Here is a 113,594-nt window from a genome sequence, read left to right on the forward strand (position 1 = left end):
GTAAAAGTACATCATTTATAATAGCTACAGAGGTGTTAGATATTTAATAATAAATCTAATAAAAGATACATAGAAGTATAAATATTTACTCAAATTCACTAAAAAAGACCTAATCAATGGAGAGATATTTCACATTCATGGATAAAAGATCATGATTTTGTAATGATGTCAGTTCTTTCCATATTGATCCCTACATTCAATGCTATTTCAATTTTAAAAAATTGATAAGCTGATTCTAAAATCATTATGGAAAAGTAAAGAACCAAGAACAACTAAGACACATTTTTAAAAACTTTTTATCATGAAAAATTTCAAACACACACACAAATATATAGTAGAAAGACTAGCATAACACCCCTGCCCCCATGTATCTATTACCCAAATTCAATTATTATAAATTCCCGGCCAACTTAGTTTAATCTATATATCTTCCACTCTCCCTCTCTGTATTATTTTGAAGTGAGTCATAAACATAATATTTTGCTAATAAATATTTTAGTATGTATCTCCAAAACCCAAGAATTTTTTGTTAAACCTAATTGCAATATAATGATCACATCTAATAAATTTAACAATAATCCCTTAATATGATCAAACATCTAGGGAAATAGACAATCAAATTTTTCTGATTTCTCATACATTGTACAGTGGACCCTTGAACAACACAGGTTTAACTGTGTGGGTCTACTTATACACAGGTTTTTTTTCAGTGAATGTGTACTACAGTACTACATGATCCATGGTTGGTTGAACCCACAGATGTGAAACAGCAAATATGGAGGGCCCACTGTAAAGTTATAAGTGGATTTTTGACTGCTCGGAGGGTCAGCTTCCCTAACCTCCACATTGTTCAAGGGTCAGCTGTAATTGACTGATGTCATTTAAGTCTTTTTAATATCTAGATTCCCTCTCTCCATTTTTCTCAGCAAATTTATTTGTTGCAAAAAACAAGATTGTTAATCTTACAGTTTGGATCTTTTTACCTGCAGAGTTATTTATCATATTTCTTTATCCCTCATATTTTTTGTACATTGCTAATTAGATCTAGAAGTTTGATCAGATGCAGGTTCAACTTTGGGGCAATAATTCTTCATAAGTAGTGTTATATATTTCTATCATAATCTCTCTTTTTATGATGTCTCCTTTTTCTGCATTAGAGGCTGCAAAATGGTTGTATACCAGTTTTATAATTCCCTCCTCAATTATTAGCTGGAGCACTTTTACAAAGAAAAACTTCTATCAAAAGAAACTTCTCTCCTCAATTATTTTATTGCCCTAATGTAAAGTTTATAGAGGAAAAGAAGAAAAAACACATGATTTTTTTTTCCCTTCAGTTTTCAGTCTTTAAACAATGAGTTGGGTAACAAATGAACCTTGACTTCAAAAAGTAGGAGAAAAAAATCTTTGACTATAAAAAAAGCAATTCAAAATGGATTATAGACCTAAATGTGAATGGTAAAATATTAAAGCTTCCAGAAGAAAATATAGGAGAATATCTTTATAACCTTGAAGTGGACAAATATTTCTTAAGCAGGATGCAAAATGTGCTACCAGTATAAGAAAATATTGAAAAGAGGATTATGGGAATATGGTGGAGTAGGAAGCACCAAGAATCTGTCTTCCCACCTAGACATCTGCATTGTGAGAATTTGTCTGATATAACTATTTTGGAACTATAGAGTCTATTGAGGGCTTGAAACTTTCAGGGGAAAACTTGGACGGTAAATTGTTGTTGGTTTTGGTCAATTTCAGCTTTTAGTACAGTAGCAGTGGCCTGTTCCCCATCCTCAGCCATGTAGCAGACAGCTGTGCATGTGTTCCTGGAGCAGCTTGCATAAGCCAGGGTGCAGAAGGGGCCCTGTTCTCCAACTATCAGAGATCTATGCTCTGCTCAGTGAAGCCATATCTAATAATAGAGGTGTAGACAAAGAGGAAATGTCCATTGTTTTTAGACCTCCACCTATTATTGCAAAACCCTACCCCTCTGGCTAAAGTGATTTCCAGAGATTTATGGGGCTGGAGATTTTTTCCCCATTCATTTTCCTCTTTTCCATTTTTGAGACACAGGCATTAAAGACTAAGATATTCAAAAGCAACTATATATTCAAGACAAATTAGAGTGTCACCATCCATGCCCAGGAAAAGGTACAGGCTCAGAAAACACTTGAGAAGACCTCAACTTTACACCTCATGTTGATCCTTGGTACAGAAACAGCCTACAAGAATTTATTTTAAAAAAACAACAGCAAACCCTCGGGATGAGGGGAAAATCTGATTTCCAGAGTTACCACATTATTAGATTAAAATGTCCAGATTTCAACAACAACAATAAAATCACAAAGCCACAAAAAAAAAACACAAATCACAAAGAAACAGAAAAGTATGGCTCATTCAAAGGAAAATAATAAGCCAACTGAAACTGTCCCTGAAAAAGACCTAATGGTGGCTCTACCAGCCAAAGGCTTAGAACAACTGTCTTAATAAAAAGAAACTGAAAAGATATTCTGGAGATGAAAAATACAATAACTGAGGGGAATTCCCTGGTGGTCCAGTGGTTAAGAATCTTCCTTTCAATACAGGGGACACAAATTCAATCCTGGTCGGGGAACTAAGATCCCACATGCTGCAGGGCAACTAAGCCCATGTGCCACAACTACTGAGCCTGCACTCTGGAGCCCGCAAGCCACAACTAGAGAAGCCTGTGCACCACAAAGAAGAGCCTGCGCACCTCAACTAAAGATCCTGCATGCCACAGCTAAGAGGTCCACATGCCACAACAAAGATCCTACATCCTGCAACAAAGACCTGACACAGCCAAATTAATTAATTAATTAATTTAAAAAATACAATAACTGAAATAAAAATTTACTAGAGTGTTTCAAAGGCAGATGTGAGCAGGCAGAAGAAAATATCAGTGAACTTGAAGATAGGACAATGGAAATTACTGAGGCTGAGGAACAGAAAGAAAGAAGATTGAAGAAAAATGAACAGAGCCTAAGAGACCTGTGGGGCACCATCAAGGAGACCAATGTACATATTGCAGGCATCCTAGAAGGAGACAAAAAAGAGAAAGGACAGAAAGAGAAAGGACTCTTCAAATATTTGGCTAAAAATCTCCCAAATTTGATGAAAGATATGAATATAAACATTCAAGAAGCTCAATGAACTCCAAGTAGGATGAACCCAAAGAGACTCACACTGAGGCTAATTATAATCGAACTTCAAAAGACAAAGAGAGAATTTTGAAAGCACAAAAGAAAAGCAATTTGCCACAAACAAGGGATCATCAATAAAATAGTAAGCAAATTTCTCATCAGAAACTTTGGAGGCCAGAAGAAAGTGGCCAATATATTCAAAATGTTAAAAGAAAATACTCTCAACCAAAAATCCTATATTCAGCGGAACTGTTCTTCAAAGTGAGGGAGAAATTAAGACATTCACAGATAAACAAAGCTGAGGGAGCTTGTTACCAGTAAACATGCCCGGCAAGAAATGCTCAAGGGAGTCCTGCTGATTGACATGAAAGGACACTAGACTCAAAGCTGTATGGAGAAATAAAGATCTCACTAGAGGTAAATTCGTGGACAATTATAACAGCTAGTATTATTGTAATGATGATTTGTAACTGTATTTTTTGTTTGTTTCTACATGATTTAAGAGACTAATACATTTAAAGAAAAAAATTAGTGTAAAAGTTAGTATTACTATAAATTTGGTTTGTAACTCCAAATTTTGTTTTCTACATAATTTAGGATACTAATGCATTTTAAAGAATTATTAATTTATGTTATGGGACACACTATATGCAAAGACAAAATTTTGTGACATCAACAAGTGAAAGGGGTGGGGACAGAGTTTTTTTGTATGTTATTGAAGTTAAGCTGGTATAAATTCAAATTATTGTTATAATTTTAGGATTTTAAAGAAATCCCCATGGTAACCACAATGAAAAATAGCTCTATAATATACACAAAGGAAATGAGAAAGGAATTTAAATGTTTCATTACAAAAAAAAATACCTAAACACAAAAGAAGACAATAATGCAAGAATAGGAGTGGCTATACTAATGTCAGACAAAATAATATTTAAATCAAAAAAGCATTACAAGAGACAAAGAAGGACATTATGCTGAATGAAATAAGCCAGTCATAAAAAGATAAATACTACATGATTCCACTTATATGAGGTACTTAGAGTAGTCAAAATCATAGAGACAGAAAACAGAATGGTGATTGCCACTCATCGGAGGGAGAAGGGAATGGAGAGTAATTGTTTTAATAGGTATACAGTTTCAGTTTTGCAAGTGGAAAAGTGTTCTGGATATGCATGGTAGTGATGGTTGTACAATGATATGAATGTACTTAATACCACTAAATTGTACACTTTAAAATGGTTGTGAGGGTAAATTTTATGTTATGTGTACTTTACCACAATTTTTTTAATTGAAGAAAAATATTAACAAATTGGATTTTGTTAAAATTAAGCAGATGTTCACTAAAAGACACCATTAAGAGAATGAAAAGGCAAACCACAGACTGGGAAAAAATATTTGCAACACATGTATCCAATAAAGAACTCATATCCAGAACATACGAAGAATCCCTCCAAATCAATATGAAACAAAATAACAAACCAAAAATTTTAATGAGAAAAAAACTTGAGTAACTACTTCTCAAAAGAGGGTCTCTCACTGGCCAAAAAACCTCAACTGGATACCACCACACACCCAACAGAATGGCTATATTTTTAAAAGAAAAATACCAAGTGTTGGTGAAATGTGGAGCAACTAGAACTCTGATATATTACTGGTAAGTGTGTAATGGTACAATCATTTTTGGAAAACTGTTTGACAATATCTCTTAAAGCTAAACATATACCTACACTATGACCCAGCAATTCTACTCCTAGATATATATCCCCCCAAAGTGAGTGCATATGTCCACCCAAAGACATGTACAAGAATGTTCATGGCAACTTAATTCATAGTGGCCCCAAACTGAAAACAACAAAATGTCCATCAATGGTAAAATAAGTAAATAAATGTTAGAATATTAAAACAGTGGAAAATCATGCAGCAATAAAGAGAACAAACTACTGCTACATGTTACAACATTGAAGAATTTATAACCTTGCTTCTTAAAATGTGGTCCACAAACCAGCAGTATCAGCATCACCTGGGAGCTTGTTAAAAATGCAGGATCCAAGGTCTTACTGAATCAGAATATACATTTTAACAAATTCACTAGTTGATGCAAATGCACACTGAGATTTGAGAAGCACTATTCTATATCTTGTTCTGAGTGATAGTTACATAGATGTATATAACTGTAAATTTTCATCAATCTCTACATTTAAGATAATACTTTCGGGCTTCCCTGGTGGCGCAGTGGTTGAGAATCTGCCTGCCAATGCAGGGGACACGGGTTCGAGCCCTGGTCTGGGAAGATCCCACATGTCGCGGAGTGACTGGGCCCGTGAGCCACAACTGCTGAGCCTGCGCGTCTGGAGCCTGTGCTCCGCAACAAGAGAGGCCACGATGGTGAGAGGCCTGCGCACCGCGATGAAGAGTGGCCCCCACTTGCCACAACTAGAGAAAGCCCTCGCACAGAAACGAAGACCCAACACAGCCATAAATGAATGAATAAATAAATGAATAAATAAAAAAAAAAATTAAAAAAAAAAAAGATAATACTTTCAATTGTACATATTTAGATCTATACATTTAAGATTCACTCTACTGTGTCTTTTTAAACTCAATACAAAGTTAAGATAATCAAATAAAAGTAATGATTTGGTTCACTAGCATTCTTAAGGGGACCAATGAGGATTTTTAAAATATCATTACAGGGACTTCCCTAGTAGTCCAGTGGCTAAGACTCTGCACTCCCAGTGTAGGGGGCCCTGGTTCGATCCCTGGTCAGGGAACTAGATCCCGCATGCCGCAACTATGGATCTGGCATGCCACAACGAAGATCCCGCATGCTGTGACTAAGACCCGGCACAGCCAAATAAATAAATAAATATTTTAAAAATATCTCATGGGCTTCCCTGGTGGCACAGTGGTTAAGAATCCACTTGCCAATGCAGGGGACACAGTTTCGAGCTCTAGTCTGGGAAGATTCCACATGCCGTGGAGCAACTAAGCCCATGCACCACAACTACTGAGCCTATGCTCTAGAGCCCACAAGTCACAACTACTGAAGCCTGCACACCACAACTACTGAAGCACGGGCACCTAGAGCCCATGCTCCACAACAAGAGAAGCCACTGGAATAAGAAGTCCGCGTACCACAACAAACAGTAGCCCCCGCTTGCCACAACTAGAGAAAGCCTGTATGCAGCAATGAAGACCCAACCCAGCCAAAAATAAATAAATTAATTAATTAAAACAAATTTTTAAAAAAATCTCATTACAAACTCATGGATTTAAATATATTTAAAGTATTTTAATCCATTGAATTAATTATTCTATTTTGCTCTCTTTTTCCCATCTTTGACCAAAGAGAGCCTCTTTAAGCTGACTGCTGGGCACTTTGCAACTCCAGAAATATTGGTGATTTCCTTGCTTTCTAATATAAGAATATGTTCCAGGACTTCCCTGGTGGCTCAGTGGTTAAGAATCCACCTGTCAATGCAGGGGACACAGGTTTGAGCCCTGGTCTGGAAAGATCCCACATGCTGCGGAGCAACTAAGCCCGTGTGCCACAACTACTAAGCCTGCGCCCTAGAGCCAGCGAGCCACAACTACTGAAGCCCACACACCTAGAGCCCATGCTCCGCAACTAGAGAAAGCCTGCGCACAGCAACGAACACCCAACGCAGCCAAAAAAAAAAAGGAAATGTGGTACATATACACATATTATACAATGGAATACTACTCAGCCATAAAAAAGAACAAAATCATGCCATTTGCAGCAACTATAGATTATCATACTAAGTGAAGTAAGTCAGAAAAAGACAAATACCGTATTATATCACTTATACGTGGAATCTAAAATATGACACAAATGAACCTGCCTGTCAAACAGAAACAGACTCACAGACATAGAGAACAGACTTGTGATTGCCAAGAGGTGGGTGGTTGGGGGAGGGATGGACTGGGAGTTTGGGGTTAGTAGAAGCAAACTATTACATATAGAATGGATGGACCACAAGGTCCTACTGTATAGCACAGGGAACTATATTCAGTGTCCTGGGATAAACCATAATGGAAAAGAATATAAAAAGGAATATATATATATATATAAAACTGACTCACTTTGCTGTACAGCTGAAATTAACACAACATTGTAAATCAACTATACTTCAATTAAAAAAGAATTGGCATCAAGAATTTTTTAATTTCTTTATATGAGTTCCTTCAAATGAATGAGAAAAAGATAATCAAATAGAAAAATATATGATACAAGAGTAAAATACATGAGCAAGATATATGAGCAGGGAATTCTCAGAGGAAAGGCCTATGGTTAATATACACTCAGAAAGATGCTCAAACTTATTAGTAAACAGGAAATGCAAATCAAGATCACATTGAGATACCAACTTACACCCATTTGATTGGCAAAAATTAAGATATCTGACAATTCCAAATGTTGGAGAGAAAGTGGATCAACAGAATCTCCTATATTTCTTGTGGAGGTATAAATTTGAACAACGATTTTTAAATAATTTGGCATTAATTTACAAAGTTTGCCATTACACAGACCCTCAAGGATAATATTCAGAGTATTAACAACCAATACCACATGGATACTGACAAATTAGAACAGATGCCTGGCCAACCAGACTGGATGCTAGCCAATAGTGCTACTGGTGTGCACTGGCTTATTACTAATGCTACTTCCAGTATAACTCACCATTCCACCCCTATTTACATACCAGTGGAAACTTGCTCATGTTTATCAAGAGATAGGTACAAGAATATTCATAGCAAGACTGTTAGATATTAATGCCCAGTCAAAATTCCCATTACCAGAAGAACAGATAAAATAATCATGGAGTAGTCACACAATGGAATATTATAAAAAGCATGCAGAAATATGGATAAATCTTAGTTAATATAATGTCAAATTTTCTCTAGGTCCCAGAAGATTATATACACGATAATACACTTTTCATAAAGTTCAAAAACAACTAAAACTGAACAATATATTTAGGTCACATAGATATATTATAAAAACAAAAAAGAAAGGGAATGATCATCACAAACTTAGGAAAGGGGAAGCACAGTTATAGGATGAAGAGGAGTAGATAGGTAGCTCTTCCAGCTGTTGGGTTGGATGGTGGGATTATAGGTATTCACTACATTCTTTTATATATACATACAAACATTCATTCATACACAAATAAGAGGTCTATGTCCAATGACGCCAGTGACCATGAACTAAGGGTTATGATTTATCCAATTCTGTGTCTCAGATTCATTAAAAAATTAAAGGCAATTTTGAAACATGAGCAAAGAACAAGGAATTTTAAAGAATGACCAAGCAGATAAGAAAAGGAACTACATATAACTTCTAGAGGTGAAAAATATACTAGTTATAATTAGAAACTCAATAAGTGGGTTTAACAGCCAAGGGGATGCAGGTACTAACAGAACCAGTGAAACAGAAAGATAGGACTGAAAAAATATATGCAGGAAGCATCATAGAGAAATAAAGCTCTGAGGGAGAAGGGTTAAGAGACACGAAGGGAACATGAAATGACCTAACATACTTCTAATCAGAAGCCCTCCCCCCCAAAAGAGGGAGAGAATAAGGCAGAAGCAATATATGGAGAGAGAATGATGATTTTTCAGAACTGATAAATATATCAAACTATAGATTCCCAACAAATTTCAAGTAGAATAAATAGAAAGAAATCCATACCTACAACATTATATTAAAACTGTAAAACCAAAGATAAAAAGAAGAATTTAAAAGCAGCCAAAGACATGTTGCCTTCAAAGAAGCAATAGATAAGCTAACAATTGACTTCACAAAGCAACAACAGACACCCAGAAAACAGTGGATCAGTATGTTCAATATGCTAAGGAAACAAAACAGTCAGCTTAGAAATCTATGCCCAGTTAAAAAAGACTTTTCACATTTTTTTTTGCTATACACAAAACCATCAATTTTATTCCAGAATACATCATCTTAATGATAATAAAAAGCTTCTGTATGCACATACTGCCAATACATTTAAAAAGGCCCAAATTTTAACAAATAGAATAGAGAGTGGCATGGACATATATACACTAACAAATGTAAAATAGATGGCTAATGGGAAGCAGCCACATAGCACAGGGAGATCAGCTCGGAGCTTTGTGACCACCTAGAGGGGTGGGAGGGAGACGCAAGAGGGAGGAGATATGGGGATATATGTATATGTATAGCTGATTCACTTTGTTACAAAGCAGAAACTAACACACCATTGTAAACAATTATACTCCAATAAAGATTTTTTTTAAAAAAAGACTTTTCAAGATCATGGTGAAATAAAGATATTTCAGAGAAGAAAAAATTGAAAGATTGCCATTAGCAGACCTCACTAAAGAAAATTATAAAGGAAGTTCTTTAGACAAAATATCTTCTCATGTAAAAAGTGATCTCAGATGAAGGTTTAGGATGCAAGAAGTAATGAAGAACAAAGAAAATTGTAAATATGCAGATACATATAAATAGGCCTTGACTGTATAAAACAGTAATAATACAGGATGGTGGGTTTTTCAAAGTTGGAATTAAAGCATATGACAACAATAGCATATATCTCCGGAAAAGAAAGAAAAAAATGGAATTAAAGTATCTAAGACCCTTGTATTTGAGGAGAGGAGGATAAAGAGATCGATTAACTTCAGACTTTGATAAGTATGTATGTTAAATTTTCTAGAGTAATCAAAAAAAGAATAGAAATAGAATATATTACTTCCCAAACAGTTGTAGAAAAATTGAAATAAAAGTTCGTCAATGAAAGTGGGAATCCAAGTACCATTTCAAGATGATGAGACTGTGGGAATAATGGTAGGAGATGAGATTAGTCATAAAAGCAAGAGTCAGATTATAAAGGGTCTGGTGAGCCCAGCTGAGGAGTTGGATGCCTAAGCAATGCGGAGTCAGTGAAGTTTTAATTTAGGCAAGACTGACATGATCAGATCCGCTTTAAGAAACGGCACTTTAACAACAGTGTGGATATAGACTAGATTTTATGTACACACTCACACATTTATATAAAATCTCACAAAGATAATCAGAAGTGTCAAACTTTGTCAGGAGGTGAATACAAATGTCACCCATTAACATTCACAACTAAATCTTGGTAGCTTAAAACTCAGGCCTTTTGAAAGCAAGCAAAAAGTGAGAGCTTTAACCCGTGGCTAGCCAAGCCAGAAACCTGCTCAGTCAGAGCCCAACCATTTGTGGAAGCTCCATTCCACACTGGCATTGGCACCCCCATCATTGTTATGTGCCATTGTTAATGGAATTAAAATGCTGCTGCTTTGGCTTGATACTTGAGATTAAAGTTATCGCTTGTGAAATGGAGAGAAAGCTTTTTCTATGTTATGCTCAGTTTGAGAGGTCCTGCAGTGAAATTGCTTGAGCTGTTAGTTATGTCATTCTTTTCCTCACTGCCATGGACATACAGGCAGGGACTCCATACCTCAGGCCCTAACGATTCCATGAGAATCATACTCCCGCTGAAGCTCCATTCTTATCGATGTTATCACCACCACCACCACTAGGAACCAGTGAAGTAGGAACTCAGCCATGCCACGTGCTGGTAGAGCTGGAATTCAACTGTAGCCTGAAGGCCATGAAACTTAGACCCTGTACTGTACTCATGGCCAAGAATCCATGGCTTCACTCCTTGGAAGTAAGAAAGAGACTCTCCTGATGAATGTTCAGTGGAAGAGAGGTGGGGAGCCATAGCGAGGTTGACTGAGCCCCACGGTGTTATAGAGATCAATGATTTGACACTTCCAATTCAAAAAATAAAAAGTATTTTTATTTCCCTTGTTGTTTATCCACCCTACATATAACACTTTGCATCTGCTAATCCCGAACTCCCAACCCGTCCCTTTCCCACCCACCCTCCTCCTTGGCAACCACAAGTCTGTTCTCTATGTCTGTGAGTCTGTTTCTGTTTCATAGATAAGTTCATTTGTGTCATATTTTAGATTTCACATGTAAGTGATATCATACGGTATTTGTCTTTCTCCTTCTGACTTACTTCACTTAGTATGATAATCTCTAGGTCCATCCATCCAATAATGCAAATGGCATTCTTTCTTTCTTTTTTATGGCTGAGTAGTATTCCATTGTACATATGTACCACATATTCTTTATCCATTCATCTATTGATGGACATTTAGGTTGTTTCCATGTCTTGGCTATATGTTCTAGGGCCCTATGTGGGCTGCATGAGCTCTTCTGCTGTGATGGGGCCAACTACTGTGGACACGATGGTAGGAGGGACTGGCCCCTGGTCCAGTTGCCTCCAAGGCTCATGCAATAGCTGTGGACCCACTGGAGGGCAAGGTAGACTTCCTGTGTAGTAGGCTGTGTAGCTCAGGGGAGGGGGAGAGGTGGTTGGGGCTGGTGCCAGACTACTGGGGGGTGGGACCAGGTCCCCAGCACTAATAGTTTAGAGAGAGGATTCCAGAATGATGCTTGCCAGCACTGGTGTTATTGCAGTAGAATGAGCTCCCCAAAATGGCTGCTGCCAGCATCTCCATCCCCAGGAGGAGTCCCAGTTGCCTTCTTCCTCTCAAGAAGGCTTTCCAAGATCAGCAAGAGGGTCTGATGCAGGCTCCTTTCAAACTGCTGCTTCTGTACTGGGACTCAGAGCATGTGAGGTTTTGCATGCCCTCTTTAAGAGCAGAGTCTCTGTTTCCTATAGCCCTCCTGAATGTAAGCTCCACTAGTTTTCAGAGGTAGATGTTCTGGAGGCTGGTCTTCCTGGTGCAGGATCCCCGAGCTGGGGAGTCCAATGTGAGGCTCAGACTCCTCACTCCTGCAGGAAGACCTCTACAATTGTGATATTCTGCCCATTTGTGGATTGTCAACCCAGGTGTGTGGGTCCAGACTATCCCACATCCCTCCTACCTGTCTTGTTGTGATTCCTTCTTTATGTCTTTAGTTGTGGAAAATTTTTAATGCTAATCATCAGGTCATTCTCATAGAGAGTTGCTCTGTAAGTTGTTGTAATTCTGGTGTGTCTGTGGGAGGAGGTGAGTTCAGGGTCTTCCTACTCTGCCATCTTGACCACTTCCCCCTAAGTATTTTCTAATTTTCCTTGTGATTTCTTCTTTGATCCACTTGTTGTTTAAAAGAGTATTGTTTAATCTCCACAACTTTGTGAATTTTCCAGTTGTACCTTTGTTATTGATTTCTAACCTCATCCATTGTGATCAGAGATTACTTTGTTGATATCTATCTTTTAAAAATCTATTGAAACTTAATTTGTGGCCTAACATATAGTCTACCCTGAAAAATGACCCATGTGTCCTTGAGAAGAGTATGCATGCTGTTGTTGTTGGTAGAGTGTTCTGTATATGTCTGTTACAATACTTTGGTTTATTGTTGTGTTTAAGTCTTCTATTTCTTTACTTCTGTCGGGTTGTTCCATCCACTATTTAGAGTGGGGTATCAAAGTCTTCAACTATTATTGTGGAGCTAGTTTCTCCCTTCACTTCTTTCAGTTTTTTCTTCATATAGTTTTATTGTAATTAAGTGGTAAAATTTATAATTGTTCTATCTTCTTGCTGTATTAAACCATTTATTAATAATAATGTCCTTTTTTGTCTCTTGTAAACTTTTTTATTTAAAGTCTATTTTGTCTGATATAAGTATGGCCATACCAGTGCTCTTTTGGTTACTATCATATGAAATGTCTTTTCCCATATTTTCACTTTCAACCTATTTGTGTCTTTGGATATCAAATGAGTCTCCTGTAGACAGCATATAGTTGGGTCATGTGTTTTACAGAGCTACTAAGCTCTGTCTTTTGATTGGAGAGTTTAATATGTTTACATTTAAAGTAATTACTGCTATTCACTTCTGTCATTGTGCTATTTGTTTTCTATATGCCTTCTATCTTTTTTGTCCCTCATTTACTGCATTACTGTCTTCTTTTGTGTTTAGTTGAATTTTTTAGTGAAATATTTTGATTTTTCATTTCCTTTTATGTATATTCTAGAGCTATTTTCCTTGTGGTTTCCATGGGGATTACATTTAACATCCTAAAATTATAACACTATAATTTGTATTTATACCAGCTTAACTCCAATAACATACAAAAACTTTGCTCCTTTACAGGGCTGTCCCCACCCTTTTCAATTGTTGATGTCACAAAATTATATCTTTATACATTCTGTGCTCAAAATCATAAACTAATAGTTCTTTTAAATGCATCAGTATCCTAATTATGCAGAAAACAAGATTTGGAGTTACAAACCAAAGTTACAGTCATACCAGCTTTTACACTAATAATTGTTTTTTTAATGTATTAGTCTCTTAAATCACATAAAAAACAAACAAAATACAGTTACAAGCCACTGTTATGATAGTAATTGCTCTTATAATTGACCATGCATTTACCTTTACTGAGATCTTTATTTCTCCATACAGCTTCCAGTTACTGTTTAGTTTCCTCTCATTTCACCTTGCAGGATGCCCTTGAGCGGATACAGTCGTAACAAGCTCCTTCAGGTCTTGTTTATCCGAATGTCTTACTTTAATTTATCCCTTCCTTTTGAAAGACAGTTTTGTCAATATAGGATTCTTAGTTGACAGGGTTTTTTTCTTTTAACACTTCAGATATATTGACCACTCTCTTCTGGTGTCCAAAGTTTTTTGATGAGAAATTTGCTGGTAATCTTATTGACGATCCCTTGTATGTGACAGGTCACTTCTCTCTTGCTGCTTTTAAGATTCTCTCTCTGTCTTTGTCTTTTGAAAGTTTGATTATAATGTGGCTCAGCACGAGTCTTTTTGAGTTCATCTTACATGGAGATTGTTGAGTTTCCTGGATGTCTATATTCATGTCTTTCATCACATTTGAGTAGTTTCCAGCCAGTATTTTTTTCAAATATTCTCTCTGTCCCTTTGTCTCTCTCCACTCCTTCTGGGACTCCCATCATGCATATGTTGGTCCACATGATGGTGTCCCACAGGTTCCTTAGACTCTGTTCACTTTTCTATACTCTTTTCTCTTTCTGTTCCGCAGCATCAATAATTTCCATTGTCTTATCTTCAAGTTCACTGATATTTTCTTCTGTCTGCTCAAATCTGTCTTTGAATTCCTCTAGTGAATTTTTCATTTTAGTTATTGTTCTTTGCATCTCCAGAATTTCTTTTTGGTTTCTTTTAGATTTTCTATCTCTTTCTTGATATTTCCATTTTGTTCATACATTGTTTTCTTGATTTTCTCCACATCTTCCTATAGTTCTTTGAGCATCTTTAAGGCAGTTGTTTTAAAGTCTTTGTCTAGTATATCTTCCATTAGATCTTCTTTAGGGATGGTTTCTATTGGTTTATTTTTCTTCCTTTGAATGGGCCACACTTTCCTGTTTCTCTGTATGCCTTGTGATTTTTTGTTGAGCACTGCACATTTTAATCTAATAATGTGGTAACTCTGGAAATCAGAACCTCTCCCTCCCTCAGGGTTTTCTGGGTTTTTGCTTATTTTTTCTTTTTTGTTTTTGTTTTTATTGTTGTAGGTTGTCTCTATGCTGATGATCTGCCTGAGTTGTAAACTTAATGTCTTCTTAGATCTTTTCTGTGCCTTTTTGTGGAACTGTGTGGTCATTATTTAATTCTCCATGTAAATGCAGTTGCTTTTGAATGTCCTTGTCTTTAATGTCTGGCTCCCAAAAGGGAAAAAGTGAAAAATGAAGGAGGGGGAAAAGGGCACTGGCTCTTTAAATCCCCTGAAAGTCACTTCAGCCAAGGGGGAGGGTCTTGCAACAAGGCGTGAAGGTGCAACAACAATGAATACCCACCTCTTTGTACCACTGTGACAAGAAGCAGCAATTAGCAATCAGAGCACAGACCAACTATATTTGGCAGACAGGATCATTTTTGCTACCACATGCTATGTGCAAACTGCTCTAGGAATACCTGCATAACTGCCTGCCACCTGGCTGAGGGGTGGGTATGGGTCACTGTTATTGTGCTAAGAGCTGAAATTAACCAAAATTAACTATAATTTACTGCCCAAGTTTCCCCAAGAAATTGCAAGGCCTCAACAGACTCCAGATTTCCAAAGTAGTTACAGCAGACATATTCTGTCAAAGCAATTGCTGTCTAGGTAGGAGACAAATTCCTGGTGCTTCCTCCTCTACCATCTTCCCAGAATCCTCCTGAACAGCAAACTAATATTACATACATTGTGAACTACTAAAAGAAAATACGGAAGTCAAAAATAATTATTGCATCATTAGCTTTATACCTATTTGCTAGAAAACCAAGATTTTTTCCTTTTTATTGGCATATACTTCATATGCAGGAAAGGGCACAGATCCTTAATGTACAGATCAGTGAATTATTACATACGTAATCGCTATCCCGGTGAAGAGGCAAACATTTCCAATACTGCAGAAAGATTTCCTTATGTACCATGCTACTTAATATCTCCCATGAGATTACCACTATTCTAAATTATATCACTATACAGTAGTTTTGTCTGTATTTTACATTAAAACAGATTCATACATACTATATATAGAAAATCCTAAAGATGTCACCAAAAAAACTAATAAATAAATTCAGTAAAGTTGCAGAATACAAAATTAATATACAGAAGTCTGTTGTGTTTCTATACACTAACAACAAACTATTAGAGAAATTAAGAAAATAATCCCATTTACAATTCCATCAAGAAGAATAAAATATCTAGGAATAAATCTAACCAAGAAGGTAAAAGACTTGTATTCAGAAAACTGTAAGACATTGATGAAAGAATTGAAGATGACACAAACAAATGGAAAGATATACCATGCTCATAGGCTGGAAGAATTAATATTGTTAAAATGACCATACCACCCAAGGCAATCTACAGATTCAATGCAATCCTTGTCAAATACCAAAATACAAAAATACCAAAGACATTTTTCACAGAACAAGAGCAAATAATTCTAAAATTTGTAAAGAAACACAAAAGATCTTGAATAGCCAAAATGACCTTGAGAAAAAAGAACAAAGCTGAAGGTAACACAGTCCCTAATTTTCAAACTATACTACAAAGCTACAGTAATCAAAACGGTCTGGTAGGGCTTCCCTGGTGGCGCAGTGGTTGAGAGTCCGCCTGCCAATGCAGGGGACACGGGTTCGAGCCCTGGTCTGGGAAGATCCCACATGCCGCGGAGCGGCTGGGCCCATGAGCCACAATTGCTGAGCCTGCGCGTCTGGAGCCTGTGCTCCGCAACAAGAGAGGCCGCGATAGCGAGAGGCCCGCGCACCACGATGAAGAGTGGCCCCCGCTTGCCACAACTGGAGAGAGCCCTCGCACAGAAACGAAGACCCAACACAGCCATAAATAAAATAAATTAAAAAAAAAAAAATTTGCTAAAAAAAAAAAAAAAAAACGGTCTGGTAGGCACAAAAACAGACACATAGACCAATGGATCAGAATAAAGAGCCCAGAAATGAACCCACGTTTATATGTTCAATTAATCTACAACAAAGGAGACAAGAATATACAATGGGGAAAAGACAGCCTCTTCAATAAATGGTGTTGGGAATACTGGACAACTACATGCATAAGAATCAAACTGAACTAATCTCTCACACCATATGAAAAAAACAAACTCAAAATGGATTAAGGCTTAAATGTAAGACCTGGAAGCATAAATCTCCCAGCAGAAAACATAGGCAGTATGTTTGCTAATCTTTAGTATATGCTGCCAAATAGTTTTACAAATGTTTGTACAGGTTTATACTCCCATAAGCAATGTACGAAACTTCTAGTTTCTCTACATCTTCATCAACGCTTGGAGTTGTCAGTTCTTTTAATTTTAGCCATTTAAAATCAGATGAGTATGAGGTGGTACCTCATTGCAGTCTTTTTTTTTTCTCATTGCAGTCTTAATTTGCCTTTATCTGAAAGATAATAATGCTGAACACTTTTTACAAATGTTTACTAACCATTTGGATATTCTCTTTTGTAAACAACCTATTCAAGACTTTTTATCTTTTTAAGTTTTCAGTTATAGTTTTTTTACATTGCTCATGAAAGAGTTCTTGATGTATTCCTGTTATGAGTTCTTTTTCCAAATATGTGTTGCAATCATTCTCTACAAGTCTGTGCTTTGCTTTTACAGTCTCTTAATTTTGTCATTTGTTGAAGAGAAATTTGTAGTTTGAATGAAGTCAAAATTACCAATCTTCCTTTTTATGATTATTTCTTAACTATAGTCCTTAAACTAAGTGCTGTTTAAGAAATCTTGCCTGCTTGAAGTTTATGAAGATATCTCCTCTGGTTTCTTTTAGAAGCTTTATCATTTTACCTTTCACATGTAGGTCTATGCTTCATCTCCAATTAGTTTTTAGGTACAGTATGAGGTAGGGATCAAGGTTAATTTTCTCCTATATCACTTATTTAAAAGACCCACTTTTACCCCCACTGAATCACAGTAGCATTTTACTTATAAATCAGAGGACTATATAGGTGTGGACCTATTTCTTCTCCTCTACTCTGCCCCATTGAGCTAACTGTCAATTTTGGGACCAATTACAAAGTATCTTAAAGCAATGTCTGCCTTGACTTCAGCTTCTGGCAATGATGGAGTTTGGGACCCATGCTTACCCTTCCACCAAAAGATGTAGGAAACTTGACAAAGTATATGCAACAACTGTTTTCATACATTGGACACATAGCGCAGAACTCTAAACCTGAGAGAAGGAAAACAAGCATAGTGAGCCCTATGAATTCCCCAGCAATCTGCCTGGAGATGCATTCTGGACCATGGTGCAGAGTAGATGATCTTGTCCCAAGCAGAGTATGGAAGTCTTGTTTAATTGAGGAGAATAGAGATTGGGATTTGTGGAGCCTGACCTAGCTGCAACTCACAGGGCAAAGTTACAAATAAAAGGAACCCTGAAAAAAAGAGTTCTAGAAACCTGGTTAAAGGTTCCCTTTGGTTTATTCTAACCCCCAAGTCATGCACAAAAAGGGAAACACCACAGGGCAAAGAACATGTAAGGAATTGTAAGGTTAAAAGTTATCAGAGCTTGGGCTTCCCTGGTGGTGCAGTGGTTAAGAATTCACCTGCCAAGGCAGGGGACATGGGTTCGAGCCCTGGCCCAGGACGATCCCACATGCTGTGGAGCAACTAAGCCCGTGCACCACAACTACTGAAGCCCATGCACCTAGAGCCTGCACTCCACAACAAGAGAAGCCACTGCAGTGAGAAGCCTGTGCACCACAATAAAGAGTAGCTCCTGCTTGCCTCAACTAAAGAAAGCCTGTGTGCTGCAGCAAAGACCCAATGGAGCCAAAAATAAAATTAATTAATTAATTAATTATTTTAAAAAGTTATCAATGCTCACACAAGTTTGGGAGACATTCAAGCTCTGACCAGTTAGAGTGGGGAGTCCTCACTGAACACCCATGGCATTCACTAAAGCTCTCAGGAGGATCAAGCATTAGCAATAGGGCTAAATTATCCCTATAGTAAAGATTACTCTGAACTAGCCCTGATAAAACTTTAAAACAATGATGAAGAAAATCAATATGATTTGAAATAACTTAGTTACCTCATAGTACAAAGTACAAAGCTCTCTAGAAAAAGACACTGAAACTCAATAACATAACTTCCAAAATGCCTGACATCCAATCCAAAAATAATAGATATGCCAGGAGAATGTGAACCATAATCAAAAGAAAAAAATTAGTAAATAGATACAAAGATCAGAAATGAGAAAGATAATGGAATTAGCAAACAAGGACTTTAAATAACTCTCATATATATGTTTAATATAGTCAAGAATGTGAAGGAAAACATGAACATAATAAGGAGATAAATAGAAGACTTAAAGATAACTAAGTGGAAATTCTTTTTTTTTTTTTTTTTTTTTTTTTTTTTTTTTTTTAAATTTATTTATTTATTTATTTATGGCTGTGTTGGGTCTTCGTTTCTGTGCGAGGGCTTTCTCTAGTTGCGGCAAGTGGGGGCCACTCTTCATCGCGGTGCGCGGGCCTCTCATTATCGCGGCCTCTCTTGTTGCGGAGCACAGGCTCCAGACGCGCAGGCTCAGCAATCGTGGCTCACGGGCCCAGTTGCTCCGCGGTCACGTGGGATCTTCCCAGGCCAGGGCTCGAACCCGTGTCCCCTGCATTGGCAGGCGGATTCTCAACCACTGCGCCACCAGGGAAGCCCACTAAGTGGAAATTCTAAACATAAAAAATACAACACAAAAAAGTCACTGGATGGGATTAATAACAAATTAGATGCTGGAGAAAAAAAGATCAGTGAAGTTGAAGACAAAATAAAACTTCAAAATAAAGAATAGAGAGAAGGGGGGAAAAAAGACTAGGAAAAATGAACAGACTCAATGGAGCAATTTCAAGTGGGTAGAACCCTGCCAAGCTGTGAAGGCGATGTTGCCACCCCAGTGGGTCTGAACGCAGAACATCTAACCAAAGAGGAATTTTCTCCAACCTTAAAATCTCATGGAGCTTGCCTTGCTAGATTTGGGGCTTTCTTGGGACCCATCGCCCCTTCCTTCTTTCCTATTTCCCCCTTTTGGAATGGGAGTGTCTCTCCTATGCCTGACCCACCATTGTATTTTGGAAACACATACAGTGGTTTGTTTGGTTTCACAGGTTCAAAGCTGGAGCATAATTTTGTCTTGGGTTGGATTATTCCTTGAGTATCATCCATATCTGATTTAGATGAGACTTTGGACTTTAGATTTTAGAATTGATGCTAAAACAAGTTAAGACTTCTGCAGATGTTGGGCTGGATTGAACATACTTGGTTATCAGAAGGTCATGAATTTGTCAGGAGGTTGGGGGCAGGGATGAAATACAGTGGACCTGAATGTTTGTGTCCCCCAAAATTCATATGTCAAAATCCTGTCCCCTCCTCAATGTGATGGTTATTACAAAGTGGAGCCTTTTGAGGTAATTAGGTCATGGGAGTGGAGCCCTCACGAATGAGATTAGACAACCATCATACACAAAACTCTTTCAGGAAATAGATGAGAAAACATCCCATCTTGTTTATAAGATCAGCATTATTGTGGTATCAAGGCCAGACAAAGATATTTCAAAAAAATAAAACTGCTGATCAATATCTCTCATGAACAGAGGCACCAAAAACCCTAGACAAAATATTAGCAAACTGAATCAAGCATTATAGTAAAAAAAATATGTCTTGATATCTGGAAGTGTAAGTCCTCCAAATTAAGTTCTGTCAAGACTGCCTTGGCTAGTCTAAGTCATTTATATTTCTATATAAATTTCAGAATCAGCTGTCAACTTCCATAAGGATAACCCTGCTTAGATTATAACTGAGATTGCATTGAATCTATAGATGCGTTTGAGGAGCACTGATATCTTAGTAACATTGAGACTTCCAATCCATGAATGTGGTATATTCCTTCATTTACTTGGATCTTCCCTAAGAATATCTTAAGATATTTCAGTTCAGAAAGTCTTGCACATCTTTCATTGGATTTATTAATAGAATTTGTGTGTGTGCATACTATGGTAAATGATATTATTTTGTTTTGTTTTCTAACTGTTTGCTGCTGTTATATAGATATACCATTGTTTTTGCATATTGATCTTGTACCCAGTGACCTTGGTAAGTTCACTTTTTAATTCTAATATTTTGTCAATTTGGATTTGTATGCAATCATCTACAAATATTGATGTTTTACTTCTTCCTTTCCAATCTTTTTAACACATTTCTTTTTCTTTCTTTATTGCTAGAATTGTTTTCTTTCTTTCTTTACTGGCAAGAACCTCCAGTAAAATGTTGAATGACATGGTGATAGCAGACATCCTTATCTGTTTCTGATCTCAGGGGTAAAGGTTTCAAAGTTTCATAATTAAGAATAAGGTTAGCTGTAGCGCTTTTGGCAGGTAACTTTCATCAGAATAAGGAAGTTTTTCATTCCTCATTTTCTGAGACTTCTTATCATAAATGGGTATGATATCTATTAGTTTTTCTTTATTCTGCTAATGTGGTGAATTACATGGACTGCTTTTTAATGTTAAACCACAACTTGCATTGTTAGAATAAAACCTTCTCACTTGGAATGTATTATCCTTTTTGTATATCATAGAAATAAGTTTGTCAGAATCTTGCTTAGGATTTTTGCATCTATGTTCATGAAAGATATTGGTGTGTAATTTTCCTCTCTTGTAATGCCCTTATCAAGTATCATTGCTATGGTGTCTCACAAAATAAATTGAGAAGACTTTGCTCTTTTTTCTATTCCCTGGAAGAGTTTTTGACTAATGATATTAGTTCTTCCTTAAATTCTGAAGGTATTCACTAGTCATCTAGACTTGGAACTTTCTTTGTAGGAAGGTTTTAATTATGGGTTCATATTATTTAATATATAGAGAGAGATTCTAATTTTTACTTTTTTCTTGTGTCAGAATTGTTATGTCTTTCAAAGAATTTGCCCATTTCAGGTTTATTATCTTTTAAATATTTCCTATAATTACTTCCCCTATTGCTATGTATATTGATAATTTGATTTTTCAATCTTATTTTTCTTTATCAGTTTTGCTGGTTATTTGCCAATTTTATCAATCTTTTCAAAGAAGCAACTTTTGGCTTTGTTGGTTTTATCTTTTGAATGTCTGCTTTATTTTCATTGATCTCTGCTCTTATTCCTTATTCTTTTCCTCGACTTTCCTTAGGTTTAATTTGTGTTTCTTTTGTAGCTTCTTCTTCTTCTTTTTTTTTCTTTTTCCTATTTTTTTGGCCATGCCTCCCCAACCAGGGATCAAACTCATGCCCCCTGCAGTGGAAGCATGGTGTCTTAACCAGTGGACCACCAGGGAAGTCCCTGTAGCTTCTTAAGATGGATGCTTAGATCATTTGGTGTTTTTGTTTTGTTTTGTTTTGTCTTAGATCATTTGGGGTTTTTTGTTGTTGTTGTTGTTGTTGTTGTTTTAGATCATTTGGTTTTAAACATTTCCTCTTTTCTAATATATTTATTTAAAGCTGCAATTTCCTTTCTAAGCATTGCTTTAGCTGACTCTCACAAGTATAATAGTATAATAAGGGACTTCCCTGGTGGTCCAGTGGTTGAGACTCTGCGCTTCCAGTGCAGGGGGTGAGGGTTCGATCCCTGGTTGGGGAACTAAGATCCCAAATGCTGCATGGTGCAGCCAAAAAATAAAAACAAAATAACTTACCAAAAAAACAATATAAATAAATTTTAAGAACAAATATAATAAAATATTTGGAGCTGAATGATAATGAAAATGCAGTATCATTCAGCTCAAATATTTTATAATTTACATTGTGATTTCTTCTTTGACTCATGGGTTATTTAAGACTGAATTGTTTAAAATCCAAATATTTGGAGGATTTTCTATTTATCTGTTGTTCCAATTTCCAGTATAATTTCACTGTGGTCAGAGAATCAAGGTCAGGTCAATTTTTGAAAGTTGCTGAGACTTGTTTTCTGCTATATCATATGTTAAATGTTCCATTTCACCTAAAAAGAATGTTGTTGAGTATTATGTTTTATTCATGTCAATTAGATGCAGTTGATTAATTGTGCCATTTAAACATTTTATATTCTTACTGAATTTTTGTCTATGTGTTGTATCAGTTTCTGAGAGAAATATGCTTAATCTCCAATCTGATTGTAGATTTGTCTATTCTCCCTTTTAGTCCTGTCGGCCCTTCCTTTACATATTTTTGAGAATGCATTATTGGGTGCATATAAATTTAGATTTGCTATATATGTGTTTTGGATGGACTCTTTCATCACTAAGAAATGTCCCTTTTCTTCTCTATTAATACTTCTTGACTCAAAGTACATTGTCTGATATTAATATAGCTGCACCAGCATTCTTTTAATTAATATTTATATAGTATATCTTTTCCATGTTTTCACTTTCAACCTGTCTGCATCCTTTTATATAAAGTGTATCTCATAAAATGCAAATTGTTGGGTTTTGCTTCTTATCTGATCAGACAAACATTGTCTCTTAACGTTATTGTTTGGTCATTCACACTTAATGTAATCACTGATATAGTTTGGCTTAAATCTACCATCTTGCTATTTGTTTTCTCTGTCTCATTATTTCTTTGTTCTTTTACATTGCTTACTTGCCTTTTTAAAATTAATAAGCTATTTTTTATTTTATTTTTTTCACCTCTATCACCTTTTTTTGTTATACATTCTTTTATAATTCTTTCAGTGTTTACCCTAGAGATTGCAGTATGCATTCTGAACTTATAATAGTCTACCCTAAATTAGTTTTTTTTATATTGTAGGCATACTAGTGATGAATGTCCTCAGCTTTTGTCTTTTTTTTTGGATTTTTAAAAATTTTTATTTTATTTATTTATTTTTTATTCAGCAGGTTCTTATTAGTTATCTATTTTATACATATTAGTGTATATATGTCAATCCCAATCTCTCAATTCATCCCACCACCCCCACTTTCCCCCCTTGGTGTCCATATGTTTGTTCTCTACACCTGTGTCTCTATTTCTGCCTTGTAAACTGGTTCACCTGTACCATTTTTCTAGATCCCACATATATGCATTAATATATGATATTTGTTTTTCTCTTTCTGACTTACTTCACTCTGTATTACAGTCTCTAGGTCCATCCACATCTCTACAAATGACCCAATTTCATTCCTTTTTATGGCTGAGTAATATTCCATTGTATATATGCACCACATCTTCTTCATCCATTTGTCTGTTGATGGGAATTTAGGTAGCTTCCATGACCTGGCTATTGTAAATAGTGCTGCAATGAACATTGGAGTACATGTCATGCATAATTCTTTTTGAATTATGGTTTTCTCTGGGTATATGCCCAGTAGTGGGATTGCTGGGTCATATGGTAATTCTATTCTTAGCTTTTTAAGGAACCTCCATACTGTTCTCCATAGTGGCTCTATCAATTTACATTCCCACCAACAGTGAAAGAGGATTCTCTTTTCTCCACACCCTCTCCAGCATTTGTTGTTTGTAGATATTCTGATGATGCCCATTCTAACCAGTGTGAGGTAATACCTCATTGTAGTTTGATTTGCATTTCTCTAATAATTAGTGATGTTGAGCAGCTTTTCATGTGCTTCTTGGCCATCTGTATGTCTTCTTTGGAGAGACGTCCAGTTAGGTCTTCTGCCCATTTTTTGATTGGGTTGTTTGTTTTTTTAATATAGAGCTGCATGAGCTGTTTTTATATTTTGGAGATTAATCCTTTGTCCGTTGATTCATTTACAAATATATTCTCCTGTTCTGAGGGCTGCCTTTTCATTCTGTTTAGAGTTTCCTTTGCTCTGAAAAAGCTTTGAAGTTTCATTAGGTCCCATTTGTTTATTTTTGCTTTTATTTCCATTACTCTAGGAGATGGGTCAAAAAAAGTTCTTGCTCTGATTTATGTCAAAGAGTGTTCTTCCTGTTTTCCTCTAAGAGTTTTATAGTGTCCGGTCTTACATTTAGGTCTTTAATCCATTTTGAATTTATTTTTGTGTATGGTGTTAGGGAGGATTCTAATTTCATTCTTTTACATGTAGCTGTGCAGCTTTCCCAGCACCACTTATTGAAGAGACTGTCTTTTCTCCATTGTATATCCTTGGCTCCTTTGTCATAGATTAGTTGACCATAGATGCGTGAGTTTATCTCTGGACTTTCTAACCTGTTCCATTGATCTATATTTCTGTTTTTGTGCTAGTACCATATTGTCTTGATTACTGTAGCTTTGTAGTATAGTCTGAAGTCAGGGAGTCTGATTCCTCCAGTTCCTTTTTTTCCCCTCAAGATTACTTTAGCTATTCGGGGTCTTTTGTGTCTCCATACAAATTTTAAGACTTTTTGTTCTAGTTTTGTAAAAAATGCCATTGGTAATTTGATAGGGACTGCATTGAATCTGTAGATTGCTTTGGGTAGTATAGTCATTTTCACAATATTGATTCTTCCAATCCAAGAACATGATATATCTCTCCATCTGTTTTTGTCATCTTTGATTTCTTTCATCAGTGTCTTATAGTTTTCTGAGTACAGGTCTTTTACCTCTTTAGGTAGGTTTATTCCTAGGTATTTTATTCTTTTTGTTGCAGTGGTGAATGGGATTGTTTCCTTAATTTCTCTTTCTGATCTTTCATTGTTATTGTATAGGAATGCAAGAGATTTCTGTGCATTAATTTTGTATCCTGCAACTTTACCAAATTCATTGATGAGCTCTAGTAGTTTTCTGGTGGCCTCTTTAGGATTCTCTATATATAGTATCATGTCATCTGCAAACAGTGACAACTTTACTTCTTCTTTCCAATTTGGATTCCTTTTATTTCTTTTTCTTCTCTGATTGCCGTGGCTAGGACTTCCAAAACTATGTTGAATAATACTGGCGAGAGTGGACATCCTTGTCTTGTTCCTGATCTTAGTGGAAATGTTTTCAGTTTTTCACCATTGAGAATGATGTTTGTTGTGGTTTTGTTGTATATGGCCTTCATTGTGTTGAGGTAGGTTCCCTCTATGCCCACTTTCTGGAGAGTTTTTATCATAAATGGGTGTTGAATTTTGTCAAAAGCTTTTTCTGCATCTATTGAGATGATCATATGGTTTTTATTCTTCAATTTGTTAATATGGTGTATCACATTGATTGATTTGCGTATATTGAAGAATCCTTGCATCCCTGGGATAAATCTCACTTGACCATGGTGTATGATCCTTTTAATGTGTTGCTGGATTGTGTTTGCTAGTATTTTGTTGAGGATTTTTACATCTATATTCATCAGTGATATTGGTCTGTAATTTTCTTTTTTTGTACTATCTCTGTCTGGTTTTGGTATCAGGGTGATGGTGGCCTCGTAGAATTAGTTTGGGAGTATTTCCTCCTCTGCAATTTTTTGGAAGAGTTTGAGAAGGATGGGTGTTAGCTCTTCTCTAAATGTTTGATAGAATTCACTTGTGAAGCCGTCTAGTCCTGGACTTCTGTTTGTTGGAAGATTTTTAATCACAGTTTCAATTTCATTATTTGTGAAAGATCTGTTCATATTTTCTATTTCTTCCTGGTTCAGTCTTGGAAGCTTATACCTTTCTACGAATTTGTCCATTTCTTCCAGGTTGTCCATTTTATTGGCATAGAGTTGCTTGTAGTACTCTCTTATGATGCTTTGTATTTCTGTGGTGTCCATTGTAACTTCTCCTTTTTCAATTCTAATTTTATTGATTTGAGTCCTCTCCCTCTTTTTCTTTTTTTTTTAATAGTTTTTAATACTTTATTTATTTATTTTATTTATTTATTTATGACTGTGTTGGGTCTCTTAGTTTTCGTGTGAGGGCTTTCTCTAGTTGCGGCAAGTGGGGGCCACTCTTCATCGCGGTGCGGGGGCCGCTCTTCATCGCGGTGCGCGGGCCTCTCACTATCGCGGCCCTTCCCGTTGCGGGGCACAGGCTCCAGACGCGCAGGCTCAGCAGTTGTGGCTCACGGGCCCAGTTGCTCCGTGGCATGTGGGATCTTCCCAGACCAGGGCTCGAACCCGTGTCCCCTGCATTGGCAGGCAGATTCCCAGCCACTGCGCCACCAGGGAAGCCCCCCTCTTTTTCTTGATGAGTCTGTCTAGAAGTTTATCAATTTTGTTTATCTTCTCAAAGAACGAGCTTTTAGTTTTATTGATCTTTGCTATTGTTTTCTTTGTTTCTATTTCATTTACTTCTGCTCTGATCTTTATGATTTCTTTCCTTCTACTAACTTTGGGTTTTGTTTGTTCTTCTTTCTCTAGTTCCTTTAGGTGAAGGGTTAGAGTGTTTATTTGAGATTTTTCTTATTTCTTGAGGTAGGATTGTATTGCTATAAACTTCTCTTAGAACTGCTTTTGCTGCATCGCATAGGTTTTGGATTGTCGTATTTTCATTGTCATTTGTCTCTAGGTATTTTATGATTTCCTCTTTGATTTCATCAGTGATTTCTTGGTTATTTAGTAACGTATTGTTTAGCCTCCATTTGTTCGTGTTTTTTACGTTTTTTCCCCCCTGTAATTGTTTTCTAATCTCATAGCGTTGTGGTCAGAAAAGATGCTTGATATGATTTCAATTTTCTTAAATTTACCGAGCTTTGATTTGTGACCCAAGATGTGATCTATCCTGGAGAATGTTCCGTGTGCACTTGAGAAGAAAGTGTAATTTGCTGTTTTTGGATGGAATGTCCTATAAATATCAATTAAATCTATCTGGTCTATTGTGTCATTTAAAGCTTGTGTTTCCTTATTAATTTTCTGTCTGGATGATCTGTCCATTGGTGTAAGTGAGGTGTTGATGTCCCCCACTATTATTGTGTTACTGTCGATTTCCTCCTTTATAGCTGTTAGCAGTTGCCTTATGTATTGAGGTGCTCCTATGTTGGGTGCATATATATTTATAACTGTTATATCTTATTCTTGGATTGATCGCTTGATAATTATGTAGTGTCCTTTCTTGTCTCTTGTAACATTCTTTATTTTAAAGTCTATTTTATCTGATATGAATATTGCTACTCCAGCTTTCTTTTGATTTCCCTTTGCATGGAATATCTTTTTCCATCCTCTCACTTTCAGTCTGTATGTGTCCCTAGGTCTGAAGTGGGTCTCTTGTAGACAGCATATGTATGGGTCTTGTTTTTGTATACATTCTGCGAGCCTGTGTCTTTTGGTTGGAGAATTTATTCCATTCACATTTAAGGTAATTATTGATATGTATGTTCCTATGACCATTTTCTTAATTGTTTTGGGTTTGTTTTTGTAGGTCCTTTTCTTCTCTTGTGTTTCCCACTTAGAGAAGTTCCTTTAGCATTTTCTGTAGAGCTGGTTTGGTGGTGCTGAATTCTCTTAGCTTTTGCTTGTCTGTAAATCTTTTGATTTCTCCATCGAATCTGAATGAGATCCTTGCCGGGTAGAGTAATCTTGGTTGTAGGTTCTTCCCTTTCATCACTTTAAATATATCATGCCACTCCCTTTTGGCTTGTAGAATTTTTGCTGAGAAATCAGCTGTTAACCTTATGGGAGTTCCCTTGTATGTTATTTGTCATTTTTCCCTTGTTGCTTTCAATAATTTTCCTTTGTCTTTAATTTTTGTAAATTTGATTACTCTGTGTCTCGGCGTGTTTCTCCTTGGGTTTATCCTGCCTGGGACTCTCTGTGCTTTCTGGACTTGGGTGGCTATTTCCTTTCCTATGTTCAGGAAGTTTTTGACTATAATCTCTTCAAATATTTTCTTGGGTCCTTTCTCTCTCTCTTATCCTTCTGGGACCTCTATAATGCGAATGTTGGTGCGTTTAATGTTGTCCCAGAGGTCTCTTGGGCTGTCTTCATTTCTTTTAATTCTTTTTTCTGTATTCTGTTCCATGGCAGTGAATTCCACCATTCTGTCTTCCAGGTCACTTATCCGTTCTTCTGCCTCAGTTATTCTGCTGTTGATTCCTTCTAGTGTATTTTTCATTTCAGTTATTGTATTGTTCATCTCTGTTTGTTTGTTCTTTAATTCTTCTGGGTGTTTGTTCTTTAATTCTTCTAGGTCTTTGTTAAACATTTCTTGCATCTTCTTGACCTTTGCTTCCATTCTTTTTCCAAGGTCCTGGATCATCTTCACTATCATTATTCTGAATTCTTTTTCTGGAAGGTTGCCTATCTCCACTTCATTTAGTTGTTTTTCTGGGGTTTTAACTTGTTCCTTCATCTGGTGCACAGTCCTCTGCCTTTTCATTTTGTCTATCTTTTTGTGAATATCGTTTTCATTCCACAGGCTGCAGAATTGTAGTTCTTCTTGCTTCTGCTGTCTGCCCTCTGGTGGATGAGGGTATCTAAGAGGCTTGTTCAAGTTTCCTGATGGGAGGGACTGGTGGTGGGTAGAGTTGGGTATTGCTCTGGTGGGCAGAGCTCAGTAAAACTTTAATCTGCTTGTCTGCTGATGGGTGGGACTCGGTTCCCTCCCTGTTGGTTGTTGGGCCTGAGGCTACCCAGCACTGGAGACTACCCGGCTCTTTGGTGGGGCTAATGGTGGACTCTGGGAGGGCTCATGCTAAGGATTACTTCCCAGAACTTCTGCTGCCAGTGACCTTGTCCCCACGGTGAGCCACAGCCACCCCCCGCCTCTGCAGGTGACCCTCCAACACTAGCAGGTAGGTCTGGTTCAGTCTCCTATGGGGGTCACTGCTCCTTCCCCTGGGTCCTGATGCACACTCTACTTTGTGTGTGCCCTCCAAGAGTGGAGTCTCTGTTTCCCCCAGTCCTGTCGAAGTCCTGCAATCAAATCCCACTAGGCTTCAAAGTCTGATTCTCTAGGAATTCCTCCTCCTGTTGCTGGACCCCCAGGTTGGGAAACCAGGTGTGGGGCTCAGAACCTTCACTCCAGTGGGTGGACTTCTGTGGTATAAATGTTCTCTAGTTTGTGAGACACCCACCCAGTGGTTATGGGATTTGATTTTATTGTGATTGCACCCCTCCTACTATCTCATTGTGGCTTCTCCTTTGTCTTTGGATGTGGGGTATCTTTTTTGGTGAGTTCCAGTGTCTTCCTGTCAATGATTGTTCAGCAGTTAGTTGCGATTCTGGTGCTCTCACGAGAAGGAGTGAGTGCACGTCCTTCTACTCCGCCATCTTGAACCAATCTTAGGAAAACTCCAAACTCCAGAACTCCGTACTCCAGAAGTCCTCCTTTGGATGTGTTCAGCTTTTGTCTTTATTTCACTTTTATTTTTGAAGGATTGTTTTTTTTAGGTTGTCAGTTTTTTCCCCAACACTTTGAACATGTCATTCCATTGTCTTCTACCTTTCATATTTTCTTTGGAAAACTACATATTAATCTTATTATTGCTTCTTCAATTGTAATGTATCTTCTGTATGATTTTAAGATTTTCTACTGTCTTTGGATTTAAGTTCTTTGACTAGAATATGCCTATGACATTTTTGCTTCATTGGTTTGGTTTGTTTGTTCTTATTTATCCTACTTGGAGTTCACTGAAGTTTTCGAATCTGTGCGTCAATGTATTTCATCAATTTTGAAAAATTCTTGGCTCTAATTTCTTCAGATATGCCCTCTACCTCCATCTTCTCTCTCCTCTCTGGCTCTCCATTACAAGCATATTGGAGTTTTGATTGATCTCATCATTTGTGTTCTGTTCTTATTTTTTTTTCTTTATTCTCTTTGTATTTCTATTTAGATATTTTCTATTGACTTTTCTTGAATTTTGCTAATTTTATAATCTATGTCCAATCTGCTGTTAAATCTATCCAATGAGTTCCTAATTTCAGGCACTGTATTTTTCAGTCCTAGAATGTTTATTTGATTCCTTTTCTTTCTTCTTTTTTTTTCAAGTAAAGAAAGGAAACTCAAGTTTATTTTTCATTTTCTTGGTAAGTGGTGATGCATGGGGGTTTTACACAAAAATGAGCTACAGGCTCAACTTGGAAGCCCCAGCTCCAACCAGTCATTTTCCATCAGTCTTCATCAGGAGGTAGTTCCAGAAGGAACTCTCCTTTCAAACAACATTTGTTCCATTTGCAACGGAAATCTGTGAGCACTTCTTTTAACAGAGGATATAAGCTATTGTCCCTGTTTGTTTAAGCCTGTCCCATCTCTTAATAACAGCAGCATTTTCAGAATTGTCAATCCCCTCGGTTGGCCAGAGGAACCTGTTTTTTCAGCACATCCTCTTGTTTTAGTTGAAATTCATAATGCAGAAGATTAGTTATAACACAAAATCTCAAACATCTCCACTTCTGACATTGTACTACTAGTTTATTTCTGTTGTTACATTCCAGCTTCCCTGTTTTATTTTGAAAAATATATAGATGTAAATTCATTTTTACATGTCTAAATTTCCTATTCAATATTCAGAAGTAGATGTATAGTTTTGTGTCTGCCCTGAGTGTGTGACCAGTGCTTAGATGCCACATTTTATATTCCATTATACTGCACTTTATTCCCACAGCATTGTAGAAGCAAATCTACTCAAAGAAGTCCAAATTAAAAACAAAATCTTCAAAATGAGCATTTAATCTTCAAATATTAGTTCCACCACAATAGTAAGAATTAGCATCACCAGCCATTGACACCTTTTTATGTCCAAGTATTATATGAGACACCTTACGGATACTGTCTCATCCTTTACATCTGGGTAAAACTGAGCATGTGAGGGGGCAGTACTTTGCCAAGGGCCTATTTCTGGAACATGGTGGGGCTGGGATTTCATCCTAGGTCTCTCAAACTCCAGATCCCATGCATTCCCCCCTCTGTATCCCATGCTTCTGTCATGCCTTAATTTCCAAGAAAAATTTAACAATTCAAGCAAAATAACTTGAACTAACTGGAATATTAGATCTTCCATTTTCTTTCAAATCACAGTAATATATCATTTTTTTTCTCAGTTGACATTTTTACAGACAGTTTGCTCATACAAGTGACCCCTTCCCCATGAAAACTACTGCTGTTTTTGAATTTTCAAGGGTAACCTACCCCATCTCTGATTCCCTCTAATGCCCCAGGACAGAAGCCCTGGCAGGCTGCAACTAAAAAGGTTATTTGACACCTCATTGTCTTAAGTGCCTGAGGCCAATAAAGTATTTGATGACAGACTTTTCTTATGTTGTTTCCATCAGTGTTGAAATGCTAATGATTCTTTCTTCCCAGAAAAATTACCATGGTAAAAATTTACCATGTAACATTAATTACTCATGTTTATTGGTAGATTTGCTTCTAGCAAGAGCTTGATTAATTTGTTTTACTTTTATATATAGTTTTTTGACTGGGTGAAATTATATGTGTGAATTCTGCTTATTAACTGTTATTCTGTTAATAAAAGAATCCCAAGTTTTGCCAATATTACCTTCTCTCTATTGTTCTCAAATCAATCACTTGATTCCTTTTTGGGAATTTCAATTCTCCATTGAAAATGTCTATTTTTAATTCATTTTGTCCATATTTTCCTCTATTTTCTTTAATCATTTTAATTAATTATAATTATTTAAAGTCTTTGTCTTGAGGACTTTGCTGGTGGCGCAGTGGTTAAGAATCTACCTGCCAGTGCAGGGGACACAGGTTCAATCCCTGGTCCAGGAAGATTCCACATGCCACGGAGCAATTAAGCCCAGGCACCACAACTACTGAGTCTGCACTCTAGAGCCCACGAGCCACTACTACTGAGCCCATGTGCCACAACTACTGAAGCCCACGCACCTAGAGCCTGTGCTCTTCTACAAGAGAAGCCACTACAATGAGAAGCTCGTGCACTGTAACGAAGAGTAGCCCCCACTCGCTGCAACTACATAAAGCCCTCATGCAGCAACAAAGACCCAATGCAGCCAAAAATTAATTAATTAATTAAAAATAAAGTCTTTGTCTTATACTCCAACATCTGGATCATTTATTGATCAGTTTTTATTGTCTGTTTATTCTCTTAATGATCAGTCTCATTTTCCTACCTCTTTGCATGTCTAGTGACTTTTTATTGTGTGCCAGACATTGTTAAAGACATGTAGAAGGTCTGTATGATATCTCCTATCACAGAAAGTTCCATCTTTCCTCTGTTAGGCTGACAGGATAAGGGACTGGTCACCTCAATCCAGTTACAAGTTAACTATGACAGAGCTGGTGACAGTTTCAGTATGATTCAGTCCACCTCCGACTCATTCTTGCTTTCAGGTTGGGCTTTCCTGGGCTTTTGACTAAGAGTCTAATTGCTCTCTGTCTCCCCAATCCTGAAAGACTCACTGGAGATTCAGTTCTGCCCTTTAGAGGCTCTGAACCTGGCACTTTAGCTTTTTTTCCTACCTCCTCTTTACCCCCACAGCTTCAAAGTCTAGAAATTTTCTTGAGGGGAATATCATTTATGTTTTTGCATCAGGCCTCATTCCTCTAACTGGACTTTGTGTCTTAAGCATCTCAAGATTATGAGAGATTTCACTTGGCTTTTTGGAAGCCCTCAGCTTAGCTTCCCAGCCTTTCACACTCAGACTCAGAACTCAGAAAATGTCCTATGGTTACAAACAGCTGTGTTTTAGAGTCCCCAGTTTTTCACAACAGCCCCACTTAACTGCCAAAAGGCATGTGGTTCCTTTTTCTACCAATATAAGGTCTCTGCATGGGTCAAGCTCAATACTCAACTCATGCACAGAATGAGCAAATGTTCCCAGGGAAGAAAACATCCAGTGACAATCAACTCAACTTAGAAGGGATACTCCCTGTCTGAATTCTAATTCTTCTAGTCATTGTTGCTTCCACAGCTCTTCAGTATCTTTAAAATATGGTATTTGTAATTTATTTGGCTTTTTCCAGTTATTGCAACCAGAGTAGAGTATGTATTAGGGTGCTATACCCTATGCAAATCAGAATTCCAAAATACAAGTCTGATTTGAATGAAGAATGAAAAAACAGCTTTCAATTTTGAACATTGATTTAAAAGATTGCCAAGGATAAATCTATGGTCATGGTGCTAATGTGATTAACAAAGAAAGGTATACAAGGCAAAAGTTGGGCCAAAAATCCAGAAATATTCTTTGGCCATGTATTGTACATAGTTTGGATTTACTAAAAGACATAGTTTCAATTGTGCTGATAGCAATGACATTTTTTGGAGTAATTCAAAGATTATACGCAATATTTTCTGGACATGCCCAAAGATAGAATATATTGATGAAACACATCAAATATGACCTCAGAACCACTTTCAGACACATGGTGGAATTCTCAACTAAATGCCATTAAATCAATTACATTTAATTTACTTAAGATATGATATATATCAGAAAAGTTAAATGAAACAAAATTCTCCAATAAAGAACAAACCATGTTCATTGGTGGAAAAATATATTAATTTTAAATAGATATTACCAAGTTACTTGATTTGTACTATTGCTTCATACTGAAAATGTTAGTAAAAGTTTATAGAAACATAAGAGTTAACTATTTCACTTTTATTTATTTATTTATTGGCTGCGTCGGGTCTTTGTTGCTGCGCGCAGGCTTTCTCTAGTTGTGGTGAGCAGGGGCTACTCTTTGTTGCAGCGCCCAGGCTTCTCATTGCTGTGGCTTCCCTTGTTGCAGAGCACGTGCTCTAAGCGCGCGGGCTTCAGTAGTTGCGGCGAGCGGGCTTTAGCACGAGGGCTCCGTAGCTGTGGTTCACGGGCTCTAGAGCGCAGACTCAGTAGCTGTGGCACACGGACTTAGTTGCTCTGCGGCATGTGGGATCTTCCCGGACCAGGGCTCGAACCCGTGTCCCCTGCATAGGCAGGCAAATTCTTAACCACTGTGCCACCAGGGAAGTCCCTGGACTGTTATTTTAAAATAACAGAAAATGACAACTCATTGCTAAATTTGTTCAGATCTCTCTTCAATCAAGATTATACCTCAATCTATAGTACCCAAAAAGTAGTCTGTATAAAAATTAGTTTTGAGATTTTATGTCTGTGAATCTTATTCATTGTCAGACAAACATTTTCCTTTCATTGTTCTAATTGCCTCATATTTTATTGAAATCTCACTTTGGTTGTATATTTCACATGCAGTGTTTCTCAATTTCAAAAAAACATTTTCTGATATGTATAGATATATATTTTAGTTTTAAAAGTGAAATAGGGGCTTCCCTGGTGGCACAGTGGTTGGGAGTCCACCTGCCAATGCAGGGGACATGGGTTCCAGCCCTGGTCCGGGAAGATCCCACATGCCACGGAGCAACTAAGCCCGAGCACCACAACTACTGAGCCTGCCCTCTAGAGCCCGTGAGCCACAACTACTGAGCCCAAGTGCCACAACTACTGAAGCCCGCCTGCCTAGAGCCCATGCTCTGCAACAAGAGAAGCCACCGCAATGAGAAGCCCGTGCACCGCAACGAAGAGTAGCCCCCGCTCGCCGCAACTAGAGAAAACCTGCGTGCAGCAACGAAGACCCAACCCAGCCATAAATAAATAAATAAATAAATAAAATTTATTTTAAAAAGAAATAAAATAAAATAACAGTAAATTATTGAAATTTTTGAAAAAAAGAACTTAAGAATTTCTGTATGAGTATAGAAATGGCTTGAAGAAATGGTAAAAAAAAATTTATATTATGAATAATGGTGATTTATATGATGAAATTAAAATAATTAATATTTTCTGTAATAATAATTTATCGTACACCACCCAAATACAATGTTTGAACATAATGTGTAAAATTAAATTCTCTCATCTTTGATAATTTGCTGACTTTCAGTCTTGAAAACCACAACTTTAAACGTATTTTTCTATTCTGTCATTATGAAGGTATATTTTTCAAGGAAGATGGATGGAATGCATTTCATTTAACAATGTGTTTGCTTAATTTATAACTTGTAAATATTTAGACATATAGTATCTGGGCCTCCTTCTGCACGCTCGCCCAGAACCCCACCAATGCTAGGGGCTAGCGTGAGCCCAGCACCCCAACCACAAGTACATTTCAGAGCTAGACTGGTGCTCACGGAGAATTAGGGGCAAAGAAGCATGATTTAACGATAGCACTAGGGCCAGATGGTGGGCATGTGCCATACCAGCGAGGGAAAGGGCAGGCCTGGGAGAGCCCTGGAGTAATTGGTCTGGGGAAGAGGTCCCAGTCCCTGCAGCTGGAATGTAGTCCACGGAGCTGGTTTCAGGGCCAGTGAAGGACAGCTGCAGCCACAGGGGTATCTGCAGAACCCAGAGGGAAAACACTATCCTCCTTCTAAGGCTAGAGGAGACGGAAATAGATGTCAAGGCAAAGAATCAGCTGCAGAGAGAGCGCCTGGGGCCAGGGCCTGAACACAATAGAGAAATCAAGCTGAGGTCTGACAGGCTTCCTGCAGGGGCTGAGGGAACAGGCGGGGCCTGGTCTGGAGGGGAGGGCTCAGGAAGAGCAAGCAGGGTCACTGAGGAAGCATGGCTGGCTGAGGGACCCTAGGCAGGTGTGTGCAGAGCCAAGGACCCGGACCAGCCCTAGCCAAAGGCAGGAACGGGGTTGGGCTGGGTTCAGAGACCTGGACAGTAATTGAGCTGAAGGAGAGAGCGGGGTCCAGGAGGAAGGGAAGCGTTCTTCCTTCTGTGTCAGGAGCATCTTCTCTGCACCACGTTTGGACCCCACAGCTACAGGGTGTGGCCTGGGTGGGTAGGGGCGGGAATTGGGCGTTCCTGGCCCTACAAGAGGTAGCGGGGTCTAGGGCATATTGAAAACACACCCTAGACTCCCCCAGCTGCTGGGAACAGTTGGCAGATGAGTTTTTCCTGGATCCTGGAGAAAGAAGGTGTCCAGCATCTAATCAAGGACCAACCTGGGCTCCCTCTTCTCCATCCTGGACTGAGGGAGGGTCTTGGGTCAAATTCTTGAAAGTTTAGAATAAACAAGGCAAAAAGAATCCAAAAGGATTGACAGTACAAAGCCGTCTGTTCTCTCTCATCCCGCAGGCTCTTTGCCTCTGGGTCCTCACCCCAGGTTCCTACTCTCCTGAATCACCAGGGAGAGGGGAGGGTGATTCCCAAACACACTAACTCCAAACAGAGGCCTTCCTTCCACTGTGTCTGAGCTCCCAGAGGCAATCGACTCTCAAGTTCTTTTTCCTCAGGTCAGACACAGAAGACTAAGTTAGACATTTCCCAAAGGAAACTGACTATTAAGGGAAAAGTTACATCAAAAGCAAGATAGTACAAGACCATGGGGATGGATGATGCCACAGGGAATCATTTTTTTATTTGAACAGAATCAAAATTGGCCTCAGGAGATTCAACTGGCTCTAGTGTGGACATGAGATCATTTCTCAGAGACCCAGCTTTGCACAGCCCCTGGGCCCAAGCAATTCATTCCATCAGAGCAAGTGAATTCATGACGTGGGCCCAGGCTGCCTCCTGCCCTTGGCCTGAGATGATGGTCAGTGTTGCATGGAATGAGCCAACCTAATTCCCAAGGAAGGAGAGATGACAATTACTGTGGACCTACCAATGTGTATTTGGGCTTTCGTTTAATTCCTCTAGCAAGCAAGACAGGCTAAGGTTTGGCTAGTATGAGGTCTCAGGTGATACCCTTTCCCTTCCCATTTCTGCCCGCCCCCCCCGCCCCACCGCAGGTTTCAGATATGGAGGAGACTGAGAAGCCTTCTAGGAAAAAGAAACAAATTAACCATGCTCACAGTTGAAATGCAGACAGGAGTCCAGATTCAAGATGGAGGCAGGTGACAATATCCAGTCCTAGTGAGGGTGTGATAAAACAGGGACTGTTACGAGCTGTTGATGGGTGTGTAATTGGTGCTGCATTTTTGGAGGCAATTTGGTGATTTAATTAAACCATTTAAGTGCACACACATACTCCTTGACACAGCAATTTCACTGCCAGGAATTCATTCTACAGATTTACAAGTATGCAAAGATTTGTGGCCAGGGACACTCATTGCATCATTATTTATCACAGTAAAACAAATGCCCAAGGGGTGGGATAGGGAGGGTGGGAGGGAGATGCAAGAGGGAGGAGAAATGGGAATATATGTATATGTATAGCTGATTCACTTTGTTATACAGCAGAAACTAATACACCATTGTAAAGCAATTATACTCCAATAAAGATGTTAAAAAAAAATGCCCATCAACAGGGGGACCAATTGAGTAAAATCAATACTCTGTATCTATTAAAAAGAATGAGGTACATCTATACGTGCTGATATAAAAAGATGTACAAGATACATTAAATGAGGAAAAGTGCAGAAGAGCCTTGTAACACTATCCCATTTGTGGATTTTTGAAGGAAATTGACTATACCTATATCTGTACTGTAATAGAAAATCTCTGGAAAGATATACACAACAAGAAACTGTGAATGGTGGTTACCACTGGGGGAAGCTTTATTTTTTATTTTGCATTTTTCTCTACTGCTTTGAATTTCTTTTCATGAACATGTATTATTTTTTAAATGTAAAAGAAAACATTTAAAGAAGGAATAAGGGACCAATGAAAGGTAATGTATCAAAAATTAAAGAAGAAATTTCTCAAATTTACCATAAGAAGGCAAATTCAGCAATAGGACCTGAGGTCAGTAAGACATGGTAGCTGACTGGTGAACCCTTCCTGACCCAGCTGACTTGGCAACATGAACATGCTGCCCTCACTCATTAAGCTTAACTCCTTGAGACCCAAGCAGTCTTGCTATGGGGCCTCCAATAACATGGCCGAGGAGAGGGAGTGGTTCCATTCCCCCACTTGAAGCCAACTGCTAAGTCATCAAGGCACGAGGAGGGAAAGCACTGGTGGCCAGAACCATTGCCAGGGATTTGCACCCAGTGACAGAGTCCTGGCTCAGCTGAAGCGGAAGGCAGCGAGTCTGGCCGATCCCTGTCCCAGCTAATGGCAGGATGGATCTCCAGCTTGGTTATCACCAAGTCTTGGCACAGGACTCTTGGGGCAGTGGAGGTGATGGCAGAGTCGCAGGTAACCAGCAACAGCAGAAGGAAGCAATCATCAGGACTGGTTCAAGAATGCATCTGGTAATACAAGCTTGGAGAATCCCAGAAACACTTGAGGAAAATCTACCAGAGACTAGAATGTCGGAGTGAGTCCTTGAGCATTTTAAGCTAATGATATTCAGGTTTCACGCATTCATCTGACATACTGAGGTCTTACTACGTGCAAGGCACAGTAGCAAGCAGTAAGACAAACATGGAATTTATTAAGTTGAACTGGATGAAAATAAAACTGCCAGTATTCAACCCTTTGGGGTCTACAAAAACGGCACTTTCTTATGGATCGACATAAATACAGAAAGAACAACAGAAAAAAAAAGAAGAACTAACCAGTTAATTGCCTGATTGGAATTGTGGAAAGACCTATAAAAGAGCAACCGGATCTAACCCAGTCTAGGGAATGGTGTATGTGGTGCTGGTCAAGAAAGGCTTCCCTACAGGTACGTTTGAGGAAGTGAGAATGAAAAGGAATTAACTTAGCAAAGGAGACAGAGGGACATCATTCCTGGCAGTCAGTTACAAAGGCCTTGAAGAGGAGGAAACTGGTCTGTTCCAGGGACTGATAAGGTGACTCAACCCACGGAGACGGGCAGATGTGGTAGAGGAGAAGAGGGAAAATGAGGATGAGAGGATGCTGAGAGAGAAGCAGGAGCCACTCAGCCCTTGTAGGCCCTTTTTAGGACTTTGGGGTTTATCCCCAGAGATTTTGAAAGCAGTGGCATATTACCTGTATCCAAACACTGGCAAAGTCTAGGAAACATTCGGGTTACAAAGAATGTTCTTTCCCCTTTTGACAGAGCCCGGAGGTCTACAACTACAGGCGGCTAGTATGTGGCTGCGTCAGGATTGGAGTCTAGGTCCTTGCAAAGAGCTTTCACCACCCAGGATGCCACTGGGAGGGTGGCAGGGGTGAAGCAGGCAGCAGGCCAGGGGGCTCTCTGGGAGGAGACCAAGGAGGCCAAATGCGCCCCGGACCTCCCCACCCCCGGGAGGCAGCTCAGCGCCCAGCAGTCCTGGCAGAAGCAGCGCACAGAGAAGCAGTAGATGAGCGGGTCCAGGCAGCTGTTGAGACTCAGCAGCGCCAGGCTGAGGGTGTGCAGGACGTCAAGCATGGAGGTGGCCCACGGTGCCCTCCTGCCCGGCCACCCAGGGCACCAGCAGCAGGTGGTAGGGCGCCAGGCAGAGGGCAAAGACCAACAGGTGCCCGAGCACCATGGTCCTGGCCGCGTGCCGGTTTGGACCGGCTGGGGCCAGGGCCGGCCCCGGGCCCGAGGGCGCCGCGAGCGCCCGCGCCAAGCTCACATAGGCCGCGAGCACCAGCAGGAAGGCGGCGGGGAAGAAGGCCACGGTGGCGTAGGCCAGGCCCGCGCTAGCCCAGCCGCGCTCCAGGCAGCGAGCGGCGCCGCCCGGCTTGGGGCGCAGCGCATGCGGGGCGGCCAGCGAGGGTGCGGCGCAGGCCAGGCTGGCCAGCCGCGGCGGCGCACGTGGCGCGGGCAGGGCCCCAGCGGCGCAGGGCCGGGCGGGCGCACCGAGCCGCAGCGGCACACGCTGGTGAGCGCCGCGAGGCCGTGCTGCGTAGGTGGACACGCAGTAGGTGGCCCCGGCCGAGCGGCAGGCAGCCTCCGGGAAGGGCCAGGGGGTCGGGCCTAGGTAGTAGGTGAGCCACAGCAGCAGCGTGAGCGTGAAGAGCACGTCGGCCAGGGCCAGGTTGAGCAGGTGGAGACGCAGGGCCTGGCCCAGGCGCCTGCCATGGCGGACGAACACTGCCATGGCCGCCACGTTGGCCGGCAGCCCCAGGCCCGGAGCCAAGGCGTAGGCTGCGGGCACCATGATGAAGCCAGCAGGGTCGTCCCAGGGGCTGCGGCCGCCAGCACCAACACCCAGCTCCCCAGCGCTACTGTTCATCTCGGACCTGGGACTAGCGAGAGGAAGAGAGGTCACCATGGAGGTTAGCCACACAAGAAGCCCTCCATCCCGCCCTCCCCCACCCAACCCCACCCAACCCCACCCAACCCCCGTCCTCTTTTCCTCAGTCGGTGATGGTGGGAAGCCCGGCGAGGGCCTGAGGCCTGAGCTCAGCCAGCACCAGCTGGGGATGGAGAGGAGGGGATGGGCTCCGGAGTTACCTCAAGTAGAATGGGCTTGGTGACAAGATGTGGGAAATGAGGAAGAGACAGGAATCCCAGGTAGTTTGGAAATTTCCAACCTTGGTGACTGGGAGGGTGAAGGTGCCCCTCACAGATGGTGTACGGTTCTGATTTGTGGGGCCCAGGTATGTGCATTAAGCCCAAGCAAGGCTGAGCCAACAGGGAGTTACGGAGAAACCAGGCTGGAATATAGGGTCCTTCCCAGAAAAAACCCAAGCCTCCCTGCTCCAGGGCCATCCAGATCAGTAGGGGGGAAGAGTGAGGCGTGGATGGAGTTATGGTCTTAGGATGCAGTGACCCAGAGGCAGGCCCATGCACAGTGACCTTGGACTTACCTTGGTGAGGGTCCTCTCCTGGGGCTTGCCTGGAGCACCCTGGGCAGAGCTGAAAAGGTTTCACATCTCGCAGGCCTTCCAGTCTTGTTTCCTTCCCCCTTGCCTTTTGACCACAAAGAAGTCCTGGGTCTGATTTAAAACTTTGGACAGCAAAGCAAAAAGAGCACAGGCCCGGGAATCAGGCAGATCCTAGATACACACATTTATCTGCCATATGACCTCGGGCAGATTACTCAGCTTCACTGAGCCTGTCTTCTCTGCTGTAAAATGGAGATTAAAATACCTACCTCACAGCGTTGTTGGGGGGATTATGAGAAAACATAAGTAAAACCCTGAGCACTGGCTGACACTGGGGAGATACGCTCCCTTCCCCTCTAGGCAGCACACAGATAAATGTGTACACTCACACAGGCACACACACAGCGTTAGAGACACGGACACCCCAAACACAACAGCACAGACACATCTGGGCATATTCCCCCTCTCCCCAAGGGGGATAAGTGCACAAGCCAATGTCCTGTTCCTATTTGTGGCACATAGTCACACCCCTAGGGTGTTCCAAAACGTGGTTCCTCCAATACCAAAATTTGTACTTCTACCTTTGAATCTCTCAGGCTCCAATACTTTCTGGGACCCTGAGTGAGTGTATTCCCTTCTGCCCCTCGCTCTCAGCTCTGTCCACCATGGCTCTGGCCCCTAACTATCCCACCCTGAACCTCTCCCTGCCTTCCCACCAGATCACTCCTCTCTTACCTCTTGCTGCTCTGGCTGCTGCAGATCTCTCTGGGTTCCTGGGGGCCTGGGGGCCTGAGACAGATCAGAATCCACTGCCACCCGCATATCCTAGGCCCTCCCATCAACTGACTAATCCCAGGACACGACATGAAGAATGGGCTCAACAGCTGGAAGGGCTGGAGTCCACCTGTGGCAGCTGTGAGCAGGGTTTGTGGGGTGCAGCCAGGGCCCCAAGGGAAGGGAATGTCATTGCAAGGCAAGGGGGCACAGGGAGGGAGATAGCAAAGTATAAGGAAGGCCTCGCAACTGAATGTCATTGTGCCGACCTGACCAAGGCTTAGGCTGTGGTTTGGGGGGCCCGTTTCCTAAGGCCTGGCTTCTCCTTGGGGTGAGGCAGCACACCTAAAGCTGAAGATACTCCTGCTGCTGTCAATCCCAACTGCTCCTCCATACCAGCTGGCCAGCCTACTCTCCCAGCACCATGCCTTTCCTGCAGCTGCTGGGTGGGCCCTACAGCCAAGCTTGAAGGGCCCTGTAGCTGCTAAATCAGCTTACAGGCCAAGCCTTGGTAAATAGGAGCCTTCAATCTAATGCCAGCTGTGTGAGGTTTTACTCGAAGTCCTGGTTGGAGACAAGCTGGCTGTGGAATCCTGGAAGGGGTGGAGATGGTAAGAGGTCAGGATCCCAGGGTTTCCAGGCTCTACTTTCAAGGGCTTCAAAATTTTCATGCAGAGGGGCAATTCTGGGAAGCAATGGAGATTTAATTACATTGGACCGATCATCCCAACTACCTTCAAGTTGAAGAGCAGGGGTGCCACACCTGCCCACTTCCGACTTTGGCAGCTGGTGCAGTGCAAAGTGTGGGTTCTGGAGTCAACCAGGTCTTAATTCTAGTCTCAGGTCTGACACATAGACACTTAAGCTTTCTGAATCCATTTTCTCATCTGTAGAACTGCTATTTAATAACAAACACTATTTAATAATAGCATTTACTGAGCACTTATCATGCACCAGGCACTATTGTAAGCACTTTAACTCACTAAATCTTCACAGCAACTCTATGAAAATATTTGCCATCATTATCCATATTTGCAAATAAGCTAATAAGTGGCACTATCTACTCTCTCCCTTCTTCTTTGCTGACCACTTGACCAGTGTGGGTAAATCTTAACTAGTCTAAGTCCAACTTGGAAATTCCATTCTCCTTGCCAGTGATTGGTCTAAGGACGGAAATGTGACATAACTATGTACAGTGGGATGCAAGGGGAAACCTAGGGGTCTTCTAAGAGAGCTTTCCTCTTTCTTTTCACCTTTGGATATTATGTGCAAATGTGTTGTCTGGAGCTGCTTCAGCTATTTTGTAACCCTGAGGGCAGAAGTCAATAAATTGAAAGCAGCACAACTACTGAGCCTGCGCTCTAGAGCCCGCGAGCCACAACTACTGAAGCCCACTTGCCTAGAGCCCGTGCTACGCAACAAGAGAAGCCACCACAATAAGAAGTCCGCGCACCGCAACGAAGAGTAGCCCCCGCTCGCTGCAACTAGAGAAAGCCCGCGCACAGCAACGAAGACCCAACGCAGAGAAAAATAAATAAATTTATTTTTTTAAAAAAGAAACTGAAACTATGTTATCTCTGGACCTATTATGTGACAGAAAGTTTCCTTATTTTGACACGCTGTACATGTAGTATACATATACTACTACATATATATGTATTAATATACATATATATGTATACACACACACACACTTAACTATAGAGAGATTGCATCACTGTGCTTTCAGACACAAGAAGACCTAAGAGTGCCAGCTTACCTGAGGTTCCCAGCTTGTCAGTGTCAGAGCAGAAATTACCCTTCTATAGTGAAGATGAAATGGAGTAATATACATAGACTTCTTTCACTCCTGTGGGCTCCCAAAAGCCATTCCCTAACCCCCAAAGCAATTTGTAGGCTGGTGGCTAGAGTATTTGCATAAATAAATGATTTCTTTTTCTTCACTATTTTCCCTTATGGAGGTACATCACTTCCCAAAAGACCCCCACTGAGGTGAAGATGGTTGGTGATGTGATAGTAGGTACCCTAACATGGTCACTTGCCCTCGAGAATTGTCTCTCTCACACACCCTTCTGACTCCCTAGGACCTCTGGGATTCATCACAGGTTCTGGCACTGCTTTAACATGCAGCATGCCTTAGAGTTAGCTGTCCCCTGCCTCCATCTAGGTGTCCAAGGAGCACTGCCCTAGCAGTTTCAGGTCCTGTAAAATGATGACTTAATGTCCATCTTTGTTAGCTTTACAACTCTAAAGTGCACGAGATAAAAAGGAATGGGAGGGACTTCCCTGATGGCGCAGTGGTTACCACTGAATCTGCCTGCCAATGCAGGGGACACGGGTTCAATCCCTGGTCCAGGAAGATCCCACATGCTGCAGAGCAACTAAGCCTGTGAGACACAACTACGGAGCCCCCATGCCACAACTACTGAAGCCCACGCGCCCTAGAGCCCGTGCACTCTAGGGCCCACATGCCGCAACTACTGAGCCTGTGTGCTCCAACTACTGAAGCCCGCGCGCCTAGAGCCCGTGCTCCGCAACGAGAAGCCACCGCAATGAGAAGCCCGTGCACCGCAACAAAGAGTAGCTTCCGCTCACCACAACTAGAGAAAGCCCGCGCGCAGCAACAAAGACCCAACGCAGCCAAAAACAAAATTTAAAAGAAAAAACAGAATGGGGAGTACTTCATGTGGCTCAGCAGGCAGAAGCAGGTATACTCAATACTCTGCCATACTCGATGTGTAAATTCTAAGCATATAATAAAAACCTTAAAAACGTGCATGCCTTTTGAATCAGCACCCTCACTTCTAGGGAAAGAAAATAAATATGCAGAGATGATTAACTGTGAGGTTTACAATAGTTAAAAAATTGGGAATAATCCAAATGTTTCTCATTGGGGGCTTGTATAGATACATTACAGTACATCCTTACAATGGAATACTATGCACCCATTAACATCAATGAGGTAAAACAGACAGAGAATGGTATTACAGGGTATTAGGTTTAAAAAGCGGGTAATAAAGTCATATATGGGATCTCATTTTCATTAAAAAAAATCTGTATAAAGGCACAGAAAAAAACTGGGAGGTACAGTTATACAAAGGAATTGAAAGTAGTTATTTGGGGGGCATTAAAAGTTTGGGTGATTTAAATTTATTTTCTATTTTCACATGAGGAATGCTAGAATGTGTAACATGTACCCCTCAAAAAAGAGCAGTAAATGTCCGAGAAAGCAGGGCCAGGTAGACCAGATGTCTACTTCAACACTGGCCAACCTTGGGTGTACTGGTAACAAGGTGACACTCTGTGTTCCACCATGTTCCTGCTTTGGCAGTGACATGGCATGAAGAGGCAAGACAGACTCTACTCCCAGGATTCCTTGAATGCACTTGGAGACTTCTTCCTAGGGTGTCTGAACATCTTTTTAGTTTGGACTAAGAGCTAGCAGATATCCAGCAGCAGCAGGAGCCCCAGGCAGACGATGGCTGGGATGCAGGTGTTCAGTGATTCTTTCAGAGACACCAAAGTGAAGATAGCCCCTGGAATGGAAAATGAGGTCCCTGAGGCTCCCTGGGAATGCTCAGGAGATCCAGGAGCTCAGGGCCCTCCAGCCAAGGCTGACCCACTCCACCTTAAGCCCTCTCTTGAACACTGCCCCCCACCAACACACACACCCTAAACTAGCTGCACCATCTGACCTCCCAGAGAGAGCAGAACCAGAAATCAGAAGTTTCTTGAACTAACGTAGACCCTTTCAGATGGCAAGAAACAGGAACAATCCAACCAAACAGGGCAAGGTGAGTAGGTGGGCATTTTGGAACAGGTTCTCCCTGATCCTTCTCCTTTCTCAATCCTAGTGGAGGGAAGAAGGCCCAGGGATTGGTGGTGGAGGTAGTGGGAAAGATCTGAAAATGAAGGAAGCTGTGGAAATGGAAAGCAAGCCTGGAAGAAGGGTGGTAGTGGCAGCAGCAATGGTGACACATGGCCAGGGGATATAGAAGAGCCTGAAGATGTCTGGCCTTTGAAGCAGCAGCTGTCTTTGTACATCAGCAGTTCCTGTGGGCAGAGCCACTAAGAGGGGGCCCTCTAGGAATGCCTGCCACAGGGAAATCCTCTGCCTTTCTGGTCAGGGGGCCTGGCTTCCTTGCTCTCTCTTTCCACCTGCCAGACACATGGGTCCAGTGGCGGCTGCTACTCCATTCCCTCATCTCAGGGTAGGGGTGATGAGAAAGGGGTAGGGGCTTTTAGGTTACAATATATCCTTATAATGGAAATACCATGCAGCCAATAGAATTGATGACATAGAAGGTATACCTGACATAGAAGAGTGTTATAGTATATTAAGTTTAAAAAGCACCTATCCTAGTCTGAAGACCAGGGAAACTGCAAAAGAGCAGGAAATGCTTCTGGTTCCAGAGGAAAAGAGTGGCAAAAGTAATGAGAACAGCCAGATTTTTTGCTATCACCCTCGCCTATAAGTCCCCACTTCACCAGCCCAGTTGCACCCCCCTTACCCATCATGAGCAGTGTCAAAAGCAAGTTGCTGATCTCTTGCAGCATCGGTGGGCCCAGGACCAGCAGCAACCCAGCTAGCAGTTCCAGCCAGCCCACAGCCACTTGGTAGCTCATGGGATCTGGCTGGTAGCCGAACACCTTCAGCGGAAACACCTCAGCGAACTGCACGAACAGGGCTTTCTAGGGGCGGCAGGGAATGCCTGTCAGCCATAGTCACCAAGGATCCACTGCCCAGATGCTCCACAGGGGCATTCTGTGCCAGTGCCCTCAACTCCCCCAGCAAAGGAGATACTACTCTAGGCCAGGTCCAGGGCTAAGGTCAGCCAGCCTGGAAAGGAGAGGGCCTCCCTGGGGGGCTGAGCTTTGGAATCAGAAAACAGGCTTTACGCTCCAAGAAGGGTGGGATGGTGGTACAGAGATGGACTGATTTTCTCACCAGATTACAACCCAGCCCCAAATTCCAGGAAGAGGAAGCTAGGCTTGGGCTTTCTCATCTAGTGCCAAGGCCTTGGGAACCCTGCCACTTCTCTTTCTTTCTGTTTGGCCTGGTTTCTCTTCAGGCTACTATGCAGGGAATATTTGGTGAGGAGGAAGGGAATGGAAGGGGAGATTCTTGTTCATTAAACAGATTCTACTCAATATCATATGCTGGGACCTGGATCTCATTGCAGTAGATAGAAGGGGAGTTGAGGGGGTCAAAGTGAGTGACTCACCTCGCTTGCTAAGTCAAGCTCTGTCCTGGGCCACATGACAACTTCACCTGGACCCTTAGGTTGGCTACCTTTGCTGGCTCTCCCACCTCAGCTCTACCTCCCCTACTCAGTGCTCTAAGGAAGAAACTCTAAGCTGTCTGGTTCTGAGGATGTACTTCCCCAAACAACCCACCACCCTAAGCCAGGCCTGGGAGAAGGAAACTAGCAGACATCTAGAAGTCTGGCTTATTTGAGGGACTGGGCAGATTGGTGTCTAGAAGGACATGACAACTTTCCAGAGAGTCTGGAACTAGACAGGAAGTCGAAGGGCGACTTCTAGGCCTCCCTCTCAGGCTCCGGGAAGGGCTCTCTGGATTCTAAGTTAGGAGAGTGTCTAAAGTTTGGGTCCTGCTTCTTGACTAGCTGTGTAACCTTTAGCAGATACACTTCACCTTCAGGGCAGGTTTCCTACCCTGACAAGCTGGGATTAATAAACCCCTGCCTCATGAACCCCCCAAGAACCCCCCAAGAACTCAAGCAAAGGAAGGAGGGCAGAAAGGGAGCTCGGTCCCTCTCCCTCCCCAAGGGTCCCAGAGCATTCCTCCTCGGCTCTAGATTTGCCTGGGGCCAAAAATGCCCGAATGGAAGGGAGTGTGACCGTCCCCTTCCAGGGAAAATCCAGAGAACTCGGAGGAACTCCCGAGGCAGGGGCCCACGTCTAGGGAGCTGTCCAGGTGCTCCCCCCGGCTCTAGCGCCGTCTGGCCCGAAGACAGTTGGGTCCGCGGAGCGCGGGCGGGCGGGGCGAGGGCCGGCCGGGCACCTGGGTAACAGCCGGGGTCGCAGCCCCCGCCGCCGTGTGGCTAGTCCCCCGCCCAACCGCCCGCCGCCCACCCCGCGCCGCTCACCATCTGCTCAGACACCGGAGCCGAGATCTGCTCCGAGAGCTTGGCCGCCCCCGTGAGCGCGAAGAAGCCGCCCAACAGTACGCGCAGAGCGGCGAGCGGGAGCGCCATGGCCGCGCAGGCCTCCGGGACGCGCCCGCCCCAGGGTGGGCCCCGCCGAAAACCCGCCCCCTGCCGCCCGTCCGTTTCCTCCCTCCCGGGGCGGCCGGAAGACCTGCGCCAGAGCCGCCGCTCCTCGCCCCCTAGGGGCTTGCCGCCCTCTTTTGGGCCAGCACGGGCTGAGGGAGGAGATGGCGCTTGGACAGGGCAGCCCCATCTCACAGATGGGGACACTGAGGCCCACTTGATCTTAACTAAAAGGGCCCCTCCGAATTCAGGGAGTCTCCCAGCTAATATGGACAGAGTAAAATCAAACATGGGTATATGGACGTGACGTGCAGAAGAGCTCTGTTATGGTCAAAAGACGTTGCGCGGCGGGGGGAGGGGGGAGGGGGAAGGGGGGAGGGGGGAGGGGGAGGGGGTGGGGGTGGGGGTGGGGGGTAGGGGAGGAGGGAGTCGCTCCTGCCCTTGCCACACTAGCTTGGCGATCTGAGCTGTCACCTAACCTCTGCGGGCCTCAGTAGCGTCTGCATCTGTAAATGGGGATAATCCCGTATCAGTTCTGAGCCTATAGGAGGCCTAACATGTCTGGCACATGTTAAGAGCTCAGAATTATTTGTAAATTAGTAAATTTATGAAATTATTAAGAATAAATCAATAACTAGTAATTTTTAAATAAATTCTTTTCTATCATTGCCTGAAATATATTTTCCCTCTAATATCTCTCAGCTGAAATTAAAATGTGAAAGGTGTTTGAAAATTCAGATTCTTACAGCCATGGGTAGAGAGGCTTTCACTGAACAAACACCCTACAGGCCACTCCTGGCCCATCTGCTTTTACCTGGAAATCTATCTAGACCTGGATGAGAAAACTATGACAAATTCAGAAAGCGCTCTGGTTTTACTCCCTTCCCCTCCCTCAGCTAACAATGTTTGTTTGTTTACATTTTTTAATAAAATTTTTAAGGCAGCTTTCATGACGCATGAAAATTATATGAAATTCATGTTTCAGTGTTCATAAATAAGTTCATAAACTGTGGTTTACTGAACCACACTTTGCGTATTGTCTACCGCTTTTGTGCTGCAACAGCAGAATTGAGTAGTTCCCACCTTATAGCCTGCGAAGCCTAAAATATTCATTACCCAGCCTTTTACGAAAAAGGTTTGCCAAGCCCTGGCCTTTTATGAAAAAGGTTTGCCAAGCCCTGGTCTAGAGAGCCAGAGAGGCCCGTAACAGGGGTCTAAAACTCTCCTGCTGCTTCCACTTCCTGATAGCCGAGCTGCTTGGATCTTTGTTTTCTACCTACCCACAACCTGCTGGGTAGATAGCCAGCAGGCTGAAGACTGAAATGTCCTATGTGCTTCTAAAGACCAAGCAGTTTCAACATCCAGGTGTGCTAGCTATTACATTATAAACTGGGCCTTTCATTACCTACATCTTTGTCACTAATCCAAATTATCTGATCAGTCAATAAAATAGCTAAGTTCTCTACCTTGGACTATTAAAATTATATATAATTATGTATAAATGCGTAATTATTAAATTCCTCAATGAAAAGAGAAAAATTATTAAAACACTTATTTAATCACCGAGAACACACATCCACATTAGGAATTTATATTTTAGGATACTTATCTCATACAAAATTTAACACAAAATTATAGACTTTGATAATAAGCAATATGCACATTACTATTCTTTCTCCTTTACTAATTTTTCTATCCTCGGAATTAAAGATGTGACTGCAAGTCGTAGGGCAGGGCCAGAAACCAACAGATTTCTTTGTTTTGACTCAGTCAAAGCTGAAAATGTAGCATCACATAAATAAATAGTTGAAAAAGGCAATAAAAATTTCAGTGCCTTTTCATGGAGTTCTGGGTAACTTGCCTTTGCATTTATCCAAAACTGAGTTACAGACATTGATTTAAATACTGATTGTAATCCTAAATCTGACGATAACTGTGCTAGTTTTTCTTCTTCGAAGTCCGTGAGATTACTATTTTGGTGATTCATAAAAGGATTAATTATCCACAAATTTCCTGAACACAAGTCTTCTTCTGGTGGGTAACAGTCATTGAGCATTTGAGAAAGTCCTTCCAGGTGCTCAAAAATAATGCTTGCAATACTGCTCATATTTAAGCCTGATGAGTTTGAGAATTCAGAAAATGAAGGGAACATGTCATAATCATTCTCTTGCATGCGCTTCAACCACATTTTTAACTTTTTCTTAAGCATATCGATTTTATTATACAAATTGAAGAGAGTAGTCATAGATCCTTGGAGACTTAAATTTAGTTCATTTATAAGTGAAAAAATATCTGATAAGTAGGCCAGCTTTGCAACCCATTCCTCATCAAAAAAATACTTGGCCAAATCTGAATGGTTTTGATTTAAAAATATTTCAATTTCATGTCGTAATTCAAATAATCTTGTTAAAATTCTCCCTCTTGATATCCAACGTACTTCAGCATGAAGTGGTAAATTCACGTGCTCAGACCCCATCTCTTCACACAAAATTGTTAACATTCGTGAATTCAACGCATTGCTCTTTATAAAACTTAAAATTTGTGCTGACTGCAAAAGAATTTCATGTAAGCACGGAGACAACTTTGCTGCTGCTAAATGTTCACGGTGAATAAAACAATGTGTAAATGCCACTGTATTCATGGCAACTTCTTGAATTTTTGCCCTTAAACCAGAACACCTACCAGTCATGCTTGCAGCCCCATCTGTACAGAGACCAACACAATGCTTCCAGTTCAGAGATTTACTATCAATATATTTATTTATTAGTTCAAATATTTCAAAACCAGTCATTTGAGAAGGCATTTCAATGCAACATAATAATTCTTCTTTTATATCACTACAACCATAATCAATGAAACGAATATAGCACAAAAGAAGGGTGGTATTTGAGATTTCTGGTGACTCATCTATCTGAAGGGCAAACCACTTTGACTCTCTGACTTTTTGAATCAGCTGATCTTCAATGTCTGCAGACAGTTCATCAATCCTGTGTCCAATTGTACTATTAGAAAGAGGAATGGTTTTCATTTTGTCTCCAGCACTGGAACCCAAAACTTCTGAACACATTTCTACTAAATATGGTTTAATTACTTCTTCAGCAATGGAAAATGGCTTTTTGCTGGCAGCAATTTGGAAAGCAATTAAATAAGAAGCTTTCACAAGTGACTTTTCAACTAGTAAACACTTTTTTAAAGCACTGTTTTGACATTCCATTTCAAGAGATTTTTCTTCAAAAAAATCTACTGGTTTGTTTTCTAATTCTGAATGCTTTGTCTTCAAATGATGAGAAAGATTTGCTGGCTTCATGTTTTCACTGGATAAAATTTCTCCACAGATGACACACTGTGGCCTTGGTGAACTTTCTTTTGATCCCGGACAGATAATAAAACCAACTTTTAAATATTCCACATCGTAAGTCTGGAAAAAACCTATTCTTTTTTTCTTTGCAGGTGGAGAATCAAGTTCCGCATCATTTTTCTCGTTAGGCATAGATAAATCTGAATGAAATATTTGAATCACTGTTATTTTCAAGAACAAATAAGCAATGTTCTTTATGTTTTTACCCCACGTATTTAAATTTTATATTTTGTTACTATTTATATTTGTCAAAAGCATACACTAATTAAGGTTTAAACACAAACCATAATACTTCCATGATGCCATTAAAAACTGAATTTCTCGGGACTTCCCTAGTGCTCCAGTGGGTAAGACTCCACACTCCCAATGTAGGGGACCAGAGTTCGATCCCTGGTCAGGGAACTAGATCCCGCATGCATGCCGCAACTAAGAGTCCACATGAGGCAACTAAGAAGGCTGCAGGCAACAACTAAGAGTCCGCGTGTCGCAACTAAGAAGCCCGCATGCCACAACTATGAGCCCACATGCCGCAACTAAAAGATCCCGCATACCGCAACGAAGACTAAGACCCGGTGCAGCCTAAATAAATAAATAAATATTTTAAAAAAACAAAAAAATAAAACACTGAATTTCTCTTTGCCCAAAGCTTGGTCACTGACTGTAGTAAAACTGTAGGCAGTGGTATGTGTCCTAGCAATGCCATGTATTCAGTAGATTAGTGGAATTAGGGCTGATGTACACAGAATACACCAAGTTAAGAGTAAACTATTTTAGGGACTTCCCTGGTGGCTCAGTGGTTAAGAATCCGCCTGCCAATGCAGGGGACATGGGTTTAAGCCCTGGTCCGGGAGGATCCCACATGCTGCAGAGCAACTAAGCCCGTGAGCCACAACTACTGAGCCTGCACTCTAGAGCCCCCAAGCCACAACTACAAAGCCTGCGTGCCACAACTACTTAAGCCCGCGCACCTAGAGCCCGTGCTCCGCAACAAGAGAAGCCACCGCAATAAGAAGCCCACGCACCACAATGAACAGTAGCCCACACTCACCGCAACTAGAGAAAGCCTGTGTGCAGCAACAAAGACCCAACGCAGCCAAAAATTAATTAATTAATTAACACCAAAAAAAGAATATACTATTTTACTTTTTAAAAGATGGGGAAAAAAAGTGAGAGGAGAAAAAAATTTGGCAAAAAGTTAACATTTGGTGAATCTAGATGAAGGGTATATATATTCATTATGTATATTCATCTAAGGGTGTTCATTGTGCTGTATTTTCAATATTTCTAAATTTTGAATTTTTCAAAATTAAAGTTGAGGGGAAGGGGGTTAATTATTGGTTTTAATACCCAGTGTCAGTGAAGGTGTAGAGAAATGGATGCTCTCAAACATTGCTGATTGGATCATAAATTCATATAACTTTGCAGGAGGGCAATTTTGCAATACATATCAAAATCTAAGCCTTAAAATTCTATGAGAGCTTTTGAATCAGTAATTCCATTACTTAGGATTTATCCTAAGGACATAATTAAACAAGTGGAGAAAGATCCATTTACACAGCTTAACTCAATACTGTTTATAATATTAAAAAACTAGAAGCAAGCTAATGTCAACCTTAGGAGGATGGATATACATTATATACATCCATACGTTATATACATTGGAATCTATGCATCCATTAAGAATCTCAACGTATATTTAAATTTATGTTGATGTGGAATGATGTTTTCGTGCAATGTCAAGTGAAAAAGTAGTTTACAACAGTGTACAGAAAACATCCTAATACTTAATCTAGAAATTCAAAAATGTATAAGCACACACATACCCACATACATAGCTGTCCAAAGATCCCTTACTACTTTCCACATGTGAATGTGTATTTAATAATTCATGTAAACAAAGAGTGTATCATTTTAACAGGAATATAAAACAATCAAATTTACTGAGGAAGGAAAACAGAATTCTCCTTGACTCCTACTAAAAGAAAGGCATCCTACATAAAAACTCATGGTCAGCTGTTGACAGACTAAGCTTTTACTTTCATTTTTTGGCTGCGCCACACAGCATGTGGGATCTCAGTTCCCCAACCAGGGAACGAACCCGCACCCCCTGCACTAGAAGCGGAGAGTCTTAACCACTGAACCACCAGGGAAGTCCCCAGACTAAGCTTTTAAATATATTCTGTGAAGTAAAAGTATCATAAAAAACAAAAATCAAAAAATGTTTTGGGCAGAGTAGGCTATAAAAGTAACTGAAAACATAAGGGAAGTGGGATTAAAAGCAGTTAACATGGATTGGGGCAAGAGTGTACAATATTTTCAAGTATGAATTCAAATAATTTTCCTAATCACCAACACCTCAGACATATAGTTATACTCTTAGTCAGTCAATTCAGTGTTTAAAAAAAGAACCAAGGTTAAATCACTAATACTTTTAACTAAATTCGTATCTTGGTAATTATTATAATAGCCTGTCTGTACAATAGAAAAGCAGTGCACATGTACAGAAGATGCTTGTCCACTCTACACATAATGCTTTGCGTGCATATGGATTCGATTTAGTAGTTATTAGTGTTAATGACAATACAAAAGGAATAAATTAGATGTTCAAAGTATGTGATCCAAGAATTGTTTTCACATTTAAGAAATTGTCAATGACTTTCTTTTCCTTTCTTAAAAAATCAAAAACAAGCACACAAAACAGAAAACAAACTTACTACATGTGGAAAGCACAACAACACATACCTGTCTGACATTCCTTGTGTTGTGTATGTGGTTTGCAAGAGGTGGCCTTGGTCTGTGTGACGGGTTTGCACAATAATGCTTTGTTCTTTAAAAGCTTCAAAGACTGGGAAGACAGAAGTTTCATGGCATCTGTCTGTGTACTTCCCTAGTTAAAAAAATCCAGAAACCAGAGAGATTTTTTTTAGTACCTTCTCACTGACTACAATTGCTATCACTTGAAAGGTGACATATATCAAGAGAAATATAATTCTCTAAAAGAGTGGTACAAGAAAGTTGCTTTGGAAAATATATACTAATTCCTAATTCTTCAATCAGTATCAGTACCATTTATTGATTTAAAAAAATACTCTGCCGATAATAAGTACAATCAAAACAAAGAAAACAATCTGCTGATTAGGACAATTGGCTATTCATAACACTTAGATCCAACTTCAGACCATATGCGAAAAAATATTCCATATCGATTAAAGACCTCAACATGAAAAAAATAAAACTTTAAAATCAATGGAGAATTTTCAAATAACCAGAACTCAGAGGAAGTATTCTTAAATAAAACACAAAAGAGTTCAAAATAAAGTAGAAAAGGTTGATACAACTGACTACCTTGAAATTTTAACTTTTGCAAACAAAGGTCTTTAAGGTTGAAGGATAAACAACAGAGTGGGAGAATGTATTTAAAACATGTTCTTTCATTCAGTAAACATTTACTGAACGTTTACTACAAGCCAGGCACTGTCCTTAGACCTGGGCATACAGCAGAAAACAAGACAAAGTCCTGCGCTTATGGGCCTTACCTTCTAGAGGGAGACACAGAATATAAACAAGTAAAACAAATACATAATGTATAATTCCAGGTCGTGATAACTGCTATGAAAGAAATAAAGCAGGATAGGGAATGGAGAGTGACAGAGTGAAGGAGAGGTAATTCTGGAGTAAACATTTGAGCAACGACCTTATGAATATTCAAAAGAGCATGCCACGCAATGCCTGAGGTCAGAGGAATACAGGCAGAGGCACTGAGGTGCAAAAGACCTGAAGTGGGAAAGAGTGTGACATGCTTTAGGAACATCAACAAGAACAAGACTGAAATAAAGTTAAGCCAGGGCTAAAATGATATGTTTGGAAAGGTCGGCAGAAGCCAACTTGTATAGGACCTGGAAGGTCTTAGTAAAAAAAACAACAACAGAAAATTAGGATTGTACTTTAAGTGTGATGGGAAACCACCAAACGGTACACAGTAGCCTCCCTCATCTGCAGTTTTGCTTTCTTTCATTTCAGTTACCCATGGTCAAGTGCAGTCTGAAAATATTAAATGGAAAACTCCAGAAATAAACAATTCATAAGTTTTAAATTGTACACCATTCTGAGTAGCACTATGGAATCTCTTGCTGTCCCATTCTGTCCTACCCAGGAAGTGAACCATCCCTTTGTCCAGCGTATCCTGCCCATTAGTCATTTAGTAGCCATCTTGGTTGTCAGCTTGATTGCCATGGTATCACAGTGCTTCTAGTCAAGTAACCCTTATTTTATTTCATAATGGCCCCAAAGAGCAAGAGCAGTGATGCTGGCAAGTCAGATATGCCGAAGAAAAGCCCTTAAGTATGTCCTTCAAGTGCAAAGGGAAAAGCTTAACACTTCATCACAACGCCTACGTTTTTCACCTCACTTCATCACCTCATATCACTACGACAAAGGTGAATACAGTACAACAAGGTATTTTGAGACAGAGATCACATTTATATAACTTTTTTTATAGTATACTATTATAATTGTTCTATTTTGTTTTTGTTGTTCATCTCTTACTGTGCCTAATTTATAAATTAAACTTTATCATAGATATGTATGTATAGGAAAAACATAGTATATATAGGGTTTGGTACTGCCCATGGTTTCAGGCATCCACTGGGGGTCTTGGAACGTATCCCCCATGGATAAGGGAGGACTACTGTTATTTAAATTTACTTTTTAAATAGGTGATAGATGCAGTAATTTTGAATGATGTAACAATTCAAAAGGTATAAAAGTGTATACATGAAAAGTAAGTTTTCCACACCTGTCTGCCATCTATCCAGACTCAGTCTTGAACACAGTGTTCCCAGTTTCGTATACATCCTTCTAGAGATGGGCTATGTAATTAAATACATTGCTTCTGACTACACATGGTAGCATATTATTAGCAAGGCTCAGCACCTTGCTTTGCCACTTAGCGAACTATCTTGGAGGTATTTTCATAAAACTTTATACAAAGCTGCCTAGTAACAGCTTTATACACTGCATGTACTATATGTAATTTGAAGAGTCCCTGCTGCTAAACATTTAAATGTTACAAATCTTTTGCTATTATAAACAATGCTACAATAAATATCCTTACACACAAATTGATTCTACATGTGCTAGTATATCTACAGACCAAGGTCTTTTTTCCTGCAAAAGCTTTGTTTCCATTGGGTCCATGGCTTGGGAGAGGGCTCCAGCGTGGTTAAAAAGCTGCCTAGTGGCTGCAGGGAGAGGCTCAGGCAGAAGCCCTGACACAGGGGGATAACAGAGGGGCCCTTCAAAGGCAGCTGGGCTGGAGGCTCCTAGCCCTTCTTGAGTTGAGGGTGACCCCCTCAAAGATATACTCGCCCAGCCCAGCCTAACACCAGCCAGTCTGTCAGGTGGTGGCCCATCTTCTTGATGAGTTTCACTTCCTCATCTATGAAGTGATTCTTCAGGACGTCACAGAGATGGGGGTCTGCACAGGCAGAATCAGGGTATGAAGATCCAAAAGGGCCTGGTTCAGGCTCTTCTCCACAACCATGGTGGCTTCCATGGCATCCAGGGTTTTACCCCACTCATCTTGGGACAGTTTACCCTGGAAGAGGATACAGCCACTGCACTGGTTTTGCATCTTCAGGAGACTCGGAAGAAGTGGCCCACACTCTCCAGAGCCACATGACCATGGTGGAAATGGACGCTCAGAGAGTGGTATGTGTAGGAGGCCCGCAGAGGCAGGCTGACCAGGCGACTGACAGAGGCCTCCACCTTGGTGGAATAATTCTGACCAGTCTGGGAGTTCTCGGTTGACTGGCAGTAAGGACGATGTTGGCTGGTCTCAGAGACAGCGGATGGCTGAGAGGATGGTTCTGAAGGTTGGGACTGGAAAAAAGGCTGGAGCGTGGTCAGAGGCTGGATGAAGGGGCGTCCCGGGGTCTATTCCAGCCAGACACTACTGAAGCAAGAGACATGCCCGCAGGACCACCAGGCACACTGACTGGAATAAGGTGTTTATAAGTGCTGCTTGGTGGGTCAAAGTATATGAAAATCTGTATATTACAATGTATGGGATCTAGTTCCCAATACTCTAAACATTATCAAAGTTTTTTGCTATTTCTTAGTAAGTGAGAAATTATATAACAGTATTCAGGTTATATATTTTTCATGTTTAAGCATTATTTATATTTTCTCTTCTGTGAACTGTCTGTTCATATCCTTTTCCCTGTCTTCCTTTATCTTTTAATTCTACGCTTGTTTTTTTTTTTTTTTAATATTTATTTATTTATTTATTTATTTATTTATTTATGGCTGTGTTGGGTCTTCGTTTCTGTACGAGGGCTTTCTCTAGTTGTGGCAAGCGGGGGCCACTCTTCATCGCGGTGCGCGGGCCTCTCACTATCGTGGCCTCTCTTGTTGCGGAGCACAGGCTCCAGATGCGCAGGCTCAGTAATTGTGGCTCACGGGCCTAGTTGCTCCGTGGCATGTGGGATCCTCCCAGACCAGGGCTCGAACCCGTGTCCCCTGCATTGGCAGGCAGATTCTCAACCACTGCGCCACCAGGGAAGCCCTACGCTTGTTTTTTGAATGGGTAATATAACGTGACAAAATTCAAAGATTCAAATAGTAAACAATGAAAAAAGTAATTCTCCCTCTTAAAATTCTCCCCCCGTCTTTCAGTTCTCCTCAGAGGTAATCACTACTATCTATTTATTGGCTGCCTCCCAGAGATATTCTATACAAATGTAGAGGCATGTGTTTTGTGTTTTTTCACTTATTATATATAAGACTGCTCTATGTCTGTAGAGAAAGAGCTGTCACGTTCTTTTTAACTGCATGATATTCCACTGCATGGGATACAGTATATTTAACTACAGTCCCAACAGAGCCACTGTGTATGCATACAGGGAACTCCACTTGCCAGGCCATGTGACTAAGTGTGGGATTGGAGAGGGTGCATTTCAGACTCTCTAAGTAGGGCTATTTTTTTCTAATTTGCACAATACCTCAGAATGAACTCACAATGGCCTTGACCACTGATGAAACAGTTAGGATGTTTACAGGCTTTTCCTCCTACAAACAGTACTGCAATTGTTGTCCTTGTACATCATTCATAAATGTGCAAAATATACCTGAAAGATAAAATTCTTAAAATTGGAGTTCCTGGGTAAAACGGTATTTACGTTTTAAATTTTAATAGGTTTTACTAAATTGCCCTCTGTAGCAGTTTTACCAACTGCTATTGGCAATATGTAAAAATGCCTTAACAGTGTAATTCATCATTTTTATCTTTGCCATCTGATGAAACTGTAGTTCTAAATGGCATTTCTCTAATCTTGAAGTTGAATTATGTTTGCATATGTTTAAGAACTATTATTTCCTGGTCTGTAAACTGATGGATCATACTTTTGCCCATGTTCCTAATGGGTGTTGGGTCTTCTTACTGACTCACAGAAACTCTCTACATATGGAAAAAAATAGCTTTTTATGGCATAAATTGCAACCTTGTTTTTTTCATGTGTCTTTGGCTTTGAAATGTAGTTGAATTTTCCTTACAAATCTTTTATGGCTTTTGGGTTCTGTGACATATTTAGAAAGACTTTCCCCACTTCTGCACTAAAATTCTCTCCTATACTTTTTCCTAGTACTTTCATTATTTTTTAAAACTTAAAACTTTTCTCCATCTAGACATCATTTTGGTTTAACTTAGTAGAAATCCAACTGTATTTTCTTCCATATGTCTACTCAGTTGTCACAACACTATTTACTGAACAATCTAGATCTCTCCTACTGATCTGAACTGCCACCTTTATTGTTTCTAAATTCGCATATATATATATATATATTTTTAGGTCTATTTCTAGACTTCTTTTCTATTGAGCTGTCTATCCATGGCTTCTTGTTGTTTCAACTATGTAGCCTTATAAAATTTGTTGTATAACTGATTCACTTTGCTGTACACCTGAAACTAACACAACCTTATAAATCAACTATACGCCAATAAAAATTTAAAAAAATTTTTTCTTAATTTGTAGTTATCCTATAATTTTGGGAACTAGCTCTTCCCCTTCTCTATTCTTCTTTCAGAATTTCATTGAAGGTTTTTAAAGCACTGGAGTGACAATCTGATTTGTGTTTTAAGACGATCATTCTGGCAACAGTGTGGAGAAAAAAACTGCAAAGGGCAAAAATGGAAGGAGGAAGACAAGTAGGAGGTCACTGCAGTAATGCAGAAGAAAGATGATGGTGGCTCAGACTAAGAAGACAGCAACAGGAGTGATAAGAAGGAACACTGGAGAGGAAGTGTGGGGGATATAAAACAGTTCTGCTTTATTTGAGATGGCTATTCACAATCTAAGAGTAAATGTCAAGCAAGCAGTGGAATGGATACGTGAATCTAGAGCTCAGAGGTCAAGGCAAGAGAAATAAATCTGGTAATCAGCCACCATCTAGGTGGTTTAAAAACACAGAACTATAATGAGTCCCCTACAAAGAAATGTAGATTGACAAAAGGAACAAATGATTGACCTAGAAGCTGAAGAAGGTATTTCAAGGAATGAAGGAGAGATCAACTGTATCAAATGTTACTGAAAGGATGAGTAGAATAGGAACTGAAAATTGACCACTGGATTTGGCAAAATAAACACTGATGGAGATCTTGACAAGAACACTTTCAGTGGAGTGGTGCAGACAAAAGCCTGACTAGAGTGAGCTAAGGGAAGATAACAGATAAGGAAATAGTGGCAGCAAGTAGAGGCCACACTTAGAGGAGTTTTTCCAAAATGGAGAGCAGAGAAATGGGACAGTAGCTGAAAGGTCATGGTGCTAAAGAAGGATTTTTTTCAGGTAGGAAATATTACTGCATGTTTTTGTGTTGGTAAAAATTATAAGTAGAAAGGAAGGCAAATCCAGAATATATAAAGAAACCCAGGACTTCCCTGGTGCAGTGGTTAAGAATCTGCCTGCCAATGCAGGGGACACGGGTTCAAGCCCTGGTCCGGGAAGATCCCACATGCCGCGGAGCAACTAAGCCCGTGCGTCACAACTACTGAGCCCACAAGCCACAACTACTGAGCCCGCGTGCCACAACTACTGAAGCTCACGTGCCTAGAGCCTGTGCTTTGCAATAAGAGAAGCCACCGCAATGAGAAGCCCACACACCACAACAAAGAGTAGCCCCTGCTCGCCACAACTAGAGAAAGCCTGCGTGCAGCAATGAAAACCCAATGCAGCAAAAACTAAATAAATAAAAATAAATTTATATTATTAAAAAAAAAAAGAAATCCATAAGAAAAAGACAAACACAAATATGGGGAAAAATTAAAAACAGGAAATTCAAAGAAAATTCAAATGTTCAAAAACAGAAATATAAGCAAACACACTAGTAATCAGTGACATGTAAAATAAAATAAGATATTACTAAACAGATTGGCAAAAAAAAAGTTTAAATCTGACAACATAAAATAACAATAAGGCTCTGGGAAATGAGTACAAAAATAAACTGCTGGTGGGAATAAAAACTGGAACAGCCACTCTATAGGGCAATTTGAAAACTAAAAATGCAAATGCACTTTGTCCCCAAAATTCCATAATTCCATGTCTACACTAGACAAACACCTGCACACGTGCACAAGGAGACATAGAATGTCCACTGTAGCAGAGATTTTTGATAGTGAAGCAACCTAATGTTTATCAATAGGCAATAGATAAATAAAAGATGGTACCTATGTACAATATTATACAGCAACAATAGGAATATACCAAATCTATTAAATATCACATGGATATTTTAAAAAATAACATTAATTATTTTCCATGGATGTGTATATATGAATGTGAAAGATTAAAAATGGTCTGGGGCTTCCCTGGTGGCGCAGTGGTTGAGAATCTGCCTGCTAATGCAGGGGACACGGGTTCGAGCCCTGGTCTGGGAAGATCCCACATGCCACAGAGCAGCTAGGCCCGTGAGCCACAACTACTGAGCCTGCGCGTCTGGAGCCTATGCTCCGCAACAAGAGAGGCCGCGATATTGAGAGGCCCGCACACCGCGATGAAGAGTAGCCCCCGCTTGCCACAACTAGAGAAAAGCCCTCGCACAGAAACGAAGACCCAACACAGCCAAAAATAAAAACAAAATAAATAAATTAAAAAAAAAAAATGGTCTGAAAGGAAACACACCAAACTCAGAACAGTAGTTGCATCTAGGGTTGTGAAAAAGGACTGAAGGTAGTGACTCATTTTTTAAAAAGGAGAAAAAAGGGGGCTTCCCTGGTGGCGGAGTGGTTAAGAATCTGCCTGCCAATGCAGGGGACATGGGTTCGAGCCCTGGTCCGGGAAGATCCCACATGCCACGGGGCAGCTAAGCCCGTGTGCCACAACTACTGAGCCTGCGCTCTAGAGCCCTTGGGCCACAACTACTGAGCCTGCGTGCCACAATTACTGAACCCCACGCACCTAGAGCCTGTGCTCCACAACAGGAGAAGCCACTGCAATGAGAAGCCCGGGCTCTGCAGCGAAGAGTAGCCCCCGCTCGCTGCAACTAGAGAAAGCCCACACACAGCAACCAAGACCCAACGCAGCCAAAAATAAATAAATAAATTTATAAAAATAAAACAAAAAAGAACACTACTGGCTGCCCCCCTACACACACACACAAAAAATAAATAAATAAAAAAATAAAAAATAAATAAATAAAATAAAAAGGAGAAAAAAGGGAGGGTAGAAGAAAAAAAAAACTGTGAGCTAATAAGCCAAATCTATCAATGGTTAATTCTGGATGGAGGGAATACAGTAGAACAGGGAGTTGGCAAAATATGGTTCATGGGCCCACCACCTGTGTTTGTAAATAAATTTTTACTGTTCCAGTGTTTTACTCACTCATGTATTGTCTATGGCTACTTCTGCACTACAATGGCAGAGGTGAGGTGTTGTAACAGAGACTGTATGCCCTGCAAAGTCTAAATATTTACTCTCTAGGCCTTCATAGAAAAAGTCTGCTGACATTTGCAGTATATTCTCTTCTTTGCACTTCCCTGTATCTCACCTTTCCCCCAAATTTAAGACCACTTAAATAACCTGAAGGAGATTCAGACCAAAGTCCCAGAGAAACAAAGAAAAGATTCTAAAACTGTCAGGTTTTTTTTTTAAATCATAAAAATACTACATTATTTATTATTATACTTTTTATAGACTAAACTGAAAATATTAATCAGAACTATTCTGTAACATAGTTTAAATGATTGGTGAATTACAGAAATACTCCATATAGGGAAAACATATATAGGGCAGTCACATTTAATATGAGGGATATGTTCCTGAAAATCCTGAATAGTTCAAAACCAACATAATTCAAGACTAATTGTCCCATACATATAAAGTAGAGGAGGGATGCATTATCAGAGTCATAAGCCTATAACCAATATAGAATATTTTTATAATACATATTAATAATACTTATATAAGGTACATTAACAATGATTCATTATACAATTAGGCAGTTAATAACAAAATTATTAATTCTACAACACAGTGATCTATTAATAATGTAATTTTAAGATATAATTTAATGTACAATACATAGCATACATATAGATACAAAATTAACTTAATGGTAGTTCATTAACTAATGTGGTATACTGCCTGAAAATAATGAAGTGGAGTTATCACCATCTTCCAACAACACTAATAATGGGAGAGTTAAGAGATATGGAACTAAGTAGGATAAACTATCTCTCCACATTATGGTGAAGGCTGGTCTGATTCCCTGGAAGACTTTTGCTAAAGAATGAATCTAATGAATCTAACGTGGTTTGGGTTTTTTTCTCATTTTTTCTTTTTTCACTGAGGATTTCTTGATATGCAGACACACTGTCCGTCTTTCGCCTTGCCACCATAGAACCGCAATCCACATTTGGATCATCTTCAAATATAGCAACTGGTTGCTGAAATATGGTCAAAAGTCTATGCCAGTCACTTCACTGCTAGTTGATGTGTTAAAGGCCCAGGCTAATTGCTGGAGCCCTCTTCCTGCTACCTTTGTTTTTCTAATTCTAGCAAGTCTTCCTTTATTAATCCCTGGGGAACAACCCAAGCAAAATTTCAACATTCCTTTCAACAACCTTGCACAAATTTACCTCCTTTACCATTTTCATAGCTTTTTTTTTTTAATTAATTCATTTATTTTTGGCCGTGTTGGGTCCTCGTTGCTGCACGCGGGCTTTCTCTAGTTGTGGCGAGCGGGGGCTACTTTGTTGCGGTGCGCAGGCTTCTCATTGCAGTGGCTACTCTTGTTGCAGAGCATGGGCTCTAGGAGCGAGGGCTTCAGTAGTTGTGGCTCACGGGCTTAGTTGCTCCGCGGCATGTGGGATCTTCCCAGACCAGGGATTGAACAAATGTCCCCTGCACTGGCAGGCCAGATTCTTAACCACTGCGCCACCAGGGAAGTCCCTAGTTTCTTTATTAGCAGATGTTATGGTGTCTTCCAAGTTAAAGCCTCTTTAAATTCTGGTAAAGCTGAAATGTTTTGATAGCTTCAGTGTTAGCAGATATAGCTGGCCTGCGCATTTTTATATTCTTAAAACCTTGGTGGGCTTTAAAATTGGAAAGCCAGCCATGACTTGCAGTAAACCTTTTTGTCTCAGTGTCGCCTCCTTTCAAATCATCCAAAATAATTCATGCCTTAGCACAGATGATAGCTTGGCCTTAGGGACGCATTATGGCAGCACTGATCTTGCAGCTGTGTTGCCAGGATTTCTTCCATTTATTCCATTATCCTTGCCTGGTTACAAGATAATTTTTGTGAACTAAAGAATGTACCTGCTTTAATACTGCTTTGGGGTTTTTTGAGCATTATCTCTAATACTCTGCAGGGTGCACTCTCCTAAATTAACAGCATGAGATATCATAGCAATGGTCTGGCCTTCTTCACAAAGTTTTATCACATCTAACTTCTGCTCCAAATTTAGAATTTGGGGCACACTTTTTAGTATAGGATCACCACTTAATGAACCTGAATGACACTGTTATATGATATCAATATTTTAAAAAATATTTTAATTATATCAAGAGCAAATGTTAAGAGAGCAACACAACAGTCACTGAAAACATTAACTCAAGATCTGACACATTAGGTTCGTGTGATATTGATAAAGGATGATAGGAATTTTGTTTTCCTGTTAAAGTGATGCTGACATAGGACAACAATGAGATAGTCTGCAATTCTTTCAGCCTGCCAGATTTGAAATTATGTATTTCTTTAAATTTTTTTTTTAATCTTGGGAAGTTTCACAATAAAGTGGGAATTTGAATATATTTTTATTTTGCACTATTTTCAGCCTCACATAATTCAAAGATGCATAAACCAACAATATACTGAACTTTTTCAAGAGACCTTCTAGTCTAAAAGAAAAATACTTGAATGTAGTAAAAGAGAAAAATAAGCAACCAGATGGAATTAACAAGTATTTAAAGAAACTAAGGAACCAGAACACAAACAATAAAATCAGGAATGCATTCTTATTAATGATCTAACTTTAAGATTCAAAAACAAAAATCAGTGCATAATATATTACTCTACTTTTTAAAAAGACTAAGCAGCAAATAGACATGAACTCAGACATACATTAGAAGGCTATATCCAAAATGAAACTAAACCCAAGGGGCATTAATCAGGAAAATAATTAATAAAACTTACATCTTCAATGATCTTTGCTGCCTCTTTAGTATTAACTGCACCTGTTATAAATTAAAACATACATTATCCCTAGAATATACAGAAGTAAACACTGAAACCAAGAGGTTACTTTCCTCTTGCTAAGGTTGTCTAGAGCCTAGTCCAGAATTTCTCAAAAAATGGTACAAGGAAACTTGGCATCAATACTACCTGGGGTGCTTGGTAAAGGTAGGGATTCCTGGGCCTAATCCCATCCTACTGTATTAGAATCTCCGAAGGTAAAGGCAGCGATATTAAAATCAATTGGGAGATTGGGACTGACATATATACACTAATATGTATAAAATGGGTAACTAATAAGAATCTGCTGTATAAAAAAATAAATAAAATAAAATTCAAAAATTCAATCAATCAATAAAATCAATTGGGTTCTTAAAAAAATAAACTATACATACCACTTCCTTCCCTATACATGCCACCCTGCTTGCTACCCACTTCCCTCAGAGACAGAGGGGCTTGTTTCCTCATATAAACATATATGTGAACATTACCAATAAGAGCTATTTACCCTAGACAACGCTCACCTCTACAGTCTACCCAAATGCCTTTACACCAAGTCATACCTTTTAAAACAACATTCCCTGTGAGCTGGGCAGGAGATATTTTTGCCAATGACACCACATTGGTTATAACTGGTATTGTATTTGTCCTTGCAGAAGGGAGTTCCACTGAAGCAGTTTGCGCCTTAGAAATATTTACTGATTAAAATAGACAAAAAGGTAAGACCTAGTATAAACAAAAGGATCACACACACACATTAAAAAAACCCTGTTAACAGCTAAGTTTCAAGGTACAATGCAAATATCTAACTCTGTATAATGTTGGGCTGGGTGATTCTGTTCAGATTAGTGTTCATTAGGACTTAAAGAGTACCTGATTCTCTAAAATTATAAACTTCAAATGATACTTAATAGGTGAAAATACAGGTATCAGCTTCAGGATTAACTGGACTTTTCCATTAGTGAATATTAAAATTCCTACACCTAAGCTTGATTCAAATAAAAATTTAACATGCTAATTTTTATAAGCAAGTTGGTGACGTAGCTGTCCATCCACATAAAAACAGTGACTTTGTTAACCCACATTATAGAACGAAAATTCTACCACCACCCTGACTGGTCTTAGGGAATGAATGATAACACAAAAGATTAGCACAAGGCATATGTGATTAACGTGATGATTAATAAGATTGCAAAGGTAGACAAAGGCCAGACTTCAAAGTCAAAGCACACGAATTCTGTCAATTCAGCAGCATGCCAGGCTTTGATGAGAGAACATAACATCAGATGTTTTTAGTCTAACTCAGAGAAGTGCTACTTCAGAGAGCTACTTTCAGAACATGCCACATAGCTATTCATCTGGATATTTTGACCACATTAGCTGTCCTACTTGCAAAATTATTTTATTCTTAGCCAGGAAAAACTTTGCTACCTGTGAAGAACTGGTCTACTTTATTTTTTCTGATATAATTAACGTGTTGTTCTTTTTTCCTTGGCTACAGGCAAGCTCTGGATCAAATCTGACTCCAGTCACAGCAACCATATTAACGTACTTATATCCTCTTCCTTTGTTTGCCCTGATGTTCTGTTTTTATTATCTGGTTTATTAACTGAATAGCATATATCCCTTAGTGTAAGATAAATTCAGATATTTATGTACAGATAAATTCAATCAAAAGCAATCAAATCTAATTTTCCTACAAAATTAGTGCTTATATATTTATTGATTCCTTGGTGTGTTTGATTTTGATAGCAAAAGGCATCAGGATTAATTTTCCCTCAAGAGCAATCTTTAAGAATTCTTACAGGAAAATTTAAGGAAATTCAGGCTATTTGACTCCAGTGAAATTTGTTTTATTATATTATTTACAACTGTGTGTGCTGATAGTAACTTAGCACTGACATAAAGACCCCCTTAGCCAAGTTTAACTTTACCTTTATTTTGTGACAGAGGGTCATTCATAATTTGCTGACGATGACAAAACTCCATGACACAAAATAGGTTACAGAAATGTTTGATGTTTCCTCGCCATTTTATGGACTCACTTAGCTTACCCTGTCGTTTACAACCATCACACTTGGCCATCTGAGAAAGAAATGTAAAACAGGATAGGCTTAAAACTGTAAAATAATGAAAATATAACACTAATCATAAAATCAGAGGAACTATGAAAACAGGATACATGAGTCAGTTGAGATCACAAAATGTAAGGTTCCTACCTTAAGACACTGTACTTAAAAATATATACACTATTTGTTTCGTATAGATGCCCTCAATTGAGAGGATATAAAAGTTATCTCCTGTTTTCAAAGTTACTGATGAAGGAATCTAAAGATAGGCTTTTTTTTTTTTTTTTTAAACATTAAGAGGTAGCCTACTGCAGTATAAAGAATATGGGCTTTGGAGTCATAAAGACTTTGACTCATTCAACAAATATCTAACTAGATACCCTTCATCTTGAGCATTGAGATATGTCTTGGTCATGTAATTATGAAAAAGACCCCCAAAGAAAGTTATGTGTTAGGTAGGTAGACAAGTAAACAGGTGATTTCACTGGAATGTTACAGGTGCTGTCCATCACCTACCAGCTTCTTCAGGGGCACATTACTTAACCTCCCTGGACCTTACTTTATTTCCTTATTTATAAACAGGCAATACTATACCTACCTCTTAGGATTGTGGTGAGGAGTAAATGAAATAACACTTATGAAGCACTGGACATGTATTAGTGGTTCAATTAATTGTAGCTTTCGTTGTTAGCCTTTCAAAAAAAATTTTTTTTAAAGAAGGCAGGTGAGGGGTAAGGAGGTTAGAGTCATTTGACCTATGAAGTGAGAACAAGGTCTGACTTCAAATTTCTCAGAGTAACCTTCTGAATGAGAGAGCAACTTAAGGCAACATAACTATGTAAAGTTCTAACTAAAAAAAACCCAAAGTTATAAATAAGGTCCGTGTGCCTTATAAGAAAGCAAAAATTAAAGGAACATATCTTCAAACAACAACAAAGTCTCCCGAAATTCTATACTCTTTACCCCAAAGATTTCATGTTTATATTCAATTGAATTTTGCTTTAGGAGCCCATAATTTATTTACCCAATTCTAAACACCCAATTTTTCTTCTCATAATCTGAACATATTTCAAAGAGAAAATAATCTGTACTAACTTCAGAAAGCCAAAGAGATATATTACATTTACCTGATAAAACAGAACAGTAAATTTGGTCATGCAGTCTTCACAACAAAACTCTTCTAACTTGCCCTCCAATCGATTTTCTACCAAATTAGGGGATGTCTGTGAACAATAACTGCACATCTTACAGTAGTTTCCCCATCGTTCTCCAAAGTCACGGGCAGAGAGGAGTTTGCAAACTGAGAACCAGAGGGATAAAAGCAAGAAACATCAAGTTTATATAAACTTGAAGACAGTAAAGTGAGTTTCAACAGTCTTAGATACCAACTTTAAGCTAATTTCTAAATACTTGACACAATTATTTGCCTCTAGGTTAAAAGACAGTCTTATCTATATTCACAAAACAAACATATCACTATTGAAACATATATTCTAAATATTAGGTCGTCTATATTCAGAAACATCAGAGGTATTGGGTTGGCCAAAAAGTATCTTCAGTTTTTAAGTAAAAATAAAAGACACATTTTTCATTTTCACCAAGAACTTTATTGAACAACGTAGTCACCCTTTTGTTCCACTACCTTCTGCCATTTTTCAGGCAACTTCACAATTCCATCTTCACAAAACTTTTTTATCTTTTTGAGCAAAGAACTGTTCAGGTGCCTTTTACAGTCTTCCAGGGAATTGAAATTTTTCCCATTAAAAGAACTTTGTAAAGACCAAAATAAAAGGAAATCCGAAGGTGCAATGTCTGGTGAATACAGCGGATGAATCAAAATTTCCCAGCCAAGTTGTAACAGTTTTTGCCTGGTCATCAAAGAAACATGCGGTCTTGTGTTATCCTGATGGAAAGTTATGCGTTTTCTGTTGACTAATTCTAGACACTTTTCATCAAGTGCTGCTTTCAGTTCGTCTAACTGGAAGCAGTACTTGTTGGAATTAATCGTTTGATTTTCCAGAAGGAGCTCATAATAGAGGACTCCCTTCCAATGTCACCATATACACAACATCACCTTCTTTGGATGAAGACTGGCCTTTGGTGTGGTTGGTGGTGGTTCATTTTGCTTGCCCCCCAGTCTCTTCCATTCCACATTATTGTACAGTATCCACTTTTCATCGCCCGTCACAATTTGTTTTAAAAATGGAACACTGGGACTTCCCTAGTGGCGCAGTGGTTAAGAATCTGCCTGCCAATGCAGGAGACAAGGGTTCGAGCCCTGGTCCGGGAAGATCCCACATACCGTGGAGCAACTAAGCCCATGCGTCACAACTACTGAACTTGCTCTCTAGAGCCCGTGAGCCACAACTACTGAAGCCCACGTGTCTAGAGCCCGTGCTCCACAGCAAAGACAAGCCAGTGCAATGAGAAGCCTACGTACCGCAACGAAGAGTAGCCCCTGCTCGCCGCAACTAGAGAAAGCTCGCGCACAGCAACAAAGACCCAACACAGACAAAAATAAGTAAATAAATAAATTTACTTCAAAAAAAAGAGAGAAAAAAGCCAAGTTCAAAAAAACAAAAAAAAAAAGGAACGTCTTCCTTACGTTTAAGTAGAGAATTGCATGCGGAAATACAGTCAAGAACGTTTTTTTCGCTTAACTTACGTGGAACCCAAACATCAAAGCGATTAACATAAGCAACCTGGTGCAAATGATTTTCAATGCTTGATTTGGATATTTTGAGTATGTCACCTGTCTCCTGCGTGGTATAACGTTGATTGTTCTCAATGTCTCAATTTGATCGCTGTCAACTTCAACTGGTCTACCCAACCGTGGAGCATCGTCCAGAGAGAAATCTCCAGCACGAAACTTCGCAAACCACTTTTGACACGTTCAATCAGTCACAGCACCTTCTCCATACACTGCGCAAATCTTTTTTTGTGTTTCAGTTGCATTTTTACCTTCCTTGAAATAATAAAGTATAATATGCCAAAAATGCTTTTTTCTTCCACCTTCAATATTAAAATGGCTACATAAAAATTCACCAATTTTTTTATTCTTTTAATTTTTGGCCGTGTCGGATCTTAGTTGTGGCACACAGAATCTTCGTTGAGGCATGCCTGATCTTCTCGTTGCAGCACGCAGGCTTCTCTCTAGTTGTGGCGTGCGGGTTTTCTCTTCTCTAGTTGTGGCACGCAGGCTCCAGGGCACATGGGCTCTGTAGTTTGCGGCACACAGCCTCTCTAGTTGAGGTGCGCAAGCTCAGTAGTTGTGGCACATGGGCTTAGTTGCCCCGCAGCATGTGGGATCTTAGTTCCCTGATCAGGAATCGAACCCGTGCCCCCTGCATTGAAAGGCGGATTCTTTATTACTAGACTACCAGGGAAGTCCCTCAAAATTCACCAATTTTGATAAGTCTTTCTTTAAATGCACGCCGATATGACAGCTGTCACATACAATCTAACAAAATTGTTTCGAATGAAGTTAAAGACAACTAAGTGCTACTAGAGCCATCTTACAGAAAAAAACCGAACCAATCTTTAGGCCAACCCAATATAAAAGTTTCCTAAGCCAAGAAGCAGTAATTGCTTAAGTACCCTCTTTATGAATGGGTGCAAAAACAAAAAGATCTCTGAAGTCATAGCTAAACTTACGAAGAGATTTTCTATATACTAATACCATTGACCTAATTATATTTTGAAAGTTTTTCTTTATTGAGATTATTATAACATTTAAAAGGATAGACTTTAAAGTGAATTAAGTATAAACTCAATAAAAAATCTTCAAATTATACTTCATTAAAGAAATTACTTGAAAATTAATTGTGGATTAACAGCTCAACTCATCAAGAATTACTCCATAACAACCATATGCTCTGTGGCCAAAACTGAGCTTTTTTCTTTACCTTCACTACAGAATGGCTTATCAACCCCTGAGAATCGTACAGTCTCCTTTATAATTTTCTGCAGTTTACAGTAGTCACACATTGCCATAACTTTATTTCTCTTTTTGTATTCATCAGAGCAAATCGTGCCACAAAACAGAAACATTTTACCCTGCAGAGGAAGAACAGTCATTAATATCTAATTAAACAGTTGCTTTATTGTTAAGAAATCCTTTTCTTTCTCATTTCAAAGCAAACCAAGTGACTGTCAAAGATGAAAAGACAAAAATGCTTCCATTAGATAAACTCATATTCAATCCCTTCCACCATCTCTCTTTACCTTGTAGAAAAGAAGTTCTGGTTTTGTGGCAAACAGATGGTTACAGTGCTGACACTTGAGTTTAACAACTGTATGGGTCAAAGCAACTTGCTGGGACTGAGCAGAAGGAGGCTGGAGATTGGCTGCGGCAGAGCCACGGACGGAGCTGGGGGAAACGGCAGAGGTGTCACCTCCTCCTGCTGGCACTGCTGACCCAGAGGGTGGACTTACAACCACTTGGCCCTGAGACAAGGGCACTGCTGAAGAGTTTGTTCCTTTTGGCTTGTTAAATACATTCTGAATGAATACAAATAAGGCAAAGATTTTATCAACTGAGAAATAAGGTAACTTGATCAATTTCATTTTCTCATTTTAATAAATTAACTCCCCCCAAACGTTTCTTGAAAATTTTATTGAGTAGTTCACAGCAAGAGTTGAAATGGCATACTTCCAGAATAGGACTGAGAAATGCAACATTAAAAGATTGAGGACTAAAATTCAGGCTTTCCAGACAAAGATCTCTAGTACATGACTAATTAATAAATTAGAGCAGGCCTCTCCTCTCCCCCAAGATACCCCTTCACCTGCACTCCCATTACCAACCAGCCTCTCACGGCTATTAAGAGCACAGTGGCCACCAATAGTCTCTTTCTCCCTGGTGCCAGGGATACTACATCAGGCATCTTCCCACCCAGGAGGATGGGAAACTCTACCCTTTCCCTGTGTATCAGAGAGGAGAGAATGGGACAAGTAAGTGGAAGCTTCCAATTCCACGCCAGGAGTCATTATGTATTTGGCCCAGGATGAAAGGAAGGGACACATGAGCACATCACCATGCCACCTATCCAAACCATAGCCTAGCTTCCATTCTTTTGAAAGGGAGAGAGCCAAGGGAGAAAGTGGGAGAGAAAGGTAGTTTAGGTGAACACTCTGAATAAAGAAGGACTGAGGGTCAAATCTTGGGCTCAGACATTTTGCAGAAATGACCTCTTGGATCACAGCTGAATAGAATTTTTTTCTTTCTAACTTAATAAGCATGGTCCTTCAGCAGTTAACATTTGCCATAGACCAACGCCTAAGAGAACTGCAAGGGTAAAATACTACCTTAGGTCATACCTGGAAAGCCACCACACAACTGGAGCTGCAGAAGCTGTATATAGTTCCATTGGACATGGCTAGGTGATACTGAGGGACTGCTGAGGTTTTACAACTATGACACAAAACCTGGACACCTTGGTAGCAAAAAATAAAAACCAATGAGTAAGTTACACAGATGAACAAATGATCCAAAAATGTATTAGGAGAGTAAAAAAACAAATATTCAGTAATATACAAAACAAAAATGAAGGAACCTTACAATAATATGTAAAGCTAACCTCAATTAAGTCCCACTTATGCAAAAATTAACTTGGAACTTATACGTGTTTTTTCTCTCTTTTCACATATGAAATTACAAAATAAATACTTCAATCAAGAGAATCACTAAAAAACTTCGTCACTTAAAAATCAGCTCTTTGTGGGACTTCCCTGATGGTCCAGTGGTTAAGAATCCACCTTCCAATGCACGGGACATGGGTTTGGTCCCTGGTCGGGGAACTAAGATCCCACATGCCACAGGGCAACTACGCCCGTGCACCACAACTACTGAGCCCGTGTGCCACAACTAGAGAGAAGCCCGCACACCACCACAAAATATCTCACATGCCGCAACTAAGACCCGAAGCAGCCTAAAATAAATTAATTACTTTAAAAAAATACTGCATGGATCCTTCAAAGAAAATAAAAATAAAAATAAAAATCAGCTCTTTGAAACTAAAATAACCTTGGGTCTTTATCTAACCACATAGATCAGTTTAGTTTGTAACGAACTGAAAGAAAAGCAGTTACATTCTTCTTTAATAGTTACGAAATCTATAAATTTATCAAACTTAAACATTACCTGAAGAAATAACTGTCTTAACTCTGTAAGCAGATAAGCAATTAATAGAGCAGAAAAGCTCTGTTTTTCCTGAGTCATTCGTAGTCTCAATCATTTCAGCTGAGGGCCTCAATGATTTCCCCAAGGCATATGGAGGAGTTTGGGCTGAATTCTATTAAAATAAAATAACATTTAGATACCTAGTACAAGCACACGTATTATACATATGGTTTAAGGAAAGAAAAAGAAAAGCTACCTACAACCAAAGCCTTTGGCTAAAATATTTGAGCATGACAATGATAGCAGCTACACTAAGTACAGACTTTCCTAAAAGTTGGGATGTAGGAAAAATAAGTTTTCAGACAATAATACAGGCATACCTCATTTTATTGTGCTTCACTTTATTACGCTTTGCAGATACTGCATTTTTTACAAATTGAAGATTTGTGGCAACCCTGTGTCAAGCAAGTCTATCAGCGCCATTTTTCCAACAGCATTTGCTCACTGTGTCACATTTTGGTAATTCCCGCAATATTTCAAAATTTTTCATTATTATTGTATTTGTTATGGTGATCTGTAATCAGTGATCTTTGATGTTACCATTGTAACTATTTTGGGGCGCCATAAACCACGCCCATTTAAGACTAGCTAAATTGATAAACGTTGTATGTGTTCTGACTGCTCCACTGACCGGCTATTTCCCATCTCTCTCCCTCTCCTCGGGCCTCCCTATTCCCTGAGACACAACAATATTGAAATTAGGCCAATTAATAACCCTACAATGGTCTCTAGGTAGTCAAGTGAAAGGAACAGTTACACGTTTCTCACTTCAAATCAAAAGCTAGAAATGATTAAACTTAGTGAGGAAGGCATATGGAAAGCTAAGAGGGGCCTAAAGCTAGGCCTCTTGTGCCAGTTAGCCAAGTTGTAAATGCAAAGGAGAAGTTCTTGAAGGAAATTAAAAGTGCTACTCCAGTGAAGACACAAATGATAAGAAAGCAAAACAGTCTTACTGCTGATATGGATAAAGTTTTAGTGTCTGGACAGAAGATCAAACCAGCCACAATATTCCCTTAAGCCAAAGCCTAATCCAAAGCAAGGCCCTACCTCTCTTCAATTCTATGAAGGTTGAGACACGTGAGGAAGCTGCAGAAGAAAAGTCTGAAGGTGGCAGAGGTTGGTTCATGAGTTTTAAGGAAAGAAGCCGTCTCTAAAACATCAAAGTACAATGTGAAGCAGCAAGTGCTGATGTGGAAGCTACAAGTTATTCAGAAGATCTAGCTAAGATAATTAATGAAGGTGGCTACATTAAACAACAGATTTTCAATGCAGATGAAATAGCCTTCCATTGGAAGAAGATTCCATCTAGGACTTTCATGCTAGAGAGAAGTCAATGCCTGGCTTCAAAGCTTCAAAGACAGGCCGACTCTCTTGTCAGGGGCTACTGCACCTGGTGACTTTAAGTTGAAGCCAATGCTCATTTATTATTCTAAAAATCCTAGGGCCCTTAAGAATTATGCTAAATCTACTCTGCCTGTGCTCTATAAATGGAAAAACAACGCCTAGATAACAGCACATCTGCTGACAACACGGTTTAACTGAATATTTTAAGCCCACTGTTGAGACCTACTCCTCAGAAGAAAAGATTCCTTTCAAATATTATTGCTCGTTGACAATGCATCTGGTCACCCAAGAGCTCTGATGGAGATGTACAATGATATTAATGTTGTTTTCACACCTGCTAACAAATCATCCATTCTGCGGCCCATGGATCAAAGAGTAATTTTGACTTTCAAGTCTTATTATTTAAGAAATACATTTCGTAACGCTATTGCTGCCATGGATAGTGATTCTTCTGATAGAGCTGGACAAAGTAAATTAAAAGCCTTCTGGAAAGGATTCACCATTCTAGATGACATTAAAAGCATAAGTGATTCATGGGAAGAGGTCAAAATATCTACATTAACAGGAGTTTGGAAGAAGTTGACTCCAACTTTCATGGATGACTTTGAGGGGTTTAAGACTTCAGTGAATAAAGTAACTGCAGATTGGTGGAAATAGCAAGAAGACAAGAATTAGAGGTGGAGCCCGAAAGATGTGACTCAATTTCTGCAATCTCAGGACAAAACTTTAATGAACAAGGAGTTGCTTCTTATGGATGAGCAAAAAAGTGGTGTCTTGAGATGGAATCTACTTCTGGTGAAGAGGACTGCTGAAATGACAACAAAGGATTTAGAATATTACATAAATTTAGTTGATAAAGCAGCAACAGGGTTTGACAGGATTGATTCCCATTCTGAAAGAAGTTCTACTGAGGGTCAAATGCTATCAAACAGCACTGCATACCACAGAGAAATCGTTTATGAAAGGAAGAGTCAATCCATGCAGCAAACTTAATTGTCTTATTTTAAGAAACTGCCACAGCCACCCCAGCCTTCAGTAATCACCACCCTGAGCAGTTGGCAGCCATCAACATCGAGGCAAGACCGTCCACCAGCAAAAAGATTACAACTCGCTGAAGGCTCAGATGAATGTTAGCATTTTTAAGCAATAAAGCATTTTTAAATTAAGGTATGCACATTGTTTTTTTAAGACATAATGTTATTGCACACTTCACAGACTACAGTATAGTGTAAACGTAACTGTTGTATGCACTGGGAAACCAAAAATTTGTGTGTCACTTTATTGCAATATTTGCTTTATTGTGGTGGTCTGTAACTGAACATGCAGTATCTCTGAGGTATGTCTATAAATGCCCTCTCTTTCTAAAGGTGAAGAAAAGACATAATCTATCTAAGTTAGTTATCTAGTAAGCTGCTTTCCTAGCTACAGAAACTGGATGAACTCAATCACATGTCTCTAAAACTCTTAACTGATGAAATGTCTATAAACACTATTTTAGAATTATTTAAGGATTAGCTCTTTACTTTTTGAAAGGACCCACACAGACGTGAAACATACCTCTTTCAACCAAGAATATATATCAATTATATATATATGTATATATATAAATTATATTCGTGTGTATGTGTATATAAGAATTGATATATATAATCTTGCTTTATTGCAGTGGTCTAGAACCAAACCCACAATATTTCTGAGGTATGCCTGTAAAATGTAAACTGAAAAAAATTAGTAACTACTCATATATATTAGCAACAACAAAACACATTAAATGTAATAACTAATTAGTCATAACATACTTCTCTCATCACAAATAATCAGAGAGGACCAAGTAATCCATGAACCAAAGGACCACCCTCAGGACAGACTTGGACATCAATCTAGAATAGAGTCTACCACCTTGAAGGTTACTTAACTAGGAAGACTCTTTAGCAGGAGATAGAAAAGATGTTTAATGTATATTAGGAGATTCTACAGTACTACCTGTAGTTCAAGCTGAGTTTCATAATAAAATTTGCCCGTAAGGTTATTCATGTTTTAAGAAACAACAACAGTAATAATGGCTACCATTTATATAAATCACCAGTGTTATTACTTACTGAGCGCTTACCATGAGCAGGCCCCACACTAAGCAATTTATATACACTGTACCATAAAATCTTTTCAATAACATAGTGAGATACTTTAAAAAATTATACATTTTTTTTGAAAAATTTAAACAAACTTTAAATTAACAAATAAACAATAAAGTAGGAGACTAAACTTACTTCATCTGGCTCCAAAGTCCAAGCTCCTAACTGCTACCCTATACTGTCACTGACACAATATAAGGTCTTTTAGTAATGAATTAAATAGGGAAGTAAAAGGAAGGAAAATATAAATTGCAAAGTTACAATACATAATATTCCTGGTAAAAGAGGAACATCATTCATGCAGTTGATAGGGTATAATACCAGTAACAAAATCAGGAATGGAACTGATTTTTGGAATACATATATATATGTATATATATATACACACACACACATATATAAAACATGGATTTTATTCATGTGAAAGTAGTAACCAGACTGCAAAAAGTGGCTAAGAGTCTAGAAAAGAGATACTTTCCAAAGATGAACATCTATTACCAACTGCTCAAAGGAATTAAAAATAAACCAAACATCCTAACTGAAAAAAACTTTTAATTATCATTTATACCTTTTTAAAAAAATAGCTTTTTAAAGACCCCATATTATTCAGCAATAATTAAATTGACACAAATTAATATATTTAGTAATGAAACTAATAAATAAAAATTAGCTAAAATTTTTAAAAAGGCAGTTGGAAAATAGAAAATAGAAAAAAAAAAAAAGCTACAGTATTCTAATAAGGCAATGTTGCCAGAATAATTACAATTCATTCCAAAACACATTTAGGGCTTCCCTGGTGGCGCAGTGGTTGAGAATCTGCCTGCCAATGCAGGGGACACGGGTTCGAGCCCTGGTCTGGGAAGATCCCACATGCCACGGAGCAACTAGGCCCGTGAGCCACAGCTACTGAGCCTGCGCATCTGGAGCCTGTGCTCCGCAACGGGAGAGGCCGCAACAGTGAGAGGCCCGCGCACCGCGATGAAGAGTGGCCCCCGCTCGCCGCAACTAGAGAAAGCCCTCGCACAGAAACAAAGACCCAACACAGCCAAAAATAAATAAATAAATAAATAAATAAAAAATAAAAATAAAGGAATTCCTCTAAAAAAAAAACACATTTAAAATATATATTTTCTAAAAGGAAAAAGATATGTTTTATATTTGCTGATAGTATCATCTTTTAACTTTGGTCATAGTTTATTCACAATAATATGGGGTTTTCTTCACTATCAATATGTCACAGAATATTTCAGACTCATAGCAAATCATGAAATTATATTTGTGAATTCTTGGCCATGAAGGAAACCCTAAAAAATGACGTAGTTCACCTATATCATCTCACTATCAAAATCAACCCTTACAGCATCAGAATCTATCCCATTTTTCAGGAGGGGAAATCACACACCAAGATCAACTGGTGGGAAGAGCTCACTCTTTTATTCTGCACTTCATCCCTGTGCAGCCATCTCAGAAGGGGTAAGCCCAACTGTACACAACAGACTGATATTCATACCTGTTTATATGCTGTGATACTTGTTGAACTAAAAACCTTCTGGGACTGGCAAGGACCAGAGCTACTATAGCAATAGCTCCCACAGTTCTCACAACAGTTCATGGTAAGGTTGTTGGTAGAATGAAATTTTGAAAAACAGGCATCACTACAAAGACCATGTACCACATTTTGATATTTAACTTCAAATCGAATCTAGGAAATAAAAAAACACATACAGATACAAAATAAGCAAAGCCGGTTAAAAACCTCTAATCTGTGAAGAGAATCCCAATAAAGGTGAAATGTAACTTACATCAGCATTCTTCTGACACATACTGCACCTAGTTGAAATGCTATTGGTATATATGGTAACAACAGGTTTTTTCTTTAGTTCATAAGAAGAAAGGCATGATTGGCTGCAGAAATCTTTGCTAGGAGAGGAATTTTCAAATCGGGTTGTGATCACATCCTTTGGATTTAAAATGTCTCTAAAAATAAATAACAAAGGCAAAATGAAATGTGTCCTTCGTAATTGTAATTTCTTCCTCTTTGTGAGCTAAAATAACTACATTTACTAAGGGCAGCTATTGTATAGTAGTAAATGGGTGGCCCTGGAAAAGGCATCTGGAAAACTGGGTTTGATGATTAGTTCTATTACTTATCATCTGAGTGACAATGAGTGAGGCAATTACTGTCTCAATTTCCTCATGTATAAAACGGAGTTTATAATACTGAATTCATAGATGTGTTGAAGGAGTACTACATTTAAAATATATCTAGCCAGATGCTCATGAAAAAAACATTGAGGCTTCCAGCTCCAACCAAGTTTCATCCACTGGAGCCAACAGAACAAGTGACCATCCCATAACTCCAGACCACAAAACACTTGTCCTCTTACTAGCCAGTAGCTGCCAAGAGTAGAAACATGAATGAAACAAGGGATGAAAAAACTTTTTATTTAAATGTAAGATTTGGGAAACAGATGAACTACCAAAGATTAGCATTAAAAATTAGCATGATATATAATCTTCACTATAACTGAAGAGACCAAAGAAACAAATGACGGACAAAAGCGCTATTAAGGCTTGGTATCAGAGGACAGATGGAAACAAGAATGAAACAAAAAGAATACAAATAACTGAGTTGTTCTATGAGACTTGTAGAGTTATTCTGTAAGAGCTAATTGTTACAATAAGCACTGCCAGTAAAAACAGAGACTAAGTTATTGCCATTCTTCTGACAAGTTTAAAAATTGAAGGAAACAGTCATTAACTAGAAACACTAGTTTCTAATTAATGACCACAAAGTAAAGAAAATTAATGGCAATAATATTATGTACTACAATAATGTACTGGGTAATTTCTATGTGCCAGACATTGTTCTCTTTACTCAAATTATCCAATTTAATTATCAAAAAACTCTGTAAGGTAAGTATTATTAGGACACCAAATCAGGTTAAATAATGACTTGCCAAAGTCATTCAGCTGGTAAGCAGTGAAGCCAGAATACAAATCGAGGCAGTCTGATTCTACAGTCCATGGACTTCATCATTCCACTATTCTGCCTTCCATCCTGTACCTTTATTATACAGAACTCCATGGTAAACTACGAAAGAATAACAACAGCAACAGGGACTTCCCTGGTGGTCCAGTGGTTAAGACTCCGTGCTCCCAATGCAGGGGGCTCAGGTTTGATGCCTGGTCAGGGAACTAAGATCCCTCATGCTAAGATCCTGCATGCCGCACCACACGGCCAAAATAAAAAATAATTAAAAATATAAAGAAACAGCAACAGAGCACTACTTTAATGTTCTAAAACTCACCAAGCCTTACTAATACGACAGTGAATCTTGGAAACCAAGTGGATATGCCTACATGCAGATGAAGTATTAATTGTGAAAAGTAATTTTTCTACTAAAATCAAAGCAATTAAGAATTTTATTTAATAATGTAAATCTGCCAGTGCTATGAATATATAAGTAAACCAATGAGAATGACTTTTTAATGAAATCTGTGCACATAAATATAAATGCATTCTAAACCTTACACATCCAAATATATGTTACATCTTAACATTTATCTTAGAGAAACCATACCTCTCCCAACAACATGGCTCAAACATTTTTTCTAATTTCTCTTTTAGTTTATAAGAACTCTAAGCACAACTTTTTAATTTTATAGTCAGAGACCATGTTTAACAGTATGACTCAGTTTAATCATCTACAGTAGTCAGCTGGTAAGACATCAAGTAACTTCTGGCAATGTGCAAAAATCAAACCCCAGCTTGAAAGATAGATTTATCACCTAACTTAGTCTAAAGGAATGTTTCACAGCCTCTGAAGGCAATGCAAAATCAAGAGACAAAAAAAAATTTTGAATAACAACAGCATTGTGGTAAAAAGCCAAGGACAAGAGTGACTACTTTTAAGAGAATATGTATTTGGATGTACAGGCAGTGTTATGCTCTTTAAAATTTAATTAACTTCCTTTTGATATTTGATATGTTGAGATTGAATATCTAAAAACAAAAAACTAAATGTACTCTTCCAGATCAGTTTCATGAGAATGACATAAAAGAGTTAAAGTAAGGTATTAGAAGGGCATTTTGGAACAAAACTAAATTTGAATATTTAAGTAAAATGTTTTAAAATTCCTCTTTCCTTTTAGTTGGGGATTTCCATTTTAACAGGATCTACTTTTAGATACCTAAGGCCAACACACCAAGCAGATAAAGAAACTATCATATATCGCCAAAGACAAAATAGAGGCCTATAAATTATATGTTAAATATACATAATACCAAATTTATTATTCAAAGTAATAGGATCCCACTTATTAAGCATTTGCTATGTGCTAGGTCCTGTGCCAACACTGTCTCATTAAAACCTGAGGAAGTAGATACTATTTACCAATGAAGAAACTAAGGCTTAGAAAGGTTAAATATCTGGCCCAAGGTCATATAGCTAGTAAGTGATAGAGCTACAATCTAAAACCAAGCTCTTAACTTTCCTTGCTCTACATTAGTGACTACTGACAACATACTGTATTCCTAGAATTGCACTACCACACAAATAGGTAAAACGTGCCAAATTCTTCAAACTTACTGAGGTAGAGAAAGAAGTTTATGTAACTTCGTTGCTATTTCTTCCTCTCTCTGCATCTGTGCATTATTATAAAGTAACAATGACCCCCAACAAAAGTTCGCAAGGACTTTTCAGGAATAAATGCATTATTTTTGTGGCCATTTACCTTCTAAAGAATTAAATAACTTTCATATACTATTATATGGGTGATATTATTTCATTCTATACTTCAATAACTTTCAAGATAACATAATTTTGAACAGTTGTCTACAATTACAGTAGACACAATATATGAGTGGTCCTATAGTTTCTCACAAATAATTTATTTCTTTCTAATTGAAAGAGACAGGAAAACTGGTCTAAGCAATACTTTTTTACATCAAGTCACTTATTTAACTTTACAAAACTTTAGAATTTGCAAACTTCTCAATTAGCTAAAAAGTATTTCCAGGGAAATAAGCTAAAGAGATTTAAAATAGCAATAGCATATTTGAACTAAAAACACTTAAAAAGTAAGGGATATAATTAAGAATTTCATACTTTGAGCAGTTTGCACAGGTTTTCTTGGGAGGAGGTGGTAGGCAGACAGGTGAAGAATATCCGATGATGCACCTTGTGGAGCAAAAGAGCTGAGTAGATCCTGTCTTATGAAATGCAGTTTGCCCCTTATAAAGCATTTTTTTGCAACCAGAACAAAAAACCTGAATAGCTACGGCTGGAACTGAAGGAAGCGATATATTTGGGCCAGATGATGCAAGAGAAAGCTGAAAGCCTGGGGTCAACTGTTGGGCTATAAAAACAAAATAAGAAAAAAAACAACAACAACAAAAACTGTTTTCACATCAACATGAACATATATACATTCTCTATTTTTTAGGACAAATTCCCTCAGTCTTGAAATCCAATATTGAGGCAATAACCACTCTAAAACAGGCAGCTTCAAACTTTTTAACCATGACACATAGTTAGAACTACATTTCACATTATAACCCAAGAGACACACACATACATCTGTATGTGCATGTGTGTGCATGCATGTGTGTGTATATGTATATAAAATTTAATAACTGAAACAGTAGTTTCATGAAATAACGTTTCCTTACTATATGCACCACATTGATATACAGTTGACCCTTAAACAACTCAGAGGTTAGGGGCGCCGACCCCACGCAGTCAAAAATCCGTGTCCTGCTATCTCTGTCTCAAAAACAAAAGAACTGAAAAAAAGAAATGACTCATCCAAGGGCAGGAAGCTGAAACAGTCTGGATAGAATCAGGACTCAAACCCTAGTTCTTCTGATTCCACATATTGTGATCTCCAATGGAACATAAAAATGTCCCCACACTTAATTTACAGATCTGTAGAATAAAAATACAGGTACTATATTTATTGAAAAAAATCACCTGTAAGTGGACCTGCACAGTTCAAACCCATGTTGTTCAAGGATCAACTGTAATTATATTCCACTTTTTAAAATACTGGTCAAGACCAGCTAGCCAGTTTGAAAAGCACTGCTTTGTCTAAAGGAAGAAAAAGACTTACATGAGGTACTTTCCCTTAATTCTACTCGTCAGAATATAACAAATACTGATTCTAACTAACTTACAGTTCTGTTTCTTACCAAGAGGACTGTCACTGACTGAAAAGACAGCACTAATTTTCAGTTCACTTTCTTGAGTTTTCGGCTTTGAAGCATGTACATATTCCTTAAAGAAAAAAAGAAGAGAGAGAGAGAAATGAATACAGTGTTAGTACTGAGGAAACTAGAAATTCAAACAAAAAAATAACTGTCATATTCATCTCTTCTACATTATAGTCGTAATCGCCTTCAAATACCTCAAAAGTCAAAATTTACAAGTTATCAGACTAGATTCAATCTTTTTTTTTCTTTTTTTTTTGGCTGCGTTGGGTCTTCGTTGCTGCGTGCGGGCTTTTTCTAGTTGCGGCGAGCGGGGGCTACTCTTCGTTGCAGTGGGCAGGCTTCTCATTGCGGTGGCTTCTCTTGTTGCGGAGCACAGGCTCTAGGTGCACAGGCTTCAGTAGTTGTAGTACACAGGCTCAGGAGCTGTGGCTCGCAGGCTGTAGAGCGCAGGCTCAGTAGTTGTGGCACACGGGCTTAGTTGCTCCACAGCATGTGGGATCTTCCCAGACCAGGGCTCGAACCTGTGTGCCCTGCATTGGCAGGCAGATTCTTAACCACTGCACCACCAGGGAAGCCCTAGATTTAATCTTTACAAAAAGGATCTTTAGAATTGAAGAATCTTTTTTTTTTTTTTTTTTTTTTTTTAAACTTTTATTTATTTATTTATTTATTTATGGCTGCGTTAGGTCTTCGTTTCTGTGCGAGGGCTTTCTCTAGTTGCGGCTAGTGGGGGCCACTCTTCATCGCGGTGCACGGGCCTCTCACCGTCGCGGCCTCTCTTACTGCGGAGCACAGGCTCCAGACGCGCAGGCTCAGTAATTGTGGCTCACGGGCCCAGTTGCTCCACTGGCATGTGGGATCTTCCCAGACCAGGGCTCAAACCCGTGTCCCCTGCATTGGCAGGCAGATTCTCAGCCACTGCGCCACCAGGGAAGCCCCTGAAGAATCTTTTATGATAGTTATATCTACTTCTCAAATGTAATCTTGATATATGGGAGTAATACACAGCTATTTCAATGCTGAGCACTAACCCTTTTATAGGCTGTGTTTATAAGGGAGCAATAAATGAAATTAAATCTGAATGATTTAGAGTTTGAATCAAATTAGTAATTTTAGCCAACAGAGTTGCAAGTGGCGTATCTCTTAATGTCAGAAAAGACACAAGTTTCAATGCAATCTGCTCATTATACAAAAAATCAACACAGCCTAAATCAGGTTTATCTTTAATATATTCTTCAAAATGCTTTAAAATAACACGTAATCATGAAAGAAATTAAAATACATATACCTAACTTGAAAAAGAGTGCCCCTTATTCTGAGATCAGAACTACCCTACATTTTGGAGCGGCAGGGGGCGGGGGGGTTGTTAAAACAGCCTTACATATTTCAAATAAAGTTTATTTTTTTAAATGACAGTGTTCTTTTTTTTTAGTTATAGTATTTTATTTATTTTATTTGTGACTGCATTGGGTCTTCGTTGCTGTGCGCAGGCTTTCTCTAGTTGTGGCGAGTGGAGGCTACTCTTTGTTGCGGTGTGCGGGCTTCTCATTGTGGTGGCTTCTCTTGTTGCGGAGCACGGGCTCTAGGCACGTGGGCTTCAGTAGTTGTGGCTCGCGGGCTCAGCAGTTGTGGTGCATGGGCTCAGTAGTTGTGGCACGTGGGCTTCAGTAGTTGTGGCTCGCGGGCTCTAGAGCGCAGGCTCAGTAGTTGTGGTGCACGGGCTTAGTTGCTTCATGGCATGTGGGATCTTCCCGGACCAGGGCTCGAACCCGTGTCCCCTGCACTGGCAGGCAGATTCTTAACCACTGCGCCACCAGGGAAGCCCTCAAAGTTTTTAAAAATAGTCTTACTTTTTTGAAACAATGGTGATAATAAATGGTAGTTGTATTTTTAATCTCCCTGTACTTAGCAAAATAAATGACAAATGTATCAGTTCCCAAAGTTACTCTGGAATTTCTTTGGAATATTAAATGCCGAAGATTAAGAACCACTGCATTAATTTATCACTTCCCGTGATGTACGCTATGGCACCAAACAAACTGCTGCCTATAAGGTAAGAATTATTGAACCTTCTTTATGGATGAGGAAAGTGAGGCTTAGAGATGTTCATCAACTTGTCCAAGGTCACAAAGATACTAAGTTCACAGATGGGAATCAAACCCAGGTCTCTCTGTTTCAAAACCCATGCTGTCTCCCTCCTAAATGTACAAATACAATATAACATAATTACTATAATGAATTCAAACCCTGGTCCCCAATTGAAATTAAGTTCCCCTGTTGTAGCTTCTCCCATCTCCTTTCACTCATAGCACTTGTCATAATACATCATATCATATTTATTTGGGTGATAATCTGTTTAATGTCTAACACCCCTCCTCCTCCCCCACACATACACATGGACCAAAAGGACCATGTCCACTAGGGACAGGGACCATATCTGTTTTTCCACCTCTGTACATTCAACACCCAGCACAGTCAACATAACAAAGAAGACTATGGGTTCCAAGAGCAGACAGAAACAGGTGTGATCCTGGTTCTTTTTTTTTTTTTTTTTTTGCAGTGGGGTGGCCGGGCACCAACACAACTTGATACGTTTGACTGTATAGGACAATGGTTACAGAACACAAAGATTCAGAAAGACCCACTGCTTGGGCCCAACAAAAGACAATATTCGCCCTCTGAATTCATAGTCCTCGGGGCTGCAAGGAGGACAGGCTTTTTCCTACATGCCTCTGGTAGAAGGTCCATGACAGTACTCAGTAGAGCCATATCTGAGCCTAGTTGTATGCAGTGGGTAGATAAGACAGGCCAGCCTCATTTCAATTACTTGGGTGCGACCCTGAAGACACAGATGTGGATGACTGAGTTGTTGTAGATCTGGGTCAGCAGCTCTCACGTGTAAGTCTCTGGTTCCAGCTCATCGACAAGCTCCACAGTGGAGGTACTGGCACCACCTGCAGGGACCCGAAGCTGCCAGCCTGAAGCTGTAGGGCAATGTTGATGGTGCAGTTAATGGCCAGGCCCAAGCCGTGGATGTAGATCTCAGTGCATGAGTTCTGACCCCATGCTCGTCCGTCCAGCAGTTTCTGGCAGTGGGCCAGCTGGGCCTTAACGTCAGTCTTCATGTTGACAGAAATGTCACTGGGCTTCCGGCGCAGGCAGTGGGGAAGCCACATCCACAGGGTGTACTAAACCGGGTCCAGCTCAGCCTCGACGGCCCCGCGGGGCTCTCGGTTTTCAGCCATACTGTGTGCCTCCCTCCGGTCCACAGTGCCCTCCACACGCATGTGGCCCACTCCCCTGCCAGGCCACTCAAGCGTTGCACCAACCCGCCAGAATACAGAATGCTGCCCATGACCCCAAGGCCCCAAGAAGGGAAGAAAAGGAAAGGGGTATGCCGCAGGAATGCCAGAACACTAGCGATCCCGGTTCTTAAACAAGTTATTTAATCTTTCTCAGTTTCAACTTCCTTATCTATAAAGATAATATTATCTAACCCACTGGACTAGATTTATGGGGGATAAATGATTTAATACAAATAAAGTATGTATTGTGATGCCTTACAGTTAGCCAGAAGTTAAACATGATTTAGGAACAAAAATGCTAGCTCTTACTATTTTCATAATTATGACATCGAATAAATATTTGTTGAATGAATGAATCTAAGTTCATTCAATTCAAAGTGGACATTCAAGTTCATTCAATTCAAATGTTCTTAAACATTATACTTAAATAACAATATTTATTTATTGGCACTTGCAAAAAAAGGAGGAAGTTAAAAGTACCTATATACACCTCCTTCAACTTACCAAAAAGAACACTTAAGACTCAATAAAAAATTATCATCTTACCATCAACTCAATCTCTAGTATTTTTCTAATATGCCTGTTACATTTCCCTAGTCAGTTTCTTTTACTTCATAAAGTAACTGTTCCACACCTCCATCACTCATAAGTCCCAACCCCACATACTTCCTGCTCAATAATGTTTCTATTTCACCAAGAAAACAGAAGCAGCTAAGTAAGAATTCCTGTAACATCCTGATTCCCCCCCTCCACCATGCCTACAAATTGATCAGCAAACTGTCCTTGAACCTTACAGGAAAAGGCAACCTTCTCAGCCATGACTAAAACAGTGCTTATGTTCAGGATCCCTTTCCCTCTCCCTTCTTACAGCACTTCATACTGTCTTTGTGTGTCCTCAGCCTCTCTCCACTTTGTCAACTAAAAGCAGCATGAACCGTAAAGAGGCAAAAAGGTAGTTTATTTGGGTTCTTAGAATTGTAATTCAGGGATCACAGATTCTGGAAGAACCCAGAATAGTGTCCCATTGGAGGAAAATGGGTAGAGGTTTCTATGGGGAAAAGGAGGAAGTTCACGAAGGCTTACACAAGCTGTTTACCAAGAATGTGGACTGGACGATAAATCTGTTCTGTTCATACAACTGGGTTATCAAGCACGTCTCATCCATTACTAGGGAAAGGTATGGCTTCCTTAGTCCAGAAAGAGTCCAGTTCTCAGCATTGTTCTTTCCTTTTCGCAACTCAGCAACTATTCAGCAGTTTTACGTTAGAGAGTTCAGCAAAAGTTCAGCATGGGCAGCAAATGTGGAGATCCTCAAGACAGTCTCAGTCATTCTTGCCTTTGTTCCTTTCACAACCTCCATATAGGTTTCTTCCCTTCAGCTTATAAGGAACTTATTCCCTAAGGAACTACTGCCCTCTCTTCTCTCTCCCTTTACAACCGAACTTAGAGAAAAAGTATTCCATTCTTTCTCTACTTCCTCACTTTTGATTCCCTCCTGAACACAATGCAATCAGGCTACTGCTTCAACTGAAGGTGTTTTAAGATAACCAATCATCTCACTATTGCGTAATTCAACAAACAATTTTAGGTTTTATCTTACTTGGCTTCTCAGATACATCTGACACTGCCAATGATTCCACTGGTTGTCTTCAGATTATGTTATTACTTCAATTCACCGTTACTATTTCTTAGTATCCTTCATTGATCTTATATTCACCCCTGAAGTCAATGGTTCCAAATTCAGTGGCATCAGAAGCCCCTAAAAGTCTTATTAAGACATAGAGTGTTGGGTTTCAGGCTCAGAATTTCTGGTTCAGCAGGTCTGGAGCAGGGCCCAAGAATATACGTTTCTAACAAGTTCCCAGGGAATGATGAGGCTGCTGCTTGGGGGACTACTTTGAAGCCATTTTGAAGCACTGAATTAATCTAGTTCCCAGCTTTCTATCCTGAGCTCTACTCTCTCTTCTCGACTTTATCACCTATATAGGGTTATCAGATATAGCAAATAAAAATATAAAATGACCAGTTAAATCTGAATTTCAAATAAACAACAAATAGTTCTTTAGTATAAGTAAGTCCCAAACATTGCATGCAACATATTTATATGAAAAAATATTCATTGTTCATTTGGTAATCAAATTTAACTGAGCAGGGCTTCCCTGGTGGCGCAGTGGTTGAGAATCCGCCTGCCAATGCAGGGGACACGGGCTCGAGCCCTGGTCTGGGAAGATCCCACATGCCGCGGAGCAACTAGACCCGTGAGCCACAACTACTGAGCCTGCGCGTCTGGAGCCTGTGCTCCGCAACAAGAGAGGCCGCGATAGTGAGAGGCCCGCGCACCGCAATGAAGAGTGTCCCCCGCTCGCCGCAACTAGAGAGAAGAGCCCTCGCACAGAAACGAAGACCCAACACAGCCAAAAATAAATAAATAAATAATTTAAAAAAAAAAAAAAAAAATTTAACTGAGCATTCTACATTTTTATCTGGCAACACTATACCTACAGGTAGATAACTCTCTGATCTCTAAATACCACATCCATATGGGCAAATGCCTCCCAGTGCAAATTACCACTTGAATGTCCCACAAGCCCCTTAAACACAACAGATTCCAATACTTATTACTTCCCCCCAATCCTGTTCCTAGCCCCTCAGTAAATGGTATCATCACAAACTCAACTTACTGAAGCCAGAAACCTCTTGAGTATTCCTGGATCCTCCTTGACCCTCATATTTCATTTGCTATCTCTAAGTTGGATCAATTCTACCTAAGCATCTAAAATCTATTCTCTTCTCCCACTTTACTACTGAAATACTCAACCACTAAACACACCACATTCTCTCACCCCTCCATGACTTGGCACATGCTCTTCTCTCTGTCTGAAGATCTTAATCAATTGCTATAACTCAAGCGCTACCCACCCTGTGAAGCCTTCCTCTCCTCCCTAGACAGATATAAGGGATCCTTTCCCTGTGCTCCCAATGCACCTTACACAATATTTAAAATTACAGTAATTACATAATACTGTGATTTTATATCTGTACAGAAGTGGCACAAAGCAACAGAAAGAATATGTTTGAAGCCAGTCAAAACTAAGTTCCTACTTTAGTTCTGATGCTTCCTTTGAGTTTGCAAGTTACTTAACCTGTCCTTCCTTCAGTTCCCTTTTTTGTAAAATGGGGTAAGGATACTTCCCTCCTATGTTTGTAGAGTTTAAATGAGAATAGGTAAGACATACTTAGCATACCTTCTGGCAGGGAGCAGTCACCCAGCAAATAATTACCTCTCCCATTTCCATACCTTTATTCCCCCTTACACTATCAATTCTCTTGAGAGCAGAGGCCCTATCTTTTCATCTTTGTAGCTCCTCTGAAAACAAAATAACTAACAAAGCTTAGCATCCCACTTAAGGGTTTGGGCTCTTGAACCAGACTGCCTGGGTTCAAATGCTAACTCACCCACTTACTAGTTGTGTTACATTTAGTTTAGCAAGTTACCATCTGTCTCTCTGTTTCCTTGTATGTAAAGTGGGGATAATAACGTACTTAACTCTAGGGTTGTAAGCGTCACATGTAAACTGCTTACAATGGTGTTCAACAAGTGCTTTAGGTTATATAAACAGGAATAAAAGTCACTGAACGACTGAATGAGAGCTCAACTATAGCTTTAATATCCGGAACAGACCCTTAGTATATCATAAAATACTCAACTTTTCAATTTTTTGCCTCCTATTTTCCAATATTCAAATATGACATGAAAAATTGCACACACTATTTGTTCAACTGGCTTTTCCATCATAGGCCACACTCTCAATCATGAAAAATTATAGCCTATTCACCTTGAAGCATTAATATAAACCAAAAGGAACTAAGTAGGTCCCTATCCACTTAAATTTACAATGTAAGCTGTTAATGGGATTTTCATTATCACAATTTTTATACAGAAAGAATACTCAATTAACTCAGTACAATATTTCTTAAATTTTTATACTACAGGCAAGGTACGATGAAAGAAATATTGGATCTGGAATTTTAAAAAACTGGTTTTGTATCCCAGCTGTGCCATGAGACCTTGGTGAAGTCACTTATTCCGTCAGGCTCAGTTTCCTCATCTGTGAAACACAGGCTCTTTTATTTTAATTATTGAGCATGTGCCAGTCTTTGTGCAAGGAATTGAGATCAAATAAAACCAGACCCGGGAAAACAAAATTCATTGACCTCCAGATGCCATAATAAATGTAAAAGCACTACACGATTAAAAAAAAAAAAAAAAGAGAGAAAGAATGGCTAATTCTACCTGAGTGACAGTTAAACTATATCTTAAAAGAGGAGGAACTTTTTGCCAAGCTACCCAGTTTAGGATACACAGGCAGAAGAAATGGCATGTGCAAAGGCAAGGAATTAAAAATCAACAGAATATACCTTTCTGTGAAATGCAAATCGTTTGCAGGAGCATAGATTAGAAAAGGTGGGAAGCACTACTGGGCATATACCCTGAGAAAACCATAATTCAAAAAGAGTCATGTACCACAATGTTCATTGCAGCTCTATTTACAACAGCCAGGACATGGAAGCTACCTAAGTGTCCATCGACAGATGAATAGATAAAGAAGATGTGGCACATATATACAATGGAATATTACTCAGCCATAAAAAGAAATGAAATGGAGGTATTTGTAATGAGGTGGATGGAGTTAGAGTCTGTCATACAGAGTGAAGTAAGTCAGAAAGAGAAAAACAAATACAGTATGCTAACACATATATACGGAATCTAAGGGAAAAAAAAAAAAAAAAAAGGCCATGAAGAAGCTAGTGGCAAGACAGGAATAAAGACACAGACCTACTAGAGAAAGGACTTGAGGATATGGGGAGGGGGTGGGGTGAGATGTGACAGGGTAAGAGAGTGTCATGGACATATATACACTACCAAATGTAAAATAGATAACTAGTGGGAAGCAGCCGCACAGCACAGGGAGATCAGCTCGGTGCTTTGTGACCACCTAGAGGGGTGAGATGGGGAGGGTGGGAGGGAGGGAGATGCAAGAGGGGAGAGAAATGGGAACATATTGTATATGTATAACTGATTCACTTTGTTATAAAGCAGAAGCTAACACACTATTGTAAGGCAATTAAACTTCAATAAAGATGTTAAAAAAAAAAAAAGAAAGAAAGAGAAAAACAAATACAGTATGCTAACACATATACATGGAATCTAAAAATAAAAAGGTTCTGAAGAACCTAGGGGCAGGACAGGAATAAAGATGCAGACGTAGAGAATGGACTTGAGGACATGGGGAGGGGGAAGGGTAAGCTGGGACGAAGTGAGAGAGTGGCACTGACATATACACACTACCAAATGTAAAACAGATAGCTAATGGGAAACAGCCACATAGCACAGGGAGATCAGCTCGGTGCTTTGTGACCACCTAGAGGGGTGGGTTAGGGAGGGTGGGACGGAGATGCAAGAGGGAGGAGACATGGGGATATATGTATATGTATAGCTGATTCACTTTGTTATACAGCAGAAACTAACACACCATTGTAAAGCAATTATACTCCAATAAAGATGTTAAAAAAAAAAAGAAAGAAAAGAAAAGGTGGGAAGGATGAGTGATGACACTGAAGAGGAAAACAAAGGCCTAAACATGGATAGTTCAGATGTCACACTAAAAAGTTTATGACGGGCTTCCCTGGTGGTGCAGTGGTTGAGAGTCTGCCTGCTAGTGCAGGAGACGCGGGTTCGGGCCCTGGTCTGGGAGGATCCCACATGCCGCGGAGCGGCTGGGCCCGTGGGCCACGGCTGCTGAGCCTGCGCGTCTGGAGCCTGTGCCCCGCGGCGGGGGGGACCGCGATGGTGGGAGGCCCGCGCACCGCGATGAAGAGCGGTCCCCGCACCGCGATGAAGAGTGGCCCCCGCTTGCCGCAGCTGGAGAAAGCCCTCGCACGAACCGAAGACCCAGCACAGCCAAAAATAAATAAATAAATAAATAAATAAATAAAATTTAAAAAGTTTATGTTTTGTCCCGCATGAGGAGACAGGGTCTTTAAAGAGAGCAGTGTCATCAGATCTATAAAGAGTACCATAGTGCTCTTTCCCTGTTGCTGGGGAAATGCGTGGGAGGTAGAGGCCCCGGTGCATTCAAGATTCAGCTCCACCCATAACCCATTGCTGTGGCCATAACCCACCGCCTTGGTGGAGGAAAGCATTTCCACTGGAGGTGTAATGGACATTAATACTGCTTTACAAGAGGTGCTGAAGACCACCCTCATCCAGGACGGTCTAGCATGTGGGATTCCGAAGCTGCCAAAGCCTTAGACAAGTGCCAAGCCCATCTTTGTGTGCTTGCATCCAATTCTGATGAGCTTATGTCAAGTTGGTAAAGGCCCTTGTGCTGAATGACAAATCAACCTAATTAAGGTTGATGGTAACAAGAAACTAGGGGAATGGGTAGGCCTCTGTAAAACTGACAGAGAGGAAAAACCCTGTAAAGCAGATGGTTGCAGTTGTGTGGTGGTTAAGCAAAGAGTCTCAGGCCAAGGATGTCATTAAGGAGTACTTCTAACAGAAGAAATGATCAAATTAAAAACTTGGCTCTTGTTCCTCAAAAAAAAAAAAGAGTATCACTATACAGAGTTTTGGTGAGATATGTGACTGAAGACATGACGATGAATAGGAAACTGTTATAGAAGTCCAGATGAGAAATAATAAAATAGGGAGGAAAGAGCAGGGTAAAAAAAATTCTTAAAAGGTAGAACCCACAAAACTTGACAAACAAATGGTTACTTCTGGCAAAAAGAAGAGAAAGAATTTACCATATGGAGGGAAAATAAGTGTCATGGATACCACCATCTCCCACCCCACATTCTGTAGACACTACCTCAGAACCCTTCGCAGCACAGCATTTTAGGAAGGCGTGGAGTGGATGAACAAGACAACATCTACTTGACATCCCTGTCCTGGAATGACACTGCCTTTGAGATAATATGAGAAATAGAGTATTATCATTATTACTTATTTTATTATTTATATTTTCAATATTATTGATTTGCTTATGCAATGAAGCCAATAACTAGAGTATAAAGCAAAAGAACTGTCCACGAAGGAAAAAAAAAATCGTTTTTTGCCAGAACAACTAACTGGTCTCTCCACACTAATCTCCACAGATTTCCAATCTGGGTCCCTAAAAGGTAGCCATATGATCTTCCCAAACATGTTTATCTTGTTTTCCCAAGTAAAACCCTACAATGGCTTCCCAAAGCTCTCAGGAGAAGACCAAAATTCGTAACAAGGTCCACAAGGTTCTGCATAATCTGGCCCCAAACTACCTAGTGCCTCATCCTAGAAGTAGGATAGCATAGGCTCTGAAGTCTGATACCTGGGTTTGAATTCAATCTTTGCCATTTATGAGCTGTGATCTGTGGTAAACTACGTGACCTCTTTGTACTTGGTTTCCTCATCTCTAAAATGGGGATAATAATATGGTTGTGAGAATGGTGCCTGGCACAGTCTAAGTACATATAAGTATTAATAGTAATAAGTTAGTATTTATAAGGTCATGTTACTATGATATAATATACTCTACATATTGACATATTAATACCACTATTAGTATTGTTATTATGATCATCACTATCATCGTCATCACCATTTTTGCACCTCTTCTGTTCCAGACCCGCTGGTCTCGCAGTCCTTCAAAAGAACCATGCATCTTTGCAAATCAGAGCTTTCCTGTATGCAGATCACTCTACCTGGAACTCTCCTCCATGCCTTCGCCTAGTCAATTCATTCTTCATAATTCAGCTGACAAATCCTTCTCTAGCCCCCTGCCCCCAATCAAAACTAGGTCAGATTCCCCATTTCAGGCTTTTCTTCCACAGCACTTGTCTTAGTTTGTAATTATATATATCATGTGATCAATTACTTGTGTAATGTCTATCTCCTCTACTAACCTGCAAGCTCTATGAGGGAAGGCACTAAACTGATTTTGCTCACTCCTGGATCCCCAGAGCCTGGCATAGAGTAGACCACAAATACCTACAGAATAAACGGAAACTACTATCGGATACAAGAGAATTTTTTAAAAAGGTACCAATGGAAAAAGGGTAATACACATTACTTTCTTCTCACAAAAAGAAATATAATAGAGTTACCAAGATCTTTTTTCATTCAAAGAGCAGAAAAGGTGATTTACTCATCTAATGGGGAAAAAATCAGTTTGGGTTACCTTACAAGTCAGAAACTAACTAAAAATTTGAATTCACCAGGTAGAAAAGAAGAAATAAAAAAAATTTTTTAATAAATATGAAATGCTTACTTGAGCATTGTCAGGTTCTTCTTTAATTTTGTCCAGAAGCCCCCGCTGTGGTGCCATCGCTTTGCCACATTCACCATCCAAAGGTTCTTTCATTCTAATTTTTTAGGTAAAGGAATTCCCCGGTCTAAAACTAATAGATTTCTTCTTGGTGATGGATAGCTGGATTCCTAAAACACAACATAAAGGATTGGTATTCTGGCTTTTTTTTTTTTTTCCATGTTTATCTATATCAAAAGCTTTGTGTTGAGCACAAGGTTTTAGAGCTAAGCATTTGAAAAAAACAACTCTTCTGGGGCCATGACTCTTCTCCTTTCTTCCTGCCTTCTGCTTCTTTAGTAGCTGCCTTCACATAAAAAAAGTCTTAACAGCAATAGCTCCCACTTCCCTGATAGCTTTAAAGACAAATACTCTGGTCTTTTATATGTTGAAAGTTACTGAGGTAATTAGACTGGCAGACCAACACGTGAGAGGAAGTTACCAAGCTCTTAGAAGAAAGGACTCAGAAATACTGTTTCTGAGTCCATGAGAATTAGTACTTGGAGGCCCACCTCAGCTTCTATTTCTCAAAGTGGGGCACACCAAGCTCCCCACCCCCACCTCTAACTCAGCCTTCACTAGAGGCCTCCATAAGGGCCCCAACTCGGCTTAAAGATAGATGAGAGCGCAAGTTGCCACCACAAATGAACAGGTATACCCTTACTTAAAGTGGACCACCTGCAGGGTCTCATGGGGGGCCGTGCCCAGGAATGAGCCCCTCTGAGATTCGCTTCCCAATATGCCTTCTTGTAAACAAGATTAGTCATTCAGCGGACTTCCCTTCCCCTAAACAGGACGTAGTACACCTGAAGCAAAAAGGAAACTCTCCAAAGTTGTCTTTACCCAGTCAAGCCAGACATGGAAATGGGCAACTGGCTTAACGACCAGTGCGAGGGATGAGAACTTAGAACCACCGGCCACAGTTACAACAACCTATGGGCTCTCGTGTCGTAATCGCTCCCAAAATCTCGTCCCCACTAATAATTCCCACGCCTGTCACAGAGTACAAACGCTGCAACTTTGTATCTTTTGGAGAGAACGCGACCCGCAAATGCCTGTCAGCGTGTCCCTGCAGCGAAACCGCAACGCCCGACGGCGCCGCTTCCGCCCAGCGCCCGCCTCGTCACGTGGCGCGGCCGCCGCCCCGCCCCACGCGGCCCCTCCCGCTGCTACCGGCCGCGCTCACCTTCTGGTGGCTTCCCTGCTCCCGGGGCGCACCGACCGGGGAAGGGGGAGTAGAACCCAAGGCCCCCACGCTGGGACGAAGATTATTTTCTCTTACGGGAATTTTTCCGCCTCATCCATTGCAACGCAACACCCGGACAACTGCGCGTGCGTAACCCTGGTCTCCGCCCCCTTTCCCATTATGCTCCAGACCTGAGCTGAGTGGATTTCCCAGCATTCCTCTTTCCTCAGTTATGGTTGACTTCTTAAAGAGACCAAAACCCAATGGTGAGAAGATGGAGGAAGGGATTGGGAGGAAACTAAGGGGCGTAAGATGACGCTGTTAAGTGCCCTGCACCATTCTTTATTGCCCATGTCTGGAAAGGTGACCTGCCAAGAGAACATGAATAAATAATAGCTGATATTTATTAAGCCAAGTGTTTGATAAACACTTGATATGAATCTTTCCACTTAATGCTCACCACAGCTCCAAGAGGTACAAATTTTTGTCTGGGAGCTGTAAATGAAGACATTAACTTGTTCAAAGTCAAGATTTGATGTGTTTTCATTCAACATTGTTTTGGAGATACATCTATGATCTGTGAGGCTGTCGTTTATTTGTTTTGACTGCTGTATAGTATTCCACTTTATGAATGTGCTACAGTTTAACTGTCTACTTCTGATGGACATTTGAGTTATTTCCAATTTTTGGCTATTAGGAATAATAGTGCCGTGAACATTCCTGCCTCTTGTGACACATATGCTAGGTTTATACCTAGCAGTGAAATTGCTTGTTGTGTATATATGAAACTTAAGTGGATAATTTCAAACAACTTTAGAAAGTGGTTGTTTCAGTTTGTACTTCCACCAGCCATTTATAAGAATTCCATTTACCCCACATCCTTGCCGGTAATTACTACTGTACATCTTTTTAATTTTAACCATTCTGGTGGGGGTATAGTGGTATCTTGTTGTGATTTTAATTTGGATTTCCCAGATTTCTAATGAGGTTGAACCCATTTTCATGTTTTTTGATATCTGGATAGCTCATTTTATGAAGTGCCTGTTCAAGTCTCTTACTCATTTTTGTATTGGATTGTCTGCCATTTTCTTATGGATATAAATTCTGGTGTCCTTTGATGAACATAAAAGACCTTTTTGCTTAGTGTTTCTTGTGTCCTGTCAAGAAATATTTTCCTACCAAAGGTTCTGATTGACTTATGGAATTGTTATTACTTTGTCTTTCTCATTTAGATCTACAATCCATCTAAAGTTGTATCTTCTGTATGGTGTGAAGTAAGTCAGGTTTCATTTTTTCCATGTGAATATTAAGCTGATTAAGTGCTGTTGTTTAAAAGTCTGTGCTTTCCCCCACTGTTCTTTATCATCACCTGTATATATATAAGTTGTCTATAAATGTGGGTTTGTTTGAAGACTATGTAATCTATTCCTTTTGTCTCTTTTTGTGGAAATATCACACTGTCTTTATTTCTGTAATAGCTTTATAATAAATCTTGATATCTGGTAGAAAAAGTCCTTTATCCCATTATGTTCTTCAAGACTGTCTTGGCTTTTCTTGGTCCTTTGCATATTCATATACATTTTAGAATCATCTTGCCAAATGTGACAAAATTTTCCTTATAAATTTTAGAGTCAGCTAGGATTTTGTTTAGTATTACACTAAGGCTGTAAACCTGTTTTGGAGAATTGCCATTTGTTATACACTGTGTTGAATTGTTTCCCCCAAAAAGATATGTTGAATTCCTAACCCTCAGAATGTGACCTTATTTGGGAATACGGTTGTTGCAGATGTAATTATTTAAGACAAGGTCATATTGGAGTAGGGTTGGCCTTAATCAAGTATGACTGGTGTCCTTATAAGAAGAGGAGATGTAGAGACAGACACATGAAGGGAGACCACCAGTTGACAATTGGGGCAGAGATTGAAGTGCTGCAACTGCAAGCCAAGGAATGTCAAGGATTGGTGTTAAACACAAGAAGCTAGAAGAGGTAAGGAAAGATCCTCCCATACAGATTTCAAAGAGAGAATGACCCTACTGAAACCTTGATTTTAGCCTGCAAGCCTCCCGAACTATGAGACAATAAATTTTTATTAGTAGCACTTTATGACAGCAGGTCCAGGAAACTAACACAGCATTATATAGGGTTGACTCCTCCAATCCATGAAAATGGTATATCTGTCCATTTATTTAAATGCCTGTAATTTAATAATGTTTTATAGTTTTTAAGTATAGCGAGCTAACATCCTTTTAAGATTTTTTTCTGGATCTTTGATATTTTATGTCATTTTAAATGGTAAAATTTCATTTTCTAATAGTTCATTTCAATTGTAGAACTACAATTGACTTTTGTATGTTGGTCTTGAAGCCAGCACAGTTGCTAAATTCATTTATTAATTCTAACAGTTTATCTATATGTTTAAAAAATTTTTTTTAGTTTTCCAACTATGTAGAGAATAATGACAAATCATCTCTTCCTTTCCAAGCAGATGACTTTTATTTATTTAATTTTCTTGCCTTATTGTGCTGGCTAAAACCTCTAGCAATGTGTTAAATGGAAATAGTGACATTGGGCATCTGTATCTTCTTCCTGCTATGTTGCTTTCAACATAAAATCATTAAATACTATATTTGCTTTAGAATTTTTGCAGTCACCTGTGGGGGATTAAATATGTTGTATTGTTTGCAACTCCTCCCATCAAGGAAGGGAGTCTATTTCCCTACCCCTTGTTTCTGGGTTGGGCCTTGTGAATTATCTTGACTTATAGAATATTACAGAACCAATGTCATGTGAATTCTCAAGCATAGGCCTTATAGTCCTTGCAGCTTCTGCTTTTTTTTTTTTTTTTTGGCTGTGTTGGGTCTTTGTTGCTGCACATGAGCTTTCTCTAGTTGCAGCAAGTGGGAGCTACTCTTTGTTGCAGTGTGCAGGCTTCTCATTGAGGTGGCTTCTCTTGTTGTGGAGCACAGGCTCTAGGCCCGCGGGTTTCAGTAGTTGTGGCACGCAGCCTCAGTAGTCGTGGCTCGTGGGCTCTAGAACACAGGCTCAGTAGTTGTGGCACACGGGTTTAGTTGCTCCACGGCATGTGGGATCTTCCCGGACCAGGGCTCAAACCTGTGTCCCCTGCATTGGCAGGCGGATTCTTAATCACTGTGCCACCAGGGAAGTCCCACATCTTCTGCTTTTACTTTCTTGGAACATTCCTACAACATATCAAAGTTAGATGGGTTAAACTACTGAATGATGAAAAGTCATGCAAAGAGTGGCCCCATGGCCAGCACCAAGGCCCCATACTTATGAGTGGAACCATCATAGATCCTCCAGGTTGCTAGATGACTGCAGCTTCATGAGCAAGCCCAGGCAGAAGAATTGCCTAACTAAGCCCAAATTGTAGAATCACAAATAAGTAAATGGTTTTTGTTTTAAGTAAATAACTTTTGGGGTGCTTTGTTATTTAGCAATAGGTATCTGTTCCAGAATTAATACTTAGAAGTGGAGTACTGCCAATACTAAAACCTAAAACATACAACATTGGCTTTGGGACCAGGCAGCAGGCAGGGTCTGGAAAGACAGCAAGGAAACTGTTAGTGGAGTCTGGAAGAGCAGTCAAGAAATTGTTATTGGAGCCTAGAAAAAGACCAACCAGTGTTATGTAGTGACAAAATGTTTGGCAGTGCTGCCACCTGTACTAACTTAGAAGACAGAAAATGTACTTAATGAACTTGTGGACCTAGATTAGGGGATTTCCAGAAAGAATACTAAAAGTGCCTATTGATTTATTTTAACCATCTGTGATAAAGTATTGTAAACAAGAAATAAGCTAAAGAAGAAACGATTTTGTTTTCAAGCAGAAATTAGACAAAATATAAAGGGTCCAGGACAGTCTCTCCAGCTAGCAAAATATCATCAAAATAAGAAATGGCGGGGGACTTCCCTGGTGGTCCAGTGGCTAAGACTCCATCCTCCCAATGTAGGGGGCCTGGGTTCGATCCCTGGTCAGGGAACTAGATCCCACATGCCGCAACTAAGAGTTGGCATGCCGCAGCTAAAGATCCCGCATGCCGCAACTAAGACCCAGCACGGCCAAATAAATAAATAAAAGAAATGGCCTCAGAAGAAAGACTGAATCTAGGACATTACAGGTAAAATATGGCCTCAAGGTCAAGATCAACACAAGAGTGCAGCTGTAAGAACTCATAAGGAGTTAAACAGTACCTCATAGACCCTCTCTCTCATCTAGATAGAAGGGCTTCTAAGAAACGTAAGGACCTTGTCCCATAGCAAAGTGTGGTCGAAGCAAGTCACAGGCCAGCTTTATGAGAGTTCTGTCTCAGAAAGAAGTATGGATGTAGTTTGTGGGGCATGGAATGAATCCCAGTAAAACTCATAAACACCCACAAAGTTTTTAAAAGGAACATTTCAGCAAAAGCAAAACCTTAGACTATAAGGGGCAATGACAATTTGAAATGAAAAAATCTCTGGTCCCCAACTTGCTATGGGCAGAGAGGAGTTGAAAAGTCTACTCAGCTGCAAAAATGGACCATTTCTTATGGAAAAGGAAAATTTCTCAGGGAGCAAAGCCACACACCCAGAGAGCAGAAGCAAACACATTTGAAAAATGCATAAAGAAATCATTCCCAAAGAACAGAACAATCAAAGAACATTCCCTGTCCTTAGAGTAGGAGAATCTAACAGTTGCCGGGGTTGTGAATTACTATGAATCAATGACTGTTATGTGCTTTCTGTTCCTCCTCCTTTTGAACAGGAGTGTCCGCTGGAGTCATTATGTCTCTGTATCATCAGATGTATAGAGTGTGAGGGGCGGGGAGTAGGCGGAACTCCCCTAGCTGGTCTTTTTAGTTCACAGGTCTCTGTGAAACTTGATTGAAAAACTACGCCAGAGGAGTTTCATCCTCATAGGCCTAATTTATATGGGAGATTGTTGGAGGATGGAGGGAACAAAAAGTGCCCACCAAACTGAGAAGGTATCTTGAGTTATTTTCCTCAAATAAAGTTATGGATGATAAAATGTTTGAATCCCTGTGTATTAAAGACTAAATTTCTATAACAAAGAAACCCCAAAATGCAATAGCTCAGATAAAACTGAAGTTTATCCTCTCATGTCACAGATCAAGGCATGTGTTCCAGGTCATTAGCAGCTGTGCTTCCACACAATCATTTATGGACAGAACATTCTCCCAACTTGTTTCTCCATCACTGAATCTGGGTAGAGGCACATCTTGTTGAGAGCATGGAGTAGGCACATATGGGTCTTAAGTTGCTGGGCTCAGGAATGGCACTTAAACATTCTGAGCACATTCTGTTAGAGACAGCTTTGTCCACATGGCCATGTATAGCTGCACTGAGGGTGGAGGGAGGGAATAGTGTCATGTCCAGGCTACAGTTATAATCCCACAGAAAAGGGGACTGAATTTTATTGGAAGGTTAGCAATCTCCACCACACTTTGTATAGTATTTCCAGAAATGTCATCAGTTAGCCCTGATGAATGATTCCTTGACTGTGTATAACATTCTTGGATTTTAGTTTCTGTCATAGTAATGCAGATGAGAAGTCCAAAGCTAGTCTAATCTTTTCACTTTGTAATTAAATGTTCTTTTCCATGCCTGGACTTGTTTCATTTAGGGTTTTCCCCACTAACACATCCTGCACTATGCTCATGTACTGGAGAGTTGCCTGACACTTCCAACATTTTTTTTTTGAATTTATTTTAAAATTTATTTATTTTTGACTGCATTGGGTCTTTGTTGCTGCACGCGGGCTTTCTCTAGTTGCAGCGAGTGGGGGCTACTCGTCGTTGCAGTGCGTGGGCTTCTCATTGCAGTGGCTTCTCTTGTTGCAGAGCATGGGCTCTAGGTGCACAGGCTTCAGTAGTTGTGGCACACGGGCTCAGTAGTTGTGGCTCACGGGCTCTAAAGCGCAGGCTCAATAGTTGTGGCACACGGGCTTAGTTGCCCCACATCACGTGGGATCTTCCTGGACCAGGGCTCAAACCCTTGTCCCCTGCGTTGGCAGGCGGATTCTTAACCACTGAGCCACCAGGGAAGCCCCCCAACTTTTTTTTAAACATACTTTTACTTTATCAAAGCTGAAATGTAATCAGTAGTACTGAAATTCACATATTTACTATTTATTATAAATTACTCTTTTCTTTCATTTTTATACCAGGAAATCCATTTGAAACGTGGGGTGTTGGGACTTCCCTGGTGGCACAGTGGTTAAGAATCTGCCTGCCAATGCAGGGGACACGAGTTCGAGCCCTGGTCCGGGAAGATCCCACACGCCGCGGAGCAACTAAGCCGGTGCACCACAGCTACTGAGCCTGTGCTCTAGAGCCCATGTGCCACAACTACTGAGCCCACAGGCCTAGAGCCCATGCTCCGGAACAAGAGAAGCCACCGCAACTAGAGAAAACCCAGGCACCGCAACGAAGACCCAATGCGGCCAAAAATAAATAAATAAATAAATAAATAAATAAATAAATAAATAAATAATTTTAAAAAAAAGAAACCTGGGATGTTCTTTTTTTTCAGGTATAGTTGATGTACAATATTATGTAAGTTTCAGGTGTACAACATAGTGATTCAGGTGTACAACATAGTGATTCACAATTTTTAAAGGTTATATTCCATTTATAGTTATAATAAAACATTGGCTATATTCCCTGAATATATCCTTGTAGCTTATTTATTTTACTAATTTTTTTTAAAGGTTTTCTTTTTTATTTATTTATTTATTTATTTATTTTTGGCTGTGTTGGGTCTTAGTTTCTGTGCGAGGGCTTTCTCTAGTTGCGGCAAGCGGGGGCCACTCTTCATCGCAGTGTGTGGGCCTCTCACTATTGCGGCCTCTCTTGTTGTGGAGCACAGGCTCCAGATGCGCAGGCTCAGTAATTGTGGCTCACGGGCCTAGTTGCTCCGCGGCATGTGGGATCTTCCCAGACCAGGGCTCGAACTCGTGTTCCCTGCATTAGCAGGCAGATTCTCAACCACTGTGCCACCAGGGAAGCCCACTAACTTTTTTTTAATTTGGCAGCACCTCATAACCAAGTACGTTATTTCTTTTTCAGTGAAAGCTTAATGATGTCATAATAAATAGGGTAAATAAAAACTAAAAAGAGCTTCACATTAGTTTTGGTCAGATTTTGTTGTTAAAAGAGTTCAGACCAGGTAATTATGCCACCAACTGAATTGTGAAAAACTTTCAATTTTTGGAGCATTTTGGATTTCAGGATTGTAAGTGAGAGATTGTGGACCTTTAGATTTAGGTTTAAACTTTTCCTACTTTCTTGTGAAGTTTTTGTTTATAATGGTAGAATCAGGGACAAAGTTTTTGTTAATATGCCCTCTACATCACCCCTTTTCTAGAAATTTGGGAACACTGACTTGGGTCTACAAGTGGCTTAAACATAATGAGAGTTTCTCTGTTATGTAGAAGTTCAGAGGATGTTGGCCTGACAGATTCATAGTCATCAGAAAAGTATACAAATCATGAGTTTATTATAATATATGTATAATATAAGTAATCATGAGTTATTATAGAGTGAACATAGCCTTGTAAACACCAACCAGATCTCGATGTAAGACATTACTAGTCCCCCAGTACCCCCCACATCTAGGGAAATGAAATTTGGAATGCCCCCCTCTGTGAGCACTAATTTTTTTTTAATATCTTATTGGAGTATAATTGCTTTACAATGTTGTGTTAGTTTCTGCTGTATAACAAAGTGAATCAGCTATATGTATACATATATCCCCACATCCCCTCCCTCTTGAACCTCTCTCCCACCCTCCCTATCCCACTCCTCTAGGTCATCACAGAGCATCGAGCTGATCTCCCTGTGCTACGCAGCAGCTTCCCACTAGCCATCCATTTTCCATTTGGTAGTGTATATATGTCAGTGCTACTCTCACTTCGTCCCAGCTTCCCCTTCCCCCCCGGAGCACTAAATTTTAAACTGGGAAGATAAGTTGTCCTAATGTAGCCAGATGAGGGAGTGGACTTGAGGGAAAAATTGAGGGGAGGGGACAGTGGTGCCAACACAGAAGTCACATGGTTTATAGCAAGAGACCAGACCCAGACAGGAGCCTGGAGATAGAGGTAAAGGAGCCAACCTTACCTGGACAACCTTACCAACTCCAACACAAAGCTCTGGGTTCAGGACAGAAAAGCAGGTCATTACAAGGGCTGTATTCAGAGACATCTCAAGGGAGTAATACAGTACATGTGTACCATCCCAGGAACTTGGCCCCTTCCCTAATCAGAAGGGGAAGAATGCATCCCTGGGATTACATGATCTGAAGCCCTGGCTGGGCCTTGACCAAATTCTGGTCCAGAATCTGAGAAAAACACTTGCTACACCTTCTGGGTAGCCACCCTCTGACCAGTCTTGGGTTCCCCTGGCCTCCAGCAGTGTCAGCCATGCTCAATCACTGTCCTCACCTACGAACACTCTGGTCTTGCACTAAGGCTGCAGGGCCAAGACTGGTTCAGGGTTTAATCCAGAAATTTCTGTACCCTGGAGACAACAGAGATAGTCTCACTCTCTCACTGCCTCTCAGGCTCAACCTTAGGTCTCCCCTCATGACCAGGGCTGGCCCAGGTCCTCAGCTGTGCACACACCTGCACACACCAGCCTTGCAGCCTCTCTGACTCTGCCTACTCTTGCCTGGATTCTCACCCTCACCTCCCGCTCTGCCCCCACTTGCTCCACAGGCCTCAGAGTGAGGTCTCTTTCATTTCTCCCCTTTGACTTTAGGCTTCAGAACACTCTCCTTGCAGCTGCTTCTCTGCCCTTGGCATCTTCTTTTCTGCTCCCAGGAGGAGGAAATAATCCCTTTGGGTCCTAGAGACGCTTTGTGGCATTAAGTTGTCCTTATCTGAGTCAGAAACCACTAGACTGTTATCTGACTCTAGGAACACAACTTCTTTTCTGTAAACTGCTGGCCAGAAAGGATGGCGTAAAACTCCTTCTGGGACTTCCTCTTCTTCTGGGATTCTCTGGACATTTTTCTGTCCTCTAGATTGGGCGTATCCTGTAAGTGGCTCTCACAGAATGGGTTTCTTTTTAAAAAAATTTTAATAGCTTTATTAAGATATAATTCACATACCATACAATATACCCATTTAAAGTGTACAATTCGGGACTTCCCTAGCGGTCCAGTGGTTAAGACTTTGCGCTCCCACTGCAGGGGGCACAAGTTCGATCCCTGGTCGGGAAAGTAAGATCCCACATGCCACACGGCACAGCTAAATAAATAAATAAATAAATAAATAAATAAAAATAAAATGTACAATTCAATGGATTTTGTGTATTCACAAAATTGTGCGACCATTACCACAATCAATATCAGAACATTTTCATCACCCCAAAAAGAAACCCTGTATCTATTAGCCATCACTCCTCATTTCCTCCCAACTCCTAGGCAACTACCAGTCTACTTTATTTCTCTATAGATTTGCCTATTCTAAACATTTTTTACAAATAGAATCATACAATATGTGGTCTTTTGTGACTGGCTTCTTTCACTTAACATGTTTTCAAGGTTCATCCACGTTACAGCATGTATCAGTATTTTATTCTTATTGCCAATTAATATGGATGGATTACCATATTTTATCTATGCATTTATCATTTAATGGACTTTTGATTATAATGAATAATGCTGCTATGTACAATCAGGTACAAGTTCTTATGTGGACATAGGTTTTTATTTCTCTTGGGTATATACCTAAGAATGGCATTGCTAAATTATATGGTAGGTCTGTGTTTAACCACTTGAGATTGTTTTCCAAAGTGGTGTGCCTTTTTTGCATTCCCTCTAGCAGTGTATGAGAGTTTCATTTTCTTCTCATCCTCTAAACATTTATTATTATCTCTCTTTTTGCTGATAGCTGTCTTAGTGGATGTGGAGTTGTATCTCATTGTGGTTTTAATTTGCATTTCCCTGATGACTAATGATGTTGAGCATATTTTCATGTGCTTATTGGCCAATTGTTGATCTTCTTTGGAGAAATGTCTATTCAGATCATTTGTCCATTTACTGGCTTGTCTTTTTGTTATTGAGATATAAAAGTTCTTTATATATTCTTATTGCAATGCCCCTATCAGATATGTGATTTGCAAAGATTTTATCCCATTCTGTGGGTTGCATTTTTACTCTCTTGATGGAATCTTTAATTTTGCTGATGTCCAATTTATTTTCTTCTGTTGCTTTTCAGTGTCATATCTAAGAAACCATTGCCTAATCCAATGTCACAGAGATTTATGTCTATGTCTTCTTCAAGAATTTTATAGTTTTAGCTCTTACATTTAGATCTTGATCTATTTTGAGTTAATTTTGTATATAGTGTGAGGTAGGGGGTCCAACTTCATTCTCTTGTATGTGGATACCAGTTGTCCCATTCCCATTTGTTACAAAGACTATTCTTTCCCCCACTGAATTATGTTGGAATCCTTGTGGAAATGAATTGACGTGAAGGTTTATTTCTGGTCTCACAATTTTTTTCCATTGACCTATATGTCAATACTTATGTCAGTACCATGTTGTTTTGATGACTACAGATTTGTCATAAGCTTAAAATACATATATTTTTCCAGGTTTTTCAATACTAAAAGAGGCCCAATAGCAGCTCTAATATTTTTGCCCAACATTTACTCTTGTGTACACCCTTAAAACCTAAATTTGGTCTCTGGTGGTTTTCTCCCACCAAAAGAATCTGGAACTCATTGCAGAATAGATGATTCTATGGGGCAGGAGAAAAATCAGTATGGCTTTGGAACATTCTGTTGTGTCAAGAAGGAGTGTTTCAAGGATGTCAGGGGCAGAGCTAAAAGGCCAAAGGTTAAAGATGTGCTCACTGACCAACTTGCAATCATTTTATTTTATTTTAAATTATTTACTTTTCAGTTTGTGTCTCTTAATTCCCTACCCCTATCTTGTCTCTCCCCCATTCCCTCTCCCCACTGGTAGCCACTAGTTTGTTGTCTATATCTGTGAGTCTGTTTTTGTTTTCTTGTATTCATTTGTTTGTTTTATTTTTCAGATTCCACATGTGAGTGATAACACACAGTATTTGTCTGTCTTTCTTTGACTTATTTCACTAAGCATCATATCCTCTAGGTCTATCTATGTCATTGCAAATGGTAGAATTCTATTCTTTTTTTCATCATCAGTGATGACATATGGTCCTAGGCTTTTCTTTGTTGAGAATTTTCTTGTTATTACTGATTCAATTTCCCTACTGGTTAGGTTTTTTTGTTTTTGTTTTTGTTTTTGTTTTGCCATGCCACACAGCTTATGGGATCTTAGTCCCCCCACCAGTGATCGAACCTGGGCCCCAGCAGTGAAAGCACTGAGTCCTAACCACGGACCACCAGGGAATTCCCAAGAATTTCATTCTTTTTTATGGCTGAGTAATAATCCATTGTATATATATACCACATTTTCTTTATCCATTCATCTATTGATGGACACTTAGGTAGCTTCCATATCTTGGCAATTGTAAATAATGCTGCTATAGACATTGAGGTGCATGTATGTTTTCGAATTAGTGTTTTCGTTTTCTTCATATGTATAACCAAAGGATTGGAATTGCTGGACCATATAGTAGTTCCATTTTTAGTTGAGGAACCTCCACACTGTTTTCCATAGTGGGTGCACTAATTTACATTCCCAACAACAGTGTGCTAGGGTTCCCTCTTCTTCACATCCTCACCAATATCTGTTATTTGTAGACTTTTCGATGATAGTCATTCTGACAGGTGTGAGGTAATATCTCATTTTGGTTTTGATTTGCATTTCTCTGACTGTTAGCAATGTTGAGTATCTTTTCATGTGCCTTTTGGCCATCTGATATATATTTTTCAGAAAAATGTCTATTTAGGTCTTCTGCCTATTTTTTAATCAGGTTGTTGGTTTGTTTGTTTGGGGTTTTTTTTGATACTGAGTTGTATGAGCTGTTTGTATATTTTCAATATTAACCCCTATCGGTCATATCATTTGCAAATATTTTCTCCCATTCAGTATGTTGTCTTCTCACTGTTGATGGATTCCTTTGCTGTGCAAAAGTTTTTAAGTTTAATTTGGTCCCATTTGTTCATTTTTGCTCTTGTTTCTTTTGCCTTAGGAGACATCCAAAAAATATTGCTACGATTTATGCCTATGTTTTCTTCTGACCAACTTGTAATAATTTGATTGTAAAACATCATAATTTGGGTTAATTGGAATAAGTCAAATCTATAAAGGTTATGCATCCATACTAAGACTGAAAAGAGAAAAACAGCTTTAATACAATAAAAGGATGAATACAATATGATACATTTAATAATGAGTTATATGTGTATCTGCAAGTAGAGGTGTGAATGCACATGTATTTTTTCTTCTGTAAAGGGTATGTTGATTTAAATATATCTACATATAATTTACTTATGTTTATGTTCTATGTATGTATGTGTGTGTGTGTGTATATATATATATATATATATATATATGCAAGCAAGTAAAAATGAACCAAAAATTTATGAATAAGCCAAAGCACCTTTAAAAAGTACCAAGTAGGGGACTTCCCTGGTGGCACAGTGGATAAAACTCCACGCTCCCAATGCAGGGGGCCCTGGTTCGATCCCTGGTCAGGGGGACATGCATGCTGCAACTAAGAGTTTGCATGCCACAACTAAGGAGCCCACCTGCCACAACTAAGACCCAGCACAACCAAATAAATAAATATTTTTTTAAATAAAAAAAATTAAAAGTACCAAGTATAGGAAGGAGCCATCAGCACTAGTGATTTCATAAAATTATCATGACCAGATAAAAGACAGTCCAGCAGGTACTCAGCACCAGATTAACAGTAAGCAGGTAAAAATAGAGTTCAACAGATATTCTAAAGATGAGAAAAGTGAATCAAACTTTCAACTCTCAGGTGATAAAACAACTAAGTGGCCCTACTACTTATAATAAAATACTGGTTAGAAATACCTAAGTTTTCAAGCAGAATGATGTTATGTAATGGCAGGATGATTGATTAGGGACTATTGATCATGCAAAACTTAGAGCTTACAAAATTTCCAGTATAGACACTAAGCTTCGAAAATTAAAAACCATAAGGATGACAGAGAGTTATGTCTTATGATATTTTTTAAAATTTTATTACTTCAAAAAAGGGTTTTAAATTAGTCTAAGTTACGTTGAACAGCAAAACTAGGTCTTAAATCCCAACTAAGAAAGAATTAGTTGATATCGCAGATCCCAGAACCTCAACTGGTCTAAAATTGCATTTATTTTTCTATTGAATTTGGTAATATTTCTGAAATCCCAGAAATATTTAAAATAATATTACTAAAACCTTAAGAAGATAACGAAGTATAGGTATAATATAGGCATAAACTTAAGAGGTATAAAAACAGTGCAAAAATAATGCAGTAATATTTAACCTACGGCATTGAATAGGTTAAATATAAGTGTAGTCAATTGTGTAATCTTTGCATTTGTACATGCTTTGCTGATTTTTAAGGCATATGAGATATTCAAAAGTATCAGCCAGGGACTTCCCTGGTGGCGCAGTGGTTAAGAATCTGCCTGCCAATGCAGGGGACATGGGTTCGAGCCCTGGTCCGGGAAGATCCCACATGCCATGGAGCAACTAAGCCTGTGCACCACAACTACTGAGCCTGCACTCTAGAGCCCGCAAGCCACAACTACTGAGCCTGTGTGCCACAACTACTGAAGCCCGCATGCCTAGAGCCCATGCTCTGCAACAAGAGAAGCCACGGCAATGAGAAGCTCACGCACCACAACGAAGAGTAGCCCCCGCTCGCTGCAACTAGACAAAGACCGCGTGCAGCAAGGAAGACCCAACGCAGCCAAAAATTAATTAATTAATTAATTTTTTAAAAAAGTATCAGCCATATTAAATTTGTAACTGCAGTTTAAATTGTTTAAGGAAGTTAAAGTAATCAAACATGTATTCCATGTTTAATGCTCAAGAAAAAAATGATTTCAACATAGTGTTTATTAGAAATATGACTTTAGTAAATTGGGTGTTAAGCAACAAACAAGTAGCTGTGAGTATTCTTCCCCAGGCACAAAAGTCCCCTGGATGTAAAAGAATCCATCAAAAATACTGAATCATAAGTCACAAAGTAGATAATATGCTTTTACTACTCCTTAGGAAGAAGGGAATGTAATAAATAGGGGACTGGAATAAAGGGTTGGTTGAAAGAATCAGGGAAACTGTGGCACATACACTTTCTGAGAAGAAGGACAGACAACCAAACAGATAATTAGTCTACAGTGTGGTGGGTATTACAGAAGAGATACTCCGGGAGCACAAGGAAAGAGAAGTTAACTCAACCTGTGCACCCTTTACATACCAGACATAATAGAATACTATGCAATTGACCAGATGTTTGTAACCAAAATCATGGAAACCTCACACCCAATGGCCACAATCTGAATCCTTCAACCACCTAAATTTGCTCCACCTCTGAAATAATATATTAAGATATCCCACTTTCTGACTACAGCCTTCTATCTTTTCTATTTTCTCACTCAATTTCTCTCTCTAAAGCTATACTTCTATCTTATGGAGACATCTGGTTCCTTAATCAGTCTATTTTCATCCTATCAACCTTCCACTGTCTTCTCTTCCTTTTAGATTTTTGTACTAGTCACTTGCCAATATGCTCACCTTTCTCCTATGGCCCTTCTGTTGTACCTACCTGGAAAAAACAACCCTCAATCAACTTCTCCCTGCCTACACCTGGGCTGCTTACTATTGTTGGTAAAAAATCATACAGCCTACCAGGCTGGCACGAATATACATTCAAGTTCCTCAACCTCAGCTGTGCTAATGGTATTGTCCAGAAATCTTCCCATGCCTTTTTTGTCAGTTCTCTCTTTCATTCTTCACAATGACTATTCAGAGTTTCTCCCTTCTTTTCAAATCTCTGACCCTTTCATCTCACTCATGGCAGATGACCTGACCTCTTAGTTCACAGAGAAAATACCATAGAAGCCATTAAATAAGAACTTCTTCAGTTCCTGGCACCAAACTCACAAGGTTTTCTGGAATTATACCAACCATTCTTTCTTTCCTCCAATTACAAAGCAGGGAGTGTCTTACCAGCTACCACTTTATCTTCTTTGTCATAACAACACACCTCTTGGAAGAGCTGATTATACTCACTGTTTTCATTTCCTCATATCCCACCCACTCTTCAATCCACTGCTATGATACCATATTCACTGCTTTGTGATACCATATTCTCGTACGCCTTGGTCATTTCTTTTTAATCTCTTTCCTATGTTCCCATATCTGTACTAATTTTTAAATTATCAGTGCTCCTCAAGGTCTCTCTCTTTGGTCTTCTTTTCACCTCATTGTTCCCACAATAAGTGTACTCTCATCACCCACTTCTGCGGCTATAATCATCAACTCTGTGATGACCCAATGCTGTAACTCTTTCCCAGATATTTCTTCTGAACCGTTCCAGCTGCCTATTAAATGTTTTCCTTTGGGTATTCCATAGGACCTGAAACTCAACAAATCTAAAATTGCACCCATTATTTGCCCCAGTGCCCCACCCCCTCAACTACTTCTCCTTCTCCTGTGTTCCCTATTCCATGGAATGATACCACCATCCACCAGGTTTTCTTTCCACCCCCCACCCACCCCCACCCCCACCCCCACCCCCCGCAACTGGCAGTAGAAGTGCGAAGTCCTAACCACTGGACTGCCAGGGAATTCCCCACCAGGTTTTCTGATCATCATGCTTAACTCCTTCATCTCATACTAATCCACAGTGATTCTTCTCTTAAACATCTCTTTAATAGGTCCTTTTTTCTCCATCCTCACTTCTACTCCCAGGTCAGACCACCATCATCTCTGATTTGGATTACTACAGCAGTCTCTGAATTGGTCTTCAGAAGTGGTCTCTGTACCTACAGCTATTCTGCCCTTCCTACCCTTACCCCCAACAGCAGCAGCCAAAGCAATTTTTCTAAAGTGTAAATCTGATCAAGTAACTTCCTTGATTAAAATTCTTTTGTCTTCCCACTACCCTTCCCACTCCCTAACCTAGTTTATAAGGCCCAACATGATGTGACCCCCATCTACTTCCAGCCTCAATTCTAGCTACTCCTTCCACTTTGTATAATAGGCTTCAGTAATACTGAATTTATTTCAATTCCTCAAATGCTTCAAGCTCTTTCTTGCCTCAGCCTTTGAACAGGCCGTTCCTAGAATATTCTTCCCCCTTCTCTTTGCCTGGCTAAGTCCTACTCAGACTTCTTATATCAACTTTTATGTTATTTTCTCCTGGAAGCCTTCCTTGACCTCCAAGCCTGAGCTAGACGGGAACTTTTATGGGCCTCCCAGCATCCCATACTTCCACTCTCATAGGGTCATGTTGGTAATACCTATTTACATGTCAAAATCCCCCACTAGACCAGCTCCATGAAGTTAGGAATTTGTGTATCTTGGTGCTTTTTTTATTTTTATTTTTATTTTTTATTTTTTTGCAGATTACATTTCATTCATTATGCTTCATTGTTTACAACAATCCTGGGTCAGGTACTTTTTTTTTTTTTTAATTTATTTTTGGCTGTGTTGGGTTTTCGTTTCTGTGCGAGGGCTTTCTCTAGTTGTGGCAAGTGGGGGCCACTCTTCATCGCGGTGCATGGGCCTCTCACTATCGCGGCCTCTCTCGTTGCGGAGCACAGGCTCCAGACGCGCAGGCTCAGTAGTTGTGGCTCACGGGCCTAGTTGGTCTGCAGCATGTGGGATCTTCCCAGACCAGGGCTCGAACCTGTGTCCCCTGCATTGGCAGGCAGATTCTCAACCACTGCGCCACCAGGGAAGCCCTTGGTGCTTTTTTTAATCCCCACCATCTAGTATAGTGCCTGTCACATAAACAACACTCAACAGATATCTGTTAATTAATAATACTAATTACTGATATTTATTCAGCACTTACTTTTGGGCAGATATTATGCTTTACATACATTGTCCCGTTTGATCTTCTCAGCAACCCCATAAAGTATTATTGCCATTTCCATTTTACACATGAGGAAACTGAGGCTCACACAGGTTAATGCCCAAGGTTATTCAACTAGTAGTGAGAGAGCCAGAGTTTACACATGGGCTGTCTGACTCCAAAGATAGTATTGCTATATGCTGATCTTTAAAATGGGAAGATGAGCTAGCAGGAAAAGAATACTATTATTTCAGATATTACCAACTAGGTTGGCCCAGATTAAGTGACTCCAAGAGGTCCATGGAGGTCATGATGGAAACACTGGGGAACAGTGCCAAATGCCAGGCCCCTGTAAGATTTAATATCAGCTGAAAAAAAAATAAGCCAATTTCAAGGTGAATTTATTTAGTATTTCGTCATTTGGATTCATAGTCCAGAGGCAGTGACAATGAGAAATAGAAACAAAGACATCCTGAGGCAGAAATGATACATTCACCAATCCATTCATTAAACAAACATTTATCGAGTGACTCCCTGTCCACTATTGTGTTAAGTGCTAGGAGATGAGATGTAAGAGGCAAAGACATCCAGTTTCAGAAACAGAGAAAGTGCATGTGAGGCAGAGATGCA

General features: G+C 39.7%; 2 protein-coding genes and 2 pseudogenes across 7 annotated transcripts; 1 reads left to right on the top strand and 3 right to left on the bottom strand.

Annotated features, from left to right (window-relative positions):
* Positions 1-37,718: 37,718 nt before the first annotated feature.
* TMEM35B (transmembrane protein 35B) lies at positions 37,719-48,116 on the bottom strand. 3 transcript variants are annotated; one of them, XM_057532393.1, is made up of 4 exons: positions 47,983-48,116; positions 41,834-45,408; positions 41,081-41,220; positions 37,719-40,516 (listed from the first exon to the last, which is right to left on the bottom strand). In XM_057532393.1, exon 4 carries the CDS (start codon positions 40,501-40,503, stop codon positions 39,703-39,705), a length of 801 nt encoding a protein of 266 aa, XP_057388376.1. In that variant the 5' UTR covers positions 40,504-40,516; positions 41,081-41,220; positions 41,834-45,408; positions 47,983-48,116; the 3' UTR covers positions 37,719-39,702. The 3 variants fall into 3 exon arrangements, with proteins under 3 accessions (XP_057388376.1, XP_057388380.1, XP_057388382.1); XM_057532397.1 differs by lacking the exon at positions 41,834-45,408 and having other exon boundaries at positions 47,983-48,108; XM_057532399.1 differs by lacking the exons at positions 37,719-40,516; positions 41,081-41,220 and adding an exon at positions 46,384-46,564 and having other exon boundaries at positions 44,703-45,408; positions 47,983-48,115.
* Positions 48,117-49,672: 1,556 nt separating this feature from the next.
* ZMYM6 (zinc finger MYM-type containing 6) lies at positions 49,673-96,124 on the bottom strand. Of its 4 annotated transcripts, none has more exons than XM_057555922.1 (16): positions 96,065-96,124; positions 94,747-94,913; positions 83,109-83,193; positions 82,027-82,276; positions 78,718-78,892; positions 78,426-78,617; positions 73,401-73,551; positions 72,578-72,693; positions 71,483-71,758; positions 71,164-71,314; positions 68,386-68,558; positions 67,124-67,274; positions 65,753-65,887; positions 65,151-65,191; positions 54,206-54,350; positions 49,673-51,603 (listed from the first exon to the last, which is right to left on the bottom strand). In XM_057555922.1, exons 2-16 carry the CDS (start codon positions 94,837-94,839, stop codon positions 49,772-49,774), a joined length of 3,966 nt encoding a protein of 1,321 aa, XP_057411905.1. In that variant the 5' UTR covers positions 94,840-94,913; positions 96,065-96,124; the 3' UTR covers positions 49,673-49,771. The 4 variants fall into 4 exon arrangements, with proteins under 4 accessions (XP_057411905.1, XP_007182554.2, XP_007182555.2 ...); XM_007182492.2 differs by having other exon boundaries at positions 95,969-96,123; XM_007182493.2 differs by lacking the exon at positions 96,065-96,124 and adding an exon at positions 95,626-95,884.
* On the bottom strand, positions 85,953-86,374 carry LOC103013164 (ribonuclease P protein subunit p20-like; annotated as a pseudogene).
* LOC114237994 (40S ribosomal protein S12-like) lies at positions 92,613-92,994 on the top strand (annotated as a pseudogene).
* Positions 96,125-113,594: the final 17,470 nt, after the last annotated feature.

The sequence above is a fragment of the Balaenoptera acutorostrata genome, chromosome 1, assembly GCF_949987535.1.
Source record: "Balaenoptera acutorostrata chromosome 1, mBalAcu1.1, whole genome shotgun sequence".
Classification (NCBI taxonomy): domain Eukaryota; kingdom Metazoa; phylum Chordata; class Mammalia; order Artiodactyla; family Balaenopteridae; genus Balaenoptera; species Balaenoptera acutorostrata.

What these genes read in the sequence shown, in the direction of transcription:
- TMEM35B (XM_057532393.1), bottom strand. Translation starts at nt 40,503, where the DNA reads ATGAACAGTAGCGCTGGGGAGCTGGGTGTTGGTGCTGGCGGCCGCAGC.
- ZMYM6 (XM_057555922.1), bottom strand. Translation starts at nt 94,839, where the DNA reads ATGAAAGAACCTTTGGATGGTGAATGTGGCAAAGCGATGGCACCACAG. An exon ending in AGTCAGTGACAGTCCTCTTG is followed by an intron (nt 82,277 to 83,108) that starts GTAAGAAACAGA and finishes TTGTTTTTATAG; the next exon opens with CCCAACAGTTGACCCCAGGC. An exon ending in GTATCACAGCATATAAACAG is followed by an intron (nt 73,552 to 78,425) that starts GTATGAATATCA and finishes TTATTTTAATAG; the next exon opens with AATTCAGCCCAAACTCCTCC.